Source organism: Leptosomus discolor, chromosome 7, assembly GCF_034619465.1.
Source record: "Leptosomus discolor isolate bLepDis1 chromosome 7, bLepDis1.hap2, whole genome shotgun sequence".
In the NCBI taxonomy this organism is placed as follows: Eukaryota; Metazoa; Chordata; class Aves; order Leptosomiformes; family Leptosomidae; genus Leptosomus; species Leptosomus discolor.
Window position 1 is genome coordinate 57,544,399 of NC_141397.1, and position 117,688 is coordinate 57,662,086.

A 117,688-nucleotide genomic window follows, 5' to 3' on the forward strand; every position below is an offset into this window, starting at 1 on the left:
AAAAGCAAGCATGTCACAGAATCCGCAGAAAGTTTCAGAGCCTCAGCCCACAAATAGCTCTCAGGCATGGGAAGGAGACAGAAGGAATCTATTCCTAAAATAAGCTGTAACTTTACAAGTGCTTGCACATGTGACAGCCCATTGAGCAAGCTTGCATGGTCAAGACTTAATGTGCTTTGATCTTTTTTCCCCCTTTCACACTTCGAGAATGCCATTGACATTGGCTAAAACTTTAATTTAAATAGCCTTTTTAATATCAGTAATTATTGTAAATTCAGAAAAATCAAAACATTTATAAATATATTTTCTATATGAGAGTATAACATATCTAGAGTAAAATAAAACTATATAGTTTTGAGAGGCATTCTGCGCGGCTTCTTCTATACGCTGTAAGCTGTTTGAAAACCTTTGCAATCTTGCATCAGTTTTTTTGGCTTTATTTTTAAGCCAGCATACAGGGAAGAGGAGATTATAGGGTTGGCAGATACTTTCGCCTGGGCCACCTGAAGAGCCCTGCTGCTGCAAAGGCTTACATTGCTCACTTAACTTTTTGTGTCCAGAGTTAAGTGGAGGTGCGAGGCTTAGCAGTGGATGCGGAGGTGGGAGTTCAGCCCTACACCTGAATGTTTACATTCCGCTACAAAGGTTCATATTGACCCAGATCGAGAATCTGAATGTAAGGACCTACGGAGTTAAAGATTAGTTTCTTACTACAGGTAACTTTGCCTCTGTATACTTAGTGCATTATCAGCTGTGTATAATCTTAAACACAGACCTGTAGTTTACTGATGCTTTAATTTGATGTTTCCTTGCACTGCTGTTTAAAATAATCTATTTCCTCAAAAATGAACAATGTGCATATTGGATGTGTTAAATTTACTAAGGTCATAGATGACGATTTGCAGAGCACCACATTTAATGTAGTATTTTTGTACTGTAATGGAAGCATGCCTTCCTTGGGTTCTTTTCCACATATTAAATTGTATTTATCTACCTGTATTTATAACTGTGCAATTTTTAAATATGTTTTAAAAATAAACTTTGTCTGTGGCTTCAAATATTTAAAAATCTCTTTTCAATTTGAAAATGGGCTTGACTATAATTACTTGAACTGAAAGCAAGGACCTACTCCAACTGAAATAAAGGATTTTTTTTAATGAGGACTTCTATCCTATTGTTTACAATGTGAACATGCTTCTCTGCTTAAAATGAAGCCCAGAAGGTGCTTTTTTCATTACCGTTTTTCATAAATTCATCATTACTCTGAGGTAGAGTTATTTTTACAATTTATTTTTATTTCAGCATGTTGATCAATTATACTTACAACTGGAATTTATACTGGCTGTGGTCTGGCCCAAAGGCTATTGCGCACACATTCCAAACGAGGAAAATGGGAAAAAAGTAGATCAGAATTTTTCCTGAAGATCATGCAACAGCACACCTCAAAATTAAAACAGAAGTAATAATATTACAACAATTTTTCTGAAAAAACAAAGCAAACTTTCAGTCACTGCAATCAGTACTCAAACAACTCCCCATAAACCATAGTTGGAGTTGGCCACCGGTGTTTTTCAGTTTCGGCTTCCATGTGGTGAGGTGAAAGAGCTGACAGTAGAAATGACGTCATCTTTATGCTTTTGCTATGGGACACCAACATAAGCAGAGACATGCGGGGGAAATAAAATTCCTGTACACTGCTGCGGACAGAAGAGATGACAGCCAGCAAGGGGGCTGTAGCAGGTACAGCGGGAGGCTCTTGACAAGGCAGGCTGACGTTGGCACGGAGCTGAAGGCAGACCCTCTCAATAGACGTGTGGGTTGCTCCAGAAATAAACCCAGAAGATACAGCCACAGTTTGCCCGTAGAAGGAAAGCTCTGTCAGAAAAGCAAACTGTCTGCCTGTGGCCTTAAGAGAGGAAAAGGGAACTGACACTAAAAACACCCTAACCCTGAGGATGCAAGTAACGTGCGCTCTTGACGCTGGTGCGTTTTGCCAGGAGACGTTACCGTCAGTTGAGTTCTTGCTGCTCAAATGTACCAACGAAGCAGCAGCAGGAACGCCCAGTAGTTATGTGCTCTGTAGCAAACACAGACCAGGAACGCAGCACTGGAGACCTAAAGCCAAACACAGACAGGGGTTGGGAGAACAGCATTAGTGTCAAATCCTGCACACAAAACTGCTCAAGAAGTCACTGGGAAGGCTACTGGTAAAGCAGTCTGAAGATATAATCACCTACTCCACACCAGCTGTCAGTCATGGACTACCTGTCTTTAACATTTTTATGGCATGTCTGTCACCACAGCTGCCAGGGCCTCCCTTGGGCCTGTTACACTTGTGGCACACCTGAGGGACAGAGGTACTTCCCATTTCAGCGAGGGGGAGCGGAGCCCAGGGGTGATAACTTGTCAGTTAACTAATACTGCCTTCCACAAGAAGTCTGCAAAAGTTAGTGGGTACAAATCCCACACAGGAGATTCTTGCATGAAGTCTGAACAGAGCACATGTAGCCACATTCTCCCACCTCTTCCAGTTGCTACAAGTGGTGTGAACACAGTGCAGCGTGACTTGCCGTGGTCACAAAGGACACCTGTGATAGAAAAGAAACCAAACCAAATCATTAAATTTGGACTTCAGGAGCTGAACCATCTTCACCTTCCTTATCATTCAACACTTCACACGTCCTCTACTTCCCTGTCAGGAAATGTCACTTACAGCCCCGTATACCTCTTACCTCTCCTCCAGTTCCCGGTGCCACGATCCTATAAGAAGACAAAAGGGTTGCCACCCCTCACTCCTCTTTTTTGGCCTATACTTGCATCTATCAGAGTCCCAATGGTCACAGTGCCATATAAAGCCTTTACACACAAGGAAAAAGACCTGCTTTACCGAACAGCAGCTGAAATTTCTAAATGAATACAAGGAATTACAGACCAAGACAAAGCAGGAATTTGGGGGTGAAATGACAACACTCTTCCACATGAACATTGCCAACTCTTGTGTTCAAAGAACGTCAACTGGCTTAAAAGCTAAAAACAACAACAAAAAAAATCAATCTTCATTTAAATCCTAATTTTTGCCATGTATTATATCCACTCACGGCTTGGGGATTTTTTAATTTTTTTTTGTTTTTCAATCCATGGAAGTGCCACAAGTGACAAGAAATCAAGACTTTCACAAGCCTCTTTGTTCCCTATGCAGGGTTTTTTGGTTGGTTTTTTGGCTTGCTTTGGTTTTTTTAAGTAAAACACCAAACATGACCACAAAGAGTAAGAAAAGAGGCAAAAACATACTCAGTCTACTCCTCTTCAGTTCAGACAGGAAAGAAAGAAGCAAGAATCCACACAGTGAGAAGATGTGAGAATATTTCTTTTTAATTTAAAACAGTGGCAACAATGACATTCACAACCTTTCTCATCTCAGACAAATACTCTCCAAAATGTTAACAGTGCTTCAAGCAAACAACTCTGAATGGTGCAAAGTAAACCAGTACAGACACTTCCAGGATAGAACTAAAACCACAGAAGAGTGAATAGAAATCAGAAACTCATCTCAGCCGTTAAGGTAGGAAGGGCAATGAGAAAAAGAATAAAAAGTTATGTCCAGTTACATATTTTGCATAGTCTTTCAATGCATGAACAGCAAAGATGATAAAAATGGCTGCTGCCAGGATGGAGAACAAAAGGAATGAATTGGAGATGCTTCTAAACCAACCTAACAAGCTCTGGTTGCACCTGTGTCCAGAATGTGCGCTACGACCCACTGGAGGCTGCCTGAATCACAGAAACTGGGCTGATGCTGGTTTCAGTCACACCAAAGTCAGTCAGAAGTAATGCCACTGAACCCAGCAGAATTACAAGTGATAGTAGCTCAGAAACACCTAGGCTTGTTTTTAAACCATAGCTTTGAATAAATTAATTTTTTATCCTGATTATATTTTCGCTAGGAAAATTGAATAGGAGTTTGTATCTACATGTGTTTTGGAGACTGGAGACTGAGACTCAGAATGAGGGGTCTACTGGATCCAGCATGCTGCTAGGAATGAGAGGAGAAAAGGAAAACAAGGAAAAGTTCTTGAGTTGTTCTTCTTCCTTCCACTCTCCTAACCTGAATGTATCATACAAAAAAGTAAAAATCAGTCCAAGAAATAAGAGCATTCTTTGCTGCCAAGTCCTGGTTTGCCATAATTCTCAGGTCAGATTGTCTCAAACAGCTCACAGTGATTTTTCTTCCTCCATCCTTTTTTTGTCAGGAAGCTCTCAGCACACCTAACCCCCAACAGCTATTACAGTACCCAGATACATGGAGTTTCCCCACCAGCCGCTGCCCAGGTGGTGCATGGAGGCCTGGCCCAGCACAACTTAATTGTTGTCAGCATGAAAATTTCAGCAGGCAAAGCCTGTTAAACAGGCTGTATTCAATAGATGACTAGTTTGAGCGTTCAGTCTGCATGCTGAAGTCTAAACAACCAAACTCCTCTCCCCTGCATTAGGCTGAAGAGACAGGAGTTTACATCCTGCTCCTCCAGATTCGTGATGTTCCTCGCACATATCCCATGGCAAAAGCGAGATGACCTAACTGGCCATTTGAAACAGGAGGAAAGCCACTACTTTGGGAGGTAATAAAGTAATTCCTCAAACAGCTGAAGAACTTTTAACATATTTTCAAGTGCTAAATTTTAGAAGATCCATAAGCCTTTCCTCTAAATTGCTCCCTGCACTTCTGACTCGCTTGGTAGTTTAGGCAGGCAGTACACAAGAGTGATGAACTGAAAAGAATTTCGGAAGCTGAGCTGCTACAGTTCACCTATCACAGCCAGTGAATGGCTCTCCCCGTTCATTTACCAGTTGCAGTTGATCACCTGCCAACTTCCCAAGCATGCCTCCTACTCACCGAGATCCATCAGTCCCACAGGCATTTCAGTTTTAGGACATACCAGTGAAATGGTTTGCAAGAGTCCAAGCTGCATCCTCAATCCTACGAGACCAGCCCTGTTTCCAGTTTAATAATCAACATGGGAACTACTCTGTCGGCCTTTATTTACCCAAGGTTTCTAAATAAAAAGGTAGTGGCCACCAGATCTTGTTAGTTTATAAATAGCCCTTTAACTTCATGAGGCAAGAGGGAAGATGTTGTGTTTGACTTCCTTGGGATATAACTGGGCATTCAAAAAAAAAAGGGGGGAGGAAAAAAGGGGGGGGGGGGAAAAAAGGGGGGGGGGAAAAAAGGGGGGGGGGAAAAAAGGGGGGGGGGAAAAAGGGGGGGGGGGAAAAGGGGGGGGGAAAAAAGGGGGGGGGGAAAAAAGGGGGGGGGAAAAAAGGGGGGGGGAAAAAAGGGGGGGGAAAAAAGGGGGGGGAAAAAAGGGGGGGGGAAAAAAGGGGGGGGAAAAAAGGGGGGGGAAAAAAGGGGGGGGAAAAAAGGGGGGGGGAAAAAAGGGGGGGGGAAAAAGGGGGGGGGAAAAAAGGGGGGGGGAAAAAAGGGGGGGGGAAAAAAGGGGGGGGGAAAAAGGGGGGGGGAAAAAAGGGGGGGGAAAAAAGGGGGGGGAAAAAAGGGGGGGGAAAAAAGGGGGGGGAAAAAAGGGGGGGGAAAAAAGGGGGGGGAAAAAAGGGGGGGGAAAAAAGGGGGGGGAAAAAAGGGGGGGGAAAAAAGGGGGGGGAAAAAAGGGGGGGGAAAAAAGGGGGGGGAAAAAAGGGGGGGGAAAAAAGGGGGGGAAAAAAGGGGGGGGAAAAAGGGGGGGGAAAAAAGGGGGGGGAAAAAAGGGGGGGGAAAAAAGGGGGGGGAAAAAAGGGGGGGGAAAAAAGGGGGGGGAAAAAAGGGGGGGGAAAAAAGGGGGGGGAAAAAAGGGGGGGGAAAAAAGGGGGGGGAAAAAAGGGGGGGGAAAAAAGGGGGGGGAAAAAAGGGGGGGGAAAAAAGGGGGGGGAAAAAAGGGGGGGGAAAAAAGGGGGGGGAAAAAAGGGGGGGGAAAAAAGGGGGGGGAAAAAAGGGGGGGGAAAAAAGGGGGGGGAAAAAAGGGGGGGGAAAAAAGGGGGGGGAAAAAAGGGGGGGGAAAAAAGGGGGGGGAAAAAAGGGGGGGGAAAAAAGGGGGGGGAAAAAAGGGGGGGGAAAAAAGGGGGGGGAAAAAAGGGGGGGGAAAAAAGGGGGGGGAAAAAAGGGGGGGGAAAAAAGGGGGGGGAAAAAAGGGGGGGGAAAAAAGGGGGGGGAAAAAAGGGGCCTTTTGTCCTTTTTCTACTGCCAGAGGGACAAAGCACAAACATAGCTATACAGAAGTTTTGTTCTTTCACTTTAAATAGATGTATCACTGCATTATTTGCTGATCTCATTTTCAAAATCTAGCATTTTCTGGTGAAATACACAAATACTCAAAACCTGGAAAAAAGAAAAAAGATTACTGGCAGCTTTTATTTTGTCCAGAACTGGTGGCTCAATAATTACAAGGCAGCTGAATCTTGCAGGAGCCACTTAGTAATGTGCTAGGATGCTGTTCTTTTGTGTCAGTAAGTGCAGGAAGCTTTCCCAGCAATTAGGCACCATTTACTCTACAGAATTATTGCACTAGAATTTCTCTCAATCTTTTAAGACCAAAAACTGATTTTAAAAAAAATCAACAGTGTTTTTTGGCTCTGCATGAGGCTATATGACTAGAGGGAAGAACTATTTTTCCCCAAACGCTGGAAAAAATAAAATGCCCTACTCATAATCAGATTTTTAATTTGGGTTCCCTTCTTAGTGTGTAGCTGCCCGAATTTTGCTATTAAACTTGCAGGCACTGACTGCAGAGAAAATGTAATTACACCTCCCTGCCTCTCTAGCACTCTGTAAGGAGGATTTCTTTTTTTTTTTTTAATTTTTTTTTCCTGTTCCAATTTATTTTGAGGGCTCAGTAGGATTATATGAGGCAGCTCCAGCAACAGTCTCTAAGCATTGGCCAACACTGCAAACCTTTGGGGTTTTTTTGGAATCATGAAAGGTTTCGCACTCATCGTTGTGTTTTTTCTAGAATTAGTGTTTTCAAATACAGTTTAAAAACCCAAATACATATTCTTGCCTGTGACACAAACGGAAATAACACCAAAAAAAAGGACAGGAAATGCCAGCCTCTACCTACCCACCCCTTCATCCCTGCCAGAGACATAAACCCCCTTTTAGAAGGTGTCTGTTGAGGATGTCAGATTATTGGTGTGTTTGCAAGTTTTAAGAAAGCTGAAACATCATTTCAAGGTGGGTTGGGGTTTTTTTTGTTGTTTGAGTTTTGTTGTTGTTGGGTTTTGGTTAACTTTTAAAGGGAGAGAGGGGCAAATCAATAAATCAGGAATTTTGCTAAGCAATTTCCCCCACTCATGGATGGAACTAAATATTGAAGCAATCTTTGGCAGAATTACACTGTGAGCACTTTGTCAGGGAGTTAATTTCAGCTGGAATTTGAGTGGACTAGATGCAAATTTCCTTGAAATAAATATAATGAGACATTAACCCCTTCTTTACCTCCTTCATAAGAAAATAAAATTTACATAGCCTTGCCTTCCCTGAGGGTATGTGTTTAACTTTGTAGTCAGAAAGTCTGCTTCTTTTAGCCATCTGTAATCCTGAATCTGTTGGAAGAAGCTGCAAAACAAACATTCCAGAGAAGATGAAGAAACGCATATCTGCGAAAATAAAATTACTATTTCTCTTTGGCAGAAAACGTACAGGGCACTGACAGGAGATTGCTTCCATCTCCATTAGTTTCTTAGGTTTATGCATGAAAACGGCAAACCAAAATACTATAAAACTGAATTCCAACAGATATAACTTTAGTTGACTTTTCTCACTGTACCAAAAATAGTCTCTCAAATAAGACATTCTGCTTTGGAGACCACTCACACACCCCCTCCCTCGAACTTTATACGTGACATGATTTCTCAAAGTGATCTGGACTCCGGTTGAAAACACTGGCTCCCAGTTTCCAAAGACGCAAATATTTCTTTGTGGTCTTCAGTGGATGCATGGACAGAACAGGCAGGAGCTGGGCTGACCTGGGCTGGTTTTGTTCAACTCTGACACTTCTGTTTTCTCCATATACTAGATGCAAACTCCACCAGTAATCTGCACGGCCTTAATGTATCCTTTAAGGTGTATAAATTTAAAACATACTATACATCACCTAGTAGAAATTTTCCCTCTAACATTTAAGGTGGCACCAAATGACTGTTTTTAAATAACTATAAATATCCCATGTTTTCCTTTGCTTTTTAGCAGTCCAAGGATTAGGGGTCTTTTGTTGGTTTTAGATTTTCTTTTTTATTGTATGCTTTTTTGGGCAGGTTAAAAAGGCTTATGGCTTCTTAAGGCCTGGTAAGAGATTTGAGGCCTAACTTGGTATCCTGTGGTAAAAATAAATGTAGCCCAGGTCTTTGGGAGGTCGTTCTGAGGCACAGACTCTAAGGTCATTGTAGATCACCCATCTGAAATGAAAACAAGATTGATTACATTCCATGTGCATAAGTTTATCGGGAACTTCTCAGACCCAAACTTCAAAGATCTTAAAATCTAAAATTAGGCATTGCAACAAGACAAAAGATCAGAGAAACAGCTGAAGCAGGTTTACTGGCAGAGTAAGGAACTGAAAAGGAAGAGGAATGTGCAGCTACAGTTCAAATGAAGGAAAATCAGGGATTCCCAATGCCAAATAATAGGATAACACCAAAATCACAGCCAAGATCAGCACTGCAGTACTAGCATCAGCCCATAGTTTGATGGGTTTCTACTAATAGGGAATCAAAAGAAGTTGGGGGAAGCTCAGATAAACAAAGGCAGATACAGAGCTGATGTCCCAAAACAAGCAGAGATTTGGAACAAGCAGCACAGGAGAGCCAATGGTACATTTCATCATAGACTTCAGCAGAATCAGAACTGACTCATCACACCTACAGTCTGTAACAATCTTCGTTTCTTTGGTGGGGGACACACACATTGTAACAACAGGCATGTTTTGTCTGCCATGAATACACACCCTGCTCTGTACAGATGCACACCTCAAAATATTTTGTTCATCCTTGTGTGTCTCTCCCAGTTGCACTCACCTTCCTTCTTTTTTGAGATGACAAACATAGTGGCCACTCATTGTGGATGTTCCCATGTGGCTGATGAACCCAAACAGCTCGTATCCTGTTTAAGAAATACAAATGGGACTATAAGTCTTTTATTGCTAACATTGCAGTATGACTCCAGGGGAAACTTTCTAACACTGGAGAAGCAGCTAAGCACTCCTAACTCAGACTCTGCATCCCCAAACACAGCTTCTGTTAAGACTGCAGCAAATTCTCACTTCAACTAGTGGTCAGATTCACTGTCAAACATCAAACCAATCCAAATCAAACCCACGTAGATCTGTGCACATACAGCAGGGCTGTGATCACAGCCACTGCCAAGAAAAACGAAACAGCAGCTTCATTCCCAGCTCACAGACAGCACCACAGAAAGTGCCAGATACAGAGCTTGTTCTGCACACAAATTAGCTATGTCATAAGCGTGATCATAGATCCCCTATAAATTAAACAAAACCCAGAAGTTTATATTTCAGCAGCCCATAAAAGAGAGGACAGGAAAGAAACCGCTTCCTTTAAATAGGAGGACAATTTTTGTGCTTGATGTCTCTGGAGAACTCAGCATTGGTTCTTGCTCCCCACCCATTCATGCCATTCACCCAAATTACCACCAAAAGTAAAAGGGTACCTTCTTTCAGGATATTGCATAAGAACAGGGGCCTGGATTTTGGTGGAGAGGGCTTTCTGGAGCCATTTTACAGTATCATGTTGGTTACCAGGATTTCAGGCACTCAGTAAATGGTCTCAGTCTATAAAGGCTAAGTACCACAAAAAATAATTATTCCAAATCTTTTTTTTTTTTTTAACCTAATGATAATCAATGTTTCCCATGTCTCCAAGAGACTTAAGGCTGGTCTTCATAATGTTAGAAACAAAGAAATGTATTGTACTCTAGTGCTTTTACACTTACAATAGGTTCTTTGCCTACTTCACAACTTTGACTGCCATACATTAGCCCCATCTTGTGGTTTATTTATCAGTAGTATGACTAAGGACCTTAAAGGAAGGAAAAAAAAAACCAACAAAAGAAAATAGCAAAGCAGTACATGCAGGACACCAACTATACCTGCCATATTTAGAATAAGAAACTTGGTTGAAGGTATTATCAAATCTCCCATCAGACCACAGGAGGACAGAAACTCAGGTGGTCTGTAACAGCAGCGTTATCCTTAGGATGCTTAACCTCTGGAGATTTAAACATTCTCGCTTTTCTTTGTCTTTATCTTACAGCAACAAAACAAAAAGTAAAGCTAGGCCAAGAGGGATTTATATGCTATGGCAACAAGAACTCAGGTTATTCAGTGAATCCAGGGAAAGAGTACTCTGAGCAAACACAGGCCACAGAACTTAGCAGCCCCACAGAGCTGGACTCAGCCCCAGAAGCAAGATTGGAAGTAAGTTGTCTGGATCATGCCCAAAAAACCCACAGTAAATACTTGCAAAACAGAAAGGAGCCCTACAAATGGTGTAGGTGTGATGCAACAACACGATGGTCAGTTCTAAGCTGAAAGAGAACTTACTTCCAGACCCATCTTTGATCCTGGGTCCCTCTGACCCTGTCTCTGCAAGGATATTGGCATTAGCATTGTTCTCCATATCCATCATGTCCAAAGCAGGCTCACTTTCTTCCTCAGGTTCAGGGTGGCTGAAGATCCATTCCAGTGCACGCTCCAAATTATTGTTCTGCGAGGCAAACAAGTGAAAGAGCAGCCTTTAACAGATTCCCTGGCACCGGTCTTTGAACAGAGTAAGGATCATGTTCGACCGCACTTAAAACTTGTAAGATACATACTCTATCTCCATGGAAAATAGTATTCAAGAAGCACTCTGTAGAAGCTTGAGATGGACAAGAAATTCTCCCACAATTAATCCCCATGGCACCCAGGTTCTCACCTTGAAGATGCACAGTCTTTAGGCATCCAGGTTGTTTCTCAACAGACGGTAAAAAAAGCTAAGTTTTCCTCACTCTCCTCCACACTTTAACATTCTGTGAAACACACAAAGCACCTTCCCCACTCTAACCCAGACAAGTCAGGCGTCCCACACTTTGCCAGAATATTTCTATGTGCACGATCCACTAACGGGATTTCTATATGCACGTTTCAAAGGTACCTGAGCATGTAGGTGTACAAAGCACATAAAACGAAACCCAAGTGCTACCAATAACTCATGGAACTCACTGTTGCCTTCAGCGCTCGAATTGCTAGATTCCTTTGGAAGCCCATGGAAATGATAATTGCAACTATCTCTTCAGGAGGTTGGTTATCTAGCCCAACAGCTCCAAACGCAGCAGCTCCACTGGAAGCGACTTCTGCAAATGCAGGTATGACCAATGGCTCAGCGAAGTCTGGAACAAACAAACATTTGTCAGTTTGTTCTTTTGCCCCATTGAACTGGAAAGCGAACAACAAACAGGACCTCAAAAGTAGTCCTGAAATCAATGTCAGTTCATTTCACTGGCCCGGTTGGGACTTAGATGCATGGAAAGCCTTAAAAACAAAACGAGCATGCACATTACAAAATCTCTAGGTGGACAAATTCATACTGAGCAGGCTGGAACAACTTGGTACGTCACAGAAGTGAAACAACTGCAGGAAAGTAGCAAAGAACGGTATAACAGCAACGATGACACCAGAATAGTAAACAACCCAGCTGATATGCGTATAGATGTAAAATGAACTGATTCCATAGCTGAAATATGTCAGTTAAGCCCAAGTGAAACCCATTCCCCATTTACACAAGCAACACAAAAGCCCACAATGAAGTGTGAACTCAACCAAATCTGGAGTTTCCTGGCAAGGGTGTGCTCAGATATACTCAGGGCTGAATCATGAGTCTAAATTTTGATGGATGAAACATAGGACGTGGAGAACATCTAGCAGCCCTGCCCATCAGCAGATAGCCCAAGTTCTAAGTACGGCATGAATGCTCTACCCTGAGCTAGGGAAGGCTGATATGGAAGAAAAGCATCCGGACCACAGGATTCTTTGTACTTACACTTGATCACAAGTCAGCTTCACCATTAGCAGCACGGACCTAGCCAAAGGGTGGAAAACAGAGAGCTGGCCCACACCACCAGTGAGGACAGGAGAGTGTACTTCTGGTGTAGCTTAGGTTTTGTTGTCTTCTTCTAGGCAGAGGATGCCACATAATGGTCAAGATCTGTATATCCAATTCACTCACACCTCCAGGTTTCCTGGGGTGGGGAAGGGGGCCATTGTTTCTGTCACACATCATAAAATTTCTACTGACCGCCAAAATACACAACCAGGAGTTGAGTTAAACTTACATCTTCCAGTCACTGACCTGGTTCTTCCATGTGTGCAATGATCCAGTTGAAAGCGACTTCAGCACCCAGGTTGCCTGTATAGTACACAGCTTTCCGACATGCTTCCAAAGGAAACCCCATCTCTGCCAGCTGCATAACTGAAGACTCATCAATATCTAGAGCTACAAGAAAGGACCCTCTAAAATATAAAAGTCTACTTTCATCCCTTGTATAGTATTTCTTATTGTTATTCATGGTGCCACATATGACAATACATATCGCTTGGATTTGTTTTAGTACCGCAATAAACCCACACCCATTAGAAAACAGCCTTGTACAAAGCATTATAGTATTTGTTATGGATTTACTGGTAATCTTTTGTCTCTAATCTACATAGGTCCTTAAACCTTGATGAATACCTATGGGACTTATTTATTAAAGACACTCACCACTGGATTTCAAGGGGTGAAGAAGTTAGGTGCTGAGCTTAACTAGAGATGTCAGCAAAAAGCATTCACCTCTCTTAAAGGCAGGATCTTGCAGGTGAGAGAAACAACAGCTGCTGGATCTATCAGTCTCCACCTGAACTTCATCTCTGAATGACAGGGCCTGACAGCTTCAGCTGAGATCAGAGTACAGAGGGAGCCAGGATCATGCAGCTGTGACCCTCCCAGAACTGCAAAATCCTGCTGATGAGCAGCAGATACAAGAGCAGCTCATATTCTGGCTGCACTGATGCTCCTAGAGACCCCTTAAGAGTCCTGCACTGATGGAAGTAAAAGCTGAACAAGTACAGAAATCAGCTGTTATCTGGAAGCATGCAGGGCAACACTTCATGTATCTCTCTGAGGACAGAGAAACCATTAGCTGAGCAAAAGCACGACAGTTTTTTAAGCAGCTGAAATACCAGTCTCAGAAAAATGAGATACGTACACTCCACAAAATGGTTCATCGCACGATCTGAAAATTAAGAAAGGAGAAAAACAGAAGAAAGGACTTTTATAAAAGCTAAGTAGATTCATATGGGAAAAACAATTCCATATTTCTGAAGTCATAGAAACTTTTGACCTCACACAGGCAGGGCATGTTCATCCTTACACCCCTGACGTTTTTGCCATGATTAGATCAGGGATGTTTCTGCTCAGTAATTCTCCTAAGTCAGAGCAAAGTGTCACTGGTGCTATAAACCAGTAGGAAATACAGCTGATGGCTGAGCTAAACCAACTTAAGCAAGAATCTGTTTTGTTAAAAATAAGGTACCATCACCCAAGCATTTGCACTAAAACTAGGTCAGTCCATTGAGCAAGAGAATAAAAAAAGAATAGGCCTTGGTAAGAAGCCTACAGATAAAGGGACAAAATTAAAACCTTTAGAGAACTGAATTTTTCCGTAGTCTTTGCTCTAACACATGATTTCAGGTACTAGCTTCCTTTCACATATGTACAGCTTGATATTATACCACCGCTATTATAAATATCCAAGCAAATGGGGCAGTCTTATCACAAGAGTAGTTGCATTACTGGTTTCCTACTAAATACTGAGGCAACCAAACTTTAGGCATCTAGAGGAAACTGCAGCAATCTGGGTCTAAGGTCACACTATAAAAACATTATTTATATTATATAAATATTATTATAAATATTATTATTTATATATTATATAAGAATATTATTATTATATTGTATAAATATATTCTTATAAAACCCATTTCATTCTCCAGAGAAACCCAGTGAACGAGGAAGGAGGATATTCTAATATTCTTGTTTGTGAACTTTAGTGTAAAAGAAACAGTATTTAAGAAAAAAAGCAGCATAGCACGTTAATCATTCCTCTTTCTTCCTGCTCTACAAATATTTTGGTCTGCAGTTTCACATCAGCTCCTTGAGGCAGAGCCTTTTTTAATGGGCTGTACAGCCCACGTACATCCAGAGAAGTGGACTACGCATGCATGCACAGCTGCTAGAGCCTACTGCAACCTAACAATTCTTGTAATTTAAAAATGAATAAGATTTTGAATCTTAATCTGTGCTTGGAAAGCTGTTTTCTTAAATTGTAGTCCTTTGTGTATCAGGTATTGGTTGTATTGTGAATGAATCAGTTCTGCAGACAAGGTGTGTTTGTTGTTGAACCTTAAACCAAAGTGTTTCAAGTTATCAGGTAAACTCTGAGACTGAACAGAAGACCATTTTATCAGCACTCTAACACTAAAATCCTCCAGCAAATAATCATAGTAACTGACAGATTTTAAAATTCCGTCTGACCGGGATGGACCATATACCACACAAGGGCGTACCCAAGAACAGAGAGATTGATTTAGCTACAGTACCACCCAGACTAGTTTATCACCAGGTTTTAGACAAAATCTAGTACAAAAGCGCTCAGAAGATAAGAGCGGTTTAGTAACGCCTCTTATGCAAATGTAGGGAATGAGTGGATTAATGCTCTACCCAACTTCTAACACCCGTCATGAGACTCAGTGTAGGGGTCTGAGACCAAGTCCTTTGCACCAGGCTCTGCAAGTGCAGTGACTTTACTGAAAGCGAGTCATGAATGTGCACTGAAGGTCAACGAATGGACAGAAGATGCTCTCTGCGTGTAGCTGGTTTTCATAAAGGTAGAGGTCTTCACACACTTCTCTATCCACTGAAGTCCTAGATACCAATCAACACTCAGTAAGGATGAGCACAAGGCCTTCACCCTTAAGTAAGCATAGTCACCCATGCACATGGAACCCACGGAACAATTCCGCTGGTACGGATGAAGAGATCATCACGCAGCACAAGCTGCTCCACTGAGCAGCACTATACTCTTGCAAAAAAGGCAATCACCACACAGCAGGGTAAGTACAAGACTATAGCCAGTAAAGCAAGCAAAATAATCTATTTCGCAAAATATTATGTCTATCTTTGGGCACATCAATTTCATAAAAATATTAATTATTTGAAGAAAGTCCAGAGCAACAGCATCAATCATAAATCCTGAAAACATCAAAGCAGAAAAGCTGGAAGAACTAGGGGAAAAAAGGCAGTGAGGTGTTGTAACAGCCTTCAATTACAGAAGCACTGAGCTCCTTTTTTGTTCATACCTCCAAAAGGTGAAGACTAAAGAGAATCAGCATGTGATACAGGGAAAGGGGAACACAGAAGAGAATCAGGAGAGAGGAAGTCAGTAAATACCTTTTGGGTCATCGGGAATGATAATGGGAGGAGCAATATCTGGAAGTTCCTCTTCTCCTGGCTGGAGACCCCTGGCCCGAAGATGGTTGATATCTAGGAAATCTGGCATGTCTATAGAAACATCTACAAAAGCAGAGAAACAGGCTAAGCTTATAAATCCAGCAAAATGACCTCATGGTGCAATCTACCCTTTCAGAGAGGGCACTCTGGTACTCAAGGTACAAACACAGCCAGGACTCTCCTCCTGAAAACAGTTATTTGAGAAATTCGGAACACTAAAGCACAATTTAACTCAGAGGTCAGACTACATGAAACTGTAATTTAACTCCACAGACCTGATGGATTTGTTTAATTTGACATAAAAGGGAAGAAGATTCAACTAGGATCTTCACAGTATAAACAAGACTCAAGCCAGATCCTCATTATAGACCAAAGCACCTTATAGATTATCTTGGATAGAATGAGAAAAAGGTAAATATAAAAGGCACATACCGAGCTTTTTGGGTATCCAATCAAGGCCAAAGGTGAATTTCTTTATCTGCACCACTAAGTACTCAGGAAATGAAGCAAAACGAGAAGTCCTGAGAAGCACAAGAAATACAATTCATTGAAACAAGGCACCAAAATCACGACCAGCATGGATTTCAGCACCTCATGCACACTGAGATGAGTAACTTTAGCTCTGGGTGAGATCAGTAGTGATGGATTTCATAAATTTCACAAAAAGGTTTTCAAGTACAGTGGAGAAGTATGGTAGTAGTGTTCTATACATTCATGTCCAGAATCCAGCCCAAACCCTTGCAGACAATCCAGCTTGTAGGTAGATTACCAAAACCAACTACAAGTAACATTAAACTTGCTTACTCAAATTGTTCTGAAGTTGAATGTCAGGAAATAAATTTTGAATGACATGTGGGCTGGAACTTCAGGGCATGGACTTAAAACACATCTTGGAGAAAATGGAATAACAATTAAATCTGCATTTTATTCACTCCCTTTCTAGTAACAGTAGCATTGTCCATGAGGTATCAGTCCATCTATAAAGCATTTCATCAAGCAAAGATAAAAACCCCTGACATTTGTAGTTTTTCACATGAAAGTGCTGCATAAAAAACCCACACGATACTCTTATTGAGCCACTACAGTATTTACCAAAATAGAGGATGACTCTCGAGTTTAAGGGGATCCCTGATATTTGCCCACTTAGTCAAAAGAAAAAGTTTAATCTTGAACACAGTGTAACATTATATGTACCTCCATTTGCTTTCTCTATGATCCCATTTTTCCCCACATGTAATCTCCTGCATCCTTCATTTTATTTTCCATTCACACATACCATCCTTTCTTCTAATTCATCAAACTCTGGGTAAAACACAGCAAACTCATCACAAATATAAAGCCTTCCTACCACACTATAAATAACTACTTTCTAAATTCTTATTAGCACCACCTTGAAATTTTAGTAACTTCACCATCTGCAGCACAAAACTTTTGAATTTTAAACAGCAAATTATTCTTCCTCTTTCAATGCTTTTAAAGACCACGGGGATAAGGAACAGCTAAATTACAAATTAACCCTGGATCTATTTAAAGACTAGAATGTTCTTCCAATACATTCAGAGTTAATTAAAAAAATCTTTTTTAATTTCTGTTGCATTTTTCTCCACCAAGTGCACTTATCTCCCAATTTTCAATGCAATGTCAGTGAAACTGTATGCTAAGAGAGCAACGAGTCACTGATATGTTAAGTGATCTAAAAATAGAAGGTACCTATCCACAGCAAACCACTTGCAGAGCCCGATTTTCAACCACTCCTTGCTGCTGACATAAAAATGGAATGGGTAAGAGACTAACTCTTGTTCTCAGCAAGAAATACGGGTCCTGAAAATTGCACTGATCTCTCCCTGCTGTTCTATTTCTTCTTAATGCTTTTTTAAGCCCAAGATGTTCTTGGTTCTCTTATCTACCTGACTAAAAAAAAGCAAGACATGTTCCTTCTTTTATATGTCCATCTTGTACCGCGGTCCCATGTAAGTGACAGCAAACTTAACAGATGCAACCAAACACTGGAACATATAAAGTGATGGGTTGGAATTCAAACACAAACAGTAAATAACACAAAATGTAATAAGATAATAAACCCAAAGTTTTCAAGCACAGCACTTCACAAATACAGAGCTCTATCACTAGTTGATATATAGGATCCAATTTTAAAATGTGGGCAGAAAATTAAGCTACAAGCATTTAAAGTTCAAGCTCTCAACAACCAGACTGCATCACCACTTGGAGTCTGACAGCTGAGAACAATTGATTTTCTGCACAACCGGTCATTACAACTCTCATTAGGCTTGATCTGCACTTCACACTTACGAGCCCCAACACTAACATAACACCAAAGCCCACTACGCCTTTGTTTATTTCTCTCTGCATCGCATCCAGGTAGCAAGATAAGCACAGAGCACTACTATATAGGTTTCTAATAGGCAGCCAGACACACACTTACTTAACTCCTGCAGATTTTGCTTGAAGGGCACTGCTCCAGAAATCCTCTACATTGCTTGGTTCAGAAAAGGCCTGCAGACATGCACTAAATGGGATCTTGGCACGGACAAGCTCTGGTGGAGGTCTCCTTGCAGCTTCTGCTTCTCGCCTCTTCAATTCATAGGCAATTAATTCATCTGAGAAATACACATGACACTAAAAGCTAAATGAACGTTGTTGTGGTTATGACATCCCTCATCAGTCTTATTTTTGAAAGTTTTAGAAATGCAAACCCTACTTATCAATAAAACTTTTACATGGCTTTAACTAGACAGGAAATCTTTTTGTCTGCATTGGGGTCAGGAGCTACACTTAAAACCTCAGCTCTTTGAGCGTTTCTGTTCATGGTGAAAACACAGAACTAGAAATACTGGGCAATAGGCAATTAAAACCTTGGATGACAGCCAGAATCCTGTGTTAACAGGAACACCAACTACCCACTTTATCAGCTCAGTCTGACTTGGAAAAATTATTGCCATCTGTGTCATCAGACTTTCTAGACAGGAGAGGATTATGCATGATCTAGAAAGAATCCTGACACTGGTAAATTGAGCAGTGCCATATGGTAAATTCATAAACTAATACACTTCCCGAGCCAGTACCCGGAAACAACATGCTCTTTTATAATCAAAAGCATCATCACTGAAATTGATGAACGAAGACTGTGAAGTCCTCCAAGACTTAATTTTTCAAGTCAAAATGGTCTTTTTAAAATATATTGTCCAGTGACAACAGCTGAAATGCAGCAAGTGGAATTCTCTGTCTTGTGCTATTTCAAAGGGTCTGATCAACTAATCAGAATAGTTCCTTCTGGCTTCAAAATATTTTAAATTTTGAGATTATGTAGGAAACCAGAGGCACATCCCCCTTCTATTCTTCCTGTGATGTCCCCTTCACTTCTACCTCAAGCATACATTATGTTAGTCTGCAGACTCTTCACCGCTGATTGCAAGAATAACCAAGATTTGTCAGTCCTTCTTCCTGCTTCCAAGTCTTCTACCCTCCTCAGCCTTTTCCTCCTTTAAAAACAAGTATGCTTTCTCAGGCAGCTCACAGGCATGAAAAAACCGCTCCTGTATATTAAATCAATGTCCACCACCTCATCCTCCTTCCCTCCTCTCCTAAAGCCCAGGATATCCAGATTGTGTATTTTGGCTTTATAGACAACAAACTATCTTATGGCCCTATTCTCTATTATCATGTTAGATCTTACAATCTGCTGCTAACAAACACAGTGCCAATTTGGGTTTTTTGGTGGTTGTTTTTTATTATTCATTATTTGTAAGTGTGTGTTTGTTTTTACTAGACATTCATTAGCTAGTATGTTCAGTTCCTTTCTTAGAATTAAGGAGTTTTTATATACTGGTTCACTGTCCAGGACAAAGAAAATCCAATCCTAATGGGGATCTTTGGGCACATGCATGCACACACATACAAAAAAACGAAGGGTAAATAAATTGTAGTACAAGTGGTGGGTCAGATCCCTGGGCCAAATCCAGGTCACAGTTTTAAATCAGAAATCTCCGACATCTTTGTCATACAAACTGCTACCATTCCTGCTGATATGTTGTTGAGTGGTGACACTTAATGGTGGCCCCACAGTCTGAGAAAAAAATCTGTCTGAAAACTTGCCAAGAATATCCAGGTAGAATCCTTCTTCCCTAAAAATATAAGCAGGGATAGTAAAGCCCCAAACTGATGTATGTTTACAATCTCCTTTAAAGAAAGTCAAACCAAGTAACTTTCCCCTGATCAGTTCATTGCTTTGATTTGCCACATCGCCTTGAACCATTCTATCCATATAAAGAGACCACACGGGGGCAAGAACTTCATTCCTGCATGACTGAGACAGTCACCAGAAGGTCAGTCAATAGACCAGATTCCTTCTTTACCTTTGTTTGTCGCGGCCTCCATGGCAACAGGTAACTGCATGATATAGTCCACCCTCTCTGTGTAGCGGACCTTTCTGGACTGGCAGCATTGTGTACGTTCTTCCACCAGGAACCGGAAAACATCGCTAGGGTTTTCTGAACCTACAGGGTTCCTCTGAAAAGAATATTAGATCCAATCATTGAAGTGAGCATCATTAAAACAACCAGAGAACGCAAAGGATGCTGGCTGTTTTATGACAAGCACAAAGACACCAATTTTGCACCCAGATCTGGCAGCTCAGCTTGCATTTTATTGCATGCAGAACTCTTGCACCCACAGAGAATCCCACTGAGGTCCACAATGTCTGCATACACAGCAGTATCTTCCTACCCATAGTAACTTGCAGAGTGTGTACCTAATGAATCTGAGTCAAGGTGACCAGAAGAAGGTAGGAAGGTGGCAGGTTACAATAAAGAGAGAAAGCTCGAGTAAATAACATGGAGCATCCTTTCAGCAAATAGAATTGCTCCTACCACTCCAAATCTGCACCAAAACAGAACAAGCAACTTGTAGTTCATTATCCAGACGGGAATGTCATACAAATAATATACCTCCTATTTATTGTTCATGTTAATGTCTGTTATCAGGCAAAAACCAGAAAAACATCTTCTAACCACCCCATAATCAGTACATGTGTTTTGGGATGTGGAACTTTATGCATGGAAGTGTGAACAACTTAATCCAGACTGTAACAGATGAATAAACACCATCGATTCTTGGGGGAAATGGGAAAAAGAGGGAGGAAGGATGGACAAAAAAGAAATGCTTTAAATCAAAACTGCATGTATTTGTAAATTTCCTTTTCAGAAAGACAGCATTAAAATTCACAGTACTGATTCTTTTACACATAGCACTGAGCTGGAGCTCAGTGGAACTAACATTTTTTACAAAAATATTCAATTGACAAATAGTCACTTTGCTTTCAGCAGGGAAAGTCCTTCCTCCCATAATGATTCAATGACATACAGCTGGGATTTGTAAAAGAACTGGACATGGTAATCAGTTTGCTCCCAATGATGAGATCAATTTGGAAGAATAATAGTAATAATACCCGATTCATTAATATTCCAAGACAGACTTCAATATGGTAAACAAATGGATAGCATGTAATCATAAAAAGAACAGCAATTTAAGAGGACAGTCACATGTGTTTATAAATCTTATAGCCTGTACAGTGATGCTTGACCTCTCTATCTCTTACAGCTGTTAGCAGCAGCATTGGCCCTGTGTGCGGTCATGCAAGAGTCTGAAGTAAAGAGAAGAGAGACTTAAAGAAACAAATGTTTCTAAACAAAAATAATTTTAATTACTGCCATTTGCTACACATCCAAGGCTAACGAGTATAATAAAAAAAAAAATGAGCCACTCAATAACAGCTCTGCCCTCATTGTCTAATACAACCAGGGAAAAGAAGCAGTAATTCAGATTTTCTCACCTCTACTAGGTTTATAAGATGTAGGAAAAATTCCTGTGCATCTTGTTGTCTATTAGAGGAAAATTCTGGATGGCCATTACTTATAAAAGCCTTAAACATCCGGGGAGATATTCCATCGTGTTGAGGCTAAATAAAAGAAAGAAAACCTTTTAAGGAAGGATTTTTATTCATTCCTGGACCAAATATCCCAAAGTCACTCCACTAGATCTATCTATGACTCGTTTCTGCCACTGGAGAACGATTGTTTCAGTTTCATCTGGTTTTCCATTTTAATAAAAATGGAAATGGTCCTGAAATATGATTTGCAGGTTTTAGAATATGTTTTATGACATCATTCCTACAGCGTTCATTCTCATCTGATTTTTCCATGGCATTTGCAAGGTTTCTAAAGCATTACTGAAGGTTTCCTAAATGTTAGTAGTCTTCAGGAAGGCTAAAAGCCTGCACTGTTTTCTAACATTTGGCATCGCTTTCAGAACCCCGTTTCACCTAAAAGCATGTGGCCATTGAAGCACTTTGGTGTATCAGCTAGCAGCTTCACTTAGGACAAAATCTTTCCAGAGATCTCTACAGAATCAAGCAGAGAACAGCTAATGTGTACAGCAATCATTCCCACGTGAGTTGTTAAGAACAGAAATGAATTTGCAACTTGCAGGTGTTGGTCATGTTGAAGGACAACAACATACTGCCTCTAGCCATTCAGTTACATCAGCAGAAAGCTACCCTAAATTATAAAAATTTCTAGCTTCCAAGAGTCCTAGTTTTGACTTTCTCACTCTCTATACCACTTTAAGAACACTCCCACCACCCCCCAAATTGCATCCTCACGACAACCCTAGCTATTACGCCTTTTAAATAACACTTTTGAAAGGGTCAGAATCTTTTACTCAGATTTGCCCTCATCCTCCATGAGACCAAATAATTTTCAAGACAGTTCAAGCAAACATGTAGCCTTTAGGATATGTCAGAGGTTGTTAAAAACTCACCCAATCTCATTCTTTACTACAGTTGCACTATCGTACCAATATAAAAATAGAAAAAGCAGCATGAAATGGAAGGCACATAAAACACACACTTAAAAGAGAAAAATTTTATTCTTGGTTTCACCTGGGTAAGGTATTCCTACACCTATTAAAATCAGAAGCAGATTCTCAATTTTAATGCTCTTTCAACTTCTGGCAGTACACCAGCAAGCACATTAGGCTAAGATGCTCTTTAAAGGCTCTTGTAAAGAGACAGAGTCTCACTATTGCTTGAACAAAGATATATTCTAGGGATTTCTGAAACTTGGGTTATATATCGCTTCAGTGTCCTCAGCTGCCTTTCAAAGCTAGGACTAGGGAGAGAAATACATAAAACAGCTCAAGTCACTACCTATGAAGCTTCTTTCTATGTCAGAAGCAAGAATACAGCAAGGAGGTACATTTGCCCAGGTGCATAATGCAATGAGTTTGGAATCAAGCCTTGTTTCCACTTATACACTTTTTACTCAGCCATTTGAGCAGGGAGAAGAGAAACATGCCACGTGTGACCATCTATAGAAGAGGATTGGATCTTGCCCTCTAAACCCTTTCCACCTCAAGGACAATAAAAATGACAGAAGAAATGGCAAAGCTCTAAACAGAAAATCAAGTCCTAGCTGATGACTCTTTAGGCTTTCAGCCTGTTTTTAGTGTTAAAAGTGGGTCCAAGAAAACTGCTGCCATTTCCAGACTAAACTCTGTGGTGAAAAATTTTAGCTCCACAGTACCACGAGTATTTATAGAATACCTAGCATACTTTCCCCATCAACAGTTGCAAAACCGTTTAGCTAAATATAGACTGTGCTGGACCACTGCAGATCTCATATGAATGCTTTTACAGGCAACAACTCCCCAAAACTTTGGATGAATTCCAAAGACCCAGAAAGCTGGAGAACTTCTTTTCATGTAGCAGGGGGAAAAAAAGTGAAAGAATAAAAATAAAATGAATAATTGATTTTATAGACACAAAGCAAAAGCACTCAAAGACACTGAAGGCCTAAAATCCTATGCAATTACATTTATTATACATGTCAGTACAAGACCATGGATGATAAAATACTATCTGTATGGGTACCAGTATTAGCGTGGGGTGCGGGAAGGCAGAAAACCAAAAAAGCACCCTCAAACTGACAACACAGATTTGTCTGCCCAGAGTGAGGGAATGGAAAAAATATCTATACCTGATTTTTTTTTCTATATAAATTTCCAATACAGCAAAGAACAAAAGTAGTAAAAGCTGTTTCAAATCCTAATACATGCTATGAATTGCCTGATAAGGAAGTAATCTGATGCATGTAACTACAACTTTATTAAACTAAACTTATGAGCAACACAAGTATTGTTAAGTGCCCGTATATGGCTACTACTAACTGAGAGTTTTATACCATCTGTCATTAAAAATTTCTCAATATCTCATTGCTAGTAGTGGCTGCTGGGCTAAACATGGAGGTGTAGCTTTATTCAGAGTTCAAGTCTCTGAACTTCCAGCACATTATTCTTCATTCATATCCTGTATGCATTTAAGCAAGCAGGTCAGTCCGTATACATAATTTAGTGTGAGGAGTCTGTTGAAATCTATTCCACTACTCCTTAGTCACAGTGATGCCTTGATAAGTTTTAAACTTTACTTAAGGGAAACAAGCAGGATTAATTTGTTGTTCCAAAACAATTAACAGGTACTGTACAAAGCAGTTACTCAGGAGACACAGGGCTTTCAGATCATGCAAGCTGCTGCGTACCAGATGCTCTATCTTTGTCCAAAATCTCCTTGGCATTCCCATTTCAGAAGGAGAAATTCTTGTATCAATAACTGATAGATGAAGGTAGAGGAAAATAAATAAGTTTTCCATGGAAACTATCACCTTGCTTCTGTGACAGAAGCATGCGTGACTTCTACTGTGTATAAAACTACAACTTAGTATCAGAGATTCTTTCTCCACAAAGACAGACCTCTTCCACAGGTAGTATTTTCAGTATTGGTTATTAGCTGACCTTTCATTTCTAAATATCACCTCTGTGGAGCCTGCGGTTTGACTCCACATGCTGCTTGGAGTCACAGTAACAGAGGCTGGCAGGGACACAAATTTATTGTACGTCCGGTTTTCCCAGCATTACTTTAAACAAGATGTTTCAAGGTAGATGGTTTGAATAGGAAAACAAACCTAAAATAACAGATTCAATGGGGTAGATAACATTGTCCCTATAACTAACATTTTGTTTAAAAGATATCTGTTAATTGGATGACTAGGGCAAACAAAGCCAATTACAAAAGCAGCAGAGTTTGAGCAGAAAGGCAAAATGTGTAATCTTCTCACTCTCCAATGGCTGATGGAAACTTAAACCAACTTACAAAAAAAAGAGAAGAAACTTTTCCATCTCACCACTAAGCTACTGACAGCTTTTCTTCTTCACAAAATCAAGCACCAACAGGTAAAAAGATAAACCAGTGAAACACGCATTGCCCACTAACTTCATTAATACAACCAGATCAATCAGGCCTTCATTAAAAAATCATCCTTCCTGCTAAAACCAAGACTGTTGGACAAAGAATATCAAGAGGCTTTCTGATGACTGAGAGGGACCGTATTCATTGCTGGCTGAGGAAAAAGCACAGACAGATGAAGACCCAGGTCAATGGATGTTCCAATGCAAACACATGCCTTAATGATTTTTGCAGTGTAAGAGAAACAAGCAACTTTCATGTTGCAAAACACCACAAAGACAATATGAAGACTATAGAACCAACAATACTGGAGTTCTTGAAGCTAGGTACTCGCTAGATATTGTGAGCTAAATAGCTGGTTTGCTGCAAAATTACTGCAAATTACAGTAAAAATAAAAGGACAGTCTCCCACTGGTAATGCTCACTATGACAGAGAAATAAAATTCTCTATTATATAAACATGGGAAAAAAGGTTGTTTCATCCTCCAGTTCCTCTCTGCTTTGTGTCTAGCATGTTAGCTGTACGGTACTCGCCCCTCAGTATACCTTTGATCTGAAATTGCCTGTTCTGAGAAAGCTGATTCCAAGGGTTTTTTCTGTTGTGATTTATTATAACTCAGGATATATACATTGTTCTCCCCAGGTTGTCCAGCAATTAGAGTTTCAATTTATATCCAAAACCACATATACTGCGGTACTTCCACAACAGACCCCACTGGCACAGACATGCTTCTACATGATTTCTGTATCGTGAAATACTTGAATAAAACCCCAGTGGACATGGCTCTCCATGACCCCTCCTTCGTCTACATGAAAGCATCCAGCATCACTTAATCTCGCATTACCTAGTCAGCTTCTCCCGAAATCTGGTGGAAAATTGTCAGACACTTCCTGAAAACAACTCTTTATCTCTTTATACTTCTTTCTGAAATTTAAAGAGGGTTTGGAACTTTGCTTCCAAATACTCAAGACTCCCTAGATAACGTGTTGGGTTTTTTTGTTCCTCAGAGAAGATAAACATGTTACAGGTTTTATGAGCTTTTGCACTCATCACTGGAGCAGCAGAGTAATTTATAACCAGAACTCATGGTTGCTTTAATGCTCTGCACAAATAGCCCCTGACTAATATATTCCTGACTAGAATCCTGTGCATTCCACCTTGCTAAGCATCCCACGCTGGATCCACACGTGTTCTTCAATGCCCAGCACCTGTTCCCTTTTCTCAGGATATCACTTTTACCTAGTTACCAGGCTGTACAAACTCAGTCAAATACCTTGTGTTCTTCTTTCATCACCTGCTCAATAAGCTCAGATTTCACTGGTGGCTTAGAGTACTGGCCTGAAAGGAGGCCATGTCCCAGTTTAGCCCTGTAGGGAAGAAAGTGGTGGGGTGGAAACAAACATGTCAGAAAAACAGAAAGGAGAGAAGACTTTCATTCTGAGCAAAGAAGAAGTTTACTGTTTTGACCCCCTGATGAAACACCATTACCTGCAACTAAGCAGGCAAATCTTCCCATTCTACCTTGTGCCATATCTCACTTTCAAACCCACGCAGAGGTGTTCTTTTGCCCTGCCATTAAATTATTTACATTCCAAGTAAATCATTGAGAAGTGTCACTTACATCTGAGTGTTAAAATCTTGTGTGGGATCAATAGGAGAGTAGTCAAATATTCGTGGAAGGTTTCCCACATACCTGGACAGCAAGAACAAAGCAGGAACATTCAAATATTGCAGCTAGATTTACTCAAGGATATCCTAACAGATCCTCAGCTGTGATAAATCAGCAGGCTTCTGTGCTAACAAGTCAAATTTTGCATCATAGCAATGGCTTAATCTATCCCTGGTGAGTGTTTCTGTCACGGAAAAATAATAGTAAAGAAATTAGGAAACGGACACTTAAGTTTTGCTTAGAAGCTTCTAGCTATAAAAGATACGGTAGTGGTGTTCATCTGGAATTTAAATTCTATTCTCTGATCTTGAAATAGCTGCAGGATAGTGTTGCTCAAAGCCATAGAGCTGGGTTGAGAACCAATGTACTTTCTACTCCTAACCAACATCACCAAATAATTCCAAATTTCTATCAGGACCAAAACGCGTAAAAAGAATGCTTCTACTGAGTTTCTTCAGAGAAATAAAAGCTAACTCCTGACAACAAACACCGAGGTAGACATTGTTCTAGACAGTTTGCTGGAAAGTGAAGCATTTAGCAGCACACTATCTGAGCATTACTTCTCTTGAGCACAAGAAAAAAAATAGGCTAGGTAGGTATGGCCGTGTTGAAAGAACACATCTAATTTCTGCATGGTCCCTCTTTCATCAAAGATCTCCACTATTTTGTTGATACTAACTGCCCCAGGTAACTCCAAGGACCATGCTGTGGAAAACAACTTCCCTTAGTAAAGTCCATTTTGGTATTTTTCAAAAATGGAGGTAGAAAAGCTGGCATGTAATGAATCTACAGACTGTAGATGACAAAGTACACAAATACAAGTTTTCTCCCTCTTCTTCTCCAAAAGGCAGTTACTACATGAAAACCTGCGAGGCTTTCCAAAAATCTAAAAGCCTTACTTCCAGCACACACACTACTACTGCTGTGAAATGAAAGAGCACTCTGAATTTTATTGCAAACCATAGACTGTCTTTTATAAAAAGGCTTCTCTCCTTGGAGTGATGTGTTCGGTTTTGATCAGTCAAGAATATTTCATATTCTTCTGTTGTGCTTTTGTCCTTTTACTCTCTTAATTATTCAGTGGAAGAATATGCTCATGCTACTCTTTTCATGAAATGAGGTTTTTTCGTTTGTGTGGTTTTTAATAAGGATTTTAATTTAAAAATACCTCTGATAGTTTCCCTCTTCTTAGCTAGGCCTGCATGCAAAAGGTGGATTGCTTTTCACTAGCATGGATCAATATTAACATGTTTGTGCCAGTACAGTTTTTTGTACAAACGACCCTGGAGCAATCAAATGATTCCTGCAGCTATATGAAGGCATGGGCCAGTACAAATAACCCTAATGGGATACTGATAATACCAAGAAAAACAGAGATATGTACACATGTATATAAAAAGCAGAAACAGAGCAATCAAGTTTACAAGGTGGCACATAATTTCCCACCATGGAAGCTAAGTAAGTTAGTTCTGATTTCAAAGGCAGATTAGGTTTTGTGTTCCAATCTCTTCCCAAATAGACCGCCACAAATCACTAAATCCTCTAAGCAGCCACTGAACTGAAACAGAACTGTTTGCAGGCAAGACAAAAATTAAAATACCATTTTTCTTAGAAAAAAGAGAGATTGAGGAATGCAGCAGCTAGCAACAAGAACTAGTTTGATGCTACTTACGCTCGCTGGAACTCTGGGATGCTGAAAATGGCTTGCATGACAGCATTGAGGTAGCAGCTATTTCCCAGGTTCTTCATGCCGGTGTATCCTGGGCCATACATGGGCTTCAGTTTCACGCCAGCTTCCTGAATCACTTCCCATTCAGAGACTCTTGGTTTTATATCATTATCTCTTAGCCCATTCTCGGTCTGAAAGCAACACGATTTTTTTTAATCTATTTAACTTCTGCAACATTTACACTGCTGCTGTTATCATCACTGACTTTGTGATCTATACTCTAGAGAAGAAAAGCCAAACCAATGGTCAAAGGGATGTAAATCCTGCAGGTAGGGTAGAAGATGAGGGTCAGAAGGCTAGCAGCTGGTTCTTCCAATATACATCTTAGCTCTTTACCACAGACCACTGGCCCTTTGAGTGTTCCTAGTTGTGAGCTCAATCCCAGCTAGGCACTTCACTTCTCTCAGGGCTGTGACCTCAGGCCTCAGCATCAAAACACTGCATTTTTTCAGGTTTCACATTCCATTTTTAATGGCTAAGAACAGCTGCTGCTGTCCAAGGTGATCCTAGCAAACAAACAACATGAAAAGCTGCAGATCCAAGAAGTCTTCCTTTCTTTCAAATGGGAAAAGCCAAAATTTGTGATGCTGAAGTTTCTCCCCTTTACAGCTCAGCTTTCAGCATGTAGGTACAGATCACTACAGTGTCATGCTAGCACTGCTCCTTCACTTCACCAAGAATTTTTCAGACTGGTCTGAAGACTGGAGGCGAAACCTTTGCAACAGCTGAGACTAAGTTTTCAAGGTTGCTGAGAAAAACAGTTTTTCCAGAAAGACTGCTGGATAAAAGAGACTTTTTATTCATTATACTGGCAAGGAAATTAGTATACTAAAAATATTATTAGTATGGTGAAGGCTTTTGCAACTGCAGTTTAACTCTTCTCTATCATTTTAGAATTATTATTAGTTTTCTCTCCACTTGGACAATGAAATACACTAAACCAGTATCAGGCTTCTTCATTTTTAACAGTTTTCATGTTCAGGTTCTCAGGTAGTGATACTAGGCTATGTGCTGAAGTGGAGAAAAACAAACAAACAAAAACCCCACCTGCCTTTATAACCATATGCCATTCAGACTTCTTAGATCATTTAAACAGAACTGGAATCAACATCCACTATGATACAAATCATTAAAAGGACTTTCTACTAATACAGACCTACAACATATTCAGGAACAGATCTCTCTTCATCCCAGTCCCTTTTTAGTGTACCATACTATAGACCACACTGTTTTCTAGACTTTAGAGAAGGTATTTCTTCATTGTGTAATTTATTAACGAGACCTAAACTGAAATTTATAACTTCACATAAAGAACATTTCAACCACTGTTTTACTTATCCATTGCTCAGCTTATTTTTGTTTAAGGTTTGTATCTGTTCACACATGCAATAGGCTTCCCTTCACTCACCATAATTAAGTATTCTAGATATTCTTTAATTGAACAAGGTTTTTCATCTTGAAGGAAAATGGTACATGAGAAGTGAAACATATAAACTAAAGACCACAAAGGAACTCTGAAAGAGGTCAACTTCCAGATTTGAGAGTAATGATTCATTCAGACCTCAGAAAATAAAAACAAACTGACTGGCTGCACTTTATAAAACTAAATATCATAACAGTCTGAAGGAATCACACACATACAAGCTACAAGGATCATTCTTCTCCTGTTTCTCCCCCACCCCCAACTAAACAAACAAGTAGTAAACAGCAAACCAAATAAAAGATGGATTTCCTACCACTTGCATCTGCAGCATATCAATTCCAAAGTGTGCCAAATGTTTCGCTATATGTGGATCTAAAACTGGCTCCTCTTCATCAAAGGAATAGACATCTACAAAGCAGAGAGAAACCAATGAGCCTTAATATCAAATGTTATCCCTTCTCTTTGTTTACCAACATTGCATTCTCAGTATAGGACTGCTTACACAAGATGCTTTATCCATATTCTCCAAGTTTACTTATGACCAGCAGAAAAATGCATAGACATCCATATAGCTCAGTAAATATCTTGAATGTTCTCAACACAATCACCTCAACTACTCCCCTCAAAAGAAATTACGTACCCTCACAGTATTAAAACCAGAATATTTATAGTGATCACAGTATTCCCACCCCCAAATAAAAAATATGTAGGGAAAACAAGGAACAGGACATGCAAAATTCCCAGATATGTGGCCAGTCCTCATTTTGAACATGACAACACGAGGTTCTGAATTTTTGTGGAGCTACTATGTACAGGCAGACACATTAAAACTGTGAGCATATGAGGCCAACTGACTACTGCCAATGGTATTTTAATTTCTAATATAGTTTCAGGACTCCACATATGCCCTTTTCCCACAGAGATGCAGGGAGAACTGATAAATTCTTTATTAGAAATAAAGAGGTGTTTATTGGATTGGACACCACTGGATTCGACTTCAAAGATTAATCTTACGGTTAGGGAGAAACACTAATTTCGTGACTCAGGTGTCGTGCTTTATTGTGTAGGAGATCTGGGCTTCAGTTCTAGCTCTACGATAGGTCCTTATGGCCACAAGCCCACAAACATTTTGGCAGGGCAAAGTTCAAAGTGTGGAAGGAAGCAATGTCTATGATGACATTTTCATTATGTCACGATATTTTCATTATGAACTCAAGTTTAATAAATTCAACAGGTGGACAAAATGTTGGACAGAGAAAACACTCATTTTTAGAGTTTACCAAGCAAGTCCTGTAACGAAGCCGAGTCCAGAGCAGGTTTCGCCTACTTGAGCAAATAACAGTAAAGCTGCAGGCATCATAACAGGATATGAGTGGTAAGTCATGCGCTGGTAAGACTTGAACAGGCCTTCCATCTTTCCTCTTCTCTAGCCTCTTCCTCTGTAGCGAATGACTATTTCCCTGCTTTGGTCTCTACCCATACCAAAATCCAGAATCCCTCTGCCAGTCTGCCTGCACTTTTCTCAACCAAGTTTCCTTCATGCCCAGCAGAGCTTCTCACAGTGACCTTGCCCCCTATGACCAGATCCAGGCTGGCAGAGAAATCTTAGCCAGGACAAAGATGAAACAAACTTAGGAGAAGAGAGCAGGAATGCAGATAAAGCCTGTTCACAGCACAAATACCATTTCTGAAAAGTCCTTACTCTGCCCTCTCCTGGCAACTACAGACCCTGGCTCTGACTCAGCCCATCACCTATGTAAAACTAACAAAAAGGCAGCCTCCCTGAAGTCTGCTAGTATCAAACCCACATTAAAGTGATAGGTTAGCAGGTTAGACAAGACCTCAAAGACTTACTGCAACTTTTCAAATTTACCAGTCCTATGAAAAACATTAACTATCAAACCAGCTATTTGGGCCTTTGGGTTGTGCTGCCAGCTGCTGATTAGCCATCAGACCCTCTATTAACATTGGTCCTGATGACCTCTCTGGCATGCATGTGGCTGCAGCTGCCCATCTGCTGGAATTCCACTGTGTGGTAGCAAGACATGACTGTTCATACACACATAAGACATCACAACATTCCCATAGTCTTCTGGTGAGGTCACAGTGCAGCCAAAAGATTCTGTAAAGTTCAAACACCTAATGGAGTGAGATTACACATCAACCGATCTTGGGTGACTGCTTTCAAAGTGGAAGCTTTGATTTTGTTTTTCCTCAGCTCTGGCAGCTGAAGAGAGAGCAGCCATCTGGGACTACTGACCCAGAGCAGCAGAAATGGAACACAAGACACACTAATCTTTTGCTCAAGCCCAGCTTGTGTCATATAGTTTGGTACTCTATGCTGTGCAGCCAACTTAAATTCATGGGGAAGAGAGAGAATTCACTTATTTCAAAAACCTCATAAAATTAAAGAGCAGCAAATCAAAGAAAGGAGAGCCCCCAGACACAGGTCTGTAGCGCTGTCATACGGACTTTGGTAGATAAGGAACGTAGACAAGTCAGCAAATGTGGCACGTAGGAGCTGGTATCATTACGGTGAGGAAGACGAAGAAGGGCGGAATATAAATGGGGAAAAAAATACCAAGAAAAATCTGAGACAGACAACATAGAATATTATTAAATGGAGAATAATCACTATTATTCATATTATGGTAAGAAAAGAAAAATGACAATGCTACCTGTACTTCCTTTTCTTCCACAGCTCAAGATTTACACCCATTCTGGCTGTGTAGACATCACTCCTTCCTACTTAAAGGATAACAGGCAATGGCAATACCGTTCCTGAAGAAGCAACTTGCACAGGATCCCTCAAAGTACCACCTGACAATTGCTGAGATTGGCATCCACAAAGCAACTCATGCAAGTACCTGTCAGACAGGGCTTCCCACTGCTAAACCCCCATTCCATTCCTCAAACCAGTTTCAAACACACAACCTCACAATGACTTGAAATGAAATCTAATGGCATCGTTGAGAGAGGCAGCAGGTAGCACAGTCTGCTGAGTAGTACTCAACCTATTGAAGCAAGCAACTTCTCTGACTCTCGTGCAACCTGTCCAAGGTCTGGGACTGGAAGACAGAAGTTCCATTCAATTTCTGCCCTGATCCCAGATCTGTCTGTTGACAGAACGCTACAAAATGGGACTAATGACCCAGAAATCTTTCATAATGTATACAGCACAGATTTCTCAAGGAAAGACAAGAAGCTGTCCTCCACTTCCTCTACGTACATAGGATAAATATAAGTGGAATACTGGCACCACCTCTTTCTCCTTCTTACTGGTGCGAAAAAGGAGTAAGTTATGTCAGCAGAGGAACTAACGTTTATTACTCCTCAACCGTCACCTCTTCACCTCTGGCCCAGGGAAGCAGAAACCAGATAGACTTTGTGTCACAATCAGCCACGGAACCTCTTTCCTGAAGCTCACCTGTCACCCAGCTCTATCAAGAGGTTATGATTACCACTGCAATATAGATCAGAGAGAGAGAATAATTACTGAAAAGGAGACAAGGAAGGTTGGGGGAGGGAAGTCTTTTCTATAGGGTAACCAAGTAAACATCATCCAGAAGAACAAAGGTCTGTGGAGAACAGCTGCTGTCCCTCATGCAGAGGGAAGGGTGACAGCCTGGCTTTTGTTCTCCCAAGGGCCACATAAAAGAGGAAGCAGCTGATCAGTGGGAGGCAGGACAGCAGCCATAAGGAAACAAGTACTGCTGCTAAAGATGAAAAGAAAAGAAAATTTGAGAAACCACTAAACAATATTCTGTTTATTTTGTTGATGCAGTTGAAACCTACAGCTGGGCAAATCCTAAACACCTTCAATAACAGAGATTCTGTTAGAAATCATCCAAGACCAGGCTCATGCAAGGAAATTATTCCATCTGGGAGATTTTGCTCAGTGTTTCTGTGGCACAGCTGGTTGAATCTGACAACAGTCTCCTTTCCCTGACACTGAATAGGACTTAAAGATGAAAAACTCTCAACTGATGTGTGTTAAAGAAAGGGGCTGCTTTAAACATCTATTTTTCATCCATATGGTCATATGCACTAAAACCAAAATATAATCATGCTATGTGTTCTTCCTTTTTTTATTTCCCTGTACAGCTGCAGCAAAGGATCTCTTTGCTTATGACTTTTTCAGCTTCTCGTGTTTTTACTCCATCTAATGCTTACACACCATAATCCTCTCCACAGCAACACTGCAGAACATCACACTGAGATGATGCAAACAAGGATACATCTATTGCTTTTTTCCCCTCTCTCAAGATCATGAAGCATTTTACAAACGAGCATCACAGCAGCCCCATGAAGATGAGTGTTAATTAGACTGAACAAAATGTTATTGAAACAAAGAAATACAGCACAATTTCCAGTATGATGAAAAAACCACACATGCTGACTTTAAAAACCATTACTCTGTTATTGTTTCTACATTACATAAGATTGAACCATTTGCCCTAGCAAACGTAGCAAAACTGAAAAATACTGTTTCTCCGGATTCTGCTGTTTCAAAATAACACCATTCTTCTATTATAAATCTACTATCATACAAACCTAAAAAACTATTTATACCAAATATAAAACACAAGGAGAAGAGCAGATAAAAAAGGCAAGGGCTTTCTCTGAATTAAGTATATGTCATTCCCCCCACCCCCGATCAAGATTCACAGTCTCACGGGGTTTTCTTTCCATATCACACTCTCAAACATTTGCACTAGAAGCACAAACCCACTTGGTAATAGATCATTTCATGCACAAAAGATGCCCCAGCTCAGAACCTGCCAGGTGGCTGACCTGCTCCATCAGGAGTGATGGTTCCCAACTTCACTGCCAGGGGATAGCCCGTCTCTTTGTAGTGCTCCATTGCATGCCCATTCCCCCCACTGCCATCAAAGAACCACTTTCCACACAGCACAGAACCATCGGTCAGGTTTAGCCACAGATTCTCCCGCAGGTCACATTTGGAGCATTTCCAACCACTGTAAGAGAAAACAGGAAGAAACGACAGAAATAAGTAAGGCAGGAACTAGTCCTGTATTTCCAGCTGTAGTAGGTCAAACCAAACATGCACACCCAGCCTGGAGTCATGCAACAGAATTGTTGGCTGAGTTGCTGGCTTTACTTTTGTTACTCTGGACTGTATGAGAGCGCCCACAATGAACAAACCTTATTACCCTCACCTGGGGGGAATTCTAACACCATTGTCTAACTGTACAAGTGTTTTGGCATGTTTAGATGCCTGTAGCTCTTCTTCCCAGGTGTCAGGATCCTGTTTCCTGTAGGGTGACTTCGCACTGAGGAGTGCATCACAAGCTATCGTCACCTGGAAGACAAATGTATGTCAGTCAAAACCTAACACGATTCAGTGACTGGACAGAACTTGGCATTCAGCCCATTGCTAACCACATGCAGAACGGGCTATCAGTAAGACTGTTTCTATAATTAAACATGCACGTAATCTTCTAGATTGCAGTAGTTGTTATTTTAGCAGGGCAGTAAGCATAACATGTACTATGTGAGCTTCCCTGGGACAAGCTGGCATCATAATAAGGGAAGGAATACAGAAGGTAAAAGGAAATCCAAGAAACAAAGACAAAGTAGACTCCTGAAAATTACTAACTCTCTATTACTGCTGGTTAAGAAAGATCTTTATGTAAAAACAAGCACCACACACAAGAAAACAAAGCATCGTCTTGGTAAAAACTGAAGCAGGAGACAATTCCTATCACCACTTGCACACACTCACTGACCAGTGCTGGTAACTCTTCTATATTGGGTAATGAGATTTCATAGTGGTCAGGAAATATAACGAGTTTTGCTTCATCTTCATATTCGAAGTCATCACTGTTGGGATCACTGTTTGTCTCTAGATCTGGAAAACAAAAGATGAGGAATGTTAGGAGATTGTCCCAAGACCAAGGTTCCTAAATCGAGGTAGGGGTATCACCATGAAGCATTGCTTGCCTGGCATCAGCCTGCAAGTTGACACTGTCAGGAGTTTCTTCCTACTAGAAATGCTTGTGAAATCCTGATCTAAACTGAAATCTGACCATCCTGCAAGAGGATGTTCTGAAAACCAAAATTTCCATCTCAATTTCATCCCCAGTCACAGTCACAGTTGATTTGGCCCCTCTCCAAGCAGTGCACTGTTGCAGACATCATGTTCTGGAAGCAGCTAACAAAATTCTGCTCATTTTGCACAAAATCAGGATGTAATACTGCTGTGCCTTTTACCCAGGATCTTGGAACACCATACAGTGTGGGCTACCCACGCCCAAATTGCAGAGCAGGAATAACGCACCTCTGTTTCAGCCCCCCATATTTTCCAGATCACAGATTTGGCTGAAACAATCTATGGCTCCCATCCATCTTGAACCTGTGGCCTTTCCTGCCATGAAGACATCCATGGCTGGAAGTATTCCCGCATCTGATCCATAGTCTGAAATAGCTATAGCAAGTACAGTTATACCAGCATTATCCCTCTCTTGCTAACTCCACTTTGTAACCAGTGAAACTATTGATTTTAAAAGCACTTATTAACTAATAAAACTTTCCTTTGAAGATCAAGCGTTCCATAGTGTTTGTGTGCACTCTTATTTCAGTGTAAGCATGACTTTTTTGCTTAAATGAGCCTTGATCAAGCAACATCAGCTAAAACGCTTGTCTAGAAGTACATGGACCCAGAGAGAAGCCAGGAGGATATACAAGTAACAAAATGGCTAGTGTTTTTATCTCTAGCTTCAAAAATGCAATTATCCCATTGTGACAAGACTGAGTTAAAATCTTGCTCAGTTCTTTCCAGGACAACTGGAAAAGTTAAGACCAAACATGTGTATGTTGTGTCAGGCATTTCACAAGACTCAATTGCAAGAATAGCCTGGGCAAGGATGGGATCTTCTGGATCATTCTCCCATCTGGAGATGCTGGATCTACTGTATCCCAATGTACCAGTCACTGACAGAATAAGGTTCAACCAAGAAAGAAAATGCATTAGCAGTAGCTCAAGTTGGCTCTTACTTTCACTCCAAGTACATGCATATGCTTAATGAGTCACTCAATACCAAACGAGCACTGGCAGCAACCACTGCACTCTGGGAATGCCTGAAATCTCAAATCTCTCTCTTTGGGAGAGAGGTGAGGATGACAGAGGCCAGATTCAGAAAATTAAGCTCTTTATTTACCCTGTGTGCAGTAACAGCCTGAATATCTTCAGTGAAAAAACAAGTATCAAAAGGTATTTTAACTTAACCTGAAAGACCACTTCTTAAGAGGAAGATAATCCAGTTTCTGTTCAATTCCTGGCTCACCTGTTGCACGAGCCAGTCCTGAGGGGTGACAACACCCGCTGTCAGTGACTTCCAGCAGCATGACCTCTTTCTCAGCAGCAACAAACAAAAGGCCCTTCTCATCAGCTGAGTATAGACACAAAAGCAAGAACTTTTCCTTATACTGAAAGCATGACATTTATAAAGAAAATATTAATTCATTACTAATTCCCCAAATCACACTATTTTTGTAATGATCCCTTCCCTTACTGCGGTGTAAGAGAGATAACCAGCGACCTCACTTTACTCCCAGCTTTCTTCCCAGCTTGTATTACAATCCTGTGTAGTATCCTCCTGTTTTGATAAAGGAGGGAGTCTCAACAGATGCAGTCTGCAACAGTAAGTTCTTTTGCTCTACAAAGGAAAAAAACCTGAGTATCTCCAAACTGATGATACATATGGCAACGCACCGCAATTTTCACTTAATGCCCAGAAACTTGATGGTGGCCAGCACAACAAAACCAAAAGTACTGCCCATCCCTAAGTGTGACCGAGGTTCCTCAGTGCACGTTCAGACAGGTTTAAAGGCAGCGAACGCCTTTTCCAGGACCTGCAGACACACACCTCGCTCGGCCACCAGAGGGAACCTGAGGATAGCTCTCATCAGCTGCTGCAAGCTGTAGACGTGTAAAACCTGCTGGTATTTTCATCTCTTGATGATACCGACATTAAGTTTATAGCATTTACAACTCACTATATAGAAACAGCCATGACATTGTTAGCTGCGTTCAAAATTCAGACACGCACTTCAGCTCATCTCACAAGCCAGACGACAGCAGCCAGCGAGCAGCGACTTTACTGCTACTGACCTGACCTGCATTTGAACTAGTGATCCAGGGATGAAAGACTGAGTATCCTATTAGCAATCATCCACTGCCATCTAAGGACTTCACACAATTAGGAGCATCAGCCTTTTATGTGCAATGGGTAGGGAAGGAAAGTTCCTTTTTACCTTCTCAGGCTTCATACCATTCACATTACCAGAAAAGCAGAAAACGATGTCCTGTCAGCATGACATTCTGGATGTCTGGCACACCAGTATGGCAGCATCACACTATTTTAAAGAAAGGTATATACAGCTTCATAACAGTTATAGGGGAAAAAAAAAGGATTTAACTGACAATTCCACTTTTGAAGGTGACCATGTAAAGCTGGTACACTTCCACTCCACACACCCACTCCCTCTGAATAGGATTTAAAAGGACTGCCAGTGTTTTTGGCAATTATCACTCTGAAAACAGTTTCTCAGGGTTCAGATCCAGTACATAAGAGTGGAAAGGACTTCTAAGGTCACTGATTGAAATCCCTTGATACAGTGGATGACCATATAAACTAATCCCTTTTGTTGACTGTCAGACAGGCTCCTTAACAATGTCCAGTTGAAAACCCCAAATCACTACTCATTTTTAAATCTTGCCTTGTATGTGCTGAGAGCCATAGCTGTTAAGTTCAGTCAGAAGATCTACCTGTATTACATTTTCCGTGCCTGTGCAAGGGCCAACATGGCTAAGAAAGCATGAGTGCAGATATAATGACAGCAGATGACTATTACTTTAGAAGGCAATGGAGCCCACACTGAATGAGGGCAGAGGTTGGCCCTGTAGCCACTGGGCACCATGTGCAGTCTGCAGGCAGTTTCAAACTCGGATTTTAAAACTAGTGCAGAATTTGAGAGAAGAATAAGAGTAACTATAGGAAAGTGGACCAAAGGGAAATCTACTTGCAAATGGAGCAAAACTTACTGTAACACTAAAGGCACCAAAAAATACAAACTTTCAAGCACTATATTTCATACAAAGCTGTTTCTTGGACAAGATGTTCTTCCAAGATGCATTGTGAGTAGAAGAATCTCTGGGAAAAAAAGCGTTTACTCAGTTCTAAGGCTGAGCCACAAGACAACCAATCAGCTTGTAATCTTTTTAAGGAGCTGACAGCTTCACAGTGAATGTCCACATGACACTGTTACCCTTCCAGTGGACTAACAGCTTTATGGTGCCTCCTCAGAGCCCCAATTAAACAGTGGTCACTAAAACAAAGTGTCCACGTGTCATTAAGCGTTGTGTTGGGAGGCCAGGACGACAGGCAAAGTAAACTAAGAGACACTTTAAAACAGAGGCTTGATTGACATCATTATTTTGGGCAAGCAGTTAGTAGAGTAAATTTACTCCAGCTCACAGGCATCACTTTAGGGACAGTGAGAAATGCATTGCTGCTGAACTGACTGAAAACAGCAGCTGGAAGACAGTACTGTAAACCAACCCACCAGAAGTGAAGAAAAGGAGTGGAGGTACCCAGATCAGATTTAGACAAGTTACCAACTGACTGTACTAATAATAGTCACATAAGGAGACTCCAGGCAGGACCCCCAAACAGGATTTCCTGTGCATATGGATGTGTCTGTGCGTGTATGAAAGGGAATACAAACATGAAAATTGCAAGAGGATGTTGACTGGTGAGCCTACAACTAATTTGGAAACCCTAGAAAGACATCTTAGGAATCTGGGCTTGATCCTGCTCTTGCTGAAAGCAACGGACAAATTTGCATTGACTTGGAAGTGGACGACAGACTCTAAATCAAATAATTTCCTCTTGAAGCCTCTAAATAATAGTGAATTGCAGCAGCAGCGCTTTGCAAACTGTAAGCTATTCAGTTAAATTGTCTTCAGGCACATCTGAAATACTGACCTATAAAAAAAGAAGAAATAAAAAAAAAAAGATTCACTTTACAGTCGTAACATTCTCCTTTGTGGCAAGAGGAAAAGCAAAACTTTCTACTAGGATCATTTGGATCACTCACTACTTGTAAAGTAACATTCAAATCGCTTGCTACATCTCCAAAGTATGCTGTTCTTATTGCTAGATACAGACCTCCTTGGATTCCCCTTGGATTTCTGACACAGTCACATGTTAAACAAGCAAAGCTGAACTGCCAATTTCTTTCTAATTCTTAACTATTTTGCCAGCAGCATTAGCCTTTGTTAATCTAGCCCAATTTCCATAGTTCTACCTAAACCAGTAAACTATTAATACTCTATTAGTGTAAGGTATCTGCTCACCATTCTACATTCAACTCAAGCCTAGATGGCAAAGCCAGAAAACAGCAGGTTCACTCACGGTCTAATCAGTTCCACTGCTACTGCTGGAGAGTATGCACAACTTTACCGGGCTAAAACTTAAAGTGTTGTCAGGAAACACTCCAATCCTCCTAAATCACAACTTTCCATTCATAAATATATACTGAAGTGTGCTTACTTACATAAATATAAACTTAAACCACTCTTTGTAAAAGTCCTCTTCAGAAGCTTACCAAACAAAAACATTCTTACTGAAAACAGGGTTCCGCTACCAGCTGCTATGAGATCTAGGAGAGGTGAGCGGAGCTGCAGTCAAGTCCAGTACGGCCACTCTTATGAACGGTCTTTACACTTGGAAATGGTAGCCATAAGTGCATTCACTGCAGTAGGCAGGCAGGTGCCATCCAGGAAAAGCTCAGCAAGTTTACACATTCTCCCAGACTCCATAAGTGGAAGTTTTCTCTTCCCCTCCGAGGCTGCCTCTAGGACCAGCCATGTGTCATAGATGCTGCTCTGCACCGACACTCTTCTCACCAGCAATTACCATCCCCACAGATCTGCTGACAGAGCTGTTCATTTGAGTACTCCAAAACACTTTTAATTGATGCTCTAAGTTAGCCCTGACTTTGCTCAAAACAGAGCTCCTACAACGTGCTGCACTGGCAGATACTGCTGTGGTAACTGATCTGGAACAGGACACCTGACTGCGAACAAGTTTTATGACAGTCACTCTGCCAGCTCTGTTTAGCCTGAAGTCCAGGCTCTGGCACGGACCTACAGATGCCCCTGAAGAGGGTACCAGAACAAGGCAAAAATGCGGTGATTCCTCTCACAGTGTGTACCTCCCAGCTTCCAGATACCTATCTGGGGGATTTTTGTTTCCCGGGGGTGGGGTGGCTGTGTGTTTGTTTGCCTGGTTGGATTTGGAGAAACAGAGACAGCAGGAGACACTGCACACAGCTGTGGTTTCTCTAGTCAAAAGAGAGGTTCACGCCTCATTTATAAAGCAAAATAATAAAGAACAAAATATAAAATGCTGCTCTGCTCCTGATGTTCCACTTGACTCTCTCACTGCTGCTGACAACTTAGCTGACATTTTCAGAGAACCATTCACACCATTTCTCTCTCAGAACTACCTTTCTGAACAGTAATAGCTAATTTAGACCACATCACCATGCACATACGGTTAGAGCACTTCTCTTGTCTTCTATTGTTTAGTTACTCAGTAAATGAAAAAGTGATTTTTAATGTGTTAATCTCTTAGATAATTTTAAATCAACCAGCAAACTCTATTGCCTCATTTTTCAATCCCTTTCCAGACCACTTACGATCACATTAATTCTTCATAATTAGAACATTATGAAGGACTCTGGGAGTAGCAGGTCCAGGGGGACTTTGCTAGTAGCTCTACTGTAAGAACTGGCCTCCAATTCCTTCAATACAAGGACTTTCCCTCTTATTCTACTGCCCCTTTTGACCAGGATCTTGTAAGGAAGTTCACAGTACATCCTGTTAATTGAATTGCTCTTATTCACATAGTCACTGGATGTGTAGGGGGACTACTGCACATAGTCCCTGCATATTCTAGCAGACCCAGAACCACTACTTCACTTTGGAAAATCCACAATGGTTCTTTTCTGTTCTGTCATATTTATACAACTTTCTATCAATTCTGATCCATTCTTTCTCTTCCAGATGGACTAATATGAAACCCCAATTTAGTGATGATACTTTTCCTGGTCCCATCATGTCTTTTTTTTTTCCAAAACTGGTATCACATTTACCATACTGTGGCTGATTTAAACAAGAGGTTGCATACCAGAGACAACAACACAACTCTTTCTTATCTGAGAGCCTTGTGAAGTCCCGGGGAGCTACCATCTTGTCCCATCAATTAATTTATTTCCATTTTACAGACTGGAACCAAAACTTCTTTGTGCAATAGCCACACAAAGTATCTTCAAATTTGCTAGCCTAGATAACAATGCAGCGAGGATACTACTCCACTCACTGCGATGCAAACAGTTTGCTTTAAATATCACCCCAAATCCCCTGAAAACTTGCGCAGTCTGAGCTGAAGTTACCATAGCCACACTGCCTAGGAACATCTAGACAATCTAGATTAAAGGCAGTTCATACATTTCAATGCACAATGTTATTATGCTTCCTGATTACGTAGAACACTCACAGTCAACACCCTCCAGTCTTCTTCAAAAGAAAAACAAAACAAGCCCCAAACCTAATGCACACACTCTTTGCTATGGATCTTTTGGTGTTTAGGGAAAGATAAAGCTACCAGCTGACCCACTCAACTAGTCAGTGTTTCTATTGCATTTGCGAGACAGCAACAGTGATAGAAAGTAATCAGTGAGCATCCAAAACATGTTTTCCTAATACCAAGGAGATTGAAAAGGGTTTAGTATCTTTATCGCTTTACATCAAAGAGGATTATAAGCAGCAATGTAACAAATGCCCAAACTGGATTGACTTTGTACACAAAGCTTAAATCTCTGGGTCTTCAAGGAATTATTCAAAGACACCTAAAAACACAGTGATGTTATGGTTACCCATTGATCATTGTCTATTCTTGTCTGACCAGGTAAGCCCTAAATGGTGGGCTACATACATGAGCTGATAACAGCCAGTTTGGTGCAAACCTCTACAGTAGGTGCCCAAGGTCACAACAAGAAAGACAGAATTAAAACAACCTGTTAAGATGAGAAGTCCAACAGCTCCAAGCCAATGAGGAAGAGGTTGGATGAAGAGATAAGATGCCAAATTTTTCTAACCATCTCCGCTGCTGTCACATGCAAAATTACCACATCAGCTGACCACCCTATGCTTTCGTTTCCTCAGCTATGGACAAGGGACAGGAATAATTCTTTGTTCTTTACTTTAAGCATGGCCAAAAAATAATAAAATCTGCTGAGCCAAAGAAGTGGATACGAAGCATTTGGTGCATGGAAGTACTATCTCAAAGATCAGAGCAGAGAGTTGATACCATTTTACTTACAACCAGCAGGGGCTGCAAAGAGGACTGTAGTAGAAAAACAGACCAGATGAGACAGATTTTCAGAAGTGCATTAGATTCCAGAAGTACCGCATTAAATGGTGATAGTTCCGGGTGCTTAACCCACCCCAGTGAAACTGCACTGCCTTCAGAAGTTCCCTGGGACCAGGACACTTGGAACTGCTGCACCAGATCTGCTCAGTGGGAACAAAATGCTCACGTGCAAGAATGGAATTTGAGGACTCCAACGTGGCACATCAGACATTAGGCCACGTACACCGTGGGCTGGCATACCACAATGACAGGAGCCTCAAAACGCATGCAGTAGATCAGCAAGAATAAAATTTGACGATGCTTTTGTACTTCTGCTTTACACTCACATTGCTAACACTGTACAACCATTGCTGCATTGCAGCAAGCTTTGTTTCTGAACCAATTATTTTACAAGCATCCAGTGACAAACATTATTTTCAATGTAAACTGACAGTACATGGCATGTAGACCAGCATCTTTGACTTAACAGTCTCTTCCTACAAAAGAAGTTTCATTTCTTTATGATTCATCTTAAGACTTCTTTTCTCTTGCAAAACTTACTCCAGACACTATCAACAATTTAATCGATCACAATCTGCAAGAGCCTCTTCGGACACATTCCACAGATCAAAGCAATTCCAAAGGGAGGCCATGCTGTTGTTTCCCTTTAGGCATAAGAGCTGGCAATTGTAAAGAAAACATTTAACCTCTTCGTTACCAGAAGAAAAATTCACTATTTGCTATTAATATAGAGAGAAAAAAAAATAGATGAATCTGAGAAATACCACAAGTGGTGGGAGGAGGGAGAATATAGGCTTTGCATCACGTTCCCCTCATCCATATTTATAAGGCCCTCAGGTTTTCTGGGTAATCTGAATCAACGGATATTGGATGAAACAGACATGGTAAGAAAACTGCTTTTCATGAAGCAAAGGGATATAATTGTGGACATGACAGAATAAGAATTGGTAAGAGATATTCATGATATAAGTACTGTTGCATTCATTGCAGGAAAGACCACAACATGACTTATGAACATTTACCTAACAACTTTGAAATTATAACAACCCTTCCTACGACCACCTGCTGAGCAGAACAGTGCCACATTGAGGCCCTGTTGTACCTAAACATTAAGTATAGATAAACATTTTAATAAAGGAGTGCTTTGTGGAAATCAAAAAATGAGAAAAGTGACAAATTAGTTTAAAAATGCCTATCAAACCCCAGGCTGTTTGAGAATAGTTGAGGGCCTACTTCATATGTACACATATCTCTCAATACACACCAAAATTGCTAAGAATTACTTATTTGTCTAAACCAACTTTAAAAACTAGGACCAAAAGTTAGAAAAAAAAATAACCCAACAGAAAAAGAAAATGCACAAGGAGCCCCAAAGCCAGACACAAAGGTGGACAGAACCCAAGTACACGTGCAGACAGGGTCAGAAAAGGACTGTGTGAAAGCAGCTCTTCACAATACCTAAAAATAGCTTAGCGTTCCTCCTTTTTGGTAAAGCTCCACCAGATGCCCCTGGTACCTTCTGGAAAGAGAGAAAGAAACAATTAAAAATCCATCAAGCAAAACAACAGTAAATCAGCAATAACCCTATACCACCACCATTTCTGACACACATCTATCTGTTCGTGGTCCTTCTATTAAAGCACAGTCCTTGCTGAGCAAGAATGTAAATCCTCTTCATTCACCTCTGACAATGGGACTCAAATCATCATTGCTTACTACCCTCACAGAGTGAGAAAGCCACCATCCGAATCCTTCCTACTTCGCTCTTTAGCAATTAAGCAGAGCATGTCTCACGGTCACCATGGGTGACTGCTGTTCTATCAACAAGACAGGGACATCTAGTATCACAGATCTCTCACCACTAGTATTTCTTAATGACTAAAGTTGAATTAGAGAAGGGAAGAAAAGGCTATTATCTGCATAGAAGATTCAACCCTTCATAACTAATTCCAGTATGGCCACTTTGCTGTGATCTATTAGTTCAGCTATTTTTCTTCTATCCAGAAAAAAAAAAGTCCTTTCCACCAGGATCCATGCCTGCTCCCATTAAGATCAACGCAAGTTACCACCATGCTTTCTTAATACTAGAAAGTACGGAGGAAACCTGACAACACCCAAGCAATTGTTTAGGGGGGATTTTATTTTATTTTTTAATTTAAGTTCCACAGCAGAGAACAGTAACTACCAAGTGTCATTCAGCTTCAAGCTCTGCTTCCCTAGTTCAGAACACCTCAAACTACTGGGAAAAACACTAGTAGCTGAGGAAATGTAAAAGACAATGCACTTACTTCTTAAGCTGTTTATTAACAGGCACCATTAAATAAAACCAAACTAAATCAAATAAGCCTCTGTGGCTATATTGCCAACATGATGCATTATGTAGTGCATAATGTTAGTGTAACTGGCAAGGTTGTTAGGCAACTTTTTTTTTTTTAATAATAATAATATTGGGATACAACAGGTGGAGAGAAACCAGCCAAGAACCTGTCAGCCTAGGGAAAGTTCATGTTTGCCTCTGCTCCTTGGCAGGTGAAAGGGTCACATATTTTGGGTGGTTCCCTTCACCATGTAAATAAAGCTTTGGCCAAAGCAGCCTGCTTGAATCATCAGTGAAGTCTTATACATCATAGGAAAGTTTTCCATTCTTAGAAAGAACAGATGCAAACTTACACTCCTTGGCTTCACTTAAGAGCAGAATCTATTATCCATGTATACGAGCCCCAGGGAAAGGGAGCCAGGGTTGCAACTCCAGCATTTTAAAAAAAAAATCCTCAATGAAGCTAAAATAAGCAGAACATTTTTTTTCCTCGTAATACTACTGGAATTTAACAAACACAAAGAAAGTAGCTAAGAATCCAAATCTATTATAAAAAAGCAGCAAGATACAACATAACCCAATCATAAATATTCTCAATAAATTACATGTACTTCAAGGATTATAGCTTCAGAAATAAAAAAAAAACAAACAACATAATACTATATAATAATAATAATTCCAATACTAGGAAGGTCCAGTTGAATTCTGATGTCACCAAGTGCAATGTTGTGAAAGTCATTAAGACTCGAGATTTCAAAGAGGAAGAATTCACCTGGAGCGTTTATCATTGCCAGCCTGACATTAAATGTTTCAGCTTGATTTTCCAAACTGATGAATACATCTGAACTGGAACTGCACGTGCTCAATACTCCTGAAACACCCAGAACCTGACAGGTTTTTTACCTTGTTTCTCTGTCAGAAATCACTGAAAACATTTTTCATTCACAAATATTTTGGCTTCTAGCAGATGCGACACACCGAACAAACAGGCGTCCACACAAGTGGCACCAAATTCCGTTTGCAATGCTTCTTGCACAGGGTGTCAGTGTAGCCCTATTGTGCTTTCTCTTTAACCACACTGCCACATTTTTTATAACACCGCCACCACTGAATAATATCCAGAAACCCATCACTGTAGGAAATTTCATGCTTCTCTGCCCAATGTTTTCAACAGGGCTGAGGTATCACTATAGCACCAAGCTACAGCTCTTCCCAGGGCTGAATGCTACCAGGCAGTTGTATACAAGCCATACACTACAGGAAACTGGCTGATTTAAAAATGCTGAAGAGTGAAATCCTGGGAAAAAGAGAAAAATAAATTTTCTTGATTTAGCTAAGAATTTTACCAGAGGGTGCTCCATAACTTGCACTTGTGTACATTTCTGATGATTCAGCAGATGGCTCTGGTGCTGATCTGCCACTGGCAGATACTCTAGCTCTACTTAAGCCAACAGGCTGAAGATCTGACCCTCATATTCTAACTGAATTGTGACAAGATACATGACCGATACTTACTCCAAACACCTTTGGAAGCAAACAGGGATTTCTGCAGTAATGCAGTGCATTCTGCAAGGATGATGCCAAATGAACCACAGGCAAGAATAGCAGCTCACTAAAAGAATCTTAAGATAGCATACATATCCAATGCCTTTGGCTTTACTGTATTCCACACTACCAAAAGCTTGGCTAAAAAATACTCAACAAAACCACAATGCAGCATGTGCCAGACACCTGATAAAACTGTTCCAGTGAAGGCCTAATGTTTCGCATTGTTCAAAGGAAAACAAGAATAGCCCATAAAAAGCAAATAGTCGTGGTAAGCAAAATCCACAGCTAATGTATGAGGGATCCTATCTATGAGCCATGTTAGATGCCACAATCTTCACCTATACTGTATAGTCAAACACTGTTTCCTACCACATGACCCAGTGCATCAGCGCGTCACCAAACATAGGTGCCCGGCCTCTCTGCTGCATCATGATTCACAAGGCGAAAAATAGGAACCACTGAACTAGTTGAACAGAAGAGGTATGCAGCACCAAACACCAGTCAGTGTTTTTGTTTCTGCCCTTTGGAGTTCTTCAGCCTAATCTTTATCCAGGAAAGGAATTGTTGAGGTCTCATTTTAACCCCAGTTTACCTTAATATTGAAAATTCCCAGGTCACATGCTGGAAGAAAGTTACATACAAGGAAAGCTGACAGGATTTCTGCCCGCCTGTCTCTAGTTCTAGATATCATCTTTCAAAAGTGTTAAAGTCACTCAGAAGAACTGTTGCTAAAACTAGACTAGGCTCTCCAAAAACTCAGTTAACAGTCTGAAGGAAAATGTTGCTATCACCCTTACAAGGAAAGGCAATTCTAAAGTATAACGGACATAATTAACAATCTCAACCTGGGAGACAGGCAATCCACCTCACTATAATTCTGAAAATAAAATAAGCGGTCAGGGCATTTTACATTACTCAGGGCATTTTACATTACTCAGGGCCTTCATCACCGAGGGGAAATGTCACTGTAGAATGAGAAACGTGAAGTATTCTATCCCACCCCAAGCAACTATTTTAGGCCCTTTAACTTGCCAAAAGAGACAAAGCTTAAAGGAGAGTGAGCTATAAGCAAACTGAGCGCCTTCCATATAGCTCAAGTCAGAAGTCATTAACAGTCCTTCAAAGATGCCAGACAAACCACACACAAACAGATGTTATGAAGCACAGGTTGTAAGTTACTGTTGATATGCAGGGACACAATGGAAGAACAGTGAACCTTATGTTTGTATGTATATGCCCATATGTGTGTGTGGGTGTAAGACTGAATGAGGGCAGTGTGTGGCTCTAGAATCCAAGACTAATTTAAGCTAAGCTTTAGATCCCAGGTCAGGATTAAGGCTCATGATTTAATTGTACAGAAATTTTAGGATGAAAAGAAGTCCTGTCACCCTGAGATGAAACCTCATACAAAAAAAATCTCAGAAGCTTCCAGCCAAATCTGAGCCAAAACCAGTAATTCTACACTTCAAAGGCAGGTTTCAGAAAAGTATTTAGTTATCAACAATATGCAGGCAATAAGCAGACAGTATGTATTCAATACACAGAAGCATGTAGTGAAAAAGATCAGTGGAAGTCAGGCAACAAGCTGCCTTTAAGATCTGACTCTTCAGGGCTTTTGATTCATCTCAGAACTGAAGCTACAGGATTGGTTGGGATCCAAGCACCTGAATTTGATATCCAGCCCCAGATCTGAACATCATTTCTGTCATTCAAGACTTGGTCTATGTCTGAAATGTGTTACCTAAACAAGCACAAAAGACCCAAGAACTGCCAGGGTAGTTAGTGGGGAAGCCACAAGTCTCACCTCTATCACATGTCGTTTCAGATGCAAATACACACACTGTCCTGTTTTCCGGTAATGTCTTTCAATGTGTTCCCTTCCAAATCCCAGAAACGTGTTCATGCACACATAGAGACCTCCTTCTGAATCCTAAAAGGAATGACACAAATAGTTACAGCACAGAAGGAACCGAACAGGACAGAAGGGACTCAGCAAGCAGACAAAAAGAATTGCAGACCCTTTCTGTTACCAGGCAAGTACTTAAAACATGGCTTTCATAGCACATTATGGTGCTTACATTATCAGTCCTCTACGAAATTTCCACGTCATACCACAGCCTATAGAAACCCATCGAAATGGGTTACTTTACAACTACAGATCAGTGAGTGTCCAAATTGGAGGTATAGAAGTTAGTCTTGAAAAAAATCCACTTGAGTGCCCAATCCACAGAGATTTGTAGGTGCAGAAATCTGTAAAGCATGGAAATAATGAAGTAGAGACATTTTTTTGAAATAGTAGAACTTTTTTTGGCCATTTGATTGCAAGAACATTCCAAATCAGAAGCACAGCAGGGCTGATGGTCCAGGGATTCAGCCACAACTTCTACCATTGATCACAATCTTGTCCAAAAGAAAACCAGATCTCAAGTGATCGTAAGCTCTTGGAACTGGCTAACAAGAAAATTGGCAAGTGTTTTGTGAACATTCTTCAGTATCTGTCGGGGATTCTCTCTATTTATGCAATTGGAGTGCTTGGAGACAAGGGAAATGTAAAGATACATATTCCTGGTACTGATCAGAAATGCTGACATTTCAGTAACATAATCCGGCAGGAGTCCCATCACTTTTTGCTCTCCCAAAAGCTGGGTGTTGATGCTGGCTGTTATCAGGGTCTTGTTCCATTTTAACACTGCTCCCAGATTTCTCCTACTTCATTCAGACTGCCAGGAGGACTTTCAGTTATTTGGTTCATTGGTGTTGGATCAATTTTTAAGCCCTCTCTAGCATGTGGTGCATGATAAAGATTGAGCCTTTCAAAAGCACTGTGACCTTCCTTTTATTGTGAAGGTGCTTGTGCTATTGGATAGTACAGAACATCTCATGTGAAATTCCCCGAGGAAAAACACGAACTAAACTCATCCACAGGCACCCTAGAAGGAAATAAAAAAAAAAACCCAACACCCAACCCCAGATAAATAAAAATCATCATCTCCAGAAACAACTCGCGTTAGGTGCATACATGCGCATAATCATATATTGAGAATTTTTACAGCAACAATTGCTTTGACAAGATACCGCCTGATAGTGCCACACCTGGAACATGTTCAATACAGTAAACCAATTAAGTTCTCTCCTGCCTGGCCAACCTCTCCTCAAGGCTCTGCCAGGCAGGAACTGCCACTGTACCTCTGAGCCCATCCAGGCCCCTCTCTCAGAGCAAGGACAAAGCTGCCCATCCTGCCACGCCAGCCATGGCACAAATTAGGCTCTCTCCAGTCCTGTGGTCTGGAACAAGTAGCAGAGGGCAAGTCTGACAGAGATCATAGCTGATCTCTGATCTCCAAAACTTTCCTAACCAGCAGTAGGTTAACACACCTTATTCTCTTCCAGAAAAGGAAGCCAAAGGGCTAATAGTGTTGAGCAGTTGTTGCTCATTTGACACCTGGCACAGACCAGCTGGGGCCTGACAAGTCTCTCCCCTCCCACCACTGCCCCAAAACCAGGCTTGAACATGCCACTCTAAACCCAGTTAATTCTCCCCAGCCTGTTTCAAGGACTGGAATTGAGTATTTCTATAAAACTTGAAGGAATCCAAACTTCCAGTTTACCTACAACCCCCATCGATACATGGATGCTACACTTTCAAACATGCTTGTTTGTATCAATAGAACTAAAGTCAGAACTGAAGAACTGCCTCAGACACCAGTAAATACTGGTACTTCCACAGCGGTCATCAGAGCCATGCAGCTGAGGAACAGAACATAAAGAGACACCAGGGAACGATGTTTTACCCCAAAACTTTAGGAAATATCTGTCTCTTCCACTTTTCTTGATGTGAACCAACGCTTACAAGCCTCAGCTTTTCAGATTTAGCTGAAAGATGAATACGTAATGAACTATGTGGCTTTGCTTTACCTACCTCTGTAAGACAAACAAGTGCTTTGAGCATTCCAGGATTCAAATAAGTAATCTGAAGCAAGGGTTTAGGCTATCTGCCATTCACACCCAACATATACCATGAAGTCATTCTTTCAGCATCTAGATATCACGATGATTATCTCCACAGAGTAAATAGTAAACTATTTAGCCCTCTCATTTCTGATCCACATAACCCCTATCAGAGATTCTATTTAAAAAAAAAAAACCCACAGCTCCTTAGAATTTGAAATAGTCACAGCCTTGAGAACAGGGCTGATATCTACAATTGTGCTCAAAAGTAATAAGTGGTTAAAAGAAAATTCCCAAATCTGGTATCCGAAATATTAGTAAAATATGCCTGTATTTAAAATGCATTACCTTTATTTTAATTTCCACTGCTGTTTCACCGATTTATCTACTTTAAGGCCCGTGATACCTTTGCCGTCTGCTCTTACATCCTGTATTCCAAACCCTTTTGCATTATGTCCTTCTGTGAGAAAGTCACGGATGTGTCTTTACAAGAGAATCTTATAGGTACCCAGCCTAAATAAAAATACATAGTCTTGGCACTCTAGGGTCTCAGGAACTTTGTTTACAATTTTATTTTCTTGGAGACCACTCTCTCTTTTTCTGGAGGGAATCCAAGAGACCACTGAACCATTTCTGATAAGCAGCCTATGACAACAATCTGACACTTTCAGTGTACGAGCTAAATGTAGAATCTGAGTAAGTTGGTTGTGGTTACTAACAAAACAGTTATTTCTCCTGGAGAATGCAGGCAGACTGTTCTCTCATGCAACTTGGAAAGAAGTGGACAGACCGTTCAAAAGCCTAAAAGATCACAGCAAAACATGGGCACACATGAAAAAAACCCACCTTTGCAGAAGGCTGTATAAAGGATTAGGCCCCCATTTGGTGCTCAAGGAAGACTCGACTGTGAGCTAAGACAGGCTTTGTGCTGGTGAATTTAACCCTACTGAGCACACAACCAGTTTTGGAAGGAACGATATCTTACATAGGCTGTGGCAGGTAAATCCTTGTAATCAACATTCATTTTAGATATGTGTGAAAATTTATGCTGGAGAAAGGCAACATATCTAAAGTACTGAAGATGCTATTTTACACCAGAAAAAATATAGCTTGTCCTGAGAGGCAAAACCAGGAATCTTAGCCAGGTTTTTTTTTTTCCCCTCACCCTTGCCTCAGCGTGTAGTGGGCATGTAGCGTGAAGTTTAAGATACAGTAGAAACATTGCCCTCCCTTATTACTCCAATCTAAAGACATTGTTGGGCCAGAAGCTTGTACTTGCTCAGGCCTTGATCACTACCCAGAAAGCCACTTAAGAGCAAACTAGTCTTCTCACACTCTAAGCAGAAGGAAAAAGTGATTGCTCTCCACTGTATTTCTTCCTGCTCTGCTGCTAAGATGGTCACAGTACGCCAGGTGCTTTATTGACAGAGAGGGAGACACACAGTCCACACCAGGGAGAAAGTATTTTTTAAAAAGTAGCTTTTCTTACTCATTTAGATAATAATTCATGTGCTGCAAAGGTAAGATGAGGAAAGAAAGGGACAGAGAATCCACAGTGAAAGAGCTAAAATGCAATAGAGTTACTACCCTCTCTCCAGCCTGAAAAACAGAGGAAGGAAGCTGGTGGGTGAAAGGTCTGGCAAACAAATGCCCGTCCACAAGGAAACGAGAGATCACCACCTCACACACCACGCTCATAGCACCAGACTCTAACAGCTTTCAAACACTAATAACCTGATCAGGACTTGAACTAATGACCTGTATCCCATTACCGAACTCTCAAACCACTTAGACCGCTCAGGGAAATCTGGAGTCTAGGGTTTAGCAATTTCAGCTCCTGAGGTGGCTCAGACAATAACGAATTCATAAAAACACAATTGCTGTGGTGATTTACTAACACAGCAAACAGAGACTTGAGCACAATGTCTACTATACAGGTATTTGCTTTGGATCCACTAGAACAGAGGTAATAGTGGTAATCCACTAGAACTTGCTAATATAGTATCAGATGAGAGAGTAAAAACGCACCTGGAGTCTTCACAAGGGTCCATACACAAATACAAAGAATGAAAAGTTTGTTCATCTTATCACATATAAAGTAAAAAGCGCCAGTTACAGCAGAGGGTCACTGGCTCCTCTGTGCATTCTGCCATGGTTGGTTTACAGAACTGTTACAGAGCGTCTGTTCATCAGGAATCACCATATAATAATAATCTGTCTGTGGTCACAAGACTCCTGTTGTATAACTACAGTCCAATCTTTCACATATTTGTCAAAATTATAGGACCATTCCCAACATGCACTTATTGCATGAATCCCGCAACATTGTAGCTAAATCACATATATTTTATTTCAGGACACACTTAAAGAATAACAGAGGCTTCAGCACTTAATATTCACCTTAACAATACCTAATAATTTACAATGAGGAATAAAAAGAAAGCTTGTCTCTCTGACATGCAGTAGTACTACCTACATCAAAAAAAGAAAAAAAAAAACAAACAGAAAACCAAAGCAAACCACAGCCAACCAACTGAACACAATAGCACATACAGACAGCTCAAACGTTCACTTTCAAGTTTCCACTGCAATAAGCATAACTTCCTTGGAGGGCAGGGAGAGAAGAGGAGGTGGAAATCAACCTAAAAAACATGTGCCAAAGGCCAGGAATATATTTAGTCACATTCAAAAGGAACATGGGGTATGAACACTGGCATAAGTCTGCCTTTTAGACAATTGTCCTCTGCCACCCAAAGGTGACAAGAAAGCAATGGTGACAAAAGGAAAGAAGAAAAGGAATAATATGAGGGTAAAATTTGGCATCTGGTAAAGAGGAGGAGAGGCAGAAGCAACAGAATCAGTAAAAGGAACAGAACACCACAGATGTATACAAGCACTGATGTGAAGATATATACAAGCAGTGAAGAGGAACCATGTACTACTGGAACTGGTGAAAGACAAGAGATGGGAAAAGAAGAACTGGGTTGGGCAGACAAAGAAAGGACAGATGATCTGGCAGTAGGAAACAAAGTACAGGGCTTCTAATAACTGGGCTGTTAGCTTCAAGTGCAAAAGAAATCATTTCCCTGTCCTCCCTAAAAAAAAAATAATAAAAAAAAAAGTGAAACAAATATCAAAGTTACTGTTTACTATTTTGTCACCCCTCACGACAACAACATGCAAGATACGGAGCCGCCTGAAGAAGGTACATGTCACTGAAATCAAAAACTTATCAGGACTCTGGGGTTCTGATGTTACATGGGCAACCAGATGAAGTTATAACAGCAACTACATTACAGTTTTGAAATGTTTAAAATCCTCCATGTTCTGGGATAAATGCCAACTACTTGGGATGGCACTGGATATGTCCCTACAAGCAGATTATTTCACAATTGCCTAACAATGGTATCTCCATTGTAGCTTCTTGATGGGCACATGGACAAGGCCAATCCAGTACAGCACTTACAACACTTCCTGTGAAGAAAAAAAGGTGTGTGGGCCAGTCACTAAAATGAAACTAAACCACCATTCCAAGAGGTGGATCGACTGCTCACTCACATGCCTAAGTCGTAGGCAGACTGCAGAGCAGGGCATACAAAACTACAAAGCAGTATCTTGTACAGGTCACATTCACAGGCAGGGTCAAGACTTCACAATAGCTGAGCAGAGACAAAGGCAAAATTAACATTAGGTCATGAGAATTTCTAACGTGCAACCAGGGACACAGAACTTCCACCCACCAGCCAACACTGTTTGGGGTCCGGTTACCCAGGTGCAGATTGTGTGGGCCACCGATAGTGATGTCTCCGATCCACCACGGCTTACTTCCGAGCTCAAGCCCAGTACCGCAGATCCAGCAGTGCCACATGTCCTGTTTCCAGTGCAGCTTGGATTTAGACAGGGGCCGACGATTTTTGCTTGGTGCAGAGCCCTAGCTGTACAGTTCTGTTGGTCACAAAGACAGTGCCTTGCTTCCAGAACAGAAAATCTGGGGAGAAGAGTTGAGAGGAAACCTAATGGTTCCACAGCAATTCAGCAGAGCTCCAGGGTTGTCTGATCATCTGCATCTCTGTATTTATCCTCTAGCACTCCAGGTACCTTACATCAAAGTCTCTGCACTACCCAAAATATGCCAGCCCATCATCACACTGGATAACAGGACAACTACAGTTTGGTCAGTCACGGATATAGAGGGAAAGGCTAGTAAGATACAAATTTAGATCAAACCCACAGAAATGCCCAATGCACATACACACTGGTTGATCTCCAAAGCTGCATAGTTATTTCTCATTTGTGACGCACCACAGGCACAACCCTTACCGATTTTACCGTTCTCCAACTTCAGAAGACCATTTAGTTAACCTGGTGCGCTCCCAGCCAACAAAACACTCACCCATGGGACAGCTTTGGCATCTCCCTGTGATCCAACAGTACAACACTGCTCTGATTTTCAGGTGATCACCCATCGCCAAGCATTTCACTGCCTCAATAACTTGGAGGTCATTTTGCAGCTAGGCGAAAATCCTTTGCCTGCAGTATTTGATTTGTCTTGGTGTATTCAGTCTTCTAATTGTTTCCTCATTGTGGCTCCCATCCCATCAATAGAAACAAGATACCAGCCTACCCCTCCCAGACAGTGGCCCCAGTGACTTCATCATTTTCTTCAAGAAATATTGATCAAAGGAACAGCCAGATAGGAGGCGCTTATTTCTAGAAAGTTTTATGCAGTGTGGTCACCGATATCCATTACATGCTCCAAACTCTCAAGGATTTCAGTCTCAGCTGTACTAATAAGCAGCAGAGCACCAGCACAGTGTAGCCTTTGGGAATTGTCCTAACATAACCATTACAGAGTCCCCGAGCCACAAAAATGAAGTCAGCAAGATTCACAAAGGAAGCTGTTGTCAGCAGCAAGGTTTTCCAGCAGAGTGAAGCCAAGCTTTAAGCTGCTCAAACAAACACAGTCCTGCAATCTACAGAACCAGACTGCTTGGTCCTGTGCTGTGTCGGACTCACGACCTGTGTTGTGGTTGTAACCAATGCCCTCTGTGAGGAAGGTGTCAGAGCACATCCATCTACAACAGGCATAGCCCACACGTGAGCCTTTCTCACACTCCAGTTTGTATCCCTTTTCTAGCAGTTGCCTCTCCCTTGGATGCGTCTGGTCCAAAACGATCAGAGGTCTTTGAGACAAGAATCCCATTAAAAGGTGGGATTTCCAGCTGAGTACTATCCTTCTATAGAAACAAAAATAAGACAAAATATTATCTAACACCATCTTTTTGCCTCCTGTGTTCACTGGACGCACAGTAAGGCTCATCTGCCAACAGGGGAACAGAGGTCACAGCGGACAAAACAGAAGAACCCTACATCAGAGCGGCAGAGATACAGAGCAGCAGTGACTGGGAGGGATGACTGAAGATGTGAAAAATGAGAGGTACAGGACTTCACCAGCCACAGGGCAGGGAAGCCGTAGGCTACTAGAGCTGCTGGGCCAGTCGCTAGAGGGAGCGATACTCACTAGGCCACGCTTATGTTTTGTAGGCAGATTTCCTTCCCTCCTCAATTCCTCTATCAAGGACCACTGGCTAACTGGAGTAGGGGCCCTCATGAGAGAAACACAGTTTTTCTAGAAGCCATCAAAAAACCCCAGAAAAGTCGTTAAAAATTAAGTTATAGGCATATTTTCTAATCTTATGAGACAAGCAAATTAAAGAGTGTCACTGGGGCTCTTAAGCACACAGAAATTTGCCTCCTGTTTCTGCCAACTTTCCTGGAAACCAACTCGAGTATGTTCTGTTGGAAATAGAGCAAATCGAAGGACATTAATTTCTCATCTGCTTAGTGGTCTTTCCAACAATGCTACCTCTCTGACAAGATCATCATGCTATGGTTCATCCACATGGAAAAAATACATTGAATATCCACTTGTACCTCTCCTAGCTCACACTTCCGAAATCTCTCAACTAATGACTCTCTTTGTAGCACAAAGGTGCCATTGCTCTCAGATCTGAACCCAAGGAAGCCAGACTTAAAATTCTTGGAAAGGGAACATCAACCAGTTTTGAGAACAACCAGTGAAGCTGCCTATATCCACTGGAACACGGATCTTCAGTGACACTGCACCGCTCAACTCCGGACAAGAGGACACGAGTGACGGAGTGACAAACAGGTCTGCAACAGCCAGGTCTTGCAGCCACGTTAAGCTTTGCACAACTGGAAGTAAGAGATGGAGATGCTCACAACTAGTGCCTCTTTCTTTGGCACACCCCTGACATGAACAGCTCTGGTTTTGACCACCCCACCCTTCCCGGTCCTTTTCAAAATTGCTGCAGAATTTTTCTCTATAATAATAATGCTCTGTAACCCAATACTCAAGGTCTGATTTTTTTAATTTTTTTTTTTTTTTTTTTAGTGTATTTTAAAGATCACAACACTTCCTTACAGGGAAAGTAATAATACACAATTAGTACAGCTAAAGAAACTCAAGTACAGAGGTGCTGAGTGACTGGGTATGTCACTGTAAAAGATATAGACAAACCCTCTTCTTTGGAGAAGAAAAAAAAAAAAAAGAAAGGTAAAAAAAAGAAAGGTAAAGCCTGGGAGGCTGTTCTACGGTGTTAGTGAAAGCAACTACTGAAATAAGATCTAGAAGAAAAGTGACAGAACAAAACATCTTGCATTGAGTTGACTCCAAACAGAGACATGCTGAAGTTAAACTGTAACAAGAAGCATATTTAAAATGGCAAAACGAGAAGATGTGAGGAAATACAGAGAAATAAGCTTGCAAGAAAAAACACCCGCCCCATCAAAAATGTAATCTGGAATTTTACCACAGATAATAAAAACATGAGCATGATTTTTAACACTGATCATTTGCTTTAACATAATAACAAAACAAACAACGTATCTTCTTTCAAAAAGAGGCAGGTACCTCAGTAGGAAGAGGCTCGCTTTGGTTATACAGAGCTAATCTAAGAAAAAAGTACTAAACCAACCTAATACAAAGCATGCAGAGATAAAAGTCTCCCTCTAGCCAAGGAAACAACACGTCTGCATCCTTTTACTTTCCTTCTGAATGAGACCGTAAAAACACAGCTTTTTATTTCCAATCTGTAAATGACAGTGTTTTACCCAAGAAAGCACACATTTGCCCTTTAGAATCCTCATCCTAGAAACAATATCCAAGTATCTATCAGATTATATGGGAATAAAAACCAAAATCCAAGACAAGTCTTTTGCTCAGCTAAGCTGCTGAAAAGCCATGGAAAACAATAGAAACTGAGACTAGTTATATTTTTACGGGTCCCGCACAGGTTCAACCAAGCCTTTTGCCCAGTGAATGCCTATAACAAAATTTAAATGAAAAGCTTTAACAACAGAGGGCAACATTCTCCAAAACCCGAAATCTCTTCCCAGTAAAATCAAAAGGATGAAACCTTTTTAAAAAATAATAATAAATCACAGACAGTGATTCCAGCTCCTTTTGCTCCTTTTATACACAGCTTCTGTTAATATAAGTGTTGCTCAAATATTTTACATTTTGTTCAAACATATCATTTTTCTAAACACAGCTTTTGCTGTGTTTACTTGAGGCTTGTTGGGGGGGTGGTGATTGCTGTTTTTTTTAATCTGTAGCAGTATTTAACATCCCTTCCTACTTGTTAACAGAAACTTTTTATAAACCATAACGTTGAAGAAGCCAGAAAGTGTTACTAAAACCATCAACCATGTGTTCACCTGAGCAGAAACTTGAAGAAAAGATTGTGGTACATTGATTTCCCCTCCCCCCCCCCAAAAAAAAGCCTTATTAAGTATATAATGCAATTAGCACCTTTGCAGTAGTCTGATTTGGCGGTTTTAATCAGACCGCCTCCCAGCACAGTCAGGGCTGCTGGGTGACACTTGAGATCTGAAGAGTGCGGGTAAAAATAACCTCTGTTCAACAAGACATGATGAACACCAGACAGCTGAGTCACCTTTAAAACCAATTTTTATTTTCTGTATTAGAAGGAATTATCAAAGAAAGAGGGATAAAGGATTAAAAAAATCTGTCTGAAAAGTACCCCTCCTTGCATAGTCTGTAATATAAACCCTGAGCTTTCTTTTGATTGCTCTCTCATTGACTTCAACATCAATATATAGCGCTCAAGCACCTCTGGGAAACCTCAGCTTCATGGAAGGAAGCAACTTTTAATAAAATTTCAGCTCCATTTAAAAAGTGTCATTTCTAAGCACCTGTTTCTTACAAAGCATCGGCCATTACGATTTATGAAGGTTATTAATTAGTTAGGCCCCAAACCCGCCACTGAACACGTGCGATCTGTGAGGCTTGTGGACGTTTTGCGAGACAGCTATAACACCATCGAAAGTTCACTGGACATCAAACATCAATTTAACAGCAAACTAAAGCAGCTAGTGGGGAAAGACTACAAGTTCATTGAAGTCTAGTGACATAACTGAAGCCCTGGGAGGGAAAGTGTTCCAGGAGGACTTTTCACACGGCTTTTCAGGTTGAGCCTTTACTTTGGAAGCTTTCTCTGCAGATTTGAAAAAGGAGAATGAGCACCGAGAGAGTAGGAAAGCGAAACGATTGGCATCTGCCAGCCAAAATACGCAAACAAGGCCAGCTACTGCCCCTTTTTACTACCTCAGTATGAAAGTAAAAACAAGGGCTCCCGTGGGGGAAGTGGGCAGAGCTCGGACAGCCAGAACCCATTTCCCAGCTGGCAGGAAAGTTTCCCCAAAATCCCCGTGTCTAACCACTTCAGACCGCCTTAAGGCGAAAAAATAAATAAACGAACGGACCAACCAACCAACCAACACCGCTACTGCGTACGAGCCAGCGGCGATCTGCCGTGAGCAGCCCCGACCGCAGCAGACCGCGCAGCGCGGGGGCAGGGCAGGGCCCCCACCCCGCCGCGACCCCCACGCGTGGCGGGGGAGGCCTCGCAGCCCGGGCGAGGAGGGAGAAGGGAAACCCGCCCGCAGAGGAAGCCACGGCAGGTGGAGGCAGGCGGGCTGGCAAAGGGAGGGACGGGGGGAAGAGTCTGAAACCTGAGGGGGAGGCAGCGGCCCGGGGAGGGGGCGAGGAGCTGCCCTCGGAGCGGGGGGGTGCGGCGGGGAGCGGGGAAGGGGCTGCAGGAGGGGCGGGTTTGCCGCAGGGCGCCGGCTGAGGGCAGGTCGGCAGCCCGCGGCGGGGAGGGGGAGCGGAGGCAGCCGGGGGTTGGCTTCGCTGCACTCACAGGCGAGTCGTAGGAGAAGGCACACTCCGTCTTGTAGACCCGGTCCCCTGACTTGGGCACCCGAATCGTGGGCATGTAGGGGACGAGCAGCTCGCCCAGGTCCCCGGCGGCCATCTGCGCATCGCCGCCGCTGAAGAGCGCGGCCCGCTGCATGCTCGCTCCCTCCCTGCGGCCGGCCGGCCGACGGCGAGCGGGCAACGCGAGGGCGATGGAGGCGGAGGGCAGCCGGGCCCGGGGCAGGGCGCGGCGGCGGGAGCCGGGCCCGAGGGAGGGGAGGGGGAGGGAAGATGCTATTTTTAATCCAATGGCAGCGGGAGCGGCACCAGCTGCAGCGGCGGCGGCACTCGGGGGTCCCGGCGAGGGCGGGAGGGAGGGGCAGGGCGGTGGGGGCGGGCCGCGCCTGGCGGCCCCCCGCCGCCTCTGTCCGTCCCTGGGCGGCGGGGGCCGAGAGGTGCCCGCGGGGGCGGCCGCGGGCTGCGGGGCCGCTCTCCTGAGGCGATTCCCGCCCCGCGCGCGTGCCGCGGGCGGCCGTTAGGCGGCGGCCGGCGTCGAGCGGCCGCCCCGCTTCCCCGCCGAGGCCCCGTGGGCGGCACCCGGGGGAGGCGGGAGGGGGGGGGGGGGTGGGTGGGTGTCCGGCGGCGGGGACCCGCTTGCAGACGGGGCGGGAAAAGGGCCGCGCACGGTTCTGCATGCGTGTTACCAGCAAACCTTCATTTCCACGAGAGGAGGGTGGAGGCGGCGCCTCCTGGTCTCCCTGTGTAGCTCGGAGCAGGTTTCCCTTTGACCAGTAGTACTCTGCTGCAGGCTCCTTTACTTATCTGCGAAGCCATTAAATACTCTCTGTATATTTAAATTCCCGGCTGCAAGGGTTTAGTAACTTCACGTGGCTAAAATAAGCCTTTTGAGTGGGAAGGCCCTGCCCTCCCGGGCTGTCCCCTGCCGAGGGACGAGCTGCTGGGATATAGGGGGGGTGCCCAGCCCAGGTGCCCTGGGGAGCCTGGGGCTGTGCCGGGAGCCTGGGGCTGTGCCAGTAGCCAAACCCACATTTCATGTCTTGAGGGACAGCGCCTTGAGCTTAAACCGACTTTTTTTTTGGCATTGGCTGCATTTCTCTTTGCTTGTCGCTTCGAAAGAACACTGTTAGGGGAAGGAGGAATAGAGTGAAGTAACTTTGTGGGGAAAAAAAAAAGAAGAAATTTTTTTTTCAAGCAATGTCTAATAACTAGTGCATATGCCTGACAGCAGCAGAATAAAGAAATGATGGATCCGTTTAAAATGAAGGTGTGTAATGTAGATGAAAAGCCTTCCACCTGTAGTCATATAGCCAAGGATTCATCGATCACTTCCAAGCAGGTGATGTGACTTTTGCTAGAACCATGTTTTACCTCACAAACTAAAGCTTCAGAAGATGGTTCTAGTAAAATCTCAGTTAACAGCAGAATTGACAAGCAAGTTTGTATCCAGCTACAAAGAAACAGGCTGTGAGAGTGAGCAGAACAGTGCAGTCTGTTCTCAGCAGTTTTTCTAGCAAAAAAATCAAGAGTTGGGAACAATGTGAAATACCGAGGGCAGAGTATGATGTCAATGGAATGGCCTTAGACTTACTCCAGAACAGACATTACATCAAAGACTGGTGAACATCGTTGGATGCTGGGTAAAAAACACAAATTAATACAGGGTCACCAGACAGATTTATTTTACCTGAGAAGCCTTTGTGCTTTTTTAGTGGCTCCTCTTATGATTGACTCAGCATTTATAAACAGGGAGAGCCATAATAAGCCATAGAAGCCATCTAATCTGAAGGATTGACTCCAACAAAAAGGACGAGTCAAAGCGCTGATGGAGAATCAATCGGAGTCTTTCTAACGTTCGGCAGTGCTAGGAAACAGCAAACGAGGAGGTCTTTGCTTAAAACTCTGTGCAATGTTGCTTAACGTAAAGAATGTGTTTTAACAGTTTGAAACCACAAGATGACATGGGATTACTAAAGGGCTTGGGCGTATTTCCTTTAAAAAGTGGGAATTTTGAATACGGACAGATACTTTAGGGTCACAGACTGCAAGAGGCACTTTCCATCGCTCTCTTGCAGCGTTTAAAGCCGCAGTACAGCCATGGCCGGTAGAACCTGAGAACACACATCCCTCTAGTGGCAGAAGTCTGCCAGACAAAGAGAGTACCCTCTGCATTCCCTACGTAGCTGTCAGAAGTGGTGTAGAACAATAGCTGTACAGTTCTGAAAATGCATGGCAGGTACGTGTGTGGATGTCCTCAGGGGCAACTTGACTTATTCGCCTTGCATATTTCTTAATTTGTTTTTGGTTAATAACGGTTGCAAGGCACACGTCCACTTGAGTTTTTATACAAACTCTTCAGGTTGGCTTTTTAATTCCAGTTCACCCTGGAAAGAAAGCCTTTGAGTTATCCTAAATGTTACCAGAAAGGTTTACACTTTTCATCTCCAAAATCGCTTATGTGGCCTCTCTACACTAAATGCATTGGGAGTTTAAAGTTTGAAGTTTCCATCTTGATATTTTCCTCTAAAGACTTACATTTTTATGTACTAGAAGTTGCGTAATCACGCAGCAGAAGATGGTTATCTGCTCACCGTAACAAGATGACCCATAAAACCCATTGTCAACCTACACCATTCTCCCTGGCTTGATCCTTGCTCTTCAGACATCCAGCAATCCTTCCTAACAACCTTCAACAAGCAGTTTACTATTTTTCCCTTATTCATCTTACTAAGCCTGTTACAGGAAGTAGAAAGCTCTCTAACAACAGTATCAATAACCTGAATGTATTGCTAAAAATGTTAGATACACAGCAGTTACTAGGAAAACACTTAAGTTTAATATTTGTCCACTGACATTCTTTCTTCTTATGAGAAGTTTTAAGTGAGAGAGCATAGACTTTAGCCTAGGAACTGTGGGGGTATTTTCATGAGTACATGAAAAGACTTAGGCATATAAAATCCCTAAATCCAAAAATCACGAATTTATAGGCACCACACACTGTAAGAACCTTTCCTTTGCCTTCTACTTCTACATCCGACAGTGTAGATGGTCACAGGTCTAGGCAAGCACTTCTGTCTTAATTCTGCCTTCTGAAAGCACGGAAGACACCTGAGGTAATAAAACCAAAGCCTTGTTAAAATTAATTTTAAAGACTATCCTCCCCACAACTACTTGACATGCGATTCTCCATGTCATTAGATACATATTTACAACAGAAGAGTTATGTGACAATGGTAGGTACCCGCACCAAGGGTTTTCTGATGTACTAACGTGTTACCAAGCACCGTTTTCATCAATGAAGACCCTTTTCTACCACGAAGGGAGCATGGGACTGTTTTAGATCTATTACCATTTAGAACAGGAAGCATATATCGTAGCAGAAGTACCTGTTATGCTTTTAAACCTCATTTGAAAACAAACCATTAAAAACCCCAAACAAACAAAACCCTCCAGAACAATGTATAAAGGGACCACTTTTTGGATGATCTACACAGAGGAATGTCCGGTCCAGAAAGGTGCACAAAGTCAGGCGTCTTTGGGGTTTGGTTGGTTTGCCTTTTTTTTTTTTTTTAAGATTTGTTTTAAGAAGCCTTTTACAGACACAGACCATATAGGAGGTGAGACTGGAGAGAATGAAAGAGCAGACAAGCATAATTATGCACACACAAGAGGAAAAAAAAAAGTTTAAAACTGGGGACAAAACTAATAAGGGAAGAGCAGCATGACTAACGCTGTCCAGGATGAAGCCTGCTCTACACTGATGTTCTGGAGAAAAGAAGTAACTGTTGGCAACTGACGTAAGGCATTTTCTCCGATGAACGACTTTCAACAGCTCTATGAGCTTAACTGCCACACAGTTTCTTTAAAATTAACGGACTCAACACCAACATTGTTTATTTTTATTAATTTTTGTCGGTAAACAGCAGGACGTGTATTACATAGCTCAGTCACAATTTGTCGGTATGCATTTGAGACCACGCATACTGTCTTGACATTGTCTAGTTGTCAGGTGTGGATTTCATAGAATTGTCAACAAGATTTTTATCAGGCGTTTCATAATGATACCAAGGTCCATCTCCCCTGTGTCTCATCAGTCTGCGTGCCTCCAACTCCATCAGCCTACAAAACAACAGACACACTCAACACGAAGTTTATTGGTTTTGATCGTACATATATCGATGTTTAACATCAGGGCATTACTGACTACAGCATGAGTTTAGCATCTACGGTTTACAAATGCTACTGAAACACAGGTAATACCAAATATGACGGGTTCAACTAAAACATGAGCTAAAACATCCTTTGATTTCAATTTTTTTCAGCAACTCATCTCACAAAAGAGTAATAAAAATACTTGCAGGAGTTCTGTCACAGGTTCTTGCCTAGTAAGGGGCTCGACAGTTCTGATACTCAGGGCCTGGAGAACAGGTCTTATGAGGAGCAGCTGAGGGAACTGGGGTTGTTTATCCTGGAGAAGAGGAGGCTGAGGGGAGACCTTATCGCTCTCTACCACTACCTGAGAGGAGGCTGTAGTGAGGTGGGTGTTGGACTCTTCTCCCAAGTATCAAGTGATAGGACAAGAGGAAACGACCTCAAGTTGTGCCAGGGGAGGTTTAGGCTGGACATTAGGAAAGATTTCTTTACCGAAAGAGCGGTCAAACATTGGAAGAGGCTGCCCAGGGAAGCGGTGAAGTCACCGTCCCTGGAGGTGTTCAAAAAACGTGTAGATGTGGCACTTTGAGACATGGTTTAGTGGGCATGGTGGTGCTGGGTTGACAGTTGGAGTGGATGGTCTTCTCCAACCTTAATGGTTCTATGATTCTATGATACAGCTTTCAACTAAGAAGAAACAGGACCAAGAAAATCAGCAGTAAATGTGATGGTAGAAGGAGCTATGCTATCTCAGTCCCAACAGCAGACTTGGACTGTCTTCTACTTTACTCCCAGTAAGTATAGAACAAACAATGTCGTTGCTGCCCACAAAATTTTCAACAGCAACAAGGAACATGGTCAGTCCCATAAACGGTCATTTAGCTACTCAATTAAGCTGTGAGCATTAGCAGAGGCAAAAATAGCTGCCCATTTCCTGACTCAGGACGACAGAGCTCTACCTTTATAAATACAAACTGTTTTGAAGAGATGCTGTTGTTTCACAAGACTGCCCTTGATCCCTCCAGTTCTGGGAATCTTAATGCCGATAAGGCAGGAACCACGGATACTGTAACTTCCACTTTGGCACCAGCCAGTGCCGCAAGCATTCGGGGTCAGGTGGTACGTGAACAAGCACGTTATGTCAGCATCCAACTCGGTACGTTAAGCAAAGTAAGAGAGTCAACTACAGTAAGTATCAGTATTTTAAACCCCTCAACTAGGTAACGTACCTCAGTTCAGTTTTCTTCGCTTCAATGTCAAGCAAAGCCATCTGTTTCTCATAGTCCTTTTCAGGGGGATCAAGGAGGTAACGAGCTATCCAGCGACTTATAGGGTGCTGGAAAATGTAAAAGCAGAGATTATTCAGGCAATTTCCAAGTAGAACTGTCATCATAACCAAATCATTTTGCATGTTGCCAGTCCTGAAAACATGTCGTCAACACTATGGGTGCTGCCATTCAAACCATAATAAGCAAAGTTAGAAACGTGCTCAACTATTTGTAAGGTCAGAATCCTAAAAAGCCATTTTTGATGCCAAGATAACCTGCAGATGACTATTCTGTAGCAAAATCAAAAGTTAATGGAAGACACGTGATTTATTTTCTTTCTGTTGAAGTAAAGTTCCTTAAACTGCCACTGTAATCACAGAAATCAACTCCAAACCTCTTACCGTAATCAGTAACATTTAAAGTTTTGCTTCCACATAGAGGTCATTTCATTAGGAACAAAAGTCTAAATGAGTTGAAACAGTCATAACAGTATTGCTGGATTGAATTACTTGCAGCAAGAAGCCAGGGACTAATTTTAAGAAAATACAATGAAATAAGTATAACTTTGAGTTTCTGACTATAAAAATCTTCTATTCTAGATACAAAACTATGTGTGATGCTGGACTTTGAAACAACGCTGGCAAACAATACAAAAGAAAGTAATGTCACTTTGAACTCTGGTATCTTAAGATGTTGTAGTTCCAGAGCAAGAAACAAAGACAAAAACTGCATGCTAAGAATAAAGAGAACAGAAGATCGTTCTTAGTATTTAGGAATATTATAGAAAAATTCTTGGCATATAGCTTCAGCAGTTTACTGGCACAAAGTTACAGATCACTTGCATCTACCTGCGTCAATAAACGGATTTGCTACAGCACCACACATGTTCCACAAGGCAGAAAAACCCCTAGTTTACCAAAACCGTAATTGCACAATTTGAGTTCTGCTACACTGACACCCCATGGCAGCGACATCAGCATCCTCATTATCATACTCCACACATTTTGCTCCCAAAAATATCATCAAAAGGAAGGCTGTCCATAACATGCCGTCCTTTCACACGTTACACTCACTTTGTAGTATTCCCAGTACTCTGGAACGTAACCTTCGGGAATCTCTGCAAGTTCGGCTTCACCTGACAAGCAAAGCAGGGGAGGAACATTTTTAAAAAAAAAAAAAAAAAAAAAAAGGAATTAAGCCCCTTATATTCTGCCTTTCACATCAGAAAAAGATCATTATTTCACATGGAGAGTTCTTAATCCCTCAATCTGTGCTCTATTCAGAAAACATTGACTCATAGTTTTTCCAGACACTTCACCCTGTGTATCTAGCTCAGACTTTAAGCCACATAACAAAAGGGTGAAATGAGCAGGTACACAGAAGAAATATCTCAGACCAAGTCCACAGAAATGCCCTTTAAAGTATATGAGCTGAAAGCATGTTTTTTTCCTAATTTCTCTATTAAATTAATTCCATATTATTCCTGTAGTAGATTTAAAACACATATTGCCAAGCAGAATTTTGGCTTTTTTGCTAGATAAAAAGCGACAGTTGCAGTGTATGCAGCCTTCCTAAAGCAGTACCTAAAACAAGGCAATGCAGACTCCTCAGCTGAATACAGAAGAACTGTTCACTAAACCTCACTGATGTTTGAATGACAGTCAAAAGATGGATTTTTTCTGGTTTTAAAGATGTGGAAAGCTTTTATAAAAAAAGCCGATAGAAAAATAAAAACACTGGGAACATCTTCTCTGTACTTACACAGTATTACCGTAACTGTTAGGCCTATTTCATGGTCTTTCAAGGAGTGCACCTTAAAAGATCTCTTTTTTCCTATCCAGCATGCTTAGTTTCCACTTAATAATTTTGGCTGGGTACTTAGCTTAGTTGTGAGAGAGCACTCACCAATGAAGATGTTGACATACGTTATGAATAGTGCCACTGGTATTCCCGTCAGAAATACATAGAATCTCTGTACAGGGGATAAAAAGAAAAAGAAACAGTATGGGAAACTCAGAAGCCAGACAAAATTTAGATGAGGTTAGTCTGAAAATGATGTCACAGCCAATGATTCTTAGATTTGCATTCACAGGTCGGATAGGGATGTTATACGTAAAGACATATTTCTGCTCAAAATGAGTTAATTAACAAACTAGAACACAGAAACAGCAGCGCTGTGTCAGTCCATGAGCCTGTTTAGTTCGGCTCCCAGCCTCCCAGAGAGGCCAGTCTCTGCAGACGCAGGCAGCAATGCCTTCCCTGAACGCTGCCTCAGAGGCTCGTGCTGACCCACCTCGGCGTTCCGCTGCAAGGGGGCACCGACACCAGTGCCACGCAGCCCACCGGGAACACCACGGCGGCTGGCTTTGGCGCCTGTGGAAGGCAGGGAAAGGCAGCCTGGTCACATGAAGGAAGTTGCCTCAAGCTGGCTGTTACCTGTCATAACAGGCTTTATCCAAAACCCAGCTTTTTACGGGTCAAACTCAGGTCAGGCTTCCTAAGTCTCATCTCTGGTATTAGTGGTTTAGGTAACTGAAGGCAAACCCTGCAGAAGAGTAACCCAATACAACTTTAAAAGGAGGATGGAGTGGAAAGCATGTGTAGGTTACGCACATATGAACACATGCATTGACGAATGCTGCTACAGCACTAAGTACCTATCACGCCCTTTGCCATTTAGCCAATCTTTTTACTTCATCTGGCCCTGATTTTACAGCATGTGACAGAAAATTCTTTAGGACGACTGGAAATTCTTGTTTATGTGAATAGTGCCAACCACATTTTAGACGCTGTCATGTAAACCATAGAGAAAATTGTATTTTAGACACTCTTACACCATTTGCAAGGGATGTGTTATATTGAACGTAGTAAATTTGTTTTTAACTCACCAACAAGTTCAGAAATCGAGTATCATAAAAACTTGTTGCCTTGATAATAAACATTCTCTTCGCATGGCTGCTGCTATGTCGTACAGGAGCTAAAAATGGAACCAAAGTATTATGGTTTTTTTCTCCCTTTGGTTATTGTGCCAGGAAAAGGTCAACAACACATATGAAAAAATAATAGAAAAGAAAAAAAAAAGAGTTCACAGCAATGGCTGAGTAGTTACAAGCTGGTTTTCTGGAGAATAGCAGTGTTCCTAAAAGCCTGCCTGAAGTGATTTCTTATTTTGCTAGAATGAACCTATTTTTCTGCTAACTTTAGACATAACCGATTTCCACCCGTAAATCCCAATGAATAAATCGCGGAACGACATTATACAGGGCCAAGCAAACTGACAGATCAGTAGTTACAAAGTTTGACCCCCCACCAATTTTGACCCATGTGCTACTCAAGAAATGTCACTTCTCAGGGGAACGAAGACACACGTTCCACCCCCCGTGGGATCCTCCCGCACGCCGAACGGGTTTCCTCCGCCCGCTCGGCCAAGGGGGAGCCGCAGCAGCCTGTCGCTACCGCCGCCCACCCCCTGGGCCTGCCCCGGCCCCGGAGCCAAGGCAGCGGGCAAAGGCGCGACCCGAGCCCGCCCTCAGCCGGGGGGCCGAGACGGGGGCCCCCGCCCTGCCGCAGCCCCCGCCTCGCACCGACCTCCCCCTCCTCAGCGCGACCCCTCTCCAAGGTCACCTCGCCCCTAGGACGCCCGCCTCCCTCAGTCCCGCCACCGCCGCCGAGGCCCTACCGACAGTGCCGGGGAGGCGGGCAGCTCCGGCGAGCCCGGGGAGGCGAGCTCCGCCCGCCGCGCCGCTCGCCGCCCGCCGAGCTCCCCAAGCAGCCGCTGCCCGGAGCAGCAGGCTCATGGCGGCCATAGCTGGAACTGGCACGGGGGCGGGGCCGACGGCGCCGCTTTCCGCGGCGGCGTGAAGCTAGGCGGTGCCATCTTGGAAGAGGGCAGATCCCTCCCCCTCCTTCCGGCGCCCTCGCGGGACGCCGTCCGCGGCGCTGGGCACTGTGGGAGGGGCGGCGGGGCGATGGCGGCGATGGCCGCCCTGTGCCGGCGCCTCACGGCCGCGCTGCGGATGCCAGGAGCGCGGCCGGGCTCGGCGGCTGCCGCCCGCCCCGGGTAGGCGCTGGGGCGGGGGGCGGCTGAGGCTCGGGAGGCGGTCGGGGTGGGAATACGGCGCGGCGCGGCCCGTAGCGCGGTTCCCGGGAGGAGGAAGAGCCGCCCTTCGCGGCCTCAGCCTTCGCGTCGGCGGGAGGGCGGCCGGTGCGGGTGTCCCGGCTTGGGAACCCCGGCGGAGGGCTGCCGGGGGGCTTGTACCGTCAGGCCTCGCGTGAGCCCGGTACGAAGCGGCTCCCTGTGCGTGTTGCTGTTTTGTAGCCGTTACGGTCTATGCTCCCGCCGCGTGTGCGCTGCCTCTGCCGCGTAAAGGCAGCGTAGCTCAAACTTGCTCTTTAATTTTGAAGTTGTTACTTATCCCTGAGTATAGGTAAGTGATAACTAGATAGAACAAGGGGTAGAGGAGAAAACGACACTGATGATATTTTTATGAAGAACTGAACCTGTGCCTTTTCCCCCCAGACTGTGGTGTTTATCATGTATAGTTTCCGCTTTAATTTTTATGCAGATTGACGCTGAACCTATTCCACAAGAACCTGGCAAAAGTCGAGCCCCTCCACCAGTTGAAGTTTCTGCACACTACTTTGTCTCGGAAAGGTCTGGAGGAGTTTTTTGATGATCCAAGAAACTGGGGAGAAAAAACAGTAAAGTCTGGTGAGTTGTACTTAGCATTTCTGACAGTGATCTTTGGGCCGCTTGTGCTCAGCTGAAATCTGACCTATTTAGCATTATAGGCAGTATCTATAGCTACATAAAACATTTTTTATGTGTATATGTACATATATGTACTTGTGCATCTCTGTGCCTGTTAATTTTATTTTTTCTGTGTTTATGAAAGTAAATAGTTATTACATAGCAAATTATTTTGCTGTAAATCCTTGGCCTTGCTCTTAAGTGAGAGTGTGTCACAGCCTTTTACGAACACAAATAAACTGTACCTGTAGTTGCCTTGTTAATGTATTTGTATAGTCAAAGCAAAGCTGAACATCCACAAGGATAGCTTTCCCAGCGGTAGTGGTTTTTTTTCAAGTGATCCTTGTGCTGTTGAGTCAGCTGAGCCTGCTAATGGAAGCATGGGTGTTTTTTTTTTTCCCAGAATAAAAGAACTTTTTTTAAAATTTTATTTTCTTTAAAGGGGATGCATGGAATATAAAGCAGCTAAGAGGCAAGAGTAGTGAAGACTTGCACAAACTTTGGTAAGTTTTGGTAAAATAACTTCTTTCAGAGCAGCTCTGCAGGTTTTATTAAAGTGTGGCTAGTGAACTTATTAGCCAGGAAATTTAGTCTGCCGTGCAGCCCTGCATGCTTTGGGCTTGGAGCAGCCCGAGCTCCCCTACTGCTCACAACATGGCAGCTCTCCTGCAGCGGGCGTGTGCTAGTTGTGTCTGGTACGGGGGGCTCGGGTGGGTATGAAGAGGCAGAGTTTGAGCCCTTCGGGGCCATCGGAGCTGCAGGACATACTTGGTTGTAAGCGACCCCCTGTGGGGCTGACCGCTCAGGTCTGCATCCGTGGTGGTTTTGAAGGGCTCCGAGACTGGAGATTGCATTGGCACTCTGGGCAGCCTGTGCCAGGGCTAAAGGAGGACTGAATTATCGCTGTCATCACTTTTTTCCTTGCTATATCGTGTCCTCGTGCTGTGCACCTGAAAGAAGAGTCTGGCTCGGTCCAGGTAGTGGAAAACTACTTAGTGTTAGCCTCTTCCCTCCTTAGCCATCTCTTTTCCAGGCTAAGTAAACCCATCTCCCTCAGCCCTCCCCTGCCCACCTCTACAGGGCTTTCTCCTCTCAGTCAGTATCTTTTCCCTGCTTTATGTGAAGCTCGCCGGTACAGGTTATGGGATTATCGGTGGGACAGCTGTGCTCGATCCAGCAGGGCAGTCAGGGAATGATTGCTAATGCATCCAGAAATTATTTTTGAAGTACTATGCTTTCTGATCTAGGTATGTCCTACTGAAGGAAAAAAACATGCTTTTAACTTTAGAGCAAGAATCAAAACGACAACTCAGGCATATGCCAAGTCCAGAACGATTAGAAAAGGTAACTTTTTCATACTAGCTAAAAACATAAGTCTGATAACATTGCTGAATGAAAGATGAAGCATTTATGAACTTGTTAAAGACCTTCTTCTAGATTATTTCCCTGATTTTAGTATAGGCACAAATGCTGTGCTAAAGTAACATAGTGGGAGGGGCCTCTCCACCTGTTATACAATACTAAGAAGTATTTTGCCATCTTCATGCCCTGAAACTGCACTAGAGGATTTCTAGAATCTTCCTGGTAAAACCTCAACATTATCACTATTCTTACCCTCCACAAACTTTTTTTAGCTACTTAACTGTTAGCACCTTCTGCCTCTGACATTGTCTTCTCCAAACTTGTGCTCTTTGGTTCTTTACTGTGCTCATTTTTGTCATCCCCTCCTTCTTTTGCATTATTGCAATTCTGCCACTAAGTACTAAATTCTTTCCTCAGTAACTTTACCAATGAAAACGTTAATTTACCTATAAATCGACTGCCATCCCTATGCTAATGTCTCACAGATGGAAATCTACACCCTCACTGGCCAGTTAAATAATCTAGCTGTTTGACATGAGAGATACTGTCAGATACCCCCCTGTTTATCCTGATTAATTGGGGAGAAGTCTGACCTTTACATTGTTAATCTGAACTTCTTTATATGGTTAATAATTTAACTGTTGCTTGCCATCACATGCGATTGCATTATGATCTCTCTTTTTGTATCAGACATGCATTTATTTGGTCTCCTACTCTTGTCATTTCATCACTGTACTTATAAATTAGGGAAGTTCCAATATAAAACTCTCTTCTCCGTCTTCTAGTGTATCTTGTTCCAATTTATTGTAATGCAGGTTCGCAACTGTGTTTTGTGATCCCCATTCTGAACAGTATTTTCTGCTTAGTCCCACCTACATGTCCATATTCAGCAACTATGAATCACAGTAGAACTTGTTTTGGGAGGGAACTTAAGTTTTGACTTCAAAAGTCAAATCTTACTAATTGCCTGTTTGGCTTTGGCTGAAGCCCAAGAAAAGTAGAAGTCAAGCACCAGTTAAATACTGTGATTGCACTGAGACAGAATGCAGCAATCTGCTTATTAAAATTGGCTCTAGCAGCTTCCTAGAGCACTTAACATGTTGCCATATGTAGTGTGTGTTACAGTAATGTTATGAGACACGCCTGACTAAAATCCTTCCCCTCAAGTGCCAGAGTGTGCTCAAGGCAGCTTTCTAATCAGCCAGCAGGCATTACTGAGGCTGTGACCAGACTCCCCAATGAAAACCAGAATAACAAAGTCTGTACAAACCAGCTGACAGAAATACATATAGCGTGTCTTCTCTTTGCTTCTCCTGCTTCCTCCCTACCCCTGCCTCAGAGCTTTCTATACTTGTAGCATCAGCAGGAGATCTGGCTTTATGGATTAGCCAGCTCGTCTTTAATGAAATACCAGACTGTTATTTTTATCTGTTCCACGCACCCATTCTGTACAGTGCTAGTGCAGGGGCCAGTTCAGCTTTTCTCTCCGTCCACAACTGTGAGATTACTCCTGACAGGACTCCTATTGTGTTTTACCTTTGCTTTTCCTTTAAATTTTGTATGGAGAGCTTTTAAATTGTCAGCATTGTGTTGTTGGCCCATCCTGAAATTATTTCCTATTTCCAGGTAGAAAAGTCTATGAAAAATATAGACTTGGTTGTCAGAGAAAGAGAAATTGCTTTGAGGCTTTTACAAACTGGCCATGAAAAGCCAGCACCTGGCGAGTGGAGACGTGACTTCTTAGGACGCACCTACTGGTATGGAAAAAGAGAACTTTTTTTTCATGTGTGTGAATTTCTCTTGTGGTACGTGGCTCTTTGCCAGCAAATCCTTATCAAGAAAGGATGCGCATACTGCGTAGAAAGAAACATGCCTTCTGGTCAGCACGCAGGTGCTTCTTGAGTTTTGTTTTTGTTTTAATGTGGTTATAATTGTTGCTAAGTAATTCCATGGCAAACTCTCCATTAATTATAACAAAATTAATTCGATGATTTCTGTACTCGGGGGATATCTGTTACTACAGCGATCTGACACAGGAACGAACGAGGGAGTGCTGTTCATGTTGAACCACCTGACCTTCCCTGCTTACACTGCACAACCCACATACTGGGGGCCAACCACCCAGAGTACTGCATGAGACCGCATACGTTGCAATTCCCTTCTGGTCTGGGCAGATGTTTAACTTAGAAGCTTCTACTTTTAGAATTATTTTTTGTCCAGATACTTTCAGTAATCTGTAGTTTCAGGTGATGACGCTGAAGGCTGTGGCAGGCCCTGCTGTGCCATTAACTGGTGTTTTACCCTCACCCTGCTGCCATCTGAAGCACTAGTTACAGTACTCAGCTCTGCAGTAACAGCATAGGTAACAGAAGGTCACATATTGTAATAAACAGACAACAGCTGAAAATTCACCCTTGTTTACCCATTAAATATAAATCAGTGGACTAACCACTAAGATTTACATCTCCAGGGATAAGGTTTCTGTACGTCTTTCTGCTTGGAAACACTGTCCACAAAGGGTTTGCTCATATATTTGGAAGTCCAGGCCCCAGATAAAGCAGGGGGAAGGGGCAGGCAACATGAAATGGTCTTTAGGCACATGTAGAAACTCTGCAATACACATAGGAGCAGGTCTGACACAATCTGGATGCCCTGGAGTCTAGGTAAGTCTGCACCAGCCATCTGCACAGCCCATATGCAAGAGAAACCCCAAACAGAAATAATAGTCTGTGTTTAGAGGGAGCGACTTCTGTTCTGGCAGATTTGCACTTGACATGACACTCCAACACTGGCATTTAGAAGAAGACTGCAGTAGAAAAAAAACCTCTCTTCACAGACAGTTTGTTCACATCAGCTTTTGAAAAGTTTTCTTATGAAACAAATATAAACGCAAAGAATCACTCTCTGCACTGGGCCTTCTCTTCAAACATCTAGTTTTTCAGAGCAAGACCACTTCCTACAGAAAGACAGTGAGCTTCATCTGAGGTGCGGTTGCAAACCAAGCCAGCAATAGAGCTGAAAGGAAATACCCCCATACAGATTCTGCGATCTACTGGTCAGACCACTTCTTCACTGTCCTGTAACCAAGTGTAACTGGTAGACTCCCAGAACGAAGACAAAAAGTCCACGTTCCATAATCACTTTTACCTGCCTCTCACAGGTACACTTACAAAGAATGGCCGATACCATGGTACCTGAACAAAAAATACAAGAAGAGGAAATTCTATTACTTACCTCATGTGGATCGCTTCATCAGGTAAAAAGATTTTTTTGACATTGAAAGTTATGTCCTGGTTTGTTCCTCAATCCTGCTTAGTCGACTTTGCAAGGAAAACACAGCAGTAATCTTGTTTTTACAGCCAGGAGACTGAATATAAGGCTTGTTAAAATTACAGCTTACTCTGTTTCTGTCTTAGTCATTAAGAGACTTGATTATCTATGAAGTTACATACAGATTACATAAGATCCTCCCAGAGGTTGAATTTCTGTAGAATTCAAAAGCAGAAGGAAAAAAAAAAAGAATGTGCTTTGCAGGCATTTTTGGTTATCAAAAGCAAATGAACACTGAAGTTGCCAGTCATTGGGAGCCTCTATTTGATTAAGGGCGTGAGCTCATTAAGGTCGTTACAACCTGTCTAGAAATTACCCACACTGACTTCTTTATTTCAGGCTCAGACTTGAAAAATCTTTACGTAGAAGGGCAAGAAAGAAAAACCTGGAGAGGACAAGGCAGAAGGTCTTGGAAAGCAAGTTCCCTCACCTTGCTGCGAAATCTCAGAGGCAGTAACGTGGAGCGCTGCAGGCAGTTGGTTGAGTATCTCTGTGACTGGAACATGAAACAAGTTCTGGAGCCAGTGAACAAGTCAACTGAGCATTCCTGAGAGTCTCCATCTTTTTTTTTTTTTTCTTTAATCCCACATCTGACCTAAATTAAACTTGTGATCTGGAATTAAAAAGCAGCTTTGATGCATAACTCAATCCTAACAGTTGTTTCTAGAAACATTTGAAAACTGACATATTACCCAGCTACTGTGAGACACACATCAGTAACAGTAACAAGCAGCAACTGCCTGCCAGATGAAAGTATGAAGCGTAGGGATGATATTTACCTGGTTTAGTTTAACAAAAATGCATTCAAACCAGACAAGCGTGAGAGCCTCTGAAGCTCACATACCAGTCTTTGCTCCCTGGTCATCTAAGTTATGGGTACATCACCTGAGCTACAAGTGCTTTCTGCATAGAAGCATGGGAAAATACACCCTTCAGTCTGTTACAAGGAACTTTCTCCCTGCTTTGCCCGGCTTGTTAGGAAGTCTGAAATATTTAGCATGTGAAATTTGAACAAGGCAGTCTCTATACCTAGATTTCTAGACATCTAGGCCAAATTCAAATGTTTGTGCAATGTTTTTTTTGCAGCATGCAGAATGTTTGAAGGAAGACTGGTAATAGTCTTCTGTGAAACTGATGCAGAAAGATACTGCTGCTGCTCTTGGTTGATGGTAAACACTTTCTTCATGAAAGGTTTAACCTTCAGATGAGGTTGTGGAGAAATTTAGAATAGTGCCACAAATGCTAGTCTTTCAGGAGCAACTGTGCTATGCAGTATCATCTGATAAAACACTGGAAAGTTCAGGGGAACCAAAACTGTAGGACAGACATATCTCCCTCATCTTGACCTTCAGCTACTCCTCTGCATCACAAAAAATACCCACTTAAACAGAAACTCTTTACCGTGGTGAGAAAACCCCAGAAAGTGTTTTGTTCTCCATATGGTGCTAGACATGCACGGATGCTACCATCACACTGCAAGGCTTTTCAGAAGATACACAGAAGATAAAAGTTGATTAGACATAGTGAAACCTAAGCATATCACAGAAGGACAGCTTAAAATTCATAGTCAATTCACGAAGAGAAACCAGAAAAGCCTACATTATATCTTCATCTCTAGCTACAAGCTGTCCAGCCAGTGTTAGTACTTCACTGATGCCACAGTAACTCCGTGAAGCGTTACTCCTTGCTGTGTGCCGAGATGCCACTTCAGCTGACATTCCACCTGAACACAAACTACTTTTTCTTCCAGTAAACAGCTGGTGACTTACATCACCTATTGCAGCTGACTTGGTTTGCCACATTTGGGAGAGAAACACAGTTTCCAGTAGCTTTCAAAATCCAAAGCCAGCAGCTCTGTCTCAAGAGGAACTCATGGTTATCATGATAGACAAAAGCAGGCTGTTTTGATAAATTACTTTATTGTTTGGAGGTATGTGAAACTGTTTTCAACTAGAGGCCTCATCATTATTTACCCACAAGGTCTTCTAGGATATGAAAAATGTAGCAGTACTGTTTACATTTATTTTTTTTTAAAAAAATCAGTTAAATGCTATTTGGTTTTCCACAGCTTTTAAGATGAGGAGCAAAACTTCATTGCGTCCCAACACAGAACATCACACAGTTGTAAATTAAAGTAAGCTTAACAGCAACGTAGAGCTGCATCCTGACAGCCAGTTCCTGCTGAAAAAAAAAATCATCCTGCTTCCTCTGACCCTGAGTGCACGCTCCCTGTGCAAAGTCCAGGCACTGACCGCCCCTGCTGTGAGTCGAGGGAGCTCTACCAGCAACAAACAAGCAGTGACCACCCTGTGAGTTACAGCTCCCCGTAAAAAGGTCAAGCCACATCCTGAGGACTTCTACGACTACTCTAGTCTTGGAGAGACAATTCTTTGCCTTAACTTCCCTGGCTCGAACAACTTTTGCTTCTCGCCTACATCACAAAGGCAGTATATACATTCTTAGAAATCCGGTGGAAAGCACTGATTACTGAAACGAAATTGCTCCATAATAGAAAATTAGCAAACCAGTGCTTAATATAACGTTCGCTGTGAGGAATGTAACGCTTTCATGACAGTCAAAGCTTACACTGAACTGAGCCACTTATAGTAGATTACTAAACACAAACTTTCCACTTTTTAAAACAGAAGAGTAACTTTCTCTGCAAGTAGTCACAAAGCTGCTCAAATACAAAAGACCAAATTTTATTTTTTAAGAGTAAATAAGAGCAATTTAAGGCCAAAGTACCAGCAAGGAAGACTAATATGTGAAAGTAGACAAGAGATTTTTAATAAATTTGCACGGACATTTGCAAGGTTATGCCTCTATCTCTTAGCTAACCTGTAAAGCTGTTCCCAGGAAAAGATACTAGAGAAAATAGATATTTATACAAAATTATAAAATGCTTGTTACATGAATTATTGCTTTACAAGGGATGTAAACATCCTTTTTCTATGATAGTACCAATTAGGTCTCTCAAAATTTCTAAGTTTTGTTAAAATGGAACTTGAATTATGCAAAAAATCCAATATAAACTTTCTACAAAAAAAGAGTCCATCCCATTCCTGAGTATGCTAAAGCTATAAAACAGAAGGAGCACTGAGCAGGCAGCAGTTTTCACAGTAAGAGGTTTAAGGACATTTTCTTTCTACGCACTGTTTCCCTCCTTCTTCATATTCTTGTTTAGAAATCCACATCTGTTGAAAAGTACCCTACAAAAACCAAAAACAACACCACACAAAAATAATCAGAAAATAAATGAAGGTTAACTGAAACACGATTAGCTTTTCCTCTGAGGAAAAACAAGTGACTCTTTACATTAAATGAGGTAGGAAGATTTGACATGCTTAACTGTCTTTTCCTTTGAATTTTATATTGCTAGTGATTAAAGACAGGAAGCTGCAGTGCTGAAAGCTCTGCAGTACTGAAAGCTGATTCCAGTCTCCATTTCTCATACCGCTAAATGAATCCTCACAAACCATTTCAGTACCGAGTAACTTGTAGAATGAAGCTCAGCAATATGAAGCAGAAACGGGTTTGCTGCTTTCATGGTGTACTACATGCGTGTCATTTCTAGACACTGTATTTCAAGCCTGCACCTTGCCATTAGAAACGGGAGACTAGCAAGTTATTTTTTTGATTGGAAATGCTCATGTTGTCCTGTTTTTTAGGTAGCTTCTCTTCACTTTAGCACAAGGACAGACAAGATTATGATTGCTACAGTAGCACAAACTCTGCCATGCACACTTAGGTGGCATTAGATGTTGGGTGACAGTGCTGCTCAGCACAGCACCACAGTAATGCAGGTGTACTAACCAAAGAAGCCAGAATTGAACCACCGATCCACGAGCTGAACCTCCGCTCCACTGTCGTGTTGTTCGCTATCAACTTCAGGCGCATGCTCTAATAGAAGAGGAGATAAAAGGAAAGAAGAATGAGACAAATTGTAGGCTGGTGACCGTTAGGGACAAGAGAAGGACAGCACAAGGAACTTGGTGTATATACCAACATGCAGGTGAAAAAGGTCAATTTTCTTAAACTCGCAATAACACTCATCTGCCCTGTCCTTAGAATTCAAGAATAGCCATAGTGGAACAGAACGTGGGTGGCTTTTATCTTGTCCCCCAACAGGGAGCAGCAGCAAACACGTAAGGCTAGAAACAGGGCAGGTAGAGAGCTACAAAACTCACAGTATGTCTTGTCATCTCTAACACGGGACTGCTTAAAATGTCTAACATTTCTTTGACATCAAGTGATTAAAAAAAAAAAAAAAGCAAGTGTTTTAATTGCCAGGTTTTATCTATGAGTAGGTTGAGTTGCCTATAGAATCCAGGAAGAAAAATTCCCATGACAAACACGAGACCTCACGCAGAATGACTGAATGTGCCTCAAGTTAGTCAGCAACACTTCAGAGGAGAGGCCATCAAGAGAAATGGTGACTGTTGCTTAGGGACAATTACAAAACTTAGAATCAAAATCTGAAAGCAGGAATGGAGAAGTAAAACACTCAGCAGTAATAACATCTGCTGGAATGCATTTCACAGAAGAACTTTTCAAGACTTCTTTCTTTTCTTTAGAGAAGGAGGACATTTCTTACCCACAGAAATCTCTTCAGCTGTTGGGTTCCTAACAGAGCCAAAGCTATGCTTGTGTATTCATGTGGCAGAAAAGCAAAGAGATAAGTAACGCAAGGCTGTAATTTAAAGAGTTGTTTTACCGGTGGCGTTTTCTGAGACAGCTCTCTGTTCAATCTGTCTGTGAAACTCTGTATTAGAGTGTTTCCTCCTGCTACAATCACGCTGCCATAAAGGCCCTAAAAAAGAGAATAAGCAACCTACAATATTAACTCTGAAATCATTCTGAAAACAACCATTTCACAGAACAGGGAGGAATGGCACGCTAATACATGTAATCCACGGCAAAATACATCACTTGATGCCAGCAGTATTACTTATTCCAATCCAATTAATTCTTTTATCACATGGAAAATACTTCAACACATCTTAGTATGAAACTATAGAAGGAAGACAGAAGCTACACGATTCATGATTCTAAATGATTCCACAGAATATTTTCTACTACAGAGAACCCTACACCTACAGGTATCTCCTGTATCCAAACTGTTCGTTTTCTTACAGCTGGATGTTCCAGCCACAAAGGAAAACCCCACAGCACTGCAAGTTTGCAGTCTCACTAATGCCACAGTTGGTGAACACAAACCACAGCCTGGCCTACTCAGCCTGCCTGACACGCCAGTTAAGAGGAAAAACTTTTGAAGCAGCCCCCATGCAGTCCGTATCAAACTTGAATATTTTCAAATTGACACCTGAGAAAATTAAGAACATAGTTTTAAAAAGAAAGTTTCCCTTTAGAACCTCTTTTCTTCCTTCTACTCTCTACAAAAGTTCCACATGATTGGTTATGTTTAGAAAGTGTATCTGCCACACTGAAAAATCTGAAGATAACACTCAAAGCTATGAACATAAAATGCTCATCTGAAGCAAATCCAATGCACATTATGCAGTGCCAGCCACAAAATCTGGGCAGTAGCTATTTAAATATAGGTAGCAACACCGAGTGAAAGTAAAAAAAAAAAATCCTGATTTAGCATTTTGCAAGACAAAACAGTAGTTGTACATATTCCTATATACAAATACGTGATACTTTGAGAATTATTCTAATGTGTTTGTTATTATCATAGGAAATCAAGAATTCTTCATCAACAGTGTTCTAGTCCAAAAAAATTTTATCAGCACAAAAATATCTATGCCTCAAAATAATACATGTCTGACTAACACTTACCGGCCTGATGTCTATATCACACATTCCAACGCTTGTTGTGACAACGTGGCTCACACCCAACATCGTGTTACCAGATAAACCCTAGAATTAAAATTAGTAATCTACACATCATCACTTCAAAAAGAGCAAGGCATGTAAAAGCCCTGAATGAGTTGAATTCACAAGTATTACTAGAGAGGAACCTAAGCAGTTTTTAGGGAAGGAAAAAAAAAAATACCGTTTCCCCCTTCAGCTCATCACCACCCATTTTGAACTACATTTCATCCGTCGCTTGCCCAACCGTAATACAACACAGGCAAATTCTACCCTCAAGAGAACCACATAATGTAAATACACACAAACAAATCCTGAAATTAAGAACATCATACAAAAGGAAGTCATGTGATAATCTAGTAATTTAAAGCCTTCCAATTACGACGTATCACAGTTGTTTTACCTTCACATTAGAAGGGTCAAACAATCCCTCAGGAATTTTTAGACGCTCAGCACCAAAGTCACAGTTATAGCCGTTGGGGAACTCGTAATGAACCGTTGGCATCTGGGCTGCTACCCTGGAGCAGCAGTTGGAAAGTAACACATTAACATCCTGTTTACGTTGCACTTCAAGTTACCTAAGTAGCATTATAAACTAAGGTTTCAACAGGAATACTGTGATTGATCTGACTTACACTTTTGATAATATTTATTATCATCTCATGCATCTTGGAATAGTAAATAAAAAACTATCCCCTGGATATACACTGTATTTCTGCTTTCAGAAATAAATAGTTTTTATCTAAAAACTTCTGATATAAAACCAGCCAACAGCAATGAACAGGCTAAGCACCCCATGCACAACTGATAAATTAATTTTATAAGAAGGAAAACAGTGACATACTGTTCATCATAGGTTGAGTCTGATACTTGGAGGACAGAAGCTTGGAAGTCCTGAATGACACACTATGGAGTTAAGAATAATATGGTTATAAGTATTTCAGTCTTCAATTTGACAACATTTATAGAACTGATACTGACTTTTTAAAGATTTTCTAGTTCAAGAGGAAAACCTGATATACTTCCAAACAAAACTTCTTTAAGGGACGCCTAGGGAAGTTTGAGAGTGGGAGAAATGACCTACTTACATTACACATGTAGTTGTGCCAGGACCTAGTGACCTGAGGTAACTTCTCTTTTCTCTTCCAATTCGCTGGCGACCCCTCACGAACTGCTTCCTGAGATTGTAGGAAACACGATCACCAGTCAATCACTTAAACCTCTCCCCAGGCAAACACTTACTAAATAAAGTTACTTTCCCACCTTTGAAGCAATCATATATGGAGGAATTATCTCTATGTTCATTTCCTGAAACAACTCCCGGCACTGCATAGTAATAAAGTCTCCTGCAAGTGGTGATTTTACAATACCTAGAAGACAAACAAAAAACCCAACCCCAACAATAACAAAAAACCAGAACCGAAAACCAAACTCCTCCCCGCACCAACCTAGAAAGCACTGAAACCACAAATAAACTCTCCCAACAAACTATTCATCAGTGAACACCATTAGGGTGTTTTTTCATATTTAAGAGGATACAGTTTTGTTGTTTTTAAATCTGTGTAAAAGCAGAAAGAAAACTAACTCAACCTTGATACTGCAATGCTGTTGCCCATGAAAATTTTTACCTTGCTGAAGTACATATCCATCGTGCACTGGAATAGCAGTGGTGTGTGTTGCTCCGCTATCCAAGATGAGGCCTGTAGATCTCCCATTAGCAAAACTAGCCAAAATGATCAAGGAAAATATTGTAATTTTCACTTCAGTAAAAAAATGTTGCCATACAATCAGAGCACAACTAGGAATGAGGACCCCGACGTGTTATTCCTTGGGTCTACAAAAGGATTTGCCATTTTCCAGTGCATATCTTTGTTCTATGACATGCACAACCTCCCAGAGGGAACAGCATTTAACTTCTATCTGTGAACTAACTTGAACTTTGGATGTACAAACGCGAGACTTCACACCAATACAATGCAGCAAACTAATTACATCCAAGTCATTTAGACTCTGAAGCGGAAAACATGTTATTAGTTTAAAATAATTATAAATATTAATCTTAAGGCTATGGGAACTTCAAGCTCTAATTACTTTATTTAGCAGTCTGGACAACACAATTTCAGGTCTGTAACATTCTTACCCGTGTACACAATCGGAAAAAAAATTAAAAGACAAAAAACCAAAACAAAAAACCCAACCCCCGCAAAAAGACATCACCTCCAAGGAAAACACAGTCAGATGGGAGAACTTAAAAACTGAGCTCTAAAGCTTTAAAGTTCAGAAATGGAATTTGTTTACTTCCTCTTTAGATGTTTATGGAAAAATTAATTTGAAAGAAGAAAAGTTAGACACACTGTTATACTAGGAATTACCTAGAATAAGTTTACTGTCATTTCCTGGGGGGGAGGAAGGGCAGCAGGGAAAAAAAAAAGCTGTGAAGCATTCCAAAGGATACGCTGTTAGAACAGCTGTTTTACACAAGAAAAAGGCAGGGATGTTGTAGTGTTCAAACATCAATTCAGTCAGTTTTTCACGCTTTGCTCTAGTATTCCACTAGAAAAAAAGAAAAATAAACCAAACCACAAATAAGTGACCAAGAGGAAGATGTATTTACCTTGAGGATCATTAGAGCACACTAGAACAATGCTAACATAATAAAGAAGTAAGTAGAATTATTATAGCCACTGTTTCAAATCATATCACAATTCTATAGACAGATTTCTAGTAATTTACTTCTTGGAACCATTTTTATTCTGATTCTGCAACAAAACATTACTGCTTATCTATCATACTATTAAAAGTTATATACACTTTTACTGTTACAATAAAGATTTCTTTACAGTTCTACAGCTCTTCCAACATCAGCCTCTCAAAGGAACCCTCTACAACAAGTAACATGAGGGGAAAGATACATGAAATAACTTGCCCAGTTGAAAAATAAACGCAGATTTTCTTGTTTCCAAGGTATCTTCCTACAGTTCTACTGTACTTGGGATTAAGCCAGGATATATATCAAATATTCTACACATTACTGAAAACATTAAGTTTTTTCCAAGCCAATACATCAAAGTAAGATTAGTTCTGTAAGGAGAATTTTAATGGGAACCTCTACTCAGACACCCACTGAGCTGTCAAACATGAACTAACCATTGCAAATTCACCCATCCTCCACAATCTACAATTCAACATAAGGGAATAATGAAAAAGAAAAATTGTTTTTATAAGATTTTATTAAGAAAAGCATAACTATTGTATGGCATGTCTACCTTCTGTACCCTGACTTTACAATCTGCCCTTCAAATGCTGAGCATTATTAAATAACAGAGACCTTGTCCACATATTTTCCCAGAGGTTTGTATTCATCCACTTCACTTACCTTACACAACCATTTACAGAAATGAAGGCAGAAAAAAATAACACTTCTCCATTATAAATACTGTTCTGTCATGCAATATTAGTTGTAAAGCTGAATGAAGCGACAGATTTTCAATGGCATTTTAAGTTTAAGAAACATAATAGACATCCAACTGTCTTTTTGCTTTTGTTCTATGCAGTAAAGTGAGATTTTAATTTTTTTTTTTAGTTTTGACTCCTTTTTGTTAAGTGAAAAGCAATAGTAAACAGTAAACACTTTCTAATGCAACTCATACAAACTATTTCAAATTGTTTTCTTTAGATGTTTTTCTTAAACAGATTACTTTCCAGAACCTAGCAAAGTACTTTAAAATTGTTATTTCTGTAGCTAAGTTTTAACACTCATAACCTCCAAGCCAATGTCAGACTTGTCCAAGAGTAATGTTTGTAGAGTCAACAAGAAGATACGGTTAAGACTTATCAAAATGCAAAGCTGCTTCTACTCACCGGTGCTTCGGACATAAGGACGGGATGTAAACTTGCTTCAGATTTAATATGCATCTTGTAAGTGTGATCCAAAATTGCCTGGAAACTATCCCAGTCTTCAACTGTAACAACATCGAAGTGAGCAGATTAGTTACTTCTAAGTTCTGTTCCATTTCATAAATACATAAAGGTTTTCCAATGCTTTTTTTGTGTAAAGCTCTTTAGTCAAAAGCTATCCTCAGCAGACATACACATCCTCTCATAGCTTTGCAGAATTCTCACCCTCTGTAATCATCACGATCATAGCATTTCAACAATTATGCCAAAATTCCACCAACATTGTAAAACAACTAGACTTTATGCAATTTGTAAATCAGGTATCTGTTCTTACAGCTTCTGTTGCCACCATACACAGCATCTGTTTACATGAAAGCTACGACTTTTTGCAGCCTAGCAATGTTGTTTTAAAAACAGGTAGAAAAAGACAGAGCATCATACTCATTCCATTTTTTAAAGGTGAAATGGCCTCCATATTTTCCCTTGGAACTCTCAGGGCATTGGTGTCTATGTAGTAAGTCGGGCCCCCTTGTTTGCCTTTGTCACCATCTATCTCCATCAGAGTGCTGCCATTGTCCCTCTCTAGCACCACACCAATGGCTGTTGGAAAATCAACCTGCAATGCAAAAGGTAAGCAGTGTATGAGAATTATTAATTCTTGGGTGGGTTTTCTCATAAATTCAGAGCTTTCGTTATACAACACAGTCAGAACAAAGACCAGGGTATTCTGAAAATTCATAACTAACAAACAAGACTTAAGGCATAAATTCATGTTGCATCTCCATTGAGTCACACAGATTCTCACCTTTGGACAGTCCTCGCCTGCATAGCCTGCTCTCACCGTATACGAGCCAATGTCAAAAACAAGAGCCCCAACTTCATCTGAAAAGATTGTTAATAAAGAGGTAATGAATGGTTATTACTCTCAACTGCAATCCTGACCTTTCCCTGCCCCATCTATTTTGCTTGCAAAAGAAGAAAAGCAAGCACAGGCATCTTTTTCAAGGCAAGGAGAAACTTCCCTATTCAGAACTCCAGTTACTGGAGAGCTATCAGAAGACTGCAGACAGGCTTGAACTGGCACACTGCAATACCTTCCCCTGCCTTAAGTAAAAGGAGAACTTTTAATAGAAAAGGGAGACCACAGATGCCTCTAAATAGATTACAAGATAAAGCTTTCAAAAAGTGCGAACTTAACAGTCACATGAAGCCAGGTGAGCCCAGACTTCCCGGAGGTCATCTGATTTATAAAGGTGGGGGCCTGAAAACACCAGCTCTGTGACAGGAGGCTGCCCCACCGTGAAGCGCCCTCATCCCTGTGGGCCCGGTCCTTGCTAAGGTGCTCTGCACACCCTCAAGAAAACCGAAGTCTGAACCAAAACACCTGCGCTTTAGCCCTCACGGCAGGCCGTGCAGAAGTGCTCTGGAAGTAAACTACACCCCAGTTCCCAAAGCGCGGGGTCTTCTCGGGCCACCCGGCGCCCAAGCACCGCTAATTCAGCCCAAGGCCACGGCTCGGCCGGTCTCCGGGGGAAGCATCTCAGCGTAACGACGCCGGGAGGGACATAAACAAGGCCTGCCGCCGCCGCCTCTTCCTCACGCGTGCTGCCACCCCGCGTCTAACAACCGGCGGGACCAGGGGGGCTCCGGCTCCGCTGCGGAGCTGTGGGAGAGCCGGGCCGCGGCCCCCCCCGCGCCCGGGGCCTGAGGGAGCGGCGGGAGGCGGGAAGCGCCCGGCGGAGGCTCGCACGCGCCGCCTCACGGGACGGCGCCGAGCCCAACGGTCGCGGGGAGGGGGAGGGGAAGGCAGGCAAGCGAGGCGGCGGCGCCGGACTCACCTCCCCCGTACACGCCGCCACTCATGGCTGCCGCTGGGCCCGCGCCGCGCTGCCCGGCCCCGGTGTCCGCCGGCTTCTCTCCTCGGGGATCGGGCAACAATAGCGCCGTCACCCCCCCTTAGCCGCCGGCGACTCAGCCTAACCTGTAGGCCGCCGCCTTCCCGCCAATAGCAGCGCCGCTGCCGCTCGCCCGCCCACTGCGCGACGCCCCGCCGAAGCGGCGCTCGGGCACAAGGGCCAATCGCTGATCGGCGGGAGGCGGGGTCATGCCGTGAACAGCCAATGCTGAGGCAGAAAGCGGAAGGCGGGCAAGCGAGCAAGCAAGCGTAGGTGCAGTGTGAGGGAGCCGCGGCGTGAGGAGAGCGGGAAGGTGCGAGGGAGGTGGGGTGGGCTGAGGGGGAGGCTGCTGGGCTCGATGGAGTGGGGAGAGGTAGCTCGGGAGGCCTGAGGGCTCGGGCTTGCTGCCGCCTGAGGGGGCGCGGCGGCGGGGTGAGGAGGGAGCCTCGGGGAGAGAGGGGCCGGCTGCGGAAAGGAGCGGCAGTTACTGTGGCTGAGCCCTTCCCCGGCTGCTCTTACGGCTCCTTTGGGCTCTTCCACTGAGAATAAAACGTGGTTCGCGTATTTCTTGATACCCCAACCCTGTTTCGTTCCTTTCTCGCACGGGGCACTCCTTTGTGCCTCAGACCGTGTCGTTCAGGTTAGCTTGGCCGGGCGGTTGGGCAGTTCTGATTTGCCAGCTCACCTGCAAGTTTAGCGGTTGAACTTGCAATTAGGATTTCAGATTGCCTTGTTTGGCGTCAGAGTTCTCAGCCAAACTTAGCATTCAGCCAGCACAGCCAGAGAGGGGAAACTATAAAGTTGTAGGAATTGAAGGAAACAAAAGACAGGGACCTCAGGCGTAACCAGCAGTTGGTGTTAAGAGAAGATGAAAATTCTAACTGGAGCACAGGGCAATCAGGTTGAAGTGCTAGTGTCCCCTGTGCACCCTTTTGAGTTCCTATAGGAGGGGTGATTTTTTGGAGGGGGTGGGGAGCTGATTTGGTGGGGGGCTTTTGTGTGTGGCCTGCTATAATCATGAACATTCTTTTCAAGATCCCATAAGATGCATAGCTCATTTTTGTAATACTGTACTAAGGATCTCCAAGTGATTAGATTTAGTCAGCATAATAGAATGACAGTTTATTTATTATCTTTACATTTACCTATAAAGTGTTACATAGCATAATGAGTGATCTTAATAGCAATGAATTATTGGACTGTAAATAATAAAAAAGTGTTTCTTATATTTTCACCATAAGATGAAAACTAGTGCTATGAGCCTCATTTTGTCTTGTTTTGATGGGGAGTTCAGAACTTCCTACAAAATTTTGTTTTTCTTCTAAGTTGTGTCTTAAGTTTCAGTTGTATCTCCTTATTTACACTGAATTTAATCAGTGAGGTAAGAAGAGAGATAAAATTGACATTTGGTGTACCTGATAGTTTTATTCAGGAAGCTTGTAAAGCTGTTGTGAATAGAACAGATTATTATAAATTTCAGCAAACTTTATGCTAATGAAGGAGAAAAGCAGCCTAGATGTGTGTGTTTGGACTACAGCTGCCAAGATGCTGTAGTTAACGTTAGGCAGGTGACCAGCAGTTCCCCTTTAAGTCTCATCCTGAATCAAAACATAGAAAAAATAGTAAAATCCAACAGTAAAGGACAGCAAGTTGGGTGTTGGTTTTTTTTTAAGCACAATTATGAACATAACTGGAGGTGACTTGACTTAATAACTCTCAAGGGCAAGGAATTTAATTAAATTAGGAATTCAATTTGACGCACAGTTTGATTCTGTGTTTCTTTAACTTCATAAATTGTCGCAAACTTCATAATTGTATCGTGCAATTAAGAAATTTGAAGTTTTTACATGAGTTACGATACAGTACAACTACAAACTATACCTCATGAAGTCAGTGCACCTCAATTTCGTGTTATGAAATCTTTTAAAGTTAATGTGTTATCATGATTTCCAGTATGTGGCACTAATACTCAAGGTAGAGTTGTTTGGAGAGGAGGAATTAGTTGCAGATGGGGAAAGCAGTTCAGAAAATTTGGAATTGCAATGCCAGAGATCTTCATTTGGTTCCTGCTTGTACTTTATTTTGTAGTAATGGTTCATTGTATTCCTATGATAATTGACATTTTCGGCCAGATCTTGCTCTCTGCACAAGAGCTGCTTATGATTCATCTGCAAGCCAGAAACAAACACAGCATTCTGCTGCTTTATTTTTTCTCAGTATTTCTTCAACACAGAAGAATTCCCGGTGATGCCGTCAGAAAATGTGTGCCAGGCTAAAGAGGCTTGTGGCTATGTGAGGCATGGAGAGAGGTCGTGCCTGTGCTTGACTCATCGTTACTGCTCCAGTGGCTGATCAGGACTGATAGTAAGAGCTGCAAGGTAATGTGCACTGGAAATCATGCTGATGTCTAGAAGCCTCAGGATTTGACAAGCATAAGGAAATAAAGCCAAATCTGTGTAATCCTCGAGAAGCCTGGAGGATATAGGGAAGGAAATTCAGACTGACAGCTGTCTAGGTCTTTTCTCTGCCTTGCACTTTTATAGGCAATTACATCAGTGGAAAGTGTGTAGAACATCATAACTGCGGGTTGATAACGTTTTACAGCAGTGTGGATAACCCTACAAAGTTCAACGCACAAGAGAAATAAACTCCAGGCATCTTTTTTCAGCGGAGTCCAACCTTGCTTAAAGAGTCGCACATACAGGATTATTTCAATGAATTGCTGCTCGTCATCCTGTGTTTGCAGAAAACCAGGTGAAGTCTAGAGTTTTGCCACCCTGTCCAAATATACTCAAATCCTGGTGTTTTTTAAGTATTCTTGCTTAGCTTCCTCAGAAGCAAGTATTATAAAATGAAAGTAGATAGAAACAATGAATGTGTTTTATCTGGGTTCCCATAGTTGTACAAATGGCCGTAGTATCTCAGCAGGAGTTGCAGGTGTAGGTATAATTTACTGCATGTGACATTGTATGTAATAACTCTAGAGCCAGACACTAGCATAAATTGTCCACAGGAATAAACAGAAGAATAGTTTTAGAAGTGAGGCATACTAGTAAAAAAAAGTTAATTTCATCAGTGATAGGCTGGAGAATGTGAAGCTTCCTAATTATTGCTTTGAGGTTTTTGAAAATTCATGAAGATTTAATTGTTTCAAGCAAGTACATTCACCTTTTTGGTAATATAAAGCAATGTGGAAAATGACGTATATGTCAAACCAAAACTGAATATAATGATTTTTTGTTTCTCAACAAGCTGCGCTTCCCCATGGGGTGGCTGATGGCCTGTTGCTTTTGAACAGGGCCATACAACTGCCAGTCAGCCTCCTCGACTGCAGTGCCAGCTTTTGGATGTGGCAGCAGACTGGCTGTGACAATGGGTTATTCATAATGTCTGTGTTCCTCCTTGTTTCTTGATTGCAAAATGCATGTTAAAGGTTTTCTTATTTTCAGAAGTGGTCTTAAATGTTTATGTGAACTAAAAAAGCGTCTGTAGATGAAAAAGCAAAATAATCATTAATACTCATTCACTCAAGAACTTTGTCTGACCTCTCAACTTTCCACTTTCTTTGCTAAAGTACTTTCATTCCTTACAGGGATGCTGTGAGTATAAATACGCTATCATCCTCCTGCAGAGAAAGAGCTAGAACACAAACTAAATGCTAAACCTCACTAAGGGGCCTCAACATTGACACACCTGACCTTTAGATTCTTACCTGAGTCTGGAATCCAAGCGCTGAATTATGTTTCATTTAAAATGTACTAAAGACAGACACCTTAAACATTAACCAATGTACAGGATGTTTGGGCTTAGCAGTTGAGAAAGCTGAGGAGAGGAGATATGTCTGAAATCTGTGATTCCAGCAAGGCAGTCACGGGGATATATGTTCCAGAATCTTCTTTTGGAGCTGATGTGTTTAACTTGTCCTTCTGAAAAAGACTTGTGACTTGCTTTTATTTTAGAACATGATTGAAGGAAGAGGTGATGGTGCTTGCCGTTAATATACAGTCAACTTTCCATCACCAATAGATGGTCTGACTAGTTTTCAGAGAGGGGGAAAAAAGGTAAGAGAATGCATGCGGCGATTCCAGCTGACTGGCTGGAATAATACTGGCTAGGAGATGCTGGAGAATGGGGAAAAAACCCCACATAGTATTAGTACTGCTTTATTCTTCTGAACTTTAAGTGGTTCTTGTGAAACCAAACTGGAGGACTCTGGGCCACTTCCCTTGTTTAGCTGAGGCATAGTACGAATTCACAGAGCCCGATTAGCTGTGAAGGCGGTACAGCAATGTTTGCCTGGAACTGGTTCTGAGCTGATAGGTCCGCTCGGCTAAGGCACCCCGGCCAGAACTTAAGCGTGCCTGTATTGCCCTTCTCAAATGAGTCTCTTGTGTACATTTGGCCCAGGTCTGGCAGAACTTACTGTTTCAGGCTTAGTGCTTGGTCTGTAGTGACTTTGGTTTCTTGCAGGGCTTATTTGCTTGGCAGCTGGGCCAAAACTGACCTGGCTTGGTATCTCTCATCTGTAGAAACAAAGCTACTTACAGCTGGGAAGCCAGCTTAGCCTGATAAACAGAAGATCTTTGTATCAGCTGAACCTTACCATTATATGAGGCATTTTGACCCTCTGCACTTCCCACTGCTAGGATGCTGTAATAGCTGAGCAGGTAGCATGGAGTACGTATCTCCTGTTTCTTGGTCAGATGCTCTGTCTTCAGCCTCACAAGGTTCAAATTCCTATTCCCAGCATTCCAGGAGGGTGCTGTTTTGCCTCACTAGCGGTTTCAAACTGTGGTACCATGCAGCTAAGTATCACAGATCTGTGCAGCCAGAGGCAAGGAATCCAGAAGGACAGCCTGCTGAGTAACCTACTCCTCTGAGAAAGAAGAGCCCCGAGTCCCTGTTTCTGCATATGCGTTCTTGGGTGAAATAAGGCAGTCTTGGGAGCAGAGCTGTAAGGGTGTGCTAATCAATGATCTTCTGGGAGCGTTGTGTTACCTTTTAGGAACCCTATTAGGCTTGGAATCTTGGCCTGTTTTACTATAGAAAGCTGTTTTCACTTGACATCTGAAAACATTTGTTGTGAAGGGGAGGTTTTGGTGTAACCATGTCTGTCCTGTGCAACTTTTGTTCTACGACCAGGAGAGGGCATAGGCAAAGCAGGGGGCAGAGACACTGGCAATCAACACCAATGTAGCAGTTTTGGTATACAAACTAGGGTACCATTATTTCTGCTGGATTTCAAAAAACAAGGTAGTGGCTTGATTTTCTAGATTGATGTGTTATGGCATCACAAAAAAAAAAAAGGATTGTTATAAACTTAATTATTAAATGATAGTGAGGAAATATAATAGTGTATTTGCTGAATGGGCATGTTTGCAGAGAGATTGTCACTTTTTTTCTGAATTCATTCAGGTCATTACTGTGACAAGGATGTACTTTATCAACCAAAATGACTATGTAGAGCAATGCAATTGCACTGCAGCAAGAAGTCTGATGCAGAAAAGGGTGTGCTTTTAGTCAGGAGACACCGATTTATAGGGGGAAGGTTAGGATTGCAGTGCTTTATCTGAATATTTATTCTCAGAAAATCTGTATTCTAGGGCAGTCACACTACAACTGTTCAAAAGTATCAGCTGCTAAATTACAGCATCAGCACACATCTGTATTAATGTGCTCTGTTTTTAAAAGTCGTTGGGTTGGTAGATAAGATCTTTGCATTATTTGATGATCATTGAAATTGCTGTAACAGGTAAGTTCATGGCATTTTTAATAACTATTACAAGAATTCTGATCTTTTTATCGCATCCAAATTTGTAATTCCTTTTTTTTCCACTTATGTGATTATCTTGGAGTCTGATTCTTCTCTCTCACCACTTTTGCACTGGCACTGTGTCTTTTATTTCAGTGCAGCAGAATTGTAGCCAAGAGGTGCATCAGGCCGAAGACATCTTCCTTGCAAGTGAAATTGAGAGGAATCAGTGTTTCCCAGTGTTGTCAGGAAAAGATGTGGTACAGTTCAGAACTTGACAAGATCTGCAGATGATGAGCTTTCCTTGAGCCCTGACATGTCAGCTTATGTGTGTGGGTAGTCTTCATTATTTACTCCTTTATATGAAAATTGGCTACGGCATAGGGGATACTGGCTAGGAGGGCGGTCAGGGATGCTATTTCTTGCAGGACATAAACAGCTATAAGAGCACCACTCCATGACAGTCTTGGTATTTTGTATTTACTAATTTCTTGAACCTTGTAACTACAGAAGGTTTTTAGGGGGAGAGTTTTATTATCAGTCATGATACTTGTTTTCTGTGAGCAATCAAGAAAAATAGAGATAGAAAACAGTCTAGCACTGTGGGATGCTTGTGGTAGGGAAGAACTAATGTGAGCAAGTCTCAGGTATTTTTAAACTCATACTTTTTGGAAACTGGGCTTATGCTACCTCTTTGATTGTTTCCACAGATGATAAGGTTGCAGCGTAATGATGATTAAGATGATGAAGGGCGTGGAGCATCACCCTTCTGATGAAAGGCTGAGGGAGCTGGGTCTCTTTAGCTTGGGGAAGAGGAGACTGAGGGGTGACCTCATTGATGTTTATAAATACGTAAAGGGTGAGTGTCAGGAGGATGGAGCCGGGCTCTTCTCGGTGATGGCCAGTGACAGGACAAGGAGTAATGGGTGCAAGCTGGAGCACAGGAGGTTCCATATGAACATAAGGAAAAACTTTTTCACTGTGAGGGTGACAGAGCCCTGGGACAGGCTGCCCACAGAGGTTGTGGAGTCTCCTTCTCTGGAGACATTCAACACCTGCCTGGATGGATTTCTGTCTGATCTACTCTAGGTAGTCTTGCTCTGGCAGGGGGCTTGGACTAGGTGGTCTTTCGAGGTCCCTTCCAACCCCTAGCATTCTGTGATTCTGTGTGATAGGCTATATTGTATTAGTTGACAACAGATGATCCATCTAGAATATAGACTGCATGAATACCTAGTAACAGGTTTGATCAAAAATTTTTCCTTTTTGAGACACCCAAACCCAAACATGAAACACAACTGGAGGAAACCAAGCTTTTAAAGCTGTATTTCTCAGAAGCTGCATATTTTCAGTGGCTTGTTGTTGGCCTTAAACAAAGTTGTAAACGCAGGTTTCTCTGAGCGTATACTAGTGCATTCATGCTTGCTGGTGCTAGCGCAGGGATAGCCATCACTAGGCACTTCAGATCTATGTTGCTTTCTAGAAGTTCTAGTGCTGTGTGGATCCTGAAGCTGTGTCACCTGCCAGAAGTGTGGTTTGGTTGACTCAGTAGCTGATGGTTGATCTGAACTACCAGCTCTGAAAGTAAGTCAGCAGAGACTGCAGGTGTCACCATCATGGGTGGCCTCTATGACCTTGCCCTGTCTTGTGTTGGAATGGTTGGACTTGCCACTGTTCTCTCTTGTCAGAACTACTCCAGTTTTCCAGACCCACGGTTCCCCGGCTAAGGTGATTGTCACCTATTGGGATATTTTGGCACATAGTTTATGAGGTCCGGAGAGACAGATCTGAGTTGCAAAGGTGCTAGATAACAAATGCTGGAACTGGCAAAAAGATGGAATGAGACTAATGAATGGCTGGTTTTGGTGCATCTGTGTTAAAGGGCAGACTGTATCTATGAATTCGATTAAAGTTGAGCACTAAAGGATACTAGCAGGAGTGAGTTCGTATGCAGGTGTTTGCATTTTCTGAATGTTAGGACTTTCTATTCCTTGGTTTATCTCACTGAATTTCACTGTAATACTGTTCCCAGTTAAAGCCAAGTCATGGGAAAGCCAGAGAATGCCGAAAGCCTATTGTTTCTTCTACTGAGGAATGTTGTTATCTTTCAGCACGGACATCCTTGACATCAGCTAGGTTAGCTGCAATATCGCTAATGGGGAAGCACAGGGACACTAATAATGGGTCTGGCATCATCTGACAAGGCACATGTCTGTCCTCTAGAAGGACAGAGAAAGAAAAAAAAAAAAATTTGCTTACTGAACAGTGTGTTGTTCAGAATCATATTCATAGCTTAGGAAACAAACGTCATCATTCACCTCTTTCTGATGTTTACATGACATGTAAACATGTGTGTAAGAGCCTTTATAGAAATACTATGTTCTGATAATTGTGCTTTTTATTTTTTGCAACTCTCTGGCATATGGTACATTGGGCCTGCTAAAACCTCATTTTCTCCAGCTAAAAACCATATTGAGTAGACACACCTAAGAGGAAGGACAGAGCTTGGAAAGAATGGAGAAGGCCCTGTGTAATTGTCTTTTATGACAGCTGAATACGGACATGTTTAACTGGCAGCATTTTGTGACATGATGCATTTCACAAGCATTTAAATGTTTGGTCCAGAAAAATCCTGAAGACTTCTAACTCCCACTGACTTGAGTGAGCTGATCCTTTCCTGGGATTAATCACTTAGAAGAAAACCAGTAATCACTCACTTATTGGATGATTCCTGTCTCCAATTATTTTTTAATATACTGACCAATTTTTAATTTAGTTTTCTAATGTATTGGCAAATTTTATCAGTTTATGGAAAGGATTCTTTGTGGATTGGCAACCTAATTTTCCATCGGGCACTACATACGTTAGACTTGGCAGCGTGGCTGACACGATGTCGTGAAATGGGTGTAAGATTCTGTCGTGCCTCTTCCTAAGACTCCATTAGAAGCCTTGTTCCCTGACTGCAGCTCTGCACCTGTGTCTTCCCCTTCTTCCCATTCATTGGCTGGATTTGTCCCCGTTGTGCTACTCAGAACATTCACATGAGTCAATCTCGCATGCTGAGACAAAAGCAAGTTGGTAGGGTTGGATATGATAAAAAAGGTGAAGGTTTTGTTAACACCATCTGTTTGCAAAAACACAAAGTTTTTGTATATTTAAAAATACTTTTTGATCTTATATCTAATAACATTTCATACAAAATATGTCCATGGCAGACTTCTTAAAAAAGCAAGTTTGGGAACACTGCTGGTAAGATTTTTGTTCAGTTGTGGTAATGAGTGGAAGGGGAAAGTTTGTAGTTGGATCTACATTTCTGCAAAGGGTAATTGTGAAAAAATGAGAAGCTTAGATTTGGACCATCAAAGGGAAGATTTATGGGAAGCACAGAGCGTGCATTGGCCATCTGCATATTGGTGAACTTTGCCTTCTGTGGTTTCTAAACACAAAATAGTGCTTGCTGTCCTCCTGTCAGGAAAAATGTAATAACAGAGGTAGTGTTATACTGAGGTTTCACTTTGCTCAGATCAAGATATTTCTGTCAATTATAACCCAGCAGAACATTTGCTAGTATCATGTTGCCAGAGTTTTAATAATTAAAAAAGAGTTGTCTTCAGCAAATAACTAAAGTACACTTAATGGAACGTTATCTTTTGAGTGTCCTTTCTGTTCATTACTTGTTTTGTCATAAAATTCAGCACTTGCAATGGCTTATTCAGCCTTTCTGGAAAATTGTCATGGTACAAGTGTGCTGCCTTCTTCCTGATTGCAGAGGGATAGTAGATTTTGAAAATAAAAAAATGAAGCCCTTTCTTATAGAAACCTTTTCTGTGATAGTAGTGAAAGCCCTTTCTAAAGGAGGTAGAATCTTTATTCACATTGTACAGCTGGGGAAACATTTTGTGAGAACTCATCCAACAAGCTAGTAGACAGCTGAGTTAAATAACTTTGGTCTCCTTAAATCTCAGCGCACTGCCCTAGTCATGAAGACAATCAGTGGCCCTGCTGCTGATCTGGTCACATTTTCTGTCAGGGAGTGGTGATTCTGTGTAGATCTAACAGTGTCTGGAAACAAGTAGAAAAAGAACGAGTGAAGATACTTGTCTTCCCTCTTGTTACTCTGCTTCCAAATTGTGGAGCTGGACAAGGTTCTGTCAAACCTCCAGCCTGACTGACAGCCACGGGAGGGTCAGGCCAGTTCAGGCTTGGTGTCAGTAGGCTGTTTCCAGGCGCAGAGCCACACTGCAGCGATGTCATGCCTTTGCCACACCCTGTAACAGAGAGCTGCCCATGTTCCTGCATCCGTAAGGAAATCTCACTATTCCTGAGCAGCTGTTCTGATAAAAGATTTTTCTTTTACGTCAGCTTCATTATTTGGTGAAGTAGTGCTTGTACTTCTCTGTCTGTACAATTATCACTTCAGTCTTCTTTCTGTTACACTCAGAAAATCTTATTTTTAACGTGATTTCTTTGGTAGAAATGTGTACACTGTACTTAATACACTGATTCTTCCTACCTTTATACGCTGTTTGCTCTTGAAGAACCGGGATGCAATTTTTTAACCTGGATGTTGGTAAAGTTTCTTGCCTTTATTCTTGTATGAACGAGCTGGGCTTCTAAAGCTTGTTTATCCTCTTCTTCAAGGACATCTAGATTTGAATGCATCTAAATTTCAATGAGTGCTAAATTTTACTCCAAAAAGTTTTAACTAATTGAGTTTAGGCAGTTAGGTACAGAAATATCCTAGTGGCAGCTGCTGGTTACTTCTGTTTCATTTCAGGTTTGAAGTGGGGCAGAGTTCAAATACATCTTACGTGTTTTCATCAGCAGTTCAGCACGAAACCCGTTTGTCATGGTAGAGCCATTCCCATCCAACTTTTACGCAATAGCTAAGTGGTTAGAGTAGCTACCTTGGTTCACTTACTTCCTCAGTTCTTATTTCATGTCTGAGAATTGTGCCCTTTCCTTTAGGTTATAAAATGATCTGAGTGCTAATGCTTTCCAGTATGCTCTTTGAAAGTTGGCTTATGTGCATTTAGGAATCCAGAAATTCTGAGGTCCAAAGAAAAGCAAGTAAAAGGATCCTGATCCATGTTACATGTGCAAGCAGGGGTGGAAGATGCCTTTCTGGAGTTTTGTACCCAGAATTCCTTCAGTTTTACTTAATGATGTAAAGAAGAGTCGTGCAGATGATGGAGAATCTCAGAGCAGATTTCCTTTTTATCTTATTTGTGATTTTTTTTTTTTCCATCTAAGAAGAATTAACCACACCCAATTTCTCTAACTCTGTGATGTACACATTGTAGTGTTGTCAAATTCACTGTGATCATGCTGTGCAAAAATAACAAAACGCTTTTAAATCTATTCTCTGATGTTTGGCTAGAATCACATCTCCTTTAGGCAGAGTATAGTTATCAGTAACACTAAATCCAACTGTTAATGTGTTTATTTCTAATGATGTAAACAAGAGAGAACTCTTGTACAATTTGTACAGATGCATTGTTAGGGAAAAATGGGGGTATGAGAGCCAATGTGAATAAATATAATAATAAATAACTACATAACAACCAAAAAAGTGAAAAAGTATAATGAAAAAATACATCCAGTCTTGTCTGAATACCACTGTGAACTATTTTTAATGGGAAATTTTAACAGAATTGGAAAAAAAGAGAATAAAACCAGGGTCTGAATTATTAAAATAATCAGAAAACAATTTGCTTCAATTAAAGACTTAAAGATGCTCCCAATGCTTTGATTAAGAAAAAAATTGGAAAGTTTCTTATTCACCTCGGCAGTCATCTCTGCAAAATGGACGGTCCCTTGTGCTCCTCTGAAGCCATTTAATGCACACATAAGCATGGATTCGCAGAACTATCTATAATGCATATAGTGCTTTCTGCTCTCAGTGGCTTTTTTCCCACTCTCTTTACGTCATTTGCCATTTGTGAGGGTTGCCAGGGTAATGACCAATCATCCCTGGAGAGATGCCTGCTAGTAAGGACAACATAGGCTTTCTCTTTTTTTGGTATTCTGCAGTATGTATTTGAGAGCTATTCTAGCATCAAGATTGCAGAACTTTTGTTTAGTTAGTAGGGAGTGAAAGTTTACAGAGTATGAAATAACAGCTTACAACTATTGAGGTAAGTCAGGCTTTTTCTTTTCTATTTTATTAACAGTTCTGTCTGGATTTATACAAAACATGAGCATCGTTACCATTTTCTTTTTTTTTTTGCTGTAAGTGTAGCTGACCTTGAAATTAGTAATAGCAGAGATGTTTTGCCTAATTTGAACAATGAAATCTTAGTAGTGCTGCCTATACAGCAGGTCAGGATTTTATTCTCTTTGTAATTATGAATCCCACAGCCTTTCTCACCATTACGTTCACCATATACATCCACTCATCCCCAAAATATCTTCAGAAGAATTAATTAAAAACAAAAAAACCCACAGTGTGTTGTAATGCAGATTACAGAGCATTAACTGTGGTTGCCTCTAAGGCAAATGGGAAGTTCTGAATAGTCTTCATTGTACTGTATGCATATAATAGGACACATCAACTGGAAACTGAAAATCCAGACTTGAGCCCTATCCTATAAGGTGTTGAACTCCTGTTGTTTTTAAATTTTGTCTGTTAGATAGACACTTGCAGGCTTATAGGCTAACTCTTTGCTCACTGTGGGCAATAAGAAAATAAAGCCTCCAGATTGTAGATTTTTTTTTTTTCTGGAAATGATCCTATCAGTGGAAGCTGGTGGTGATAAGTGCCTTGCAGAATAGGCCCAAATTTTTCTCTTTTGCATGTGAGAGCACAGACATAATACATGGGAAAGGAGGCAAAAAAAAATCCATTCAGAAATTTCCAGTGGCCTCAGAAGTTTCTGTAGAGTATTTACATGTAGCCTGGGTTATGACAGATATGACTGAAGTGGTTGGAGTGTTGGGTTTTTTATTGTTTTAAATGAACTACATTGGAATTTTGTTTTAAATGAACTACATTGGAATTTTGAGTCAGGAGCACATTTGTTGGTGCAGTCCCCTGTTTGTGTGCTGGCTTCCTGGGAGAAAGGGACAATTGACAAGGTTGTTGTATTGTTTTTCTGTAGAATTGCTAAGGTATCAAAGCTGAAAATAGTAACTGTCTCAACAAAATTACTATTTGCTGCTCAACGTATTTGCACTTACGCATGTGCTTCACATCCTGGCAATCTTACATGTTGTGATGGGCACGACATATATTAACCAGACTGAAGCACATATATTTATTTCACTCTCTTTCCTGCTTATTGCAAATACATACAGATTGTGCATTTGGCTTACAGTTTTCCCCAGTGGAAATATACATTTGGAGCATTTAATTTAGCACGGTAAATTCCAGTTGCTAAATTTTTGTATGTTGCTATGTGTTCAGGTGTGTTTATGATAGCTTTGCATTATCAAAACAACTGGAGCATGGCAGTCTGGATGTGTATATATGAGAGAGAAGAGAATTGAGAGTGACAATTTCAGTCTGAGGTGAATATGATCATCAGGCTGTTGAGAAAATCTCTTTGTTCAGAAAGTAGACCTGTTTCCTCTCTCTAAGAATTGTTACTGTTTTTTGACATCTCTCTTCTGGGTATCACATTTAAGACATGAATAATAGTTAAATGCTTACACTGGAGGAAATAAAACCAGTAAGCTCAAGAAAATTTATCATTATCTAATGTTTCTAGTTTATCAGCATTCCATATGATTCTACCAGTTTTAGTAACCTGGGAAGCAAAACCACAAAAAGATCATTTTGTATTCTTCTAGGTGGTGTCTTATGACAGAAAAATAACATGATGACAACCAGACAAGACACGTTAATTAGTAAAGTAGGTTTTCAAATGAGAGATTCAGAGGTAGACTTTTCTGGCAAAGACAGTGGGTACCAAGCCTCAGTCTTTATCTTTCTGTTCACCTTTTTCCTGTCTATCTGCTTTTCCATCACTCTCCAACTTGAAAATGCTCTGTTACTGTGTTATGCAGAGACTAGCATTTACTTTCAGACAGCGGGACAGAGATATAGAAGCTGAAAGGAGAAGGGAATGAGTTGTTCACAGTATAATGTCCGTCAACAATTAGGGTGAGGTATTTGTGGCTCTGAGGAATGGTGCAGGAGACGGGCAATTCTGCAGCAACAAGTGAGAAGTCGGGAGGCAACTGGACTGGGAGTAATGAAGGAAAGCTGTAAGGTTAGGTGGAACTAAGTGTTTTTAGCAGTGCTTGTACTGGGAGTGCGGTACCCTAACCAAGTAGTAGAGAGCTCCAGGGAGCAGGCTAGGAAGAGAGAGGGTTCCTGGAGTATCTCCATGAAGCTGGTATGCAGGGTTTGGGGTGGTAAGCTGGGGAGGACAGGTTGGATAGAGACAGATGCTAAAGTTTGAGATACACGATTTACCCATGACACAGTGTAAGTGCTGTTGAGTGATTTGACCCTTTTATTGCCATGTCTGCTGCTGGAAACTTTAGAGTTTAGAGAATTCCAGTCGTTTCTTTACCTTCTACTTTTGAATACATAGAAAAGAAGAGGAAGAATTAACAGCACAAATTGATCCACTGATGAAAAGTCAGGCTTCAGACCAGGATGGAAAAGTATGGCACAGGCGGGAAAATGAGGAAATACTCGTGAATGGGAAGACAAATTAGGATGACAAAAGAGAAGCAGTGTTTATCCTAGAAAGACTGAGACATACTGGATAAGTACAAGAATATATAAAAACATTTAGTAGCCCAAACTCCTCATCCCTTGAGAAACAGAAGGCAAAAAAATAAATGAAGGTGGATAATCATCGAGTGAACGATAGTTTCTAAAAGTAGCGTATGACAAAGCAAACCGTTATTGATAACGGTGTTAGTACTATCACTGCATTGGACAGCTCAGCCTAAACTGTGGCCTTTGCTGTTAGAGGTTAATTCTCTCAAGACTTGATGGATTATTTTATCTGATAGGCATCATCGATCCATGAGTTGGCATTCCCGCATTCCCTTTTATTTTTGATTGGGATTTTTTATTTTTATGAGCAGTATCTCTCTTAAAGGAATTCAGTGAGTTTTAATTTGTGACTATAGTGATTAGTGACACCACCTGATGAAAAATTTACTAATTCATTTTTATCTAGCCAAAGGCCTATGGTTCTGTATTTTGTTGCTGTTGTTGAGAATCCAAGCTGTTACTGCATTACCTGGACCTGACTGTCCACTGCTGTGAATAAGCATAGCGCTCTGGGATCTGGTGACATAACTCCAAAACTCTGATGGGAAATCATGAAATGCATGTATTCAGGCATTAGAGAAATAATTTAATTGCACAAACTTAGTTAAAATGGCACCAGAAGGCACAGTAATAGTTACAATATCAATGTCTGACTTTAAATTGCCAGTTACTGGCATTTTTGAAAAAGAGTGGTGAAAATGTGCTTTATCATCCAGAGCTGCAATCCAGGAACACAATAAAGGCATGCAGAAGGAAAGTTACTCTTACATCTGCATAGTTAGGAGAGACTGAAATTTAGTAGGTATTATGGTACTTTTCAAGGTCTCCTTTATAGTGCGTGTTCAGGTTCACCTGGAATGAGAGAGAAAGTGTCTTGTGGTTTAAAACAGAGGTGGTTGTCAGAAGATGGGCATTTTAAAGCACTTTACTAAAAGCTTCCAATTTATACTTTTAGTGCTATTTTCAAATGATTTAACTTGAGTTTCATTGCACATCTGTAGGCTGTAAGTTTCAAAGACACGTAGGTGCTTTTGAACATTGCATCACTTACTCCTGAATTGTTGCATGTTTACTGTATGATGTTGGACAAGTCCAGTAAATGCTTTAGGACTTGCTTCTTCCCATATGTAAACTGGGAATAAGTAGTATTCACCTTGCAAGATTATGGACGTTATCTGTTATTTTCTGTGTAGTGTGTTGAGCAGTCATGTTTTAACAACATGACTACCAGTTACTTAGACATGCAAAGTACTACAGCACACAGCCCTCTGAGATCCCTCAGTTCATCTTGTTTTTCTATTGTAGTTACAAGGTCAAGTTGAAATAATCAGTATGATCATAAAAGCTTGTATGAAAAACTTTCCTGGAGAGCAACATCTGCTATCTGGTGGTAATAGTGATTCAAAGGAGCTCTCTGGGAAGAGAATACAGTCTGTCTCACATGAACAGGATGACTCAGTAGTTCACATTTGGAAAGAGAAACATTCTCCAGGCCTCACAAACGTGATTCTGGAGACTCATTACATGCGTTATTACATGCTTTTGTGAAGCTCTCTGACACAGCGCAATGCAAATGGTTTCTGGCAGCCATGATCCTGTCTTTCCCAGAAGCAGAAGTGATACCAAACCATCTGCAGTGCCAGTGCTGCAGACGGACTCTCATTCCCCTCTGATTCCTCAGTGGCAAGACAGTTCTCTCATTTCACAGGCCTGGTAATAAAGCTGAGTAAGGGGTGTAACAGCTAAGGACTCTTAACAATGGCTGAATTGCTGACAGAGCCATGTCAGTCCTGACACAAGTTACCTTGTATGAACTATCCTGTAACATGACAGGACTCTGCCACACACATACCTGTGTATCTCTAGGTGTTTAACAGCTGAGACTATAGTTTGGGTTAACTTGTTCAGAGAAATTGTATTACTCTGAGTATTACAGGCTATGGACATGCACACCAAAATTCACAAAGATTTAGTTTTATTTCCCATTTTATGTAAAATTTGAGTCAAATTCAGTCCCCCTATAACATGACTGACCTTGCTGTTTCAGGCCTACAAATCAAAGTAGCTTTGTAGCTTCACCTAGATAAGTGAACAGACATCCTACCTTCATGTGGTGCTGACTGATGAGTGCAGGGTGGTTCAACTGAAACTGCACAGCTGAACTCCATACGGGTGTTCCAGTCCTGTCTGCCTTCACAGAGGCTTGCATCTTGCAAACCTTGCCCTATACAAACAAAACTACTTGTAGGTGCTGCGTAGTAACATTATGTAAAATGCTATAGACCTGAAATCCTGTGCAGCTTAATTGAGTGCAGTTCCTATTGACCTCAATGGGTGTTTTATTCAATTAGGGACTGCAGAATTTAGATCATTGCCTTTGGCTTACATCATTGCAAATATTATTGATGCTTATAAAGCTTTCAGGGATCTTTCAGGCTTTTAGTGCACAAATTGACTGCAATTTGAAAGTCTTGCTCGGGGGTAAGAGTACTTATATCCATCTCATCTTTCATTTACTTATTCCTGAGTCTTTCTGTGCTATTCCTTTGGGAGTGTTCGTATAAAATATGCAATTTAACAAAGAGGGGGAAAGTGGGGTTGTCTCAATATAGCAAGATTCAAGTTTCATTTTTGCACATTAGAAGTACGCCATTCTTATTTTCTCGCCTAAGATGTAGAAGTGAATCTGATTAATTTTAATTCTCATAAAATGATGAAATTAAGGCACAGTAAATTTAGAATGAATATTGAGGAAAATTAACAGTTTCCCAGGGGCAAGCATGAATACAGTGCTTGAAATTTTAAAACTACACTGGATGAAGCACTAGAAGTTTTAGCAAAAAGAACTAACCTGCTTTGGCAAGAAGGGGCTGGATGGCTTAAAAGAATTTTTACCTTTCTAATCTGCATGCAGCATAAAGCCAGTGCCTGAGTTACTCTACATGAGTAGCACAAGCAGGCCTTGTGTAACTTAATTCTGACCACTCAGCCTCTGATCACAGTAAGAATATGGATAGCATAGATATGCTGGCTCTGTGTTAGGCCCAGAGAGAAACGGAATGCAGTTTCTGCTCTTTTCCATTCAGTGCTTTGGGGAAAAACAGTGAGTAAACCGTTTCCTGTAGTGTGTGTGTAATTGAATTTAATGCTTCTTTTTATCTAGAATCAGCAGTGAAACATCTAGAACTATATATATATAGAGACAGACAGATATGAAAGTAAATTAAAACAAAAGAGGTCGGTAGGGACGGGCACAAGCACTTTTAGGACGTGTTCTAGAAATCTGATTGCATTTCAGGCAATATATTCTTACTGTAGATCTTCCCGGAAAAATCTGCAGAAAGAGCTAGGAAAAGTTACACACATATACATGCATATTTTTAGGTCTATTTCGTAAAATTTGATCAATGTATCTGTGGGAAAATTGATATATGTTCTGGCTAGAACACTGACTTTATTTAATTCTGTCGTTTTAGGGGAAGTGAAATTGGACTTAAAAAAAGGTAACCTCCTCATAGAAGGTATTTTTTCATAGCAGCAGAGAGCACAATAAATGTTATCTGTCAGGGAAAGAAACAGACTATTTAAATTCAGGCAGCATAGCATCTTCAGGCAGATGGGCTATTTTTAACTTCAGATGTAGCTTAATTTAGAAACTGAGCAGTTGAAGTCCCTTTTTTTTTTTTTTTTTTTTTTTTTCCCCCCCCACTCCTCCAACTGGAGATTTTTTATAATGATTGTAGATATCCTTGTGTGAAGATACTGAATAGAATAAAAAATACATTATCCTGAGCTCCAAGGTCACGGAAATACACAGCTAAACAGAGCAGCTTTGCAGCAATATTGTCACACGTGTAAACACAGGAATGAGATTAGATTGATGCCCTGTTTTATAAGCATAAGGGCCACTTTGGCAATTTGCCAGGAGATTGCATATAATTTTTATATCCAGTTCTTACCTAGATCTGTATTATTTTATGTAGGAAGTGCTGTAATTGCATATAGCCCTATACAACACATGATAAAGACAGTGTAAATTTCAGTGGTTTCTAAGGGAGAAACATGAGAAAACTGGCAATGATTCCCTGCATTGATTTTTCTGAACCAGCTTCTTTTATTTGGCTTTGTTTGTAAGTTAATCACAAGAATTGAAAAGCTCTTCTCGTTACAGAAGATACTCAGAATTAAGAATTGCAGATTTGGCTCTATTAACTGATTACAGGCTTTTTAATGAATTCAGATTCAGAATATGAAAAAATCCTCTCTCAAATGGAAGTACTTCCAAGATGGCTTGTTGCAAACAGTCTTCTTGCATAATTGCATACTCTATGTCACTCAACATTCATCTTGAATTGCAATGGCATTTCAGCATGAAACTCAATTCTAGCTGAATTTTATAGTTTACCTGTTCAAGCTCAGCCAAAAGCGATTCTGAAAGCTATTCTGATTGCATAACAATAACAAAAAGCAGAGAGACATGTGCCATTGCGACAGAAATAATTGGGTTATTAATAAGCTGAATGTGACATGGAAAAGTCGTCTCTATTTCTGAGCATAGTGACACCTTCACCATTAACTCTTAAGCACACACAACTTCTTACGGTTTCTGAAATTTTGCTTAAAAGGTTGAGCATTTATTCACATACAGAAAAGGTAACAACTTCTAACAGCTACCTAAAATCCTGCAATAATAAGTGAAAGCTTCTGCTGCCATTTATTCTTTTAACTTATGACAGCTTAAATTAGAGGCTTTCATTACATTGTTTTTATACACAGGATAGCGTGATGTAATGTAGTAAGAACATCATAAAACAAGTTAGAAATTTAGCGTTATAATCATTAGTGTTCAATGGAGGTTAAAAAGAAATACCATCTAGAGCTGGACTACTCTTGAATTGCCCACTTTGGATGGGGATTTTTAATGTTCCTCTTAAACGCTTGTTTTTGAGGAATGCTCCTTTTCTTGGGTATTTTCTATGTGGAGGGAATATGGGAGTTAGCGTAGAAGCTGTTATTAAGCTGTTATTAACCTGAATTAAGGCTGAACTTAGTCTCTGGGAGGCATTATCGTAGTGCTATCAAGGCTAGGAAATTCAGACTGGGATGCATAGTTTGGACTGGGATTGTGAATTCAGAGCCCTTTCTTAAAGAGGATTTTCTTTATAATACAGCAGGTATATTGCACCAATATTTCCTGAAGTGTTTCAACTTTAGAAAGAGAACGTGTTTTTTTCATCAAAGGCTTGTAGCAAAAGAAACATTCAGCACATTTACTTTCTTGTTTTAGGTATGTTGGTATGCTGTTGGGAGGCAGGATTCAGTTTGCCTATTAAAGAGGTTTAAAAAAAGATTAAAAACCATCCAAAAGGAGCAGTGGGGTTTTCAAGAAAGAGCTGAAATCTTATGGAATCGAGGGTGATATTTTTGGTCTTTCAGAAACACAGGATATACTTTACATAATTTTCTGAATGGCTTTATAAAATCTAATCTGCTTGAAATTATAACTGTCCATTTGTGTCTGCTTTGCTTTCATTCAGTTTGTAGCAAAGAGGAAAACAACTGCTTTGAGAGCAAATAGTAATTCTGTTTTCAGGCATTCTAGCTCTTACATTGCAAAATGCAGCTATGAAAAATTATGGTGACACACAGATGATGAGACTTAGGTAAGGCTAGATTTTGAGACTTGAGTTTCAAGTAAAGCTAGGGTTTCTAATAGGACAGCACTAAAATACTCTTAGTTATCCTTCGGAGACTTGTGCCATTTTAGGCCAAACTCTTCTGATGGGATTATAATTATAGTCAGAAGGCAGGCTGAACTAGATAACTGACAACTTTGGGTTCTGGATCCAACCTAATGATAAGAATTAGTTCTTATTTAGTAGTTTTCATCCGCAGATCTCAGTGTTTCATAATGAAGGTCAATATCATAGCCTTATTTTCCAGAAATGGAAGCACAGAAAAAGTAAGTGAGTACCTACGACCAATGAGAAGCTTTGTAACAGACCTAGGAACAGACCCAGGTCCGGGTCTCATGTTTTTCCCCATCTATCAAACCAAAGCAGTATTTATATTTTCGTCTCTGCATCTGAAAACATCTTCATCATGACTTACACTTGAATATCTAGTAGTATTTCAGATGATGATGATATAACCCAGAAAGGAAATTCAAAACACCAAAACTAACAATACCCAGGCCTGGATTTTCCTGCCTTGTGGTTTCCTACACAATTCCTGCCTGAATGTTCAGATAGATTTGCATCCCAGAAAAATGAGTAATCCATGCAGGCATTCAGGTACTGTGCTGCTAATAACAGAAATTCCTACACAGGAGGATGGCTGGATAGAATATCCCAGGGTTTCATGAGCAGCCCCCTAAGACCTGCTCAGTACCATACAAATTCTTCACTTTGTCTCCAGAGGGGCCAAGATGTGGATTACTGAATATGTGGTACTCTGCTGTTTATTGTGTGTCTTTACCCTCTTGCAAATCCTTAGCATGAGAGATTCCATGTTTCCCATTGTAAAGTGGCTGCTGTGGTGCTGGGAGTATTTTCTGTAGCCGTTTACATCTCTGTGACCTCCCTGAGAGATACTGACATCTGCTCCGTAACAAAGTGAGCCTGTTTCCCTCTGCCTTTCCTCCTCTGGGTAGCTACCAGCTATTGTGACTGGGTGACTTTTAAAAGACTTGGTGGTGGTCCATACTATAACCTGCAGGCTGGATCCAGACCCGATGTGTCCAGTAGGGTCTCTGAGAGAGATGGAACCAAGCTGCTGGAGCCTCCTGACTTGTGTCTCTGTCTGATCCCAAAACAGTGATTTACTCTTTGCTGTCTGTCTACACGGTCTGTGTAGACTATTTGCATCGGCAGGGGATCACATGCTTAATGTACTGGCTCTTCCATAAGAGTTCTATTATAATTTTTCGCTTCAAAAAGTTTAAGACTTCTCTTCTGTGTCATTGTTGTTACAGAGTTTTTTCATTCAGCAAAGAAAATGTATCTGTGTTTTCCATGCCCACAAATCACAGGAGGGAGGACATGCAGTAGACTGGAGTTTTTATTACTCAGTATGCTGTCTTCTCAGAAATGGGAAATTGATCTTATCGGAGTGTGACAAATTACAAAAGCAAATAAATTGATATTCAGGTGAAAATCTGAGGAGACTACAACAGTCAGAACTGTGTATCTGATTAGAAAAATACAATATGCTATGCCTGTATAGGGATTTTCACACATCAGGATGTGTATATCACAAACATACATAGGCATCTTCATCCCATGTTATATAGACAGGGACATCTTTCATCTTGGAGAAGGTGGTCACAGATGAGGTACTAAAAATAGTCAGATTTAAGAGCGCATGCTCCCTAGAGGGGATCAAAGACTGACATGCTGCATAGACACGCAAACAACCAGAAGTATCAGAGCAGGGAAGAGCGTGGTTGAGCCAGTTAGTGCACTGATAAAATCTGCTACTTCTAGCTTTGGCAAAATTCGTGAAAGTAATAGAAATGGAGTGCAGAAACAGAGGGGAAGATATGTGGCAGTGCCTGTTGCCTCAGCTTACGTGCCTAAATGAGGAAGACAAATTTTCCTGGGCTACTAAGAGATTAAATGCAGGGGACGTTTTTTCAGAAAGTAATTCGGAATTCACAAGTACGGCTTCTGCTCAGAAGCCCCTCTAAAGGAGCCTGACACTCTTCACTGGTTATGTAGGAGACTAAGGTAAACTAACTGCCTACCTTAAACTCCTGAGTTAGATATTCAACTTAAGCAGTGGTAAAAACCCAGTCCATGTTGGGTCACTGCAAAGGCAACTTGGTACCCAGGACTACAAACTAATATCGATAATGTTCTTTCCCTGTATGCCATCACCTTGGGAAACTTCCATCTTCCCCTCAGACTTCTCTTTCTGTTCTTTATATGACATTCAGGTCTCATGTGTGGAGGCTGAATAGTTTGTCTGAAAGACAAAGAAAGTCAATGGAAGAGAGTATCTTGGATCCGTGCATTGCATTTGTAACCTAATCTGGAGTCAGACAGATCAAGGACTCTCCTAAGTTCTGCCCTAGAGATGGGAGGTTATTTCTCTAATCAGGATTGGCTTTCATGAAAGTCCCTAGCAAAATCATAAATTGTGCTGGTTTGTTCAATAAGATCTCTGAAAAATAGAGAAAAGTTCATAATCAAAACAAGAACAATAGTTTCTATGACATATACTGCTTTCTTATTAAATCAGATTTACTCGAAAAGAAGTATAAGTAAAATCTAGCTTTTCATTAAAATGGATGAAAATTTTTTAACTTAGGATTAAAATATTTTATTTGTGGTTAAAAATACTTTTTTTCAAATGTCGTTACTGAAAATTTTGCATCCAAGGCCTGGCTTCAGAAGAGCTGTTGAATTCTCTGTCCTTTGCATCTGACTTGCAGCACTGTTAAAACTTTTCATGTTTCTCAGTTGCACTTTTCTTCTTTAATATGAGACAAGAAGCCACATGGGTGACAGCTCTATACCAACGAATTTTTACAGACAGATGCTACAGTTTGATCCTGGTACTACTGTATGTTTTACTGCTGCAACCGGAACTTAAATATATAAGCACCAGCTTTTTTTTCCTGTATATATCTCTATAAAAAAGCCTGTTCTGATTTAACATAGCATTAACAGGAGATTATTTTAACTTAAATGAAGCAGGGGTACAATGACATTAATATGTTTCATGGTGCAAGAAAGGATTTCTTCCTTTTGGCTGACATTCATCACCAGTTCTTGCGTAAGCATTCACCATACCTAAATAAAGGAGTAAGAAGAAACTTCCTCCTCCTATTAAGTGGCCCTTTATACAGAAAAGATCAAATTCAGCTGATAATGTCACCAGGAAGTATGTGCAATATTTAAAATCAGGTTGACAGTGTAAATACTTCGTCGGTGAGGCACGCAGCTGTGGTGACAGTAAGTTCTGTGGCTGGGCACTGGATCGAGGAGTACAGCGAGGTTCCTGGAGCCAGGGACACCTGAGGCAGAGCACAGAGCCCACCAGGACAGGCACGCAGCCTGGGGAACAAACAAGAGGAACTTGAGCTCCGTGCCTAGTCAGAAAGTTATGATATCATAGGAGTAACGTGAGACATGGTGGGACAACTCGCATGACTGGCGGATCATGATGGATGGCTATAGGCTGTTTCATAAAGACAGGCAGGGAAGAAAAGGAGGAGTCCTCTCACTCTAACATTAAGGAGAACCTTGAATGTATAGAAGTCAACTACGGCAATTGTGGAAGCCCTATCGATTGCTTCTGGGTCAAGATTGGAGGGGTTGTCTCCAAGGGGGACCTTACAGTAGGCATCTACTACCGACCTCCAAACCAAGACAATAACACCAACAAAGCAATGTTTGGGTCATTTAAGCAAGCTTCGGGTCAACAGAACCTGGTTCTTATGGGTGACTTCAACTACCCAGACATTTGTTGGAAGGACAATATAGCAGCTGAAATGTCATCCATCAAGTTCCTGGAATGCGTAGAGGACTGCTTCCTCATACAAATGTTAGATGTGCCCACCAGGAATGAAGCACTGCTGGACCTGCTACTCACAAACCAATAAAACCTGCTGTGTAATATCTTGGTTAGTGATAGCCTTGGCTGCAGTGATCACAACAGTGTGGAGTCAGGGATCCTGCTGAGCATGCTGAAGGTTAGTACTAAAAACAAAAGTTTTAGATTTTAGAAGAGCAAACCAGCTCATGCAGAGCTCACTTGGGAGAGATTCCATTGGAAGCTGTCATGGATGATAAAGGAACTAGCGAGTGCTGGGAGTTTTTCAAGAACACTCTCCAGGAAGCACAAAACCAGTTCATCCCCTTTAAAGGTAAGGGAAGTAAGTGGAGCAAGAGACCCCCTTGCCTTAACTGCGAGCTTCTGAGTCTGCTCAAAACCAAAAGAGAAGCATACCAGAGATGGAAAAGCAGATGAATACCCTTTGAGAACTGCCAGAGTATGCAGAGATGCAGTTAAAAAAGCAAAAGCTCAGCTTGAACTGAAATTGGCCAGAGATGTCAGAAACTACAAGAAAGGGTTCTTCAGGTACATAAAGAACAAGCAGAAGCAGAAGGAAAATACTGGTCCACTGTTGAACAGGAGAGGTGAATTAGTCACCAACAATGCTGAGAAGGCAGAGGTTCTCCACACTTTCTTCACCTTTGTCTGTACCAGCAGTGTTGGGCCACAGGCCTTGGAAACAAAAATCCAGGTTGATGCAAACACAGACCCACCATCAGTGAAGGAAGAGGTGGTATGTGAACTATTACAGGAGCTTGACCTCTACAAATTCATAGTCCCAGGAGTTGTCCACTGAGGATCAGAGAGCTGGTCGTTGCGAGGCTGCTCTCCATAATCTTTGAGAAGTTGTGGAGATTGGGGGATGTCCCAAAAGACTGGAAGAAGGCTTATGTCACCCCATCTACAAGAAGGGCTTAAAGGAGAATCCAGGAAATGATAGGCCCATCAGTTTTACTTCAGTCCCTGGGAAAGTTACAGAACAAATCCTCGTGGGGGCTATCACAAGTCAAATGAAGCATGTGATTGGGAAAAGGCGTCACAGATTCACCAAGGGCAAATTGTGCTTGACAAAACTGGTCGCCTTCTGTGACAAAGTAACCTGCATGGTTGATGTGGGGCAAGCGGTGGACATTGTCTACCTGGATTTCACCAGGGCCTTCAATACGGTTTCCCACAGTCTCCTCCCAGAGAAACTGATGCGCTACGGTCTAGGCAAGTGGTCCATGCGGTGGATGGGGAACTGGCTGACAGGCTGCACTCAGAGGGTGCTGGTAAATAGCTCCTTTTCAGACTGGCAGCCTGTCACAAGTGGGGTCCCACAGGGATCGATACTGGCCCCAGCACTGTTTAATATCTTCATAAGTGATCTGGATATGGGATCAAGTGTGCCCTGATGTAGTTTGCTGATGACACTAATGTGAGTGGGGAAGTGGACACTTCAGAAGGGAGAGCCACCCTGCAGGAAGACCTGGATAGGCTGGAAGAGTGAGCTAACAGGAACCTTATGAAGTTCAACAAGGACAAATGTAAGGTCTCGCACCTGGGAAAACAGTCCAGGAGTACAGCACAGGCTGGGTTCTACCCAGCTGTGGAGCAGCTCTGTGGAAAGGGACCTGGGGGTCCTGGTGGACAAGCAGCTCAATATGAGTGAACAGTGTGCTGCAGCAGCAAAGCAAGCCAACAGGATGCTGGGTTGCATCAACAAGAGCATCATCATCAGAGATAAAAAAGTCATTATCTTGCTCTATTCAGCACTTGTCAGGCCACACCTGGAACACTGTGTTCAGTTTTGGTCACCGCTGTGCAAAAAAGATGTGGACAGGCTGGAGAGAGTCCAGAGGAGGACCACAAAGATGGTCAAAGGACTGGGAAGCCTGCCATATGAGGAAAGGCTGAGAGAACTGGGTTTGTTCAGCCTTGAGAAAACAAGCCTTAGGGAATACCTTATCACCGTGTTCCAGTATTTAAAGGGTGGCTACAAAGAAGATGGAGACTCCCTTTTTACAATGAGTCACATGGAAAAGACAAGGGGTAGTGGGTGCAAGTTACTCCTGGGGAGATTCCAGTTGGACACAAGAGGAGGATTTTTCACAAGGAGAACAATCAGCCATTGGAATAATCTCCCCAGGGATGTGGTGGATTCCCCAAGATTGGACACTTTTAAGATTCAGCTGGACAGGGTGCTGGGCCATCTTGTCTAGACTGTGCTTTTGCCAAGAAAGGTTGGACCACATGATCCTCGAGGTCCCTTCCAACCTGGTGTTCTCTGATTCTATGATACTGCTGCAAAGGAAAAAAAGTGGCAGATTGCCCTGGCTATGATATTATGAATTTCAGGTTGGTCCTATGAAAGAATTAAGGACAGACTCATTGGTTAGAGTTTTTACCACTATATGATCAGTGTTAGGTTTAGGAGTTATGGGAGGGAATCTGAAAAGGAATTTTGTGTGCTGCATGCCACAAAACCATTCTGAAACCCTGTGCTAGACTGACTCCCTAAAATGGCTTAGTGAAAGGCCAGTTACTGCACATATATGTTACATAATATAGGTTAAGAAACAATTTTATATTAGCCAAAGGATGAAAAGGGAATATGTTACTTCTTTTCTGTAATTTTGTTTGATTTGTCTGATTTGATGTTTAGTTCTTGTGTGAACAGGTCCTTTTTCATTGTCTGTTTTGGTGGTAAGGTTGGTTGATTAACCAGACCATCTGTGATCCGACAGTCCTCCGTAATACAAAGGAGAGAGAAATAATTTCAGTTAAAATAAAAATTCAAAACACTGAGCAGAGATGCCCTCAGCCAGAAAATTAGGAAATGAAGTCCCTCATATTTAGCATGGAATAGCAAAGTCATAGAGGGTATATTCCCTGAAAACTGAAAAATTTGAATTGAGCAAGGAAACAGATGTTTATGCAGTATGGTAGTTCAGTCTCGGAGATGACAAAAGAACGAAGCCCATTTTTTATTTAGGAATCTGAGTATTATTTTCTTGCACATGTAAATAAAGGTAAATATGTGTAAAAAAAAAAAAAATTGGACTAAAAGAAAATCTCAAGGGAAAGCACAAGGACAAACAAATAAATGGTTTAAATGTCTAAAGCAAGACTTGTTCAGTGAAGCACTCAAAGATTTCTGAAAACTGAGCAAAGTGGTAGCAAAGACAGCTAAAGGGAAATGTATTTTAAAATTCTAGCAAGTAGACTTTACCTTCTAAATGTAACTACCGTTATAAATGACTTTGGAAAGTTATAGATAAAGACACAAAATATCCCCAACCCTTGAGAAATGGGTTGAGAAATGTCAAGAATTCAATGGAAAAATACACTAACACTGTTCATGCATGTGTGTTTTGTGGAGAGAAAATTTCTGTTTCCCTGATGTGTATTCATAAACAATGAATTAATCCAAGCCCTTAAAATGTATGCAACCTAGATCTATGTTGGTGCTAAACTCTAATGCCAAAGAAAATACACACACATATAAATCTGCTCATTGCACCATTGTTAAGCTTTACTATTCTTTTCAGTCTTCTTTTTTTTGCTGCGCTTTTTGACTGTGAGGAGAGAATAAGCGATCATAGTTACAAACATGTTCTTCTCTAGGCAAAACTCTTGGTGAGCAGCATGCTTCCACGTCCCTAGGCCTACTACTGTGTCATCCCGTTATTTCTGGTGCCAGCAATTCCTCTGTACTTGTCTGATGTGGGTGCTCCTACACTGTGATTTATAACGAGCCTTTCAGCTGCATTTAGACAGACCCTTTAAATGTCCCTCTTTGACGTCAGCACAGCTTTGGGGACTAGCTGGTATTTTTCATGTGACTGATAACAGGAGGTTTCCTGATAGAGCCTTTCAAAGGAATGGGCAAAAGCAGCACAGCACGATTCTCTAGGGGACATCATCTTTGATACTTGAAAGGGACCTTTTCATCTTGGGCTTTGAGAGACTGTGCGCCCAATATGCTAAGGAGATTTAGAACATCCTTGGTTAGATTTTTGCCTCAGGAGATTACTGTCTGGTAGTTAAGAATGAACAAAATCCAAGGTAAATTCTAAGTCTTTAATTGTTCATGGAGAAAAAAATATTTTACATGAATTTCAGCCACGTGCATGAGATTCCAGGTGCTCAAGGTGTCAAGCGTGTTTAGGGAGAAAAAGGAAAAGTGTTAATAAAGGGATATTCCTGGATTAAAATCTCACACCCAGTTTCTCCAGTAATTGGTATTCCTGGTTAGGTCACTGTATTGATACTTGGCATTTGCTTAAGCAACTGTTACAATCTGTGTGCACATACAAAACAAGGTGTCTTGTACTGCGTATGAAATTCAGTGTCAAAAAAGAAGGAAGTGGGACACCTCACCCGAAGGCTAGGATACAGATTAACAGTTTGGTGACCCACATGAATGTTTTGGTGACCAAATGAATGTTTGCCTCAGTTATCAGTACAGTTGATGAGAGCAGTGATAATTCTGTCATGTGCTAGAAATGACAGCTGCTGGCATGGAAGCACAGCGTACTGGTAACACAAACGTAGATGATGCAGATAATTTCCAGAATGCTGAAGAAACTGCAGTAATGTGGGGTTTGTAGTGAGTCTGGGTTTTTGTTTTGTCTTGTTGGGATTCTTTGGGAAGTTTTTGTTTGTTTGTCTGATTTTTCCTGTGACTGGAAAATAGCAAGTGTGGACCTATTTTGGAATAAATTACAGCATTGTTTTGTCAAAGGTAGAACATAATGCTCAACGTATTTCAATATGATCATTGATTTTTTAGGAGTAATAAAAGTGAGATTCATCCACTTAGATTCCAGTAACTGATATCCCACAGGAAATTGTTCTTGAATTTGGAAATGATGATGGTGAACATAAGAATTGTGAGCTGGCTAAAGAGCTGACTAAAAGAAATTCAAAAGAAAATGACAAGGCTGGAGAAAGGTTACTAGTGGTGTTTCTCTGGGCTTACTCTTGGGACATATATTTACCAGTGTGTTGAGGTGAAATTCCTAGATAAGACAAAGTTGGGAGGTACTGCCAATGCTGAGGAAGACTGGATTGTTACTTCCAGTTTATGAACTGGAAGTAACAGAGGTAGAAGCAAATCTGAGTGTACTTGTCAGCGGAAGGATGAATATGATTAGACAATGAAATGTAATGAGGGTAGAAAAGATAATGCAATCCTGGAAGCTGAGAGATTTTTTAACAGAAAGAAGGAAATATTGGTACCATCTTACAAGGAGTGTTATCTCCCTTTGAGTATTTCTACAGTTGTGTTTAGCTATTTTCAGACAAAAGAACTTGAACTATAAGGGTGAAAAGAAGAGCTACAGGGTGAGCAAGGGAATGAAGCTCCATCTTCTGAAGGGAAATGAGAAATGCCTCATATACCCAACCAAATGGAGGTTTCTAGGGTGATGAATCATTACATATACTGGGAGCAAATATTGATAAATGGATAGGTTCAGTGTCCATGATCACTTAGTCCTTAGCCTCTCTGCTGAGATCGCTGACAAAACTTCCAATTGCTGCCTGTTCAGTAGTTTTATTTTGTGATGTGGTTAGTTGACCGGTGTTAATTCCAAAAGTCCACATAACTTTTGCATGTGACACTGACAAGAGGATTGCCAGTAAGACTGTATTTTTATTAGTACCGTAATAGGTATTCAGCAGCCTTAAAAAATGCATGCCGTTTGTCAAATCTTGGCTGCAGATCACTTACAAAAGAAAGAACTGTTCTTTATTCGAGACCTTACTGAACTTCCCCTGTTTGGTCTTTTGAACCCAGCTCTGGTGGTGTCGCTCCCTTACCCTTGCCTAATGAGCCAGTTCACCATGATGACAGCTGCTGCTGTCTGGTTTTGACTTTCGAGAGCTCCGTAAGTACGAAGTGTGATGACATCATGCTCCCTAGGGTGTTGGTTATTAGCTGCTAAAAATAGTTACAGGCAAACACAGAATAGAAAAATCAAATATCTGTTTAAACCACTAGTGAATGGTAAGGTAAAGAGATAGAGCTCGGCTGAGGGGCTTTTTATTTAAATGCAAGAGCAACAAAATTGGATTGCAATCCTGGCAAATGTTGCAGATGATGCTTTAGGACTCGTGAGCTGGGAGAGCCCACAGAGACAAGTTCATCCCTGGTGCAATTCCAAAACTGTCATGGTAAGTGAGCTTTTTGTGTTTATTTCCCACTGGTTAGGTTATCTGATCTGAGTAATCTGTGTTTTGCAGTTCTTAATGTAAGTGTAACTATGGGATTCACAGCACGAGAATGATGTCAGTGTTCCTGCCAGTATAATCACCGTTCTATTAAAAAAGAAAACACAAAGCAATATTCATATTGTAAAAGGAAGTGTTCAAAGGTTAAGAGATAATGTACAGGAAAGACTGTATGCAGGCACAAATGGTGCCTCCAGTCTCCAAGGTCCAGAAAGGATCCTGCTCAGCGTGTGTTTTGGGGCTATTTGATGCAAGTTCTTTTGACACCACTTACGACCTTTAGGCCTTGATTACAGATCTACGAGCTAAGACAAGCTTGAAGACAGAGGCCACGTTTTCAGGCTTTAACTTAATTCCATTTTTGTAACGTAGACTTCTGTTTAATGTTTCTGTGATACTAGCAAGGTGTTTCAGATATTAAGCTGGTCCAAATTAAAGCTGATCTAATAAAGAAAACCTATAAATACAGAAGCAATGTAACACAAAAGTTAAAAGTAACATAGGACTGGGTGTCTCACAACCTTTGAAAATCTCATCCTGGATTTTAATACTAATTAGGCCATGGACAGAAGTGTTCAACTAGGCTTATCAGTGCTGTTAGATGATTTTCTAATCTGAGCTGCTACTAACAGTCTTTCCTACACTTCTTAACTTACTAAGGGCAGGCAGGGGTAGAAATATGAA

General features: G+C 41.4%; 4 protein-coding genes across 5 annotated transcripts; 1 reads left to right on the plus strand and 3 right to left on the minus strand.

The window, feature by feature from the left end:
* Positions 1–8,345: 8,345 nt before the first annotated feature.
* Positions 8,346–60,394, minus strand: USP13 (ubiquitin specific peptidase 13). Its single transcript, XM_086467960.1, has 21 exons — positions 60,242–60,394; positions 48,853–48,978; positions 44,642–44,702; positions 35,471–35,592; positions 34,901–35,043; positions 34,515–34,699; positions 30,034–30,128; positions 28,241–28,428; positions 26,521–26,592; positions 26,173–26,266; positions 21,434–21,559; positions 19,959–20,112; positions 18,029–18,203; positions 16,018–16,106; positions 15,526–15,648; positions 13,283–13,309; positions 12,388–12,531; positions 11,262–11,428; positions 10,602–10,764; positions 9,058–9,142; positions 8,346–8,439 (listed from the first exon to the last, which is right to left on the minus strand). Exons 1-21 carry the CDS (start codon positions 60,392–60,394, stop codon positions 8,346–8,348), a joined length of 2,586 nt encoding a protein of 861 aa, XP_086324086.1.
* A 3,746-nt stretch (positions 60,395–64,140) lies between these two features.
* On the minus strand, positions 64,141–69,481 carry NDUFB5 (NADH:ubiquinone oxidoreductase subunit B5). Of its 2 annotated transcripts, none has more exons than XM_086468143.1 (6): positions 69,355–69,481; positions 68,564–68,652; positions 67,581–67,647; positions 66,749–66,810; positions 65,637–65,743; positions 64,141–64,374 (listed from the first exon to the last, which is right to left on the minus strand). In XM_086468143.1, the coding sequence occupies exons 1-6, from the start codon at positions 69,479–69,481 to the stop codon at positions 64,254–64,256; spliced, it is 573 nt and encodes a 190-aa protein (XP_086324269.1). In that variant the 3' UTR covers positions 64,141–64,253. The 2 variants fall into 2 exon arrangements, with proteins under 2 accessions (XP_086324269.1, XP_086324268.1); XM_086468142.1 differs by having other exon boundaries at positions 68,564–68,689; positions 69,338–69,481.
* Positions 69,482–69,652: 171 nt separating this feature from the next.
* On the plus strand, positions 69,653–75,737 carry MRPL47 (mitochondrial ribosomal protein L47). The gene is made up of 7 exons (XM_086468647.1): positions 69,653–69,735; positions 70,241–70,386; positions 70,868–70,928; positions 71,673–71,769; positions 73,414–73,544; positions 74,948–75,043; positions 75,457–75,737. The coding sequence occupies exons 1-7, from the start codon at positions 69,653–69,655 to the stop codon at positions 75,572–75,574; spliced, it is 732 nt and encodes a 243-aa protein (XP_086324773.1). The 3' UTR covers positions 75,575–75,737.
* A 2,066-nt stretch (positions 75,738–77,803) lies between these two features.
* ACTL6A (actin like 6A) lies at positions 77,804–86,709 on the minus strand. The gene is made up of 14 exons (XM_086468645.1): positions 86,685–86,709; positions 85,652–85,728; positions 85,288–85,462; positions 84,811–84,911; positions 83,405–83,502; positions 82,578–82,672; positions 82,213–82,319; positions 82,038–82,127; positions 81,794–81,855; positions 81,353–81,467; positions 80,917–80,997; positions 79,832–79,927; positions 78,931–79,017; positions 77,804–78,326 (listed from the first exon to the last, which is right to left on the minus strand). Exons 1-14 carry the CDS (start codon positions 86,707–86,709, stop codon positions 78,246–78,248), a joined length of 1,290 nt encoding a protein of 429 aa, XP_086324771.1. The 3' UTR covers positions 77,804–78,245.
* Between the last annotated feature and the right edge of the window lie 30,979 nt (positions 86,710–117,688).

Excerpts from the sequence above, each read along its gene's own strand:
- USP13 (XM_086467960.1), bottom strand. The coding sequence starts at position 60,394 with ATGCAGCGGGCCGCGCTCTTCAGCGGCGGCGATGCGCAGATGGCCGCC. Across the intron at positions 44,703-48,852 it reads TGAAACGACATGTGATAGAG|AAGGTACCAGGGGCATCTGG; the intron begins GTGAGACTTGTG and ends CTCTCTTTCCAG. Across the intron at positions 12,532-13,282 it reads GATGAACCATTTTGTGGAGT|CTCTAGATATTGATGAGTCT; the intron begins GTACGTATCTCA and ends CCTTTCTTGTAG.
- NDUFB5 (XM_086468142.1), bottom strand. The coding sequence starts at position 69,481 with ATGGCCGCCATGAGCCTGCTGCTCCGGGCAGCGGCTGCTTGGGGAGCT. Across the intron at positions 66,811-67,580 it reads GTATGTCAACATCTTCATTG|GTGAAGCCGAACTTGCAGAG; the intron begins GTGAGTGCTCTC and ends TTTGCTTGTCAG. Across the intron at positions 64,375-65,636 it reads GCGAAGAAAACTGAACTGAG|GCTGATGGAGTTGGAGGCAC; the intron begins GTACGTTACCTA and ends GTTGTTTTGTAG.
- MRPL47 (XM_086468647.1), top strand. The coding sequence starts at position 69,653 with ATGGCCGCCCTGTGCCGGCGCCTCACGGCCGCGCTGCGGATGCCAGGA. Across the intron at positions 69,736-70,240 it reads GCGGCTGCCGCCCGCCCCGG|ATTGACGCTGAACCTATTCC; the intron begins GTAGGCGCTGGG and ends ATTTTTATGCAG. Across the intron at positions 75,044-75,456 it reads CATGTGGATCGCTTCATCAG|GCTCAGACTTGAAAAATCTT; the intron begins GTAAAAAGATTT and ends TCTTTATTTCAG.
- ACTL6A (XM_086468645.1), bottom strand. The coding sequence starts at position 86,709 with ATGAGTGGCGGCGTGTACGGGGGAG. Across the intron at positions 84,912-85,287 it reads ACCTTTAAAAAATGGAATGA|TTGAAGACTGGGATAGTTTC; the intron begins GTATGATGCTCT and ends ATGTTGTTACAG. Across the intron at positions 82,673-83,404 it reads AAAACAGCTGTTCTAACAGC|TTTTGCTAATGGGAGATCTA; the intron begins GTATCCTTTGGA and ends CATTTTGGCTAG.